General features: G+C 45.7%; 4 protein-coding genes across 29 annotated transcripts in view; 3 read left to right on the top strand and 1 right to left on the bottom strand.

Moving 5' to 3' along the window:
- Window positions 1-7,377: 7,377 nt before the first annotated feature.
- NATD1 (N-acetyltransferase domain containing 1) lies at window positions 7,378-22,104 on the top strand. 2 transcript variants are annotated; one of them, XM_081028561.1, is made up of 3 exons: window positions 7,378-7,665; window positions 15,991-16,109; window positions 17,905-22,104. In XM_081028561.1, the coding sequence occupies exons 1-3, from the start codon at window positions 7,560-7,562 to the stop codon at window positions 18,019-18,021; spliced, it is 342 nt and encodes a 113-aa protein (XP_080884687.1). In that variant the 5' UTR covers window positions 7,378-7,559; the 3' UTR covers window positions 18,022-22,104. The 2 variants fall into 2 exon arrangements, with proteins under 2 accessions (XP_080884687.1, XP_080884686.1); XM_081028560.1 differs by lacking the exon at window positions 7,378-7,665 and having other exon boundaries at window positions 15,743-16,109.
- A 21,728-nt stretch (window positions 22,105-43,832) lies between these two features.
- On the top strand, window positions 43,833-56,230 carry TMEM11 (transmembrane protein 11). 2 transcript variants are annotated; one of them, XM_081027566.1, is made up of 3 exons: window positions 43,845-43,915; window positions 46,758-47,046; window positions 55,352-56,230. In XM_081027566.1, coding segments are annotated over exons 2-3 (519 nt in total). In that variant the 5' UTR covers window positions 43,845-43,915; window positions 46,758-47,044; the 3' UTR covers window positions 55,869-56,230. The 2 variants fall into 2 exon arrangements, with proteins under 2 accessions (XP_080883691.1, XP_080883692.1); XM_081027565.1 differs by lacking the exon at window positions 46,758-47,046 and having other exon boundaries at window positions 43,833-43,915; window positions 55,352-55,973.
- A 907-nt stretch (window positions 56,231-57,137) lies between these two features.
- On the bottom strand, window positions 57,138-109,785 carry DHRS7B (dehydrogenase/reductase 7B). Of its 24 annotated transcripts, none has more exons than XM_081027559.1 (11): window positions 109,707-109,785; window positions 108,405-108,512; window positions 100,243-100,380; window positions 88,178-88,308; window positions 86,184-86,327; window positions 83,014-83,192; window positions 78,695-78,804; window positions 66,932-67,148; window positions 66,242-66,334; window positions 62,230-62,382; window positions 57,193-60,992 (listed from the first exon to the last, which is right to left on the bottom strand). In XM_081027559.1, the coding sequence occupies exons 5-11, from the start codon at window positions 86,303-86,305 to the stop codon at window positions 60,787-60,789; spliced, it is 1,080 nt and encodes a 359-aa protein (XP_080883685.1). In that variant the 5' UTR covers window positions 86,306-86,327; window positions 88,178-88,308; window positions 100,243-100,380; window positions 108,405-108,512; window positions 109,707-109,785; the 3' UTR covers window positions 57,193-60,786. The 24 variants fall into 24 exon arrangements, with proteins under 24 accessions (XP_080883674.1, XP_080883685.1, XP_080883686.1 ...); XM_081027541.1 differs by lacking the exon at window positions 88,178-88,308 and adding an exon at window positions 68,805-68,870 and having other exon boundaries at window positions 57,195-60,992; XM_081027560.1 differs by lacking the exon at window positions 88,178-88,308.
- A 29,469-nt stretch (window positions 109,786-139,254) lies between these two features.
- Window positions 139,255-143,789, top strand: part of USP22 (ubiquitin specific peptidase 22) — a 46,679-nt gene continuing 42,144 nt past the window's right edge. The window contains exon 1 of the mRNA XM_081027820.1: window positions 139,255-139,686. Within this exon, the coding sequence (XP_080883946.1) occupies window positions 139,516-139,686 (171 nt within the window). The 5' untranslated portion in view covers window positions 139,255-139,515. The remainder of the gene's footprint in view (window positions 139,687-143,789) is intronic.

A 143,789-nucleotide genomic window follows, 5' to 3' on the forward strand; every position in this document is an offset into this window, starting at 1 on the left:
TTATGAAAAACTTCAAGCACACGGGAAACTGAAGCTTGGGATGGCCATTGCTCACTCTTGGCCTTTCTTTCTCCCCATATAGATATATGTCATTTTCTGAATTGTTTAAGGGTAAGTTGCTGACACAACCTTTTGCTCTTCACCCTCAGCATGTATCTCCTGAGAACAAATACATTCTCCTTATAAGCATGGTATGATTATCCCACCTAAGAGAAAAGCTATATTTCCACAGATATCTAATATACGGTCCATATTCAATTACCACATTAACCCCAAAGTGTCTTATATAGCTGAATTTTTTTGAACCAGGATCTAACCAAGATTCACATATTTTATTTGGTTTTATCCCTTTTTACCCCCAACTTTGTATTTTGAAAAAAACTTACATCTCCAGAAAAATAACCAGAATCCTGCCATGAATATACACAAAGGATTTTTTCTGGATCCATCAATTATTAATATTAATAGTTTGCCAGATGCTCTCTCTCACCTAACCATTGAAGAGTTAGTGGCAGACACACGTAATTGTGTTTTTAATCAGTTGCCATCACTTTAACATCAGGAGACTTCACTTTATTCTTTAATTTCCAGCTCCTATTTGAAAAACTGGAGGACCCAGAACAGGTCTGCCATACGGCCCAGTCAGCCAGAGTGAGCAGTAGCTGCCCCTTTGGTCAGGCAGGGAGCTCCCACTTTGCCACACTCCACACTGTTCCCTTTTGTCTGACACCCTGCCTATATCCTCAGTCACGTAACCTGCCTGGGTCCTGCAGCCACTGTGTTTTCAACCCCAAAACCTCTCCAGATGATCTCCGAAGGCTTCCGGGTCTTCTCGAGAGGATGCCATCCCATCCCTTCAGGAGGGTCCTCTTAGTCAGGCCCATTCTGGGGGCTTGTCCTCCGCCCGATGTCAGACTCTGGACTTCGCCTGACCCAGATTTGAATCCTGGCTCCACTATCTACCACCAAGGAGGACACTGGACAGTTCTCAGCCTCTCCAGAGCCCCGTGACCTCATTTGTATGACCCCTGCTGCCAAAGACGGGTGTGAGGATGAATGAGGTCCTGCACACGAAGCGTTCTGCACGTTGCCTGCTATGTAAGGGGCGCACAGTAGAGGCTGCTGCTTTACAAGTTTCCTCGGCAGACAATCATGCAGGGGGGCGAAAACATCCGCATGAACGTATTCACCTCAGTGCCGTGACAAATTGGAAACTGGCCTAAATGCCCAACAACAGGGAATTAGTAGATAATTATTGAGTCCTTAAGGTGGAAGAATCAGCAGCTGAGACAAAGATGCTATGTTTACAAATGACCTAAATAGCCATCAAGAAAGGATTGTGTCAAAGAGAATGGTTCAGGTCTTGTCATCTGTTATGACATCATGATATTCATTCAGTGGAAGACGACGCAGCTGGAGAGAAGGCTGAGGACACTGGCAGTGTGCCCACATAGGGCTCCAGGACGTACTGATAAGTGATAAGATTACCTTTCATGGGAGATGCTAACTTTTGGATTGAAAAGGGGAACAACGATTATGTATTTGTATTTACGTGGGTTTACGTATAGAAAAATGGGAAAAAATTGTAAGATAAAAGTAAAAATGCTTCCCTCTTTGTGGTGGGGAGAAGGGACAAGATGGAAGATAGGAGTATGAGGCAGATTGTTCCCGGTTGCCTGTATATATTTTGCTTTAGTTTTTGAAACATGTAGCTCTATGACCTTATCAAGAACTAAATTAAAATTGTCCTTGAAGAATGATTCTGTGGTTTTTTATATATTAACAATAGAAATTGCTCACCGTATGTTGTTCAATGGAAAAAAGAAAGACTACAAAACAGTGAATGTGCTTACATTTTTGTTGGAAAGGAGACTCTGTGTACAGAGCTCCACGTGAAAGGTTTTGTCTGCCTTATTTGCTATTGTGCTCCCGGACTCTACAATACATAGTAGTTCCTCAAAAAGCATTGAACAAGCAAGCAAATGAATGAATGAGTGAGTGAATGAACACAAGACAAAGAGGACGTATTGACGGACACATAACCCAACTGTGAACAGCGGTGGGCTTCGGAGGTGGGTTTATGAGGGACTTTTATTTTCTTCATTTCCATGTATGCTGAAAATTTTAAATGAGCACCCCTCCGGCAGAAGGAAGGAAAAACAGTGGAGGCATTAAAAAGTAAAGCGAAGGCTCCGCCTGCGGGCATGGGGTGGCCGGGGTCCAGATGGGTGAAGAGATGGGGGCTCATTGGGAAGAATGTTGGGCTGGTGACCTGGGCAGGCCTCCCACTCCACCCCACCCACATTCATTCCACTCAGGCCTTACAGAGCTGAGGTCCTGGTGAGGCTAGGGCCATGGGAAGAAAGGTGAGGGTCAGAGAAGACTGCCACTGGCCTCGGGGCACAGAGCAGGGCCTGCTCAGATCTCAGCCTCCAACATCAGGACACTTGGACAGTTGATGAAGTTATTCAGACCCCGTAACTCTATTCCACAGATGAGAAAACCAAGGTCCAGTAGTTAGAGTAACAGGTGCTAAGAATAAGGCTCTGGAGATTGACTGGTTCAAATTCTAAATCTGTCACATAGCCCTCCTGAGAGCCTCCCCCTCACAGAGCTTCAGTTCCCCTCTCATACAATGGGTGGTAGTGTCAGTGGGTGCCACACCCATGAGCTACCTGCACATGGTGGGGTTCCCTGGTGGTGGTGGCAGTTGAGATTGGCTTTTAGGATCTGAGGTCAAGCTCAACTGCCTCCCTGGAGGTGGTGGCCCTTGGCCCTGCCACAGTGGGTCAGAATATCTGCAAATGTGCACAGAGCCCCTCAGGATGCCCTACAGAGACTGTCCCACTCTTGGGGACAGAGCAGGGAGGTGGTGGGTTTGAATCTAACTCTGCTACTTGCCAGCTGTGTGACCCGAGGAAGTCACTTAACCTCATCTGTAAAAGAAGGCTGACAACAGCACCATCCACATAGCATTTCTTTTTATTTATTTATTTATTTATTTATTTATTTATGTATTTATTTATTTATTTTTTTATTTATTAGTTTCAGGTGTACAAGACAAGGTAATACTTAGACGTTCATCATTTATATCCCTCACACTGTGAACCCCCCTCCCCCCATCCACTATCCCTCCGACCTCACACTGAACCATCACATTATATATATAAAATTATTGTTGGCATTCATTAATGTTTAGCTTCTGGTGTACAATGCCATGATCAGGTATCCACAGTATCCCTGAGGTGGTCTCCCAAATAGGACGCATGTCCATCGGATACCCAACAAAATCTTTACAACATTATTGAATACCTTCCCCAAATTAATTTTCAAAAAAACCCTGAGGCCATCTTGTGGTTACCAGCTGCTTCCAAATCCCTTCACCTTTCCCCTAATCCCCAACCCCCCCCACACACCCATCTAACAACTCTCGGTTTTTTCTTTGTGTCCCCAAAACTGTTTCTGATTAGTTCATTCACATAGTCTTTTCTTTAGATTCCATATATAAGTGAGATCATATGGTACTTGTCTTTCTCTTTCTGACTTATTTCACTTAACATAATGTTCTCTAGATCCATCCATGTTGCTGCAAATGATAAGATTTCTTTCTTCTTTATGGCTGCGTAATACTCCATTGTATAAATGTACCACAGCTTCTTAATCCAGTCATCTACCGATGGGCATTTCGGTTGTTTCCATATCTTGGCTATTGTGTAAAGTGCTGCAATAAACATAGGAGTGCATACAGATTTTTGAATTGGAGTTTTGGACACATAGCATTTCTATGCGAACCGAAGAGCTCAGGAAAACAGGCACTGGCCTTGTTGCCACTGCTTGTCTGGACTAGTGCAGGGTTCCCCAGCCTCTCAACCTCTTCCTCCTTGGTCCATCTCCATGGGGCAGGCAGAGGGATCCTCAAAACACAGGCTGATAGGCCATTCCGTAGAGCAGACTGCCGACATGCACAGCACCGTGGGTCAGTCGCAAAGGCGTCATGCTGACTAAAGGAAACGGACACTGAAGGCCCCGTGCTGCGCGATTCCATTTATACGACAAGCTGGAAAAGGCAAAACAATAGGAACAGAAAATAGATTGGGGATGGAGTGGGGAAGGGTTAAAGGGGCACGGGGGCGGTGGGGGTCATAAAACTGCTTTATAACTTGGTTGTGCTGGCAACTACATGAGGAAGTACATTTGTCAAAACCATACTCAAAGAAGTGTACTTCTTACTGCACGTAAATACTACCTTAAATTTTGTAAATAAAAAACCACAAACAAACAAAAACTTCAGCCATGATGTATATACTGGGCTTCATTTTATTCTCTCTATTTACATATATGTTTGAAATTTTCCAATGTTTTACAAAAGCAAAACAAAACCCTAAGATAGTGTTCCTGATCTGCTCAAAATTGTCCCATGGCTCCTTCCTGGCTCAGAGTAAAAGCCTTCACTATGGCCAGCAAGGGCCCTCCATCTGCCCTCAATTCCCTTGGCCTCACCCTCTATCCCCTGGCTCACTCTGCTCCAGCCACACTGGCCTCAGTGTGTTCTTTAAACATACCTCAGGGCCTTTGGCTATTGGCTATTCCCTCTAACCTGGACCATTGTTCCCCCAACAGGTCCTGACTCACTCCCTCACCTCCTTCAAATCTTTCATGAAAAGAGCCCAAGTCAGGTAAGGTCAGTTCTGGCCACCTGTCTCAAACCTCCAAAAGCACATCCCACACCCCTTCCAACTGAATCTCTCTCTGGGCACTTCAGATGAATCATGTATCTACTTCCTTCTTTGCTCATTGTCTCTCCCTCTCCTAGAATGTAGCACTTGAAGGACAAGGAGTTTGGTCTGTTTTGTTCACTGTTGTGTTCCCCTAGAATAGTGACTGGCACACAGTAAGTGCTCAATAAATATTTGCTAAGTGAATTAATAATTGAATAAATGATATCCTACATACATGTGACTTGGTCTCTTTGTGGCACTTCCAGGCCCCAGTCATGGGGCTTTTAGCACCGAGGATCCATCTACCCCAAGGCTGTTGGGACCCAGCTTTGCTTTCTAATTTCAGGGGTCACACATTTATTCAGCAACCCCCACCCCCCAACCCCCACCTGCGCGTCACCAAGCTCTCCTCTGTGACTAGCATGCTTTGGGGTCAAAAGATAGAGCAAATCAACTCAGCAAACACTAATTGCTTGCTTTATTCTTTTATTGATACACTGCCTTGTTCCACAAAAAACTTCTGCAAAGTTCAAAGACCCCAACTAGCTAATAGACATTTCAAAATAGGAAAGAAGAAACTGAAAAACGGAGAGGATCCTGGGTTCTTATGCTGGGCCTGGCTTGCACCGAGACATGCCAGGGAGTTGGAGAGGAGAAATCTCCTCTGGCCCCGGGCTGGCTGGGGAGCATCAATGAGGGTTCCCTAAAGGAAGTGATGTTTGGGCAACAGCACACGCAAAGGCCCAGAGTGGGAAACAGCATGGCCTGTTCATAGTATTTCCATAAACTTATTCTGGCCTCCCCTCCCCACTCAAGTTCTTTGGAGATAAAGAAGTCATCCGGGACAAACACAAGAGCTTATCTTGCTTGCTCAGGATTGAAGCCAGCCTGATGCTGATGCAGATGAGGTCAAAGCCCCCTCTGACCCCAGCATCCATTTCTGTCTTCTTATATATACAATAACTCACTCCTCAGCCTTGTTTTATTTCCAAACTCCGTAATACAATACACGCTTGTTCAAAAAAGAATATTCTCAATAATTGTATCTGACAAAGGACTTATAACCAAACTATAAAAATAAAAAGATGAGTAGGTAAAATCCTTAAACAGGTACTTCACAAAAGTACCTTTCCTAAGGGCCAAGGGGCATATGAAAAAGACTCCACACCGGCAAACAATGCAAATTAAAGCCAGTGAGAGACCACTTCACACTCATCAGAACGGCTAAAATTAAAAAGACTGAAAAGACTGACAACGCCAAACTCTCAAAATTGTCAGTAGGAGTGTAAAATGGTACAAGCGCTTTGAAGAAACGTCTGACAATTTCTCATGAAACTCAAGATGAACGTCCTATGGGACCCAGCAATCCATGCCTGGTAGTCACCGGAGAGGAGTGCTACAATATGGACAAGAATGTACATGGCAGGTCTATTCAGAACAGTCAAACCCCAAAACAACCTAAATGCCCATCAACAGGTGGGTGGATAAACTGTGGTAAATGCACACAATGTAATAGTATTCAGTGATGAAAAAGATACTCGCTCAAACATGGATGAATCTCACAGACAAAATGAACAGAAGAAACTGGACACTTAAAAGTACATACTATGCAATTCCGTTTATATGAAGTTCTGGGAAAGACAAATTAGTCAATGATGCTAGAAGTCAAGGTAGTATTTACCTCAAAGGGTGGGGCATTGATTGAAAGGGGCAAGGGAAACACTTGTGTTCTGTATCTTGATTTGGGTGGTGGTCACGTGGGAGTGAACATCAAGCATACACCTTAATAAACAAACTAGAAAAGAGTCATGTAATTCAGTGTTGCAGTTATGGGTAGGAGGGAAGGGCAACTTCAGATATAAGCAAATTCAGGGGCAGTGGGAGCAGGGTCAATTCCCTTTCAAAAAAGAAGTATGGGTCCTGAAGAGCACCGTGTGTCCTCAAGCAAGTCCCTGCCCCTCTTGGGACTCAATTTACCCATCTGAGGAATGGATCCAGGGATCTCCAAGGTCTCTTCCTGTACTTCTGCATCTTTTGAGGAGCAGTGGCATTTTGCCCCTATCCCAAACAAGATTTCTCAGGCTAATCCTTTCTCAGCAGCCACAGCCTCTCATGGAAGGCATCCGCAGCCCTCACACGTCCTCCCAGGGCCTCAGCTGTGTGGCCTCACTAAGGTCTTTCACTGCTTTCGTTGTCTATTTCCTCATCTGTAAAAATAGACTCCAGCATATCTATTCCTCGTGAATAGAATTTTCACTAAGCGCAGTGAATCCTCACAGAGCGCTTCTTGTCTCACTAGGGCTTTGCTATGCGCAGACCGCGCACACAGCAAGTGCTTAATAAATGGTGGCTGCGAGGGGGATGATTAGACTTTCCCTACAGATCGTTGTATCTTCTTGAGAAGGGGTCCGTGTGGAGGCCCCAAAGTTGACTGTGGGTCAAACGCCAGACGGAAAAGTAGCCCCGGGACAGATGCCCTAGCTTTGTTTTGTTTGGAACTGCGATTGGAACGCAGCCGGAGAGGCGTGCGGCCCCTTTAAGAGTGGGATGGAATGTATCAAAACAAAAAGGTCCCGCGCTCACTGGTTGCATGCCGCACGTGACCTCACAGCTGATTTCCTGCCCCCCCCCCTTTTTTATTTTTTTATTTTTTGCTGCGGCCGCCGCCGAGTGTCAGTTTCAGCGCCGCCGCCTGCGGTCTCTCGGGTGCGGACTCCCGGCCGACCGGCGCCCCCGGCGTCGTCCCAGCGCCTCCGCGCCCCCGCGGTAGCAGGCCCGCGCCCCCGGCCCCGCCGAGCCGACGCCCGGCCCGGGTCCGAGCGGCCTCTGCCCCGCGCGCAGATGGCGCACTCGGCGGCGGCCGTGCCGTTGGGCGCGCTGGAGCAGGGCTGCCCCATCCGCGTGGAGCACGACCGTCGGCGCCGCCAGTTCACCGTCCGGCTGAACGGTAACGCGGTGCCCGGCCCGCCCCCGCCTTTTGTCTCGGAGCGAGCGGGGCCCGCCAAGGCTGCCCCCTAGCTGGGGCGCGCGCTCCTGTCCCACAGCCCTGGAGGGACGTCTCGAACGAGCGCCGCGGGCTGGCCTCTGGTGGCGGCCGTTGGGCCCAGCGCTCCCGGCGCGGGCCCGGGGTGCACTCGCGGGCTAGTTGGGGGCGCGGCCGACTCGCGGGCTGGGGAGGGGCGGGCCCACGGGGAGGGAGGGGGCAGGAGCGGGGCAGCTCCGGCCTCCTGCCTCCGGCGCCCTCCCTCCGCCACTGGGAACCCGCACCTGCTCAGGCCCTGCTGTTTTCCGGTGTCCTGTTGGGCACCCGCTGGCGGCTGCTGTTTGAGATCCTGGAGAGTGGGTCAGCCATGACCTTCCCTTTCTCCGGTGTTCCATGGCTTCTTGCTGCCCCTGGGAACCTTAGCTTTTCTGCACCGAGGGGTTTGGAAGAATCCTCTGGGCAGACTTGGAGATGACCGAGAGAGGGGTGTGGGGAGGGGTATGGTGTCCTCGTCAGACTAGCGTCTCTGCGAGTTCGTCCAAGTTGCCTCATCTCTGCGTGTCCCAGTTTCTCCATCCTTACTAGGGGAGTAACACCAGTGCATACCTCTTGGCTGACTGTAAGAATGAAATGCTGAAATAAGAGTAAAGGCTTAGAACAGCGCCTGCGGCACACAGTAAGTGCTAATAAGCATGTACTGATCATTGTTTTTAAAACCAGAAAGCAAAGTCAAATCTTCGTTACCAGTAAGGAGAGATTCCTCTACTGACTAGCCTGCAGCGCCTCCTAAGAGGTCTAGGGGATCAGAAATAGAATTATAAAATCAAGGACCATGAATTCCCTTCATCCCACCACTTCTGCGTTAATAGCTTTTTCTTCCTTCCCAGCTGAGCCCCCCTGCGGCAGTGTCTGAGCTGGAAGGACCCTTAGACATCACTGTGCCCATTTCTGAGAAGGGAAGGCAGAGACCCAGAAAAGTGAGAGGCTTGCCTGAGGTCAGGTAGTAAGTTGGGGCAGAGCTGGGATAGGGTCCCACGTGGTCTGACTCCTGGAACTGGGCTCCTCCAATCTGCACTTGAGTGCAGTCGGGAGGGGCCAGGGCCTGGGGCATGGACGTTTCTCCAACCCCCTTGTAGGCCGTGCTGGGGATGGAGCCAGGCCCTAGCATATCCCTGTTACAACATCCTTGGCGTGTGGGCCTCACCCCCTCACGTTACAGATGAGTAAACAGGCTCAGACCACAGGGCAGGAGTGACTTGCCCAGCATCATTAAGTGTCAGAGCCGGAACTCAAACACGGTTCTTTCCACATGGAATAAGCCCTTCCACCGCAGTGGTGCCAGCTGTGGCCTACCTGGCCATGACTCTCAGAGCCCTGGCCACTCTTGTGGGGAGGGGCATTGTGGCTTTTCAAATCCTCTTTTCTGAGGTTCCAGAGAGGTCTCTGTTTCCCTTGGTGGCTCAGGCAGCTTTATCTGTTCACAGAGAAGAAGCAGATGTTTGGGGTTTCCCTTCTTTTTCTTCTAAATGAGTCCAGCCAAAGGACACCCTTCTAAGCTGGCTATGGTCAGGGCTAGACGTGCCTAGCCATATTTCTAAACTTGCCACTTCTGGGACCTACTACCAGAAGACGGCTAACTATGAAGGGGACCAGGGATCCCCCAGCCAAACCCAGGGAACAGTGCGAGGCTGCCAGCGCCTCTCCTGCCCGTACGCGGGGGCTGTGCAGCCCAGGCTGGCCCAGTCTGGGTGTGCATGGGGGCTGGGGGGTGAGACAGGGGTCATCGGTGTCTGGGCCCTACCCTGCCCCACCTGGGGAGGGGAACAGCCTATCGTAATGTCTCCTGAACTGCGAGGCCAGCCCTGGCGGCCGGCTCATCGTGTCCATTGAGTGATGTGAACACTGAGGCTGAGAGGCAAAGCCACCCTAGGGCTCCTGGCGCCCAGGCTGTCTCCATAGCTAAGGTGGGATGATGAGCTTCCAGCAAGCTCTGCTTCTGTGTGAGAGAAGAGATCTGAGCAACTGTATTAAGTCCTTGTTCCAGGCAGGCCCTGTGCACGTAGAGTCACTCACCTCATCTTCATAGCGCTGCTGGGTGGGTTGAGGGGGTTATAGATGAGGAGACTGAGGCATGGATGAGTGACTGACTTCCCAGGGTTTTGCACATTGGAAGTTGAAGGGCTAGGATTTGTTCCCTAAGTCCTTACTGAGCACCGGCTGTGTGCCAAGCACTGTTCTGGGTGCTGGGGACTCGTGGGACTGACAGTCTCAAAGGAGGAAGACAATAAATCAAGTGTAAGGCGTCCTAGAAAACAAGAGCCTGGTAAGAAAGCAGGGCAGAGGGAAGGTGTGTCAGGAAAGCGCTGCTGTTTAGAATTCAGTGTCCAGGAGAGGCTCCCTGGGAAGGTAGCATTTAAGTAAAGAAGGCAAGGAAGGCAGCTACAGTGGGAAGAGTGTTCCAAATGAAAGGAGCAGCACAGGCAAGGCCCTGCAATGCCTTGTGGGCATTGGGAGCAGCAGGGGGTGGAGGAACAGAGACAGGACTATCGCAGGTGACATCAGGAAGTCATGGGGGTAGATGGAGCAGTGGCCTTGGAAGGCATTGTGAGGAATTGGCTTTGACTCTGAGTGAAGTGGGGGAGGCTTCTGAGCAGAGAATGGTCCAGATGTTCCAAGCTCCCTCTGGTTGGTCTGAAGGAAACAGACTGTGTGAGGTAGGACAGTGCAGGGAGGTGGCTACTGCACTAGTCCAGGCAGTGTGAGCAGAGGTGGAGAGAAATGGCTAGCTCCTGGGCAGATGTTGAAGGAAGCCTGGATAGGTCTTTCTGACATGGTGAGAGAATGCTACAGGTCAGGCTTGTCAGACCTCCAAACCCAGCTTCTAAAATGCTAGCTTTATATCACCATTTTCATAGGTAGAGAAACCAGGGCGCACAACCAGTAGGCAGCGAAGCCAGAACTGAGCCCCCACCCCAGGCCTTCCCTCTCAGCCAGGCCTGAGTGTCTTACTTGCTTCAAGAGGAAGGGTCGTTTGGGAATCCTAGAATCCTGGGACGTCCTCCCCAACCCCATTTTGCTGACAGAAAGACTGAGTCCCCAGAGAGTCTGCCTCTGGCCTCCCTCAGCGCCCCAGAGGCTGCAGGGCCGGAAGTGCAGCAGCACGTCTTGTGGGCTTTGGATCCCTGCATATGAGGCTCCTGCGTCAGCCCGTTGCTCCCCCCGGGAAGCGCCCATGCCCCATAGTACCTTATGATGGCCACCTAGCGCCCTGTCCCTGAGCGGGGAGGGTCGGGGGGGCAGGGGATGATACCTAATATGGCAAGAGGACCGACTGGCTCTGTGGGTGGACTTCCCGGGTAACCCCAGGGTCTGCTCTCACGTGCTTCCTGGCTGTGTTGGCTGGGCCCCTTAAGCTTTCCCAGGACACAGCCCCTTCTCTGGACCCTCCCAGTGAGCCACCAACATGTGACCCTTCCCCAAACCAGGCTCTGCATGTGGAGACATCCAAAACACCATCTGGGTGCTTCTGGGGCCTGCCCTGTTCTCCGCACCCACTTGTCCCTGGTCGCCACCTCAGCCCCCACAGGCAGCAGAAGGCCTGCTTCCTGCCTGGCCCCGCCTCACCCTCCTCATCGGTACAGGGAGTGTTTTCATCCACTGATCCTCCTCGTAGCACCGCTGTGGGCAGGGTGGAGATGTTGGAGGTTAAGCTCTCCGCAAAGACCCCATGTCTCCCACCCAGAACCCCGGCTCCCTTCCCCACTTGCCAGGGAAGATGGTTTCTTGATGACTGCCTCTCCTGATAACTCCCTGGGGCCTTTGGTCCTGGGGTTGGGGCCAGTGCAGGGTACTGGGGTGGAGACCGGGGAAGGGTCTCTCATTACCTGAACAGCTGTAACTTTTCTTAAAACTAGTTCATTTCATGATCTCGATGTGATTCTCAGGCCCAGGAGGGAGGTAGCAGTTGTCCCAGGACAGGAGAGGTCTCGGGAACAAGATGTCGGGGCTGGTCTAAGGTCACCTGGCAGAGCTGGGACTGGAACCCAGGCCCCTTCCCTGCCTTGGGCTTGTGCCTCTGGCTCCCAACAGTGGCAAGTACTGACCCGCTTTGCTAGTCAGAGGCTTGTGGTTCTTGGTGCCTCACAGAACCCAGCCCAGAAAAGGGCTTGGGTCCAGCCAGGCCTGTTCGGGGGCTCAGCCCACAATGCTCTGAGCGGAGATAGCAGTATCCATGGGCCCAGCTGCCCTAACGATGGTGACGGATGGCCACGTGCCCAAGGGTAAGTGGCTAACTAAAAGCACTGCCTCTGGGGAGGTGATGTTTGGGCTCCCCTTGAATAATAAGAAGGAGCCAATCTTGGAGGCTCTAGAGGGAGAGGTACCAGGAGGTGGGAGCAGCCTGACAGAAGCTGGGGGGTGGAGAGCTGGGCATAGTGAGGAGTAGGGAGGAGGCTGCTGGGGCTGGATTAGGGCCCTGAGCTGAGGACGGATGGGATCTGACTCGGCTTCCATGGGTTGATATAGGGGGGCCCACGGAGATGTGAGCATGTTTTGAGTTCTGCCCATGGGCCTGCCACAGGATCCGCTCAGAGTGTGAGAGAAAGAAGGCAAGGAGGACCCCGGGATCTTGGCCTGAGCCACAGGGGCTGGCCATTTCTGGGGGCTCTCCAGGTGGGTTTGGAGGAGGGGGAGGGGAGTTTGGGCCTTGTCAGATGTGAGCAGTTGGGACTGGGTGGCCTTGACGGGTCCTTTAAGGCCGAGGTGCCAGGCCATAGGCCACAGGCCAGGCACTCTGGGATTGTCCGCTATGAAGGGTCGGGTTCCTCCAGCTAGTGTGGTATGATCTGGCCAGTGGGGGCGTGGGGGACGGTGTCATTAACACTCTTTCCCTCACGTGTAGCCCACGCTCACCCTGGTGGCCCCGAAGCCCTTCTGTTCCTCTTTCAGCCAGAAGAGCCTCCTAAGTGACCTCGGCCTCTCTCCAGCCTGCTCCACACACTGAAGCTGTCTCACTGCCTCTTGGGGCCTCTGTTTCCCTGTCTGTAAACAGGGCTCTAAGAATTCTACCCATTTTGTAAGATTCTCATGAGGATTAGTGTGTGGAGAGAGCTGAGCAGAGGCCTGCCGCTTGGCAGGGCTCCACAGCTGCTGCCATCTGCTGTCTCCCCAAAGACGCAAGGCCAGGCTCTGGAAGACTAGAGTGCTGAGCATACCACTAGCCCACAAGTCAACCTCAAACCCCTGTGGTGTGTCTGGCAGAGAGAGAACAGCAGTTGTTTGGAGGACAAATATTTCTTGGGTGTCTCCCTTGGTCTGGACACTGGGGATGCAGTGTGACGAAGCCCTTGTGACCACCAGGAGCTGATGGGTGGGGAGGTGGTGGGGCAGAGACTTCCTAAGGCCACTTGGCATCTGGTCCATCCACGGTCCAAGTGGCCACTGCAGGAATATTGATTGAGAGAGTGGGTAAGCAAATGAACAGAGGAATTCTAACAAGCTTGTAAGGGCTGGAGGCCCTACCACCTCCCTGTCTGCAGGGATGGCCCAGAAGCTGAGGTGTATTCCATGACCTGCAAGGACCTATGTGGTCTGGCCCCAGAACCCCCATCGTGGCTTCCTACTACTCTTCCCCCACTCATTCCAGCATAGCTCTGTCAGTCCCCTCACTGCTTCTTGAACATTCTACCTCAGGGCCTTTGCACACGCTGTTCTCTCCACCTGGACTGTTCATTCCCTATATCTTTTGGACCCCTCACCCCCTTCAGAGCTTTGCTCAAGAAAGGCCTCCCTCTTTAAAATGTCAGCCCTGCCCCCCCACCCCTTCTCTGCTGTATTGTGCTCCAGCTAGTGACCTCCGAATCTTACACTGTTTATAATGATATTGCTTATTGTCTGTCTCCCTCCATGAGGGAATGTTTGGTCAGTTTTCTTCACTGCTGCACACCTAGCATTGGAAGCCCTGCCTGACACGTAGTAGGCCCTCGATGAGTTTTGGGCGTAATTAAATGGCCAGGGCAGGCAGGTAGCTCCTTCAGTCGCTGGTGACCAGGTCAGGCGTAGAATATCCTCCTGATCTCTGCTCTCCTGTCCTGGGTGAGCTGAATCAACATCAGCAGGAGTAGGAGCTGAGCACTGAGTTTTGTGCTGCCCAGTCGGGGAAGGTGGTAATGGAGGTCAAAGCTGGGTCTCTGGCCCATCGGAGCAGCCGTCAGGCCCAGAGGAGGAGGTCCTGGAGCTTTGGAGGCATGGGGCGGAGGTGAGGCTGGGGGGCTCCCCTCAGCTGGATCTGAGAAGGGGAAAGGGTATTCCAGGCAGAGGGAACTAGTGGGCAAAGGCCTGGCGGCAGGAGATAGATAGAGGGTGTGTCGAGATGGAGCAGAAAGACTGGACTGAGCTCTGGGTCTGGAGGCCTAGGTTCCAGCTTCACCTCGGACTTGTTGTGGGATGTGGGTGTGGGGGTCTGTTTCCCCATCTGGAAATGGGGAGGTGAATTGTACCTTCATTCCTGGAGCTTTGGAGAACCAGAAAGCTTCCTAACTGGGGTTGGACCCTGTCCGGGTATCCGGATTCGTCATTCGTATCCCTCAGTCTGTCAGTCTTATACTTGGGAAACTCCCCGCAGGCCCGGGGCCTGCACAGCATTTAGGAACAAATTCTCTCTGGCACTTTAAAGCGAAAAACACATGAAATACAATTTGCTTTTAAAAATCAGAGAAACACAATTGGCATTGACATGTTTTCTGTTAGGGACAGTGAATTGTGTATTGTCACCTCAGTTTGCTGTGTGTTCCGTCCTGGACCTGTCCTCCCCCTGCCCTTCCCTCGGCCGTCTTTTCCCCGATTGCCCTCAGCTCAGAGGTTTTCTCCCTGGAGGGTCTTCCCTGGCTCCCTCTGGCTAAGTGGCCCAGGCTCTCCCCGAACCCAGCTTACTTGTTTCCTTCATACACCCACTCACAGCTCACTGAAATGACCAACCTTGGAGCTGTCCTTTCTGTCACTCACCACGTCCGCGTCCTCAGCACATCCTGCCAGCTACACCTTCCCAACAGTCAGAATCTGACTCCCCCCACGCCCCTCTTGCCGCCCTGTCTGTGCCCCCTCTTCTCTCACCCGGACTAGTGCAGCAGCCACCCCACTGGTCACCCTGCTCCTGCCCCAGGTCTGTTTGCAGAGCAGCCAGGGTGAGTCCTGTGACATCATGATGACATCCTGTCCCTCCTTTGCCGAGGACCCTCCGTGGCTCCCAGCTCAGGATGGTTTAAGAGGCCCCGCAGGACCTGCCCACCCCCCACCTCCCTGCCCTCATCTCCACCCTCTCCCGTGCCCACTCCTGCCTCAGAGCCTTTGTACTGCCTATGCCCTCTGCCTAGGACACTTCCCTGGACGTCACATAACCAAGTCCCTCTCCTTCCTGTCTTGTCTCCACCCAGCATAAGCCCCTGCTCCACTCCTGCCTGCTTCTTTGTTCTGTCTCCTCTTCTAGTGAGTTCCAGGAGGGCATGGCTCTTTGTCTGGCTTATTCATTGCTCTGTCCCCAGCAACTGAAACAGTGCCTGAGGCTCAGTAAACATTTGTTGAATTGGTGGATAGATGTATGGCCGGTTGGGATGGCTGGGTAGGTAGATGGGCAGGCAGATGGGGAACTAGAGACGACTGGTTAGAGGAACTCCAGGTAAATGTTTTCCAGCAGGACTTGGGTGGACTGGTGAGCTCCAGTCTTGGCAGGCCTGAGAGGGCACAAAAGCTAGTTTGTTCCTGCGTATGTGCCCAGTGTCACTTTCTTGTGGATGATGGTGCCACACTGTCTGACCTTCCCTGGGCCCAGCGGGTAGTCCTGACAAATCTATGGCCTGCTCTTCTGTCTCTGCAGGCTCTGGTTTAGTTGGGGACTTGCCAAGCCCTGCTCTGCATCCAGCGCTGGACGTGGGACACCAGACCCTCGGGAGGGTGTTCAGATGGGGGTACAGAATGGGGGGTGCTGGGGGCCTTGGCATGCTGAGACTGAGAATAACAGCATAGGTTCATAGCATAGGTTCATAGGTTCATGGGGGCCTTGAGTGTTCTGGGCGATGCTCTAAGCCTTTTACACAGATTACCTCACTTAGTCCTCCAAACACCCCAATGAGGAATGTTTTATTCCCACTTTATAGATGAGGAAACTGAGGCACAGAGAGATTATTTGGGAGCAAACTTCAGGCTCCAGATGCCTGTCGCTCCACCCCAGCCTCGGTGCCTGGGTCAGGCCCCTGGGCCTCCACAGCCTCACGTGTCCACCACCCGCCCCTGCAGGATGTCACGACCGGGCTGTCCTGCTCTATGAGTATGTGGGAAAGCGGATCGTGGACCTGCAGCACACCGAGGTCCCTGATGCCTACCGTGGGCGTGGCATCGCCAAGCACCTCGCCAAGGTAGGGAGTGGGGGTGGGGAGGTATGCCCACCCAGAGGAAACCATGGCCCTGGTGGCTGACCGCAGCCTGTTTCTTGGCCAAAGTACAAACGGGTGCCCACCTTGCCAACAGGTTGCAGCTGGGAGATTGTCAGGGAGCATGTGTCACCTACTCCTGGCTCCTCTCAGGCTGGTGGCAGTGATTCTGGGCCCAGGCCCCAGGTTCTGCACCACGAAGCCTTCAGGGCCACCGACACCCCCTGTGTCAGGAGCTCACGGTCTGGGATCCCAGCATCTGGCACATAATAGGTGCTCAGTAAATCCTTGTTGAACAAGTGAATGATGAATGTTCAAATAAATCGGCTCTTTCCCCATTCTTCTCTTCCACTCCCTTCATCCCCAAAGCACCTCAAACCCCAGCATGCTTGGAGAGCGGACTGGGATTTAATGAAAGGGACTGCAGCCTGGAGCAGAGAATGGCCTTAAGTTCCTTGGAGGGCTGCTACAGGGGCCCCGGTTCTTCCCTCTGCCTCCCCCCCAGTGCAGGCCTCTGCTCCTCCCCCACTCTCTGCCTGGTTTTTTAGTTGGTACTGTCTGGGCCAGGGCAGGGGACTTGTGCCCGCCATCTGTGGGAGTGACGTCTGTGAGAGCCATCTGTGTGACCAGTGAGGAAACGCCAGGATTTGCTGACCTGGGTAAAGGGGAGTTGGGCCCTGTCCTCACCCTGGGGAGCCCTGCCCATGACTTCCTGAGCCCTTCCTGCCCAGGGCACGAGGGCACTTACCATGTGGCCTTCGACTGGCGCCTCCGTGGGCTTTCAGTTTCTTTATCTACAAAATGGGAGAATAGACTGGACTCTTGTCACTAGGTCTCAGGTTTTAAACCCTAGGATCAGGTGCAGACTGGACAGTGAATGCACAGAGGCCAGCTCAGGGGTGCTGGGAAGTCAAATGGGCCAACAGTGTCAGTGCCAGGCCCTTGTAGGCACTCAGTACATGCTGCTTCCTTTTTCATCAGAAGAGTCAACCCCACCCAGGCCGTCCTCTACCTCGTGTCAGTAAACATTTATTAAACACCAACTGTGTGCAAGACCCTGGGGACAGGGAGGTACACCAGACATGCCCTTGCTCTCCCTTTCCTGAGCTCATTGGACACAGTGACACCAGCCGTAGACCAAGGCCACACACTGTCCCCGTCACTTCCCTCACCGTTGCCCTTGAGAGACCTGTAATAACTAAGTGTGACCTCTGCTGGGTGCAGGATTCCTGTGGGGCTGTGGGAGCTCTGAGGCTCCCTGACCCAGCCTCCAGGGGAAGGTTCCAGGAGGAGATGTTATGTGAGCTGTCACGTGAAGGATAAAAAGGGGAGGTTAGGCAGACACCCAGTGAACGCAGAGCCCCTGAGATTGGAAAGCAGTCTTGTTGCGGAGACAGGCCTGGGTAGGTGTGGGACAGATAAGACAGGCAACGGGGTGGCTTCTCCAGGTTTAGCTCCTGCCCATGTCGCCACTTGGCTCTTGGTTGCCCTGTATGGAGGCCGCCTCCCGGGCAGTTTTGAGTAGACGCTCAGGATCCAATCCTTGCTCATTCTCTTCCATGATACATGTCTTGGGCAATTTACCAGTGCTTTCTGCCTCAGTTTCCCCTACTGAAATAAGGAGGTGGTGACAGCACCCCCTACCTCCGTGTAGAACAGGTGGCCATGGGCAGCCAGGCCCCGCCCTCGGAGGGAATAGCCTGAGAGGTGTGGGGGCGGGGCCCCGTGAGCCCAGGGTGTGTTCCGTGGGCACTGACCGCTCTCTCTGCCCGTCTGTCAGGCCGCTCTGGACTTCGTGGTGGACGAGGACCTGAAGGCCCACCTCACGTGCTGGTACGTCCAGAAGTACATCAAGGAGAACCCGCTGCCACAGTACCTGGAGCGCCTGCAGCCGTGACCCTGGCTCGCGGGGTGGGAGAGCTCCTGCCACGTCCTTCCTCACGGCCTTCACCCCGGCCCTCTGAGTGCTCTCAGGAAAGCTGGACCCCCCGGGGACAGACTCAGAGTTATTTTTGTAAGGACGCCCATCTGTGGCCTGTGGAGGCAGCTGGCCGAGGATGGGCAGCGGTCCAGTGACTGTGACCAAGGAAAGGCCAGGCGGCCGCCGTCTGGCAGCTCCCCTCTGCAGATGCTGGCCAGCTACTCAAAAGGCTTCACGGCCTGTTGTGCGTAGGCTTGTAAGGGCCTTCCACCAGGACCAGAACAGGAACGGGGGCGTCCCTGTGGCCAGTCTGGGTCCCACCTACTGTTCCCTGCTCTGTGATTGACAGGGGGGCTGTCTTGGATTCCTCCACCCACCACCACTGCCTCTCCATCTGTGTCCTTTCTGCAGATGAGGAGGGTGTCCCACGCTGAAAGGAGCAATAAGAAACTGTGTGCCAACTTACGAGGGACACAGCGCAAGCCGTGGCTGCCACTAGTGCTGCCCCTTCTCTTCCTCTGACTTGTGTGCCCTGGCAGGGGCCAGCGAGGGGCAGCCCTCCCTGATGTGTGAGCCCGGGGGTGGGTAGACTGGGCGCTGCTCAGGCTCGACTGCACACACGCGCACAGGCACGCTCACGCGGGATGCTGATTGCCAAGCTGTGATTCAGCTGAGAGGCTGATGCGGGATCACTGGCTGTTCTCTCCTTGGTACCAGTTTCCTTCACTCCTTGCCCTGTTGCCTGCCAGCTCTGCAGGAAACCAAGGTCCCTATCCCCTGTGGCTGCCCTGCCCTCCCCGTTTGCCTGTCTGCCAGGGGCCAGCTCCAGGCGCAGCTAAGCATCTGGGGTGGGAGGCAAACTCCTCAAAAACCATCCTCACCACCCAAGAGATTTCCTTTGTGGCTGCCACACAGCAGAGCATCTTTCTCTGGATGAAGTCTGTCTGGGCTCGCAGGGCCCCTCCCAGACCAACCTTCCTGGTAATGGATTGGGAGGCATACCCCAGCACCCTTTGTTTAGCACCCAGCCTTTCTGGGGGCTTTGGGGACTCAGGGTCCTTATCTCCTATGCCCCACTCCTCACGGGTCAAAGAGGATCCCAGGAGTCAGGGTCCCTTGGGGGCAGAGACGTAAGTTAACAGTGAATCCCTGAGAGTGATGTGTCCTGTCCAGGCCTCTGGCTGGGGTTGGGGCTCAAGGAGATGTGGGTGCTGAGGACATTGGTTACCATGGTGACTCCTCCCTTTATCCGACCTGCTGCAGCAGATGTTGACTCGTGGTCACCTTTTCCACTCAGCTCTTCGCTCCCAGTCTCTACCGAGCCCCCACCCCCACCCCCCGCAGCAGCTCAGGGCCTTACCCCAGGCATTTGTGCACAAATACCTTCCTGTGCAGTGGCAGGAACATACCACTGTGCATATGCGCACTCGCCTCCAGGAATCCCCAAGAGGACCTGGGGCGTCCCCGAGCTCTGTTTGCAAAGGGCTACTGTGAGGGGCAGGGAAGCCTCTGGGCCCCCACCGTGCTGGCAGTTGTGAGCCAGGAAGAAATCTCTGGCAGGAGGTGGGCTCAGCTGCTCGGTTCCCTCCAAGGTTGGGGGTGTCTCATTCCTGGCAGTTTGAGGAAAGGGTGGGTTGTAGGTCCAAGAGTGGACAAACGAGCCAGCCCAGGGTCTGGGCCTTTTCCCTCCCTCCCCAGGCTCAACCCCTCCCCATTCACGCATTCCTCCCCAAGTTTAAGCACAGACTCCTTCATGAAACTCTTCAGCAGCTCCGAGCTGATGCCGTCTCCCTCTCCCTCTGCAGCCCGTGGGATAAGGTGACTCAGTGCTAGGAGGATGTCCTGCACACGGGCCCAGGGCAAGCAGGCAGCCAGAGCTCAGGGAGCAGAGGGCCAGGTGGCACCAGGAGGGACCGGTTCCCATCCCCATTGTCCCAGCCTGAACCTGTGTGCTAACAGCAGGCGACTCGCCATGCCCGGGCCAGCATGCACACAAAACACTTGTTACTTGAAACAGGAGCCGTGCAGGGTCTGGGGGGTGCTGGGGAGGGTTGCGCAGCCCTGGACCCAGGGACAGCTTGTCCCTAGTTTTTGCAGGTATGACCTGGCCTCCTTTCCTCGGCTGCCTTAAAGTGCCACTGCCCCGCTACAGGGGGTCTGCTGCTGGGGCCGGCCTGGCCCTCAGGCTCCAGCCTGGCCCTCAGGCTCCAGCAGAGCCTCGAGGCAGCAGTGATAGCCTACTCTGCTGGGCTGGGGGCACTGCAGACCCCGGCCTGGAGACCCCCGCCCCCTCAGCCGACACGGCCACTTTTGCCATGGCTGGCCTGCCCCTGGTGCTGTCCCCATATGTCTGGTATCCCAGCCTGTCCCCTACCTGTGCCCGCATGCCTCAGGAGGCGAGGGCGCCCGCGTCGGCCACCCTTCCAGGAGATTGTACAAAGGTGCCCTGCTCTCCTGTCACATCTCACTTTGTGGCTTTCTCTTTCTTGCCCGGTCAAAATAGGTGGTGACTCATGTGCCTTTCCTACTCAGGACCTGTCCCAGATGACGTCTGGGCCAAGGCTGCAGACCTCCCTTTGTTACTTCTCCGACTCCTGAGCAGATCGCATGACATACATTGCGATGAAAGCTGTGGCCTAGTGCCTGGCTCCAGGACTGCTGCTAGAAGAGGCACAGTGGGTGCTCTCTGGCCAGGTGCTGCTGTCCCCATGCCGCCTTGCTCCATCCCATGGTGGTCTATTGGCCATGCTTTTACTGATGATACTGAGGCATAGCAAGGTGTGGGAGCCCACAGGATGTGAGGAAGGAGAGGAGATGAATGGTGGGCACTCCATTCTTCCATCCCTGCTTCGGTTCTTATTTAGTTGCTGGCACAGCCCCCGTTTTGGTAGGGAAAGAGGTTCTAAAAGGCACTGGGGTTTGGCTGAGGTCTCATGGCGTGGCAGCGGTGGCATCAGGGTCTGGAGACTGCCATCCGTGCGTTCCACACCCCTTATTTCCCACTGGCCAGGGTCCCCACCATGACGCCTGCCTCTACCTGAAGTAAAAGCCAGTCTGAGGCCACAGGCTCCCCTTCACTGTGGAACAGTTGGAAGGGGTTTACCTGGAAGAGACTGTATTGTCATACCACCTCGTATCAGCTTCTGTTAGACGTGTCCCTTCCCCCCCTAAGAAGCCTTCGCTTGGGCCTTCTGGTCCAGGGGAGGGAGGCGGGACACCCGTGCAAGCTCATGGGGTAAAGTCACAAACAGCCTCGCAATACAGCATGGAGAGCAGCCTGCACTGGGCCCAGGGCCACGTCTCCTTTCCTGGCTGCCTTGGGACGGAGGGGCTCCTTCCTGGATGGGATGTTCTCCTAGTTTCCACCCTGGGGTTACAACACTACCCCAGACAAGGGACAAAGAGGAGGCCCTGCAACCCCAGGCCCTTCAGTTTGTCCAGCTTGGTTTTCAGCAGGTCCGTGAGATACCAGCCATCAGGCCGATCTTGCAGATGAGGAAACGGGCTCAGAGTAGGCATTCGGTTGCTGCCCATGTGGCTAGAAGGCGAAGGAACCAGGATCCATGACCAGTTCCTACCCTCTCTGTAAAATGATGTGTCGTGTTGTGAGGTCTCTGTCCACTTAGGTGACAGATGACTTTGGAAAGCAATACACAGACCACACTTGTGGCAATTTCTCTGCTCATTTGGAAGGCTGAGGTGGGTTCTGTCTTGAGCTGCCTGGTACATGGCTCGTCAGGGATGCCTGGCAGACGTGGAAAGACGACATTGCATGCCAAGCTGGGTTGTGACGGGAATATCAGTGGGGCGTCCCACCGTACCCCCATGTTCCTCAGTTCAGGGGTCTCAGAGCTGCTGACGTCCACCCAAATGTCCCTCTACTATTCTCAGGGTCCCACTCCTTCCAAATCAACACCCTAAATTTCATATCGAAGGTCCAGCAAGGCTGTGGCTTTGACTTGTAATTCCTCAACTTGCAGGATCAAATTTAGGGTTATGTTTTCAGTTGTACCATTCTCATGGCTAGAGGATATTAAAGAGTTTCTTTTCTGGCTGTCAGAGATGCTGTCTAGTTTTGTATCTGCGCCTTGAGCTGAGTCTAGTTTTCTGTCTACTGATTGCAGTGTGGTCCCAGCAGCCAGCCCACACCGGAGCCATAGTGACCCGGGCAGCAGCCAGTCGGTCTCCCAGTTTTGCCTTCACGAAGCACCTGTCCCCAGGCTCTTAAAATAAGTGAGGTATTAAAGTAGTCATTTTACCACTGGTCCTGTGAACTTCCAGGGTCCTATTTCCCCTGCGCGATGAAGTCATTACTGTAACCCCGTAGGGTCGGATAACCAATGCCAGGTGTCCATGTTTGAGAGGTGGTTCCTCGGATGCCATTCCTGCTACCAAGGACTGTCAGTGTAGAGTCGGGAGCGGAAACCGCCCCAGGTGCTTCAAATGGGGTGTAGTGCATGGGACTGGTTCCGAAGACTGTTGGAAAGGTGAAAGAAGCAGAAGTGAGGTGAGAGGACCCAAATATTAGTAAGTTCGGGAAGCTGCTATCACACTGAGCTGGAGGAGCAGAAGTGGTACCCAAAGCCATGATCACTGGGCTGCTGCTGGGACCTCGCTGCTTGAACAAAACTCAGGATGGCACGCACACTGGTCACTACTGCTGCCACCACTAAAACCCCCGAATTCAGAAACACTAGTGTCCTGCCATTGTCTCCCATCAGCAGAAATTAACGGACAGCACACTGGTAAAGGCTCTGGGGAATGTGGCTTGCAGGCATCTAGCCCCTCTGTGACCTGGGGGAGGAAGGGATCTGGACGCCAGCAGACAAATAGTTGGGATAAAATAAGGAATATTCTTGTCTGCTAGGAGCGGGGCACCTGACATTATTCCAATCCATCTACACTAAAGGTTGAAACAGCACGGTAGAGACAACAGAGCCCGCTGCCCAGGCACTGCACGACAGCTGTGGGGCAGCTCGTGTTCGGAGGTATGCCGTCCTACCAACACTAGTGCCACGTGGGCTGCGCGTCATGAGCATGCACTTGGGTCGGGGTGACGCTTCCAGGCCGTCTGTCGGGTTGTCAGTGGGCCATCTGGCTGGGTGAGACCTGGCAATCTTCTGAATTAGAGAGGGTGGAGCACAGGGGGTCAGAGGACGGTCCCCTCGACAGGCTTCTTTCCGAAGGCTGTTCTAATCCGTGAGGAGACTCGAGGATGAAGTCATATGTTGGCTGTGGGAAGATGCTGAGATGGGGTAGGACTAAGCCTCTCCACCGTCATTCTGGAATCTAGAGAAAGGAGAATTGGGGAATAATCTGCCATCGAAGACAAAAAGGCCAAGTAAGTGCACGAACTAGGTCATAAAACCGGGTCATCTTGTTTAGATTTCCCAACACACCTGCAAGGGGTGAAGCCTCCTCCTTTTCCTGGTGGAGACACTTGGGTTCAGAAAGCCAATCCCACCCCACATTGAGCACCCATATGTGCTCAGTGAGGATGTAAGGGTCACCGAGGAAGATGGGGCTCCCTCTTCAGGGGACACACAGTACAGGGTGGGGGTCTGAAAGCACACACAGTAAGAAAACTGTGACAAGCCTCTTATCATACACACGGGAGGACCCTGGGAGGCTGTCTGGAAGAAGGGATGTCTAGGTTCAAAACTAAAAGGTGGGTGTGCTTTGTGAAGGGTCCAGTCCGCCGGTCCCACACAGCCTGCGCCCCGTGACCTCTGACCTTATCTCCCAGCCACACACAGCCCTTCCCCCCACAGCCGTTCCTGACCTCTGTGAAGCCACTCCCACCCCAGGGCCTTTGCACTTGCTGTTCCCTCTGCACAGAACGCTCTAACCTAAGACATCCTCAGGCCGGCCTCCTCACCTCCTTCAGGTCCACGCCCAACTGTCACCTCAGTCAGGCCTCTTTCCTCAGATCACAACCCCCTCCTGATTCCTCTTACTCTACTCTACTTTTTCCGATTGTTTTCTTCTTACCTTACATATAACTGGTTAATTTTATCTTGTTTATTATTTGTTGCCTGAATCTCCCTGCTAGAATATAAGTCCCATGAAGACAGGAGTTTGCTTGTTTTTCATTTTGTCCATTTCAATAACAGTGCCTGGCAGATATTTAATGCTCAATAATATTTGTTGGCTGGATGGACAGATAGATAGATGGACGGATGGATGAATAGATGGAATGGCTTGGGGAAAAGAGGGCTCTAGGCAGGCTAACCTCATGAGCAAAGGCCTAGCAGTGTGATAGCCTTGGACGTCTCTGGACGTTGCATGCGGCTGGAAGTGGGTGAATCAGGAAATGAGCCTGGAGAGTTGGGTAGGGCAAGATGATGGAGAGCCTTGAGGTGTGGGAGAGGCTGCTACTACTCAGTCTGGTTCCGCTGGTGGACACATAGCGGCCCCTACCAGCCTCCCTTGTAGCCAGTGAGCTCCTGGGTTCGAGCTCTAGCCAGATACAACGTGTGTGGAAATGAGAGAGGCTCCTCCCAGACTCTGTTTTTCCCATTCCATTGCCGGGTGCAACAGTGACCAGGCTTTAAGGATGCGGAGTGTACCTGTTATAAAGAACACAGGTCTCCGAGTTGCTGCACGGAGAAAAACCACCTGCCAAGAACAAACTCTCATTTTGGTTTGTACCATGAGTGAGAACCTATATATGGCTATCATGTTTTAAGCAATCTACATTTTGGGGTCTGTTTGTCATACCGGATGCCTTGAAGTACAGTGCTCCCATAAATTAAAGCCTGACGTATGTAGCATTGGCTTAGTGGTCAGGCTGCAGGGAACATGGACATAGATATTGCGGAGGGGGAAGTGGAAGACACATTATACAGGAGCAAACCGTTTGTTGAAATCATAATTTGCAGCTTGGAGGGCAGACAACAGACCGATAAGCCTGTGGCTCCAGGGAAAAGTGGTTGGAATGAGCTGGGCATCAATGTGTGTTGGATGATCCTTCCGTTTATAGCAAGGTATAGGAAAGAGATATATGTAAGCAAGACACAGTTTGCAAACAAACGAGTGTTTGAGGCCTTGTCGTGTTAGGAAAGGTAACTGCTACTAGACCCCAAATAACAGGAAATAAAACTGAAAAAGGCTTTAAGCAACAAAGGCCCATTCAGTCGTCCTCAGTTCTACAGACAAAGACCTCAGCCCCATGGCGAAGGTCAGAAGAAGCCTGTTGACACGGTCCTCTAGCTCACTGAGACCTCTGATGGTAAGTACCAGTCAATTGAGACAGAGACAGATGAGGGGATGAGGAAGCAAAGAAATAAAGCTGCGTGAAAGCCATGTTAGAAAAATACCTCTGGTACAGTCACATGGAACTTACTGGAAGGAAAACTCCCTAAATTTGGGGGGAAATTGTAACATTGCCAAAGAAACCATAGCTTGTGTCTTGGTTTCTGAAGCCTCGCCTATGCAGGCAGGAAAGGAGCTGCAAAACCTGTGCAGATCCCTCTTCAGATGTGGCCATGGAGGAAAATGACTGAAGAGTGTCCTCCCAGAGAGCAGAGGTGGGCCAAGGCCGGGCAGGGGTCCTCACAACACCTGCCCGTGGGGACCCTGTTGTTGCTGACCTGGCACTATTGTGTGCTGTGTCCCACTCTCCCTTTTCTGTTGGGAGCTTTGCCTGAGTTCATCCTAACCCTCTTCCCCCATTTCATTCAAGTTTAGAGCGCGCAGTACTTGCATTTTACCGCTCGATCCAGGATGCTGCTGGTAGAGAACAAGGTGTGTCTCCAAGAGATAGGAGCCTGCGAGCAAAAGTGCGGTGGGGTGTGGCGGTGTCCCTCTGGGGGAGGGTGTGAGTGAAGAACGGGGAGCCACCATTTGGTTGCCAGAGGAAAGACTGTTGCATGGGCTCAGTAATTCACCAGAAATAATTTCCTGTCCTTCCTGGACAGATTGCTTTTCCCAGCCTCCCTGGTAGTTGTCAGCAGAAGTGGACTGAGCCTTTCAAAAGGTGCTGCCTCTCTCCATCCCTTCTTCCACCTTCCTCAGGCTGATTACGAAAGGGGAGTGACAGATACGTGAGACAGGTGACCTGAATCCACGGCAATAGCCGTGCTCTAGACTGCCCCGAAGGTGGTCTGACCTCTGAAACACTGTTTGGTCTATTTGTTAGACTAACAATCCCTTGACTAATACACAGGCCGTGATCAGGCATTTAAACTTTTTGCTGAGGGTCATGGGAGTCACTAAAGGGTTTTAAAGCAGGGAAGTGCCATGGTCATATTTATTTTAAAATAATTATTGTGGCTGGAGTGTGGCTGGAGAAAGGATTGGAGGGTAGGCTGGGAGGTCGTGGCGGATCCTAGGTGAGAGAGAATGGTGTCCTGGATTAAAGTGGGGACAGTAAGATAGACAGAAATAGGTGGGTTTGAGGCTTTGAAGTCACTTGGCAGGTCAGGATTCAAGCTGCAGACTATCTGGTGGAAGAGGGCCCTGTGTGTTGAGGTGTGCATGTGTATACACATGGCCCCCAGACTCCACCTCCACAATTGCCAACCCAGGCCGGGGCCCATCACCCCTCACCTGACCTGCTGGTCTCCCAGTTGCTCTTTGGCCCCCTGTGGGCTTCTCTCCGCACAGTAGCCAGTAAGATCTTCCTAAAACCTCGATCAAACCATGTCTCTCTTCTGCTCCAAACTCCCCAGGGCCCTCCATTGCACTAAGGGCAAAACCGGAGGAACCTGATGCAGCCCTTGCTCACCTGGGCCCCTCCGGTTCATCACGCTTCAGCTTCACTGACTTTTGCTTATTCAAATCCTCGAGCTTGTCCCTGCCTCAGGGCATTTGCATTTGCTGTTCCATCTGCCTGAAATAATCTTCCTCCCGATATTACCATAGTTTAAACTTCCTTGTCCTTTAGGTCTGTTTTAGTTAGACATGTACTCGTGTTCAGCTGCTAGAAAAACCCAGCTCACAGTGGCATTTCATTTATCTTATGTATCACGAAGGCTGGAGGATGAAGGTCCAGAGCTCGTGCTTTTGGTACGATGGTGTCACTGAAGGCGCTGCTCTCCTTGCGTCGTCTATCTGCCTCCTCTTTAGTACGTAGGCCTTTGCCCTCATGCTTGTTGCCACATGGTCACAAAATGGCTGGCGCACCTGCAGGTATTATATCCATATTCTAGGCAGGAGGAAAGGCAGATGTTGCCTTCCCTGACCTCCCCATCTAGTGTTTCCTTCCTGGCCTCTCTTTATCCCACTACTCCGTCTTATTCTGATCCTACAGCACTACTTGGAATTTACTTGTTTGTTGCTGCAACGAAAGCTCCTCTCAGGCAGGAACCTGCCTGGCTTGCTCATCGCTAAAACCCCAGCCCTGGCACCGTATCTGGCACACAGGAAATGCTCAATAAATATTTGCTGAATGAATGAATAGTCCCCTAACTGGCTTGGTGCCAGAGTCAGGACTCAAACCCAGACCTGTCCCCGCACAGCTTGGACATTTCCCAGTGTATCTGTGGGCCTCCTGGCCCCTCTCTGTGAGGAATCCAGGCTGCCATCAGCAGCAGCCAAATCCATCTGCACGTTCTGGGAGCCTGTGTTCTGAGGCCTGCATGGAAAAAGAGGAAAAAAAAAGTCTCCCCACACTGGAATCTGTGGAACGCTCCTTGGTCACAGTGTGAGGCCGTGTCTCCCCAAAGGTGGGCTGACCAGCAAAAGGGTCCTGGGGCTGCAATTGCCGACCCATACCTAGTGAGCAAGGACTCCCCTTTTCGAGAGAGGTGTAGGGGAGTGACACTATCTAACCAGAATTTAATGACCTTTTTTTGTTTTCATTGTATTTATTTTTGCAGCTACCCTCACGCGATACGCACGTCACATTTAGAGAGTCGTATAGTTTCTCTTTTACATAAACATACGTGAGGTTCAGTGTTCAAAGAACGAGCCCATTTAAAGAGCAATATTAAGACTAGACCAAGAATCTGACACAAATGTTCAGAAATGAACAGGGAGAAGAGGAGCAGGGGCAGGGGCAACCGTCCCTGGGCAACTGCCATCTTTTGAGGCCACAGGGGTCAGAGCCCAGCTCACGTACTCCTCATCCAGTGCTCATCCTAAGAGCCAAAGAGCAGCCCCAAGGTCTGAGATGCGTGGGCCCGAAGATTCGTGCAGCCGATCACACCGGCTAGACCTTCCATGATGACATGTTTTATGTGGACAGAAATGGCTCTGTCGATCTCCACGGCCTGGACGGGTGGGTGAAGGTGAGGGTGCTGCAACAGGCTCCCAAGTCTGCCCCTGCTGGTGCCCTCTCAGCACCCAAGCGACAAGTGGCAATACTAATAGCCGAAGCCTGGGAAACGACCCTCCGTGCTTCCCACAGGACTGACGGAGGATTTGAAGTGGCCAGGGGCGGCGAGGTGCTGCTCACAGGGTGCCATTCCCTCCGAAACACCTACGGTTCCATACAAGCTTTACTCATATAATTTATTGCACAAACAGGACTGGCACAAAGCAGGTGCTCAGAGTATTGGTTGAAAGAAAGACTGAATAAATCATGGAGAAAACTACACCTTTTTTCTTAATTAAATATAAAGGTTAAGTGCACCAGATCAGACCTTCTTAAACTCATTTTGATTGCTGCAGCCTAAAGGTTTCAGAGAGAAGCTTCAGTTCTAGGTTTTCCAAGTATGTACTCCCCCTGACGCGCGCGCAGACACACACACACACACACACACACACACACACACACACACCACCCAGAATGGGTGGAAACCCAGTTTTGGATTGACAACACTGAGAACACTCCAGATTAGGTGAGAAACAGTGTTTATCGGGAGGGAGATAAAGTTAATAGATGAGCAATGGCCTCATCTGTAGGCACTGGGGCTGATCAGGCCACCCCCAGTCTTTGCTAGGCCTGGGTGTCCTCTCAGCCGTCTCCCACTGTCCCTCCCCACAGCCCCTCACTCCTCAGAAGCCCTCTACCCTCCATCTTCCTCCTTAGATCCCACCCACCGACAATAGATACGCAGCTGCCACCTGCCCACCAGCTCGGGGCCCCCCTTGGGCTGCTGTTACGTGTGTTACGTGCTCCTGAAACGTGTGTTATCAGGACAGTTCGAGTCTTGGCTATCCCAAACTGGAGCGGTTTGGCCAGGGAGCCTTGGGCTGGGGTGAGGAGGGCAGCAACCCCCAGAAAGTTGCCGGAGAGGTGGTGAATTTACTTCCTTCTATCAAAAGTCGACTTAAACTTTCAGGCAACAGAAATAGACACAGATGTGAGTGAAGGGCAGGGCCAGAGGCCCCAGCCCCTCTCCTCTGTGTGGTGCTAGCCTGGGAGCTTTCCCTGCAGCCCCCACAATTCATGCACTTCCCAAGTCTAGCTGCCCAGACCCAAGATCTGAGGGATTTCCTGCTGGAATTCCCTCCTTCGTCACGTGCCTGAAAGCCTCTGTGGTGACTACCACGTTCCATGAGTCTCTTCCATTTGGGGACAGATCTGATAGCTACCGGGTCTTTCCTTCATGTGGAGCTTCGTATCTATCCCCCATCACTTTGTATTAAGTTGAATGGTGACACTCAAAATGATATGTCCATGTACCCCCCAGAACCCATGGGTGTCACGTCATTTGGAAAAGGGGTCTTTGTAGATGCAATTAAGTAAAGGATCTTAAGCTGAGTAATTTGTCCTGGCTTATTAAGGGGTTCTAAATCTAACAAGTGTCCTTATAAGAGACAGAGAGAAGGACAGTCAACACAGAAGAGGATGCCCTGTGACCAGAGTCAGAGATGGAGTGAAGCAGCCATGAGCCAAGGAAGGCCATGGCCACCAACAGCTGGAAGAGATGGGGACAGATTCTCCCCGAGAGCCCCGGGTGCTGACACCTTGTCTTCAGGCTTCTAAATGGGTTTCTGCTGTTTTCAGCCACCCTGCTAATGGCCACTTGTTCCGGTGCACAGGGAACAGATGGCACCTGAGAACATGGGTCCTAGTTCCAGCCTTACAGCCCCACAGAACGAATCTAATGACCCCCATGACACCCTTCGTGTTGTCGCTCCCTGGGGTCTCTCTTGCCAGTCCTCTCTTCCCCCAGCTCTTCTCCTCCTCCTTCCCCAGGCAAATTGAACACAGGAGCCCAGGGGCCTTGCTTCCCTCCTCCTCCTCCCCGCCAACTCCTATTTGTGTTCAGGCACTCTTTTCCATCTCCATCCTAAAACCAAATCAGATGAGATAGTCTCAAATGTCCTTTCTTTTCCCCTTCTTGTGCCCAGTGGGAGAGGTGTTCCGGAGGGAGGGGGCAGGGAGAGAGGGAACCTCCGCAGAGAGGCAGGACGACCTTGAGCCTCCCTGGCTTTCCTGCTTCCAAGCCCATTACTTTGGGCACGTAGGCCGAGCATGCCCCTCCATGCGCACCCTTGGCGTGGGTGAGGCTCTGTGGGCATGCAGCACACGCTCACCCTGGGAAGCACGACCTTTATTCTCATCTTACAAGCTCCTTCCCTTTAACGGTGGGCTGTGAGGGCCTGACCTGCCCTCCACCAAAGAACGTTTCCTCTGAGATGGGTGAGCTAAGAGGGCCTCTGGGAGAAGGTGCCAAGGTGAGGGAGAATCTCCTGCGTGCTCCCAGGCCTTGGCCCGCAGCCTCTCCTCTGCAGACGTCTGTCCCTGCCATCGCCTTACCTTTGGCGGCCCCTCACCTTCTGCCTAACACATGGGAGTCACCAAGCCAACTTGGCCATTGAGCTCAGAACGCAACCAGTGTGACCCAGTGTCTGAATTCGCGATTTTATTCCATTGTAACTTATTTAATTGCAAATGTTAAGACCAATATTCAATTTAGTTATTGGAAACCTTTTGAGTATGTTTGAAACAATTTGGGTATGTGAATCTACTTATCAACTGTAAACTATGAAATCTAAATACAGATCAAATATTCTTGATGAAAATTCAGTGTCCCGATTGACATGTGCTCTAAGTGTGAAGAAATGACACACCGAATAATGAAGACAGTATGGACAAAACATGTAAAATAAATTCTGAATTGATTACATATTAACACGTTGAATTTTTTTGTTGTTGATATTTTGGGTTAAGTTTTTTTGATATATTGGGTTAAATAAAATATATTATTAAAATTAACTTCACCTGTGTCTTTTTATTTTTCAAAATGTGGCTACAGGAAAATTTACAAGGAGATATATGGGTCATACAATATCGTTATCATCAATGCTAGGCTAGACTGAGGACTCTTGAAGATGTCTTCATCTTGGGACGTGTCCTATTAGGTGCCGGCAAATGGTTTACTGACATGAATGAGTGAGTGAGTGAGGCCAGCCTGTTTGTAATTCTCCACAAGCTGCTATTTTGGTGGACAGGGCTGAGGAAGGAGAGGAGCAAGGGGCCCAGAGCTCTACCTGACCACACAACACCCAGCTGAGTCCTGGGTAGTTTCCTTGGCGAGGCAGATGTTTAAAGCTGAATTTTACTCTCATGGTCACTTTTTTAAAAATTTACATACCATAAAATTAACCATTAAAAAAAGTATGATTCAGTGGCGTTTAGTATATTCACAATATTGTGCAATCATCACTTCTGTTTCCTAAACATTTTCTTCATCCCCAAAAGAAGCCTCGTTCCCATCAGCAATCACTCCCCGTCTCCCTCTCCATCCCTAGGCACCATTAAGCTATTACGCTTTCTATCTCTATGGACTTGGCTACTGCCGACATTTCATATACATGGAATCATACTCTAATCTTCTTTTTGTGACTGGCTTAATGTTGTCATTAAGCACTCAGCACTCAGCATAATGTTTTCAAGGTTCATCCATGTAATAGCGTGTGTCAGTGTCTCATTCCTTTTCTACGGCCTAATAATATTCCACCGTGTGGACTCCATTTTGTTTATTCATCGTCCATGGATGAACATATGGGCTGTCCACATTCTGGTGACCATGGCTAGTGCTGCCGAGAACAGAGGTGTCCAAGCATCTCTCTGTCTGATGTTTAATAGTCACCTTTGTGCTTTCAACAGGCACTTCAGATGCCACTTCCTGGCATGGCCAGCCTTTCAGTTCTTCTTTTCAACCCCCTTAGAATCTGTAGCCATCTTCCTGCTGGGGTCCCCTTGTCCCTCAAGGTGTCCGCTAGGACCGGACAGAATTCAAAATAGAGCCAGACCCTCACCCCCATCTCCTTCTGTCCAGTGGGGCATGAAAGGGGTTCTGGCACAGGCCTGTCCCTCTCTCAGTGTCTGGCCACCTCGGGCTCCAGGATATCATCTCTCCTTCAGAGCCCTTTGCACGTGGCTGTCCACCAGCCCACTGCCCCTACCCATGGGACCCAGAGGAAGTGTCCTCACTCCACGTGTCCTTGTCCCAAATCCATCTTCATTCTGATCTTCAAGTCCTTTTAAGCTGGAGGTGGGGATGGTCACTGCAGGGCATGGATGATGAGGAAATTGCTTCATTTCGTGGCCTCAGTCCAAACTGGGAGAGTATATTCTGGGCTGAACTGTGGTCTCCTGAGGTCCTAACCCCCAGTACCTCAAAATGTCACTAGACTTGGAGATAGTATCTTTAGAGAGGTGAGGTGAAGTGAGGTCATATTGGTGGACCTAATTCAATCTGACTGGTGTCCTCATACGAAGAGGAAATTTGGACACACAGAGACACTCCAGGGGTACGCGTACAGGGGGACAACTGTGTGAGGACATAGCAAGAAGGCAGCCATCTGCAAGCCAAGGAGAGAGGCTTCAGGAGAAACCAACCTTGCTGGCACCTTGATCTTGGACTACCAGCCTCCAGAATCCTAAGAAAAGAAATTTGTTCTTTACCCCCGAGTCTGTGGTACCATTTTATGGGATCCCTAGCAAACAAACACATATGAATATATTTTAATGTCCTGAGAATATCCTAGATCTCTCCCTTTCCCTGGCTACCTCCCAGCCCCAGTCTGTTTGTGAAATCAAAATGCTAATAGATGTCTCACCTCCCTCCCTTGGCTTGTCATGAGGGTGGCACGTGCTATAAAGTGGGCTATAAAAAGGCACCCTTTTATTGCCTTGCTCACCACACCCTCATGTGACTAACGTGGCCATTTGCTCAGGACCTTCCCGATACTAAAACTGAGATTCCTGTGTCACCCTTCTGCACCTGAATTCTGTGTTTGCCCCCAGCCCCAACTCGCCAAGTGGGATGATGGAAGGCGGGGGCTTGTCCATTTATTTCTCTATCACCTGGGCTCTTCCAGGACCTGGCATGGAGCAGGTGCTCAGCAAGGGTTTGGTGACATACACGTGAGTAACACATCTACGAATCTCCACAGCTGCCGAGTGGGCTCACTGCTCTTGCTGACGGCTCTTGGCTGCCAACGAGGAGGACATTGAGGCAATCTGTGCCTTTTGCAACTCATGCTGTAAAACTGTGCCAACAGTTTTATCTTCTGGGTAACATCAGGTGTGTGCTCAAGATTCCCCATGAGTATTGTCTGTGCATGGACCCAGGATCTTTCCCATGTCTGAGGTAGGATGCTGATGGCCGGGATGACTGAGGCTCCCCAGGGACATCCTGGAGGGCTACTTGCTGGATGCAGCTGGGCTAAGCGCTGGGATTTTGCACAACTGAGCACCATCAGACCAGCTCGTGGGGAAACCAAGTGGAGAACATCTACCGACAGGATTTTAGGACCTCCTATTTAACAAGCCACCTCAAAACACAGTAGCATAAAACAACAGCCATTTTATTCTGCTCATGGAGCCTGGGTGTCAGGAATCCAGACACGGTTCAACAGGGAGGGCTTGTCTCTGCCCCTCAATGTCTGGAGCACCAGCTGGGATGTCGTGAAGACTGCGCTGGTGAAGCTGTGGGGAAACAGGCACTGTCCTATGTTGCTGGTGGGAGTGGAGGCCGGTTCGGCAATATTTATCGAAATGACAAATGCCCATGCTCTTTGACCCAGCAAGTTCTCTTCTGGAAATTATCCCATAGTAATACGTGCACGAGCCCCAGGAAGCTGAGCAAGCATATTTATTGCAGCACTCTTTGAAACAGTAAAAGCTACTGGGAGACTGGCTAATAAAATTACGGCATATCTAATCACGGGATGCCATGTTCTGTTAAAACAAATCCGATGTGTGCTGATAGTCATCCCCAAGATACAGTAAAGTGGGAAACACAGGACACAGAGCAGTGTGTACAGTGTGTTCCTTTTGGGTAAAAGAAAAGTTGTTTTTTAATATATGTATACACTTGCCTATGCATGGATTGTTTGTAGAGGATACATAGAGAAGTATAGTGCTAGCTCTGGAAGGTACTGAGGGCTACGTAATGGGAAGACAGGGTAAGAGAACCATATGTTCACTGCATATTGTTTTGTAATTTGAGTTTCACAATGTGAATATATTACCCATTCAGAATTAAAATTCTTTTAAAAATGTTTTTTTATTAGTTTCAGCATAGGGATGCATATATTTTTTCAAATTAGTGTTTTGGATTTCTTTGGATACATACCCAAAAGTGGAATTAATGGGTCATAACGTAGTTCTATTTTTTAATTTGTTTAAAGGAAACTCCATACTATTTTCCACAGTGGCTGCACCAATTTGCAATCCCACCAACAATGCACAAGGGTTCCCCTTTCTTCACATCCTCACCAACACTTATTGTTTGTTGATTTATTAATGATAGCCATTCTGATGGGAGTGAGGGTATCTCATTGTGGTTTTTATTTGCATTTCTCTGATGATTAGTGACACTGACCATCTTTTCACATGTCTGTTGGCCATCTGTATGTCCTCTTTGGAGAAATGTCTATGCAGGTACTCTGCCCATTGTTTAATTGGATTGTTTTGTGTGGTGTGTGTGTGTGTTGAGTTGTATGTATATTTTCTTCTAGGAGTTTTATAGTATCGGGTCTTCCATTTAAGAGTTTATTCTTGTATATGGCATAAGTTTTTAGATTATTCTTGTAAATGGCATAAGAATGTGGTCCAGTTTTAAATATGGAATTTTAATTCTGAATGGGTAACGTATTCACATTGTGAAATTAAAATTACAAAACAATATGCAGTGAACATAAGTTTCTTATCCAGTCAGCTACCCCATGTCTTTTGATTGGAGTATTTAATCCATTTAAAGTAAGTATTGATAGGTACATAGTCATTACCATTTTATTATTCATATTTTTTATCTTTGTTTGGATGCCTTTTATATCTTTTTCTTGTCTGAATTCTATGGCTAGGACTTCTAGTACTGTGTTGAATAAAAGTGGGCATGCTTGTCTTGTTCCTGATCTTAATGGGAATGCTTTTAATTTTTCCTCATTGAGTATGATATTAGCTGTGGATTTGTCACATATGGCCTTTATTATGTTGAGATATGTTCCCTCTATTCCCACTTTGCTGAGAGTTTTTATCATAAATCAATGTTAGATTTTGTCAAATGTTTTTTCTGCATCTACTGATATGATCTTGTTTTTTCTATTTTTTCATTTTTTAATGTTGTGTATCACATTAATTATTTGCAGATATTGAACCAACCTTACATACCAGGAATGAATCCCACTTGATAGTATAGTGTATGATCTTTTTAATATATTGCTGAATTTGATTACTAATATTTTGTTGAAGATTTTTCCATCTATGTTTATTAAGGATATTGGCCTATAGTTATCTTTTTTGTAATGTGTTTGTCTTGTTTGGGATCAGGGTAAATGGTGGCCTTGCATAATGAATGTGGGAGTCTTCCCTCCTCCTGGATTTTTTGGAATACTTTGAGGAGAATAGGTGTTAATTCTTTTCCAAATGTTTGGTAAAAATCACCTATGAACCCAAAAGTCCAGGACTTTTGTTTGTTGAGAGCTTGTTGATTACTGATTCAATTTTGTTGTCAGTAATCAGTCTGTTAAGATTTTTCTGTTTCTTCTTGATTCAGCTTTGGAAGATGGTATGCTTCTAGAATTTTTTCCATTTCTTCCAGATTGTATAATTTGTTGGCGTATAGCTGCTCATAGTATTTTCTTAAAATTTTTTGTATTTCTGTGGTGTCTATTGTCACTTCTCCTCTTGCATTTCCTCTCTCTCTCTCTCTCTCTCTCTCTCTCTCTCTCTCTCTCTCTCTCTCTCTCTCTCTCTCACTCTCTCTCAGGAGGGCACAACTCGCAGATCTCCATGCAGGGATCGAACCGGCAACCTCGGTGTTATTAGCACCATGCTCTAACCACCTGAGCTAACCAGCCACCCCTCCTCTTGCATTTCTGATTTTATTTATTTGAGTCCTCTCTCTTTCTGGGTAGAGAGTCTGGGTAGGTATTTGTCAATTTTATTTATCTTTTCAAAAAAACAGCTCATGGTTTCATTGATCTTTTGTATTGTGGGGTTTTTGTTTTTGTCTCTACTTCATTGATTTCTGCTGTAATCTTTATTATTTCCTTCTTTGTACTCACTTTGGCTTATTTTGCTGTTCTTTTTTTCAGTTCCCTTAGGTGTAAAGATAGACTGTTGATTTGAGATTTTTCTTATTTCTTTAGGTAGACCTTCATTACTATGAATTTCCTTCTTTGGACTGCTTTCTCTTAGCAGCCCCATAGATTTTGGGTCATTGTATTTTCATTTTTGTTTGTCTCAAGGTATCTTTTGATTTGTTCCATGATCTCATTGTTGACCCATTCATTATTTAGTAGCATGTTATTTTGTCTCCATGTATTTGTGTGTTTTTCAGATTTTTTCTTGTTATTGATTTCTAGTTTCACCGCACTGTGGTCAGAGAAGACGCTTGATATGATTTCAATCTTCTTAAATTTATTGAGACTTGTTTTGGCCTAATAACGTGGTCTATCTTGGACAATGTCCCATGTGCACTTGAAAAGAATATATATTTTGCTGCTTTGGGGTGAAATGCTCTAAAAATATAAATTAAATCCATCTGGTATAGTGTGTCATTTAAGGTCGCGGTTTCTGTGTTGATTTTCTGTCTGGAGGATCCATCCATTGGTGTCAGTGGGGTGTTAAAGTCACCTACTAAGATTGTGTTACTGTTGATATTTGCCTCTATGTTGTTTTATATATTTAGGTGCTCCTATGTTGGGTGTATAAATGTTTACTAGGGTTATGTCCTCTTGTTGGATTGATCCCTTAATTATTATGTAATGTCTTTCTTGGTCTCCTATTATACTCTTCATTTTAAAGTCTATTTTGTCAGATATATGTCTTGCTACATCTAGTTTTTTTCTTGTTTTCATTTGCATGAAATATCTTTTTTTATCCCTTTACTTTCACTCTATGTCTGTATTTTGATCTGAGGTGAGTCTCTTGTAGACAGCATATGCATGGCTCTTGTTTTCTTATCCAGTCTATCCAAACCCTATGTCTTTTGATTGGAGTATTTAATCCATTTACATTTAAAGTAATTATTGATAGGTACATAGTCATTACCATTTTATTATTCATATTTTTGATCTTCGTTTGTTTGTTTTCTCCTTTCTTCTGCTTAAAGAAGCCCTTCTAACATTTCTTGTAATACTGGCTTGGTGGCCAGTATTGAATTCCTTTAGCTTTTTCTTATCTGGGAAGCTCTTTATCTCGCCTTCAATTTTAAATGATAGCCTTGCTGGCTATAGTGGTCTTGGTTGTAGGCCCTTGTTTTTCACCACTTTGAATATTTCCTGCCACTCTCTTCTGGCCTGCAAAGTTTCTGTTGAGAAATCAGCTGACAATCTTATGGGAGCTCCCTTGTAAGTAACTAGTTGTCTTTCTCTTGCTGATTTTAGGATTCTCTCTTTGTCTTTAACCTTTGCCATTTAAATTATCATGTGTCTTGGTGTGGGCCTGTTTGGAACACTGTGCACTTCCTGGGCTTGTATGTCTGTTTCCCTTGCCAGGTTAGGGAAGTTTTCAGTCATTATTTCTTCAAATAGGTTCTCGTTCCCTTTCTCCCTCTCTTTTCCTTCTGGTGCTCCTATGATGCGAATGTTGTTACTTTTTGATGTTGTCCTAAATGTCCCTTAAACTATCTTAATTTTTTTTCATTCTCTTTCCTTTTTGCTGTTCTGATTGGTTTTTCTCTGCTATTTTGTCTTTTAAATCGCTGACCCTACCCTCTGCTTCATCTAATCTGCTGTTGATTCTTTCTACTGTATTTTTCATTTCTGTTGTTGTATCTTTTATTTCAGACTGGTTCTTTTTATGGTTTCTATGTCCTTTTTATGTTTACTATCTCTTTGTTGAAATTATCACTAGGTTTCTTAAGCTTCCTTACAACCAGTGTTTTAAACTCTGTATCTGGTAAGTTGGTTGCCTCCATTTTGTTTAGTTCTATTTCTGGAGGTTTCTCTTTTTCTTTTATTTGAGACATGCTACTTTGTTTCTTCATTTTGGCTGCCTCTCTCTGTATTAGGCAGATCCCCTATGTCTCTTAGTCTTTGCTGAGTGGCCTTATGTAGTGTGTGTCCTTTGTGGTCCATCTTCCTGATCTCCTGTGTGTACTCCAGGAATGTCCCTTGTGTGTGGTGTTTGTTCTCCTATTATAGTTGAGTCTAGATTCCTTTTGGCACGTCAGTGGGTGGGACTGACTCCCAGGCTGACTGACTCTGAGGATTGGCTATGTGCACAGTGTATGACCTTTCAGAGTGTAGTTCACCCCTATGGGATCTTGTGCCTGCTGAGACCACCCTTTGGGTGTGCAGCCTGTGGGGCTAACCAGATAGTGCGCTGGCGTTGTCTGAAGCTGGCCTCTGGGTGTGTTGTTTGTGGTGTTTCTTAGGAAGGGCTCCTGTTCAGGCCTATTTTAGCCTTTCCTATAAATGGCCCGAGGCTACTTGGTAGGAGCTACAAAGCTATATGTGATTGGTTGCTGCCTGTGCTGGACCTGGAGGCATGTGGGGGTGGCCTTGCTGTGAACTGAGGCTGGTTGCCTGGGGCAGCTTAGCAAAAGGCCCAGGGGCACCTATGGCTGTTGCCATCTGCCGGATGCCTGTAAGTCTTAGCTGTTGAAAGAGCCTTTTTAGGTGCATGGACTGGGCTGGTTGGCCTGGTGTTGAGAGTGTCTCTGGCAATGCAGCCCTTAGGGGGCCGGGTGGGGTTCCAGGGAATTACGGAGTGGGCAGTGGTTTTTACAAAGTAAATGCAGTTTTGGTTCTTGCACCAATGCTGGGCCCATGATCACTTCCCAAAAACGCCCTGAGTACACCACAGCCAACCCTGCTCATCTCACCTGCAGGTCACCCAAGAGCTACCCAAGAAAGGCTGTGGTGCAGGTTGTGGTTTGCTGCTCACCACCGAAAGTTCCTCTGGCCGCCATAGGCCACTGCTGGTGTAAAAGGCTTCCACAGCCTGTGGGGCAGGGCTGGCTGCTCAGTAGGTGAGAGTGCCCCTAATGATGTTCCTTTGCAGGGTAGGAACCCAGGGCATCACCAAAGTGGTGCGCATGTGTGGATTTTACCAGACCAATGTGGTCTCAGATTTAGCCCTTTGGGGGAGGGTTCAACATAGAAAAGATGCACCTTCCTGCAGGCTACACGTGAGACAGGCTCCACACAGGGACAATGCTTGGTCCCTCCAGCCCTTGCTTTGAAGCCATACAACTCAATCTTCCCTGTATGTCTGTGGCACCTCTTGAGTTGTTGCCCCTCTATTGGAGACCACGTAAATGTCTGCAAGCGAGTGATTTTGTGTGCAGTCCCTTTAAGAGGGCATCTGGGTTTCCAGCCCTCTTCTGTATCACCAGGATGAACAGAGAGAGCCCTCGCTGATTTTCACAGCCAGATGTTGTGGGAACTCCTCTTCCCAGCACAGGACCCCTGGGCTGGGAAGCCCAGTGTAGGGTTGGGACCCCTCCCTCTTCCAGGGGTACCTTCACCAAGGAGGTGTCCCTCCCAGTGTTCAACCACTATCTGTGGGTTTGGGGTCAGCCTGTTTTGCGTCTTCGCCCCTCCTACAAGTCTCGATGTGGTCTCTTCCTTAGATCCTTAGTTATAGGGTTCTGTTCCATTCTTTTCAGATGACTTTTGAGGTAGATTATTCTATAATTTATTTGTAATTTTGGTGTGATCCTGGGAGGGAGTAGGCATAGCATTTATCTAATCCACCATCTTGGAACTTCTCTTTAAATGTCTATTTTTAAAATGCTCGTTTTGATGCTTTTAATCATAAGTTCAAAACTTTATGTAGAAATATTATACCAAAGATATGTTTTTGGAAGACTAGCCTTTTTCTGAGTCCTACTATATGCTATGAAGCACAATAATAGGCATAGTTTTTTGAGCACATACTCATTTGTGCTCTTCAAAAGAGCCCTGCAAGGTAGCTGATATGTGAATGGTATCTGCTGCTTTCATCCCACACTTACCTTTCTAGATTCTTTTCTATAGCAAGTGCTGGAAGCCTGCAAATTTCCCAGACCCACTTGCCAGCTGACTCTGCCAGTGGGAGGCATTGGCAGGGATTTGGAAGATGGGAAGGAGGGAAAAGCCATCCCAGTGCTGAGCTTCTGGTGGCATCTCAGGTTGCAGTGATGGCAGCAGCTGCCTATCAGTAGAGCCCCAGCAAGTGTGGCTCCTGGCTCCTGCTCATGCAGCAGGAATCACAGTTTCTGGGAAATACTATTTTTCCTTTTGTTCCTCCAGCTTTAGGGGCCAGAGCTGCTCTCTCCATTTACTAATCTGTGGGTGTCCTTACTGACTCCTTGCTTCTCCTGCCTTCCAACATCTCTACATTAAATTCCTTCTGTTTGAAATACCTAGGGTGGACTTTTTCCCCCTAAATTGAAACTGACTGATATAAGTAAAGTTACCCCCATTTTACAGTTGAGGAAATTGAACAGAGAGAGGAAATGACTTAACCAAAGGCAAACCCATACCTCTCTTCCCTCACTGTGCTCCAGCCACCCTGGTCCCATTCCTGGAACACATCAAACTCACGCACCCTCCAGAGCCTTCACACCAATTCTTTCTGTGCAGAACATTCTGTCTTCATGTCCACACTCGTTCTTTTCATTCAGGTTCCATGAAAATGTTACCTCTTGAAAGAGACCTTCTGTAGCCACCCGTAATCTCCAGGTCATTTTGTTACATAATCCTGCTTAATTTCTTCTTAATTGTCATTCTCTGAAAATATTTATATACTTAGTTGTTAATCCCACTGGGCTAGAAAGTCCATGAAACCAGGAACAGTGTTTGTCTTGCTAACTGCTGTGTCTCTTGTGCCTAAGAGGGCCTGGCACAGAGTGTGCACTCAGTAATTATTTGCTAGAAGAATGAATGAATGAAAAGGGTAATAAGAGAAGGGGCAGATTGTTTTTGAGGATCAGCCAGGACCTGTCTTCCCACAGGCTGCCTCTTTGCTAGCAGTTTAGGGGTCTTGTCAGGAGTGTCCACTGCATGGTAGCACATGGGAATTCCAATTTCCACCATTTAGGCTTTGCTCTCCATGGGTGCTCAGTTATTACATGCTGAGTGAATCACCCTGCCTATGAATCTTCCAGAAGATGTCTGTGCAGTAATAGTGATCAAGAGGCAATATTCTGGAAATCTCAGCTCAAGTCAGCAGACTGGAAGCAGATGATATGTTAGAAGTTAGCAGATGGAAAGATTATCCTAGGTCCACATTTGACTTGAGCACTTACATTTCCCCTGTGCGCTAGATGTTGGCATGAGATGGACTGTCCTCATTAATGGCGACGATGGCATTTCCAAACTCTTCCCGAGAGGCACCATAGCATATCATAGTCTCTACTACTAGACAGTTTGGGTTCAAATGCTGGTGCCATTCGTGACTGGCAGTGTGACCTTGGCAAGTCACTCAGGTCCTCTGGAACTTGGTTTCTTCATTTGCAAAATAAGAATGTTGATATTAACAATATCACTCACAGGGTTGTTTTGAAGATCAAAAGAGTTAAATTACTTAAAATATTTAGAAAAGGGCTTGGCACTATATACCCATCAGTTCTCACTGTTACTTTGTGTGCTGTTCTAAGTTCCATGTGTGTGTCATTTCAGGCAATACTCACTGCAGCCTTCCAAGGAGAGGTACTGATATCACCCCCATGTTACAAACAAGGAAGCTGAGAAACAGAGGTTACGTATAAGCAGCCCCAGATCAGAACATGGAGCCAGGCTTCAAACTCAGCTGTTCTAGAATCCCTAGGAAGTCTCTTAATCACGACACTGGTCCAGAGAAAACAGACCTATCTATACGCAGTGACAAGGCAACATGGTAGTTGTTCAGAAGTCTCTAGCACATGCTACACATTGGCACTTGTGTTACCCAACAGGAAGAGCAAGTATGTACTTCTGAGGGATCAGACAGGCCCAAGGTCTAAAAGCTTAGTTGACTGGGAGAAAAAGGCATTTTAGGCAAAGCGTGGAACATCTAGGCACTTACAAACCCCCCACATTGTCTAGCCCGGCAAGTCTCAGGCAGGAAAGAGAGGCAGTTGAAGCTGGAGAGGTAAGCAACCTCCAGACTACAGAGGGGCTTCCAGATTCTGCTAAGGAGCTTAAATTTCGTCTTGTGAGGGGCTGAGAATTTCAAACATTTAAAACTATTGAGAATGTGAGCTGAGGAATCCTCAGGGACAATCGCACCTGCACCTTGACAGCCCTCCTGCCCTAGCTTGCCAAACTCCCCCAGATTTGGGTGTTGAGAAGAGTTGCTGTGCTCCTTCTGAATGTGGAGGTTTTGGCATGAGTCGCTCACATAGCTATGGGACCGACTAACGTCTAGCAACATTGCCTGTAGAGAGCAGAGAAGAGGTACGCTACTAGAAGTTCACACAGTGCACATGATCCTCCCAAGTAAGCCTCAGGTCTGAGGCAGCGGCATCTAGGCATCACTGGGTTCATTCTCCACGCTGACTGAACCTACAGCGGCGTCCAGGGAGGACAACAGCAGATCCCGACAGGGCTCTCGTCGGGAGGGATGATTCGCCCAACATGTGCCTTCAAAGACACCGAAATATAAGATTATGCTCACGCCACTGCGGCCAGGACCTGAGTGTGGTGTGTGGCGGGGACCGAAGGGGTCTCAGTGGCCCAATCGAAAATGGGCTTTTCTCTAACGCAGAACCCTATTTCTTTCAGGGCAATGATCACGTTGTAGTTCTTTCTTCGCTTTCAGACTCCCTTCCAACAGCTTGCAAGCAAGGGCCTCTCTGTGCAGCAGGGACCCCATCTGTCTTGTCTCCAAAGTATCCCTGGAGTCCAGAGAATTTGGGGGAACGGACTGGGAGCAGCAACTGCCTCCTAGAGGACCCGGGGGCGACTCCCGCCCTTCGGTGACCTTAACGGTCAGAGGCAGCTGTCAAGGGCAGGTCCGGCCGCCTTCGCGGAGGGCGATGCCGAGGGGCAGGGCTGGACGCTCCGGCAACCCGCCGGGCTGGAAAGCGGTGCGATTGCCCCACAGAAAGAGCGGCGCCCCCTCGGCGATGGCAGCGGGCGACACCGGAACGCCTCCCGCGCGGCGCTCTGGGAGTTGTAGGCACCTTCCTTTCCACTCTTTTCAACTCCTTGCTCTCGAAACCCCAGGAAGTACAAACAAGTATGCGCCTGTGACTCTCAGGCTGTGAACTTTGGGGATTTTAACTTCTAAAAATGAGCCCTCAATAGGACTCTGCCCAGGACTGCCCCTTGCACTCCGCCCGGGGTGAAGACTACATTTTCCAGACAACCTCGGAGAGGCGGGGCTTTCCAGCGCGCGGTGCACTGTGGGCATTGAAGTCCGGGTGGGCTCACGTCCCACCTTCCCAGCTGGCCCTGGATGCGGACCGAACTACACTTCCCTTCCGCCCGCCTGCTATCCCGAGGCCGCCTTGGCGCGAGACATTTGCGAGCAGAGTGTCTCCAAGATGGCCGCGTGGGGAAGGAGGCGCCTTGGCCCGGGCAGCAGTGGCGGTAGCGCCCGAGAGAGGTGAGATACGGGACCTTGTTTCTTCCCCAGAGCATGTGGCCTAGGAGCCGGTGAGCCAGTGAGGCCTCCCAGGGCGACAGCGCTCTCCCTGCCGTAGTTCCCGGGCTACCCCTTCTCGCCCACCCGCCCGTCCCCGCGCTGGGCACGCGGGGTTCCAGTCCGGGCCCATCCGGGATCCGGGTGGGAACCGGCGCCCGCTCGAGCCGGGCCGAAGCGGCCTCCGCGGAGGGCTCGGAAGGAGGCGATGGCGGGGCCGGGCGAGGTGGGCCGCGTGGAGGGGACTCGGGCCCCGCGCAGGCCCGAGGGACCCGCCTCGCTGCCCGCGGGCCGAGCGGCGTCCAGGCTCCCGCGCGGCCTCGCCACACGCGGGCCGTTTCGGCCGCGGCCCCTGACGTGGCGAGGATGGGCCCCCGGGAGGGACAGGGAGGGGAAGCCATCGCGGAGCCGGCCTGCCGCGGGAGGGGCAGAGTGGTCCGCACGTTGGTCGGGGGAGGGGCTGGAACCCTCCCCGCTGCTGCCCGGGCCGAGAGCCGTCGCTGCCTCGGGGGGCGCTTCCTAGGACTTCTGGAGGGTTTTCTGCGAGCGCCCCTGCCCTGGAAGTCCTTTAAAGTGACCTTTCCTAATGAATGGTGTGTGAATAGGGAGAAAGAAGCTTGTTTCTCCCAAGTGGATCTCGATTTGGAGAACTAATTTCTAGAAAATGAGATGGGAGTCGTTTTTTCGTGTTGAATTTAGTTTTCGCTTCTGGAAAGCAGTTTCAGCTAGTAGAAGCCACTAGAAGTTTGGGGAGGGATGCATATTGGTGGAGTCCCCTGCATTGTTGTCCTGTCGATTCTGTTATGGTATGAGGGGTATAGCAGAGCTCAGCAAGAAAGGAAAGTTTTTTGTTTCCCTTTTTTGTCTTTTTGGTGAAGACTGTGAAGCAGAAAAGTTCTCTTTCCCTCTTCCTCCCCTTTCTCTCAACTGCTCTACTCTGCATTGTTCCTTTTCTTTAACAGATTCTGTCACATATTCATTGCTGTTGCCTGTAGATGGTTTTCCCAGCCCAGAAGATTCTTTGTGTTTGGTAGTCGTTACAGACAGATCCCTTTGACTTGCATTTAATTCTTGAGCTCCGAGTTATCCATCATTGAACTTTCTGCATTTCCTCTTCCTTGGAAAAGCAGTGAATAGCAAGCAGATGTTTTTGTTTTCCAACTACCACCTTGTATTTCTTAGATCGGACCATAAAAATAAATTAAAGAAGTGACCTCAGTGATTTCCAGATGGCATTAAAAACTAGCAAACATTTTCAAGATCTTTATTGCAAATAGTAATCCTTTAGAAATAGGTAATGACCTGTTTAGAAAACTTAGAGTATCAGAGAGAACAGCAGTCCTCCTTACTGGATAAAAACTACTCAAAGGGCCAAATGGGGATGCCCCAGACATCATAAAGGGGTCGTTAAGCTTTTACCCATCTAAGAAATTAGATACTGGGGATTTTTTTTCTCCTTGGTTTGGGACAATCGTTAATTCAAAACTGAGTTTGCAAACCAGCCCATAGCCTGAGTCCAGTCCTTGATTGTTGACCTAAGTTTTTAAGAGTTTATAAGCGTACCTGCAAATGCTTATAATTTGAAAGATTTCACAGAAAACTCCGAAAAGCTGAGTAGTGACCAACTTTTTTGGTCAGAGCAAGTGCTTTCTAGTTCATCATTCCTCACATGACAGCTTGACTCATTGCAGTTTCCTGCCTGGTCTCAGGTGTTCAGGTTGTAGCCTTTAGCCTATAACTGAAGGCTTTGCTCACACATGCAGATGTTGTGTGTTAGCCAGGAACGGGGCATCTGGTTTTGTGGTTTGGGCGACCCCATCTCTCCTCCCAGATAATGCACCGTGGAGAGGGGTACCTCTCTGTTTGCACCATCTGTCTCCCTTCGAGATAACGCTTGGGGATTCCGGATTCCTTTTGCCGTTGCTGTGAGGCCCTAGCTTGGCTCTGTTGGAGAAGCCTGGTTTCCCTCAGAGCTTCCCGTGCTGAGCAGGCGATGCAAAACATAACCCCGCCAGTCCCCGATCTCCCACAGCTAGCTAACTTCTTCAGTCCTGCTCAGTGGGTGGGAAGACTGGGTGGGGCAGGTTGGATTAATTGATTGGCAAGCACCATAGATTAAGAGCCCTGAGCGTATCATTGGCTCTTATGACTGAAATAGGTTGTTTATGGCTCTCTTAAATGACTTTGTTCCATGTCACATTTGTGCTGACTCAGATCTCAGCTCCACATTGTAAAACCACTTTCCTGAGTTGCTGTACACACCTGGTTGAAATCGGCTTTATGTTGAAACTGAAGGAAACATTTTCTGGTTTTGGGCAAGGGCTGGAGCAGAGCAGTGCTTTGGAGAGACTTTCCAGATTTGCCAGTGGCTGTGAACTCCAAAGCATGTCTTGTATTTAAAGGCCCTTCCTGGTGCCAGCCTGTCCACAAGAATTACTGTCGTCAGCTGTGTGGTAATGAGGGTCGAGTTTAGAATACAGTGTGTGGATTCTTTCTTTACTTGGTTCTTGAGTTTAGAGCTGAGTTAATTCAGTAGCCATTAGTCACGTGTGGCAATTAAATGTAAATTCATTAAAATGAAATAAAATGAACAACTAAGCTCCTCAGTTACACTAGCCGCATTTCAAGTGCTTGATAACCACACGTGGCTGTGAGCGTTGGGTAGCACAGATACAGAGCATATCCACTGTACAGTAAGTTCTATGGATAGGACTGCGCTGCTCTAGACCAGAATAGGAAAGGGATGGAAATAGCAAAATGAAAGCTGCTTGCATGTTGATTTTTCTCTCCACTCCATTAAATCCAGGGAATCAACAGTGTTTGTAATGAAGAACATCAGACTCTGAGCTGTAACCTGAATTCTTGTCCAAAATTCAGCACACTGGCATCGAGCACACGAAACAGATTACCACTTATCCTGTCGGCGTCTTTGAGACACACTTGCCCATCTAGGAAGGCCCAGTGCAGGTATCTGTGTGTTCTGCCACTTGGGTGGCAACCGGACCAGCTCACAGACAGTCCACCTGTCCCTTGGGGTGCTTGTCTTCACTTCCTCAGGGCCCCGAGCATCCCTGAGTTCTCCGTGTTGTTGGAATGTGAGTATAGCCATGTGCTCTCAGTCCGTTTTTATCATGTGAAGGTGTGTTTGATCTGATTTTGGAAAGGCCTGGGGTGGTCAGAGGGCTTGGCTGCTGAACTGAATGTTCAGGTTTTAGGGTGAAATCATTTTGTGGCCTGACCCTCCCCTGATGTGCGCAGCCATCTGCTCCAGCATTTTTAGGTGGCCAGTTCTGGGGGATTCTTCCACATCTTTCTGTAGCATGCTTTATTCCTCGGGACTTGATCCTCTGACAGCTTTGCTTCAATCTGTGACAGATGTGGTCCTCGATGGCTGGTGGAGGGTTTAGTTCTCGGTCCGGCTGAACAGATGGTCCGTGAGCCATGTGGGCAGGCGGCACACATTCCCCTTGTTCCGATCTGGTCCTTTTATTTGTGAGGACCCTTAGGAGTTCGGGGTATTTCATGTCTTTTGAAAGATTCCCATTCTGCTGTAGTGTGTGGTGGAAATGTTTTGTTTCCTCCTGGTCTGGATGAGCCACGAAGGCAGAGTCTCTGCACCAAGTCTGAAGGTGTGCGGCCCCGAGGGTGTGGGTCTGCTTAGCTGGCTACCAGAAGGGGGCGTTGTGTACGTTTTGATCCCAGACCTTGGATATTGTAGGTCAGGATGGGCTCGAGTTCATTCTTTCCGTGGGGAATGTGTTTTCCTGGATTTACTCAGGCAGTCCGGGTTTCCGCTTCTGCCTCTGTGGTTCAGTCCTTGACGCCTCATTCCAGCTCAACTTTGTGAGGAAGAGAGGGACGGTCTTATGTCCAGGGAGGTGAGGCGGTGGTAGAGACCAAGCCTGAGTTGGGCTTCCCTGCCTGGGCGTGTACACGCGTGCATGTGCAGACGTGCTCCTCAGTGAGGGCCGTGGGCGGAGCGGCAAGTACCACAGTGAGTGCACACAGGAACCCCCAGCTGCCACTGCGCCTGTCTCTGGCACCAGCAGCAAGTTTTTGGGCCAGCGAGGTCTTAAGAAAGCCAATAATCACTTACTAGTCATAACAGTTCTGTAACAAGGCTGTCCACTGGAGTAGCCGTTAGCCACGTGTGGTGAGCACGCATTTGAAATGTGGCTCCTGTGTCTGAAGAACTGCATGTTTAAGTTTTACTTAATTGTAATTAATTTAAACAGCTGCATGGGCCTTACACTGGGTGGTGCTTCGCAGCTGTCATCTTGCTTTGCACACCCAGCCCCCATCCTGTCTGCACTGCCGCCCTCCGGGACAGCTAGCGCCTTTGCGAAGCTGGCTGAGAGCAGCAAGACGTTTTGCCCTCGGATACAAAGCCAGTGAGTGACTGAGAGGGAACTTGAATCCAGGTCTCTTGGCTATGTATTCGAGTTTAGACACAGCAGGGGGAGGAAAGGGTTCTCCTGCACGTGGTTGTCTCTGAAAGAGATGAAAATGTCAGGCGCCCTGTGCAAGTTCCTTGGCCTGTTTGGAACTGTCCTCAGTATTTGGGGCTACGTGTTGTGCCTTTGTGTCCTAACTGGCCTTTAAATCTGCAGCATAGTATTTTACTGTTCTCTTTGGTTCCCGAGGAAGCAATTTTTGGTTAGCACAGACCGGGTTTTCCCAGACCTGGGGGTACAGGTAGACTCCAGCACCTCACAAATCATAGGTGCTCAAGGGACCAAATGCTCGTCACCGTGTTTCCCCAAAATCAGACGTAACCGGAAAATAAGCCCTAGCATGATATTTCAGGAGGACAGCCCCTGAACATAAGGCCTCATTCCAGGAAACGTGGTGGGTGGAATGCAACGTGTATATGGACCCAGTTTAATTTTTCAGCCACTGGTTCTTTTAATTACTGTAATTGTGTTTCTTCTCCTGTCACTTATTTCAAATGTGCTTCCACTGATGCCTGTTGGGAACCTGTCACATTCGGGCTGGGTGCCGGGGATACTGTGATGAAAACACATTCTCGCTTTCCAGGAGCTCGGAATCGACACCCTTTTGTAGTTCACACCTCTGTCCCTACTGGGAGCCCCCGGGCCACTCCAGCAAGTGGGCCTGAAGCAAGTGCTTCCACTGAGGGGAGATTTGGTTCTGGTTCCAGTGTGACCAGAAAAGGCTGGTGGCTTGCAGGGCAGCCTGGCCAGTGCTTGCTTGAGTGAAACGTGGAAACGGAATCGTCCTCCTCATCCTCACAGGGAGGACTGCAGGGGTGGGAGGCCAGATGACACTTCAGCCATGAGAAGCTGCCTGGCTGTGATTGGGGGCTTGCTCCCCGCAAGTGCAGGCATTTCTGCAGGTGCCCAGAAGCTGCTGCAGTGGAAGTGGGCGCCTCCTGCTCTCCTCGGCTGTGCAGGACCCATGGCTCTCTGGTCTCTTCATCCCCAGGGATACAGGGCTGTTGAACATGCTAAATGAAAGAAGCCAGTCACAAAAGCCACCGTACTATGTGGGTACATGTACATGAAATGTCCAGAATAGGCAAACCCACAGAGCAGGAAGTAGATTGGTGGTTGCCAGCGGCCAGAAGAGCTGGAGAAAATGGGAATTGATGGGGTTTCTTTTGGGGATAAAATGTTCCAAAATTGTGCTGTTTGTTGTATAACTTGGTGAAAGTGCTGAGCCATTGAATCATACACTTTAAATGTGTGAATTGTATGGCATGTGAATTCTGACTGAATAAAGGTGTTATTAGAAAAAGTACAAATCACAATGAGATACCACCTCACACCCATCAGGATGGCTACTATTGAAAACAACAGTGTTGGTGAGGGTGCGGAGAAATTAGACTGTGGGTAGGAACGTAAAATGGTGCAGCTGCTCAGGAAAACAGTACGGTGGTTCCTCAAATAAAGGAAAAATAGCACTACCATGTGATCCAACGTTTCCATTTCTAGGTATATATCCAAAGGAATTGAAGGCAGAGACTTGAACAGATACTTTTACACCTGTGTTGATAGTATTATTCACAAGAGCTAGAAGGTAGAAATAACTCAAAAGTGTCTATCAGTGGATGAAGGGGTAAAGAAAATGTGGCTTATACATACACTGGAATATTATTCGTCCTTAAAAAGGAGGGCAATTCTGACACATGCTGTGTTACATGGATGAACCTTGAAAACATTATGCCAAGTGAAATAAGCCAGTCACAAAAGGACAAGTACTGTATGATTCCACTTCTATGAGGTACCTAAAGTAGTCATATGCAGAGATAGAAAGTAGAATGATTAGGGTGGAAGTTGTTTGATGGGTAGAGTTTTAGTTTGGCAAGATGAAAACGTTCTGGAGACTGGCTGCACAACAGTGTGAACGTACTTAGCATTATTGACCTGTGCACTTCAAAACGGTTAAGACAGTAAACTTTGTTGTATTTTTCCATAATTTAAAAAATTAATAAACTTGTGTCATCGCCACTGAGCTTAAGAAGTAGAAGACTAGCATTATCTTGGCCCATACCTCCTCTCGCCCCCCGACCAGGCAGACGCCACCTTGCTCCTGAATTATCATTTCCTTGCTTTTCTTCATAGTTACCATTCATGAAAACATCCCTAAATACATACTTTAGTTCCGTGTGCTTTCGAATCATGTATGTGAAATACCTGTGTGTGTTCTGCACCTGCGTTTCCCTTCACCTTACATACAGGGATTCAGCTGTGAATTTTTCACTCTTGTGGAGGACATCACAATTTATCTCTGGTCACTCATCAGTTTTTGCTCTCAACGGACTGTGCTGTTCTGAACGTTTTCGTGCAGCTCTGACTTTTGGGGAGGTGTCTCCAGACTTTGCGATCCCACGCTTGAAACTACTTCTGTAATCACAGATTCCTTTGAGACCTGCTTTGCAATGGTTCAGGGGACCACGAGGTGCCCAGATCCCAGGGGAAATGGAGTTTGCCCTGTGATTCCTCATGATGGCTACCTTTCCACTGGAAAGCCAGTGTTTCTAAGGGGATTCCTTTAATGAGTATTCCCTGAGGCCCGCCAGAGCAGAGTCAAAGCAGAAGAGGGTCTCAGGCAGAAGACGAGGCAGGAGAGGAGGCAGGACCAAGAGCCCCGGCCGTGAGCGCAGCGGCGTGTGCAGCCGTCCCTGCCGTTCAGGTCGGTGGGCGCTCTGCCCCACGTGCTACTTACCGGCTCAGCGTGCAAAGTGATCTCGGCGTTGCCAGAGGCTGTTCAGGAGAGTACGTTCTGTCCCGGAAGTACTACAGGTTCCAGGCATTTGGTAAAAAGGGACCCCCTTTCCTTCCAGAGCCGCTTATTCACTTCCCAAGGGACATCATTCTTAGGTCTTTGTATAGATGTCCAGAAGTGTCGCGTACATATAAAAGCCCAGTATGTTCTGTGAACTCAAATTTGATTTACTGTCGGCAAGAACAAAAACGACACATACATACATGTACACACTAAAGGTAGCATACCTTACACACGGTTCTGAACTTGCCTTGACACTCAACTGTATTTCTTAGAGACTTCCATTACCAGTGCTCTCTTTCTTTAAAAAAACACTCTTTATTCTCTCTTACTGGTCATTTCACACCTGCTGTGAAAGCAAAAATATAGTCCCTTAGGAAGCCTGGGCTCGAGAGATTCCAATTAGCTTTTTAAAAAAATCTCTTGTACCAGGGTTCAAATTGGGGGTTGGCTGGGTTTCCTTAGTTGGGTTTCATTTGACCCAGAAACAAGCAAGCCATATGTGGGTGGGTGCTGGGTAGCGGGGCCGCTGTAGACATGGTGCTCTTCTGGGCAGCCTCGGCCCCCCGGTTCCCGAAGTAACAGTTTTCCTCACCCGCGCAGAACTGCACCTGCTGGTCTGGGCCTGGAAACCTCCATGTGCAGGGGCAGGTGGCGCCCCGGCTGCCACAACCCAGGTGGAAGGGGTGGGTGCTGACGGGCAGGTGGCGCCCCGGCTGCCACAGCCCGGGTGGAAGGGGTGGGTGCTGACGGGCAGGTGGCGCCCCGGCTGCCACAGCCCGGGTGGAAGGGGTGGGTGCTGACGGGCAGGTGGCGCCCCGGCTGCCACAGCCCGGGTGGAAGGGGTGGGTGCTGACGGGCAGGTGGCGCCCCGGCTGCCACAGCCCGGGTGGAAGGGGTGGGTGCTGACGGGCAGGTGGCGCCCCGGCTGCCACAGCCCGGGTGGAAGGGGTGGGTGCTGACGGGCAGGTAGCACCCCGGCTGCCACAGCCCGGGTGGAAGGGGTGGGTGCTGACGGGCAGGTGGCGCCCCGGCTGCCACAGCCCGGGTGGAAGGGGTGGGTGCTGACGGGCAGGTGGCACCCCGGCTGCCACAGCCCGGGTGGAAGGGGTGGGTGCTGACGGGCAGGTGGCGCCCCGGCTGCCACAGCCCAGGTGGAAGGGGTGGGTGCTGACGGGCAGGTGGCGCCCCGGCTGCCACAGCCCAGGTGGAAGGGGTGGGTGCTGACGGGCAGGTGGCGCCCCGGCTGCCACAGCCCGGGTGGAAGGGGTGGGTGCTGACAAAGGGGGCTCCCTACTTGTGTGTCAGTGTTCTCAATGTTGCTGTTCTCTTGGACATAAGGGAATCCTAGAAATCTCTAGACTTCAGTTTTCAGCCTTTCCCGGTGGAAAGGGAGACTCCCGTTCCTGCACTGGGTGTAGCGGGTTTGGCTTTACGTAAGGAGTTGCTGGCTGCCGGGCCTGCCTTGTCTGCAGGTGCCTGGGCAGTTATGTCCGGATGATGCTCTTATCTTCACACTATGGAGAGTTGCTTTCCAGTGATAGGAGAGGCGTGAGCTGCCCACGTAAGACTGGCGCTCCAGGAAGCATGATGTGCCTGGGGCAGGCAGCCTGTTACCAGTGACTTTCATGTCTCGTGACTTCCTCTTAGGTTTGCTTGTTTGCTAAAGTGGTTTCTAAAGTGCTGAATTCTGCCTGGGCCTAGTCGCTGAAATGATTGCCCTCTTACCTCTGAATTAAAACCAAATAGAAAAGCTCCACAAAGGTCTTCCAAGGGGAAACCCGGCGTTTCCCATTTCATAAACTTCAGATGGGTTCTTACAGAAATGGCTCATGAACTCACCCCGGAAAGGCAGCCAGCCTGATCACTGGCACCGGAGCAGGTGCGTGGGCAACGTCCCATGTTTAGGAGGCTTCTTGTCCGACCCCTGGGGAACGACTCCCGAGTGCAGTTTCATTAGGGCCTTGGATCTAATTAGGAGGCTTCCCTGAGCAGCTGAACTGCAGTTCTCTTTTCAGGGTAGAATTCCCTCTGCCTGAGTCCCAGCCAGTGCCTTTTGTTAAAGTGGCCCCACTTGTGAGTGGAGGCCCCTTCTGGAGGACACTCCTTCCTCTGCACTTGGTGGCACTACCAGTCCATCACCAACAACTTCTAATTTGTTTCTAACGTGACCACAGGAGAGCATTAGTCATTTATCCAACAAGAGTGAGAGTGAAATCTTGTGAAACCTTGCTTCCTAGATTGGCTTACTTATTTGCTAAAAGTAGCTTTTACTGTGCTGAATCCTGCCTGGGAAGGAACAGTAACTAGAAGGAGCTCTTGATGGTCTGTCTTTATGGTCTCGCTCTCCCGCTCTCCGATCCCGTCTTTTCCTTGAAGTTTGCCCCTGACGATCCAGTTTCCACCACCCTTAACATGGAATTGTTTTCATCTTTGAAGGAGAGCTGGCACTACCTTAATGCTGAACTCAGAGGTTCTAGGGGGCGGCCTTGTTTAAAAGCCTTCACTGGCCCCTAACGCATGCACTCACTGACTCTGAGCCCCGCTCCCCTGGTGACTCCGAACAGCAGCGCCCTGTGGTGTGCATGTGCTGGACCCGCTGAGCGGACCCGCTGAGCGTTGAGGGCTGTGCTTCTCGGACCATCGGAGCTCGGGTGGGTGGGCCACGTTCACCCTGGTGGGGCCCAGCACAGTGATCCAGGGCCCAAGCTGCAGGCGTATGGACTTGGGGGGGGCAGTGATCACGAGGAGCCAGATGGGGGTCCCTGGGCCTCATCTCCTTTCTGACGGGGGACCAGGGGTTGCAGAAGGGAAGGGGCTGCTTTTCACTGAGGCATGAGACAGAAGATGGCTCTGCGCAGTCTGGTAGGGGTTAAACCACTTGATCCAGCCTCAAGAGCTGTGTCTATCAGCGTCCCTCAGAGGGTGGGCTAAAGAAGGATTATCAGATGAACAGACAGCACAAAACTAGGAGAAACTATGTGCTGGACGGTAGTATGGAGATTTAGAAAGATCTGGACAGGCTGAAGCAAGCCAAATGCAAATGACGAGGTGTGCACAGCCCCATCGGGGGTGTTGGAAGATTCTGCCCTGGATGAGAAGTTTGCACTACAGACTCCTCAGACTGAGAATCCTGAAACTACCTAGAATGCCCCCCGGGGCTCCTTGGTCTTGGTCTTGATGCGGAGCCGAGCCTTCCGTAAGTTTCTGCTGTGAGTGAGGGTCCTATTAGCCATCCCTAGTCCCGGGGGGAAAGTCAGATCGGCTCAGCCATGTGAAGTGGGTGTTTGTGGATGGTGTTTCTTATGCGAGTGAGAAGCATTTACTGGCGATACATAGAGTCCTGGGCGTACAGGATCAGAATGGGTGGGCACATCTGGGGGCCCTCAAGGGACCCTTATGTCCACTAAATCTCAGAGTCTTTACTGTCGTTAGATGCTGTCTTTTCCTAATTAAATTAAAGGGCTTCTTTTTCTAAGCAGTGGGCTGGGCTTCCTGGCCTGGGGAGGGGCTTTATGCAGCTTGTTCTGCAAGGGTCAGAGGAGTTTGGTTCTCAGTCACTCAAGGCAAAGGTGACCCTATTTACCGTGTGTGCTGCAGGCCTAGAATGACTGCTTTCGCAGCATGCAAAGGGCAGGGTGTTTGGCATTACGTCTCGGGGTCTGCTGGTTTCCATCGAAGAATCCTGCTGCAATTGTTCCGATTACCCAAGAACAGATTTCATCTTGCTGACCTTGGGCTTCTGTTGTGTGCTCACGTGATTCCAGGCTGAAATCGCTTCCTTGGGGCTGCTCTGCTACCTTACAGGCCTGTCCGTGCACTCACTGCATTAGGCCCAGTACACGTAGGTTGTCATCTTAGAGATCAGGGTGGTCCTTTTCCTGCATCTTTTGTGTTTCATTATTTGATTCTTTCAGAGAAACAGTTCTTTACTGGTTATCTTGACTATTGGGTTCTAAGTGAGATAAAACATACATGGGGTGTATGTATACATGGGGTGAGCCCTTCAAGAGCTCAGGGTCTGCTGAGCCTGAGGCCCAGACTTCCCCTCCTTGGCCTCTCCGCCCCCCCCCCCCCCGCGTCTCACCAAAGAAGCGTACCAAGTGATTCCAGCCTAACTATCTCCTCTTTCTCCCGCCCCTTCATCATAAGGGTGAGCTTGTCGGCCACAGACTGTTACATCGTGCACGAAATCTACAATGGGGAGAACGCGCAAGACCAGTTTGAGTACGAGCTGGAGCAGGCGCTGGAAGCCCAGTACAAGTACATCGTGATCGAGCCCACCCGCATTGGCGACGAGACCGCCCGCTGGATCACCGTGGGCAACTGTCTGCACAAGACCACCGTGCTGGCGGGCACCGCCTGCCTCTTCACCCCGTTGGCGCTGCCCTTAGAGTACTCCCACTACATCTCCCTGCCTGCCGGCGTGCTGAGCCTGGCCTGCTGCAGCCTGTACGGAATCTCCTGGCAGTTTGACCCTTGCTGCAAGTACCAAGTGGAGTACGACGCCTATAAACTGTCCCGCCTGCCCCTGCACACACTCACTTCCTCCACCCCGGTGGTGCTGGTCCGGAAGGACGACTTGCACAGAAAGAGACTGCACAACACGATAGCACTTGCTGCCCTGGTGTACTGTGTAAAGAAGATTTACGAACTCTACGCTGTATGATTGCAATAGAACGGGGAGAAGCAAACAGCCCAGCCCACGAGACAACGGAGTATTCAGATTGCACAGTAACATGTTTGCTCTGTGAGGCAGCGGAGCCCGGGAAGGTGTTTGGTTTAATATTTGTTATTTTTAAAAAAAGTAACACAGATTACAAATGTACCAACTCACCACACTACGATGTGGATTTCCGTAACCCACAGGGGCCTGAGCTGTGGAAGTCTGACTGGGCAGTGGAATGTTGGAGGCATTGCTACTGAGGGGTGTGAACACGCTTGGGGGGGGGGGGGTCTTTAAGTATATTGTTTAACTGTACCATCCAGAGCCAACCAGAAGCTATTGACCATTAAAATTATGAGAATTTCAACTCCAGGTGTCTTCTCTTTCCGTGACTGTGTCTGCAGCTGCTCTGGGTGGCCGCGTCACGTGGAAGGAGTGGGCAACATGGAAGCCTGCCTGCTCCAGCCTGGTGCCACCGCTTGAAGCAAGAACAGGCCTTTGAACAAGGCAGGCTTAGACTCTGGTCCTGGGGCCAGACCCCTCCCAGAGCAGTCTCGTCTTCCATAGCCCTGTTTCCAAGGCCGGCTGCGAAATGCTGTTCAGGGACATGGTAGGATAGATTGACGGGCCTAGAGGTCACTGGGTCTCCACTTGGGTTCACATGGGGAACGGGGGCCAGGAACCTCTTGTCCAGATTCTGATTTAGGAGGACACAGAAACTAACATTTGCATTTTTTTAAAGCACTGAAGCTGTTCCACGCATGGCCCTAGGATGAGGGAAGAGCCCTGAAAGCAGCCTCTGCAGCACCCCCACCCGCCAGCCTGGTGCCCTCATTCCATAGGAGCCGGTCGTCCCATGCTCCTCCCTCACGACAAGGAGCATATTATGCACCGTCTTCCACATTCCCTCTCAGGCTTTGGAGAAATGGACAATTACCCCTCCACAAAGAAGTTGGGCCCCTGCCTTGGGTGCAGTGTCCCTAAGCCCTCTGCTCTCGGCTGACCTTGAAGAGTCACATAGCACTTCCTTCTGAAGGGCCCATCTTTAAGAGGCCAACAGGTTGATTTTTTCACCTTTGAAAGGATCCATCAGGAAGATCTGATACCAGACAGTAATGAAGGGGTGCACAGGAAGGCATTGGGGGTGACTGGGCCATTTTTTGTCGGGGGAGATTCAGAGCTTTAAAAAGACTTCAAAAGGATAGAATACTTTCCTTATTAAATTGTCCTGGTATCCTTGTTGAAAATTACTGGCCATATATATAAGGTCTTATTTACATATATGTAAATAAAATAGAAAAAAAAATCAAAAGGTACCCATGGCCCACAGAGTTTGAGAAACTGATTTAATTCCAAGCGCCCTAGAGACACTAGTGACTCAGCTGAGTGCCGGGTGGCCCCAATGGTGTTGGGTAAAAACTCCTGTTGACATGGCAGTCTAGCCATCTGGAACAACAGTAAATTGGTAGCGATCCCAAACAGACCTCATCTCGAACCTGCCCATGACCCCCTCGGATGTCTGACTGCTGGCTCCTGAGCCTGCTAGGCAGGAATGGTAGGTGCTTTTGTAATAGCCCAGATTTGGAAAGGGAGCCCATGCTCTGCCTGCAGATTTCGTGGGAGGCACCTAGAATTAGACACGCAGTGGCCATCTCAGGACAGCTGAGCAGAAGCCATCACCAGAAATAGAAGCCAGTTGCATGCAGTGAACAAAGTGGTTCTTGTTTGGTGGACTAGCCCAGACTCTAAAATGCCACGTTAGTACGTTACGTGTCCCATGGCAAGGCGGCGAGGACGTTGTGCTGCTGTGGGCCGCAGGGCAAGGGTGTTGTATTCCAGGGTGCTGCTCCACTTGAGCAGTTCCCCCGTCGGCTGGGAAGAATAGCAGCAGAACCAGCCCTGTGTCTGGACGGCCTGCCCTTCTGTTGGTGTTGACTTTCCTATTTCTCTCATCTCTACATAGACGTCGCTGACAAGTGGGCAGTATTTGTCTGGAACCTGCCACAATGCTCTTGAAACAGCATGAAGTAACTGCCAACCGAGAGAAAGCAGAGGCCAGGTTAGCTGGGCCCTCTGCAAAGCCCACACGCGTGAGTCCTGTGGAGAGCATGTCAGTGGCGGATCACGCAGTTAACCTGGTATCTCGGTCTCAACCGCCAGGCTCACTCCAGCTTCAGAGCAGAGCAGAGCCTTGGTAAGGGCCAAGGTCAGGAAACGTGCAGGAGCCGGTCCTGGCAGACGTGCTATGTGTCTCCTTGTCACAGTCCAGCAGTTCCCTCCAAAGTAGACTTCACATCTGCTGCTGCAGCTATCGGTCCCTGCTGGAAGGCAGGAGGCTCCTTCCTGGGCGCCTGCTGGGAACCAGGCCCCGTGCCCAGGGAGCTGTGCACTCGGTACATCTAACCATGCATGAGCTGCGGTCACTCAGTAGTGCACAGACGTGCAGGGTTTCTGGAAACCCATGTTTTTCAGACTGATTTTGGCATGAAGCTCAGGACAGCCTGCTTCTGCCCTCAGACCAGTGAAACACACAGTCTTGAAGAGGAAAGCGGTAAGTGCCTTTGAACTTTATCTGAAGGCAGAACTAATTCAGAATCATGCTTTTTCAAACCTACCCAGTAGAATTCAAGGATGAAAGAGACAGGAAAACCACCTAAAGGCAAAAGAGAGAAACTGGAACAAAAACTGTAGCAGCAACAACCACTACCCCTGGTGGCAGATGTTCACATTCAAAGAGGCTTCGAGGCCCCGAAAGTGAAAGGCCCAGGCCAGGCCTGGCCCAGCTCCGCTCTCCAGGGCACTCTTGTGCGGGGCACTGGCCCTCAGGAAAGAGCTGCTGTCCAAGTCACGACAACTCCAGCAGTCTCTACAAGCCCACTTTACCCAGACTTGTTCTCCAGGGAGGGGCGAGTAACTGTAGGGGCACCAAAACGGCTTGAGGTGCACTGTGGACATTGGAGAACCCTGAATCACGCGTGGGCCCTTTGTGGTTCTCTTCCTGGTCTGAGGCCGTGAGAGCACATGTGCAAGCCCATCTGTAATACCCCGGATGTGGCCATCTCAGGAGCAGCTGGGCCTCAGACGCAGCCTTTGGCAGAGTGGATCCAGCTCGATTTTAATGGTTCTGTTTGTATTATATTAGTTCCGATTTATACAGTAGAATATAGTTTCTAAGTAATTTAGAAAGTAGGCTGAGTTTTTTTAAATGTTGGGTAAATAAACATTCAGTGGCATTTGGCTATGGCCTAGTGTCACCCCTAGGTTACAATATCCTTTGTGTCTGCTCCAAGCGCCACATCCCAACCCTCAGCTGAGTCAGGGCCGGGAGGCTTCCAGCCACCATCACAATGGCTCCCAAACTAGCCACCTCAGCAACAGCGTCCGCGCTTGCTAAACTCGCATTCCTCATCAGTCTCGGTTGCTGACCATTTTATTTAATGGAGAGGAAAGGACAGCACTTGGACACGGGCCCTTTTTAAAGTGCCAGCCAACAAGTGTCCAAGGAGATGTTCTCCATTCCCGTTTACAGAGACAGCTTCCTCTATCGCTGCCTTTTACCGAGGACCGGCTACACACTTGGCAATTTTATTGGACCTCACTCGGGCCAGACTTTAGTGTGGCTGCCCCTGCTGTCTCAGATCCATCGCTCCCCTGATGTGAACACTGAGGAACTCTTTCTCTTCCATGCCAGAAGGGAGGTAGGTGGTTTCTGTGGAAAGTGAAAAGCCACCCATCACGGCTGTATCCACATTTCAACCATGGGCTCCTGCAATGTCTGGGCTGCGGTGGGGGCTGGGATAGGTCACCAGACCTAATCGTCCACTCCGTTGTCCTACTCCCAGGAAACTCGAGAGCTTTGAACACCCAAACCACAGGCTGGCTTGCGGGTAGCATTTTAAAATACGAGCTCCACAGGTCTAGAATTAGGACGTAGTGTAAGATACCAGTATATGCTAGGAGATTTTTATTCTAATTTGGGGAAGCCTATGCAGTGGACCCACAACTTCCACTGTCACCCTAAACTTCAGGTACGAAGTGGATTTACTCAACGAACCTCAACCATACACTTGTAATAAATCAGGAAAGTGGACACGGGCACCTTTTCTGGCTACACTCCAACCGTCACGTCTAACAAACGGGCTGCTTCTGCCAGGGGCCAGATGCTGCTTGACAAGCCCTGTCCACCTGACTGTTTCTGAGTCGTATTTACTGGAGGATACATGGGACCATGTAGGCTTTTCCTCTCCCAAAAGGGAGAGGAAAATGTCTCTTTAGTACATTCATCTGCTTGGAATGATGCCTGGTCCTACAGGGCTTTGAGTGGGAGTCAGCAGGGAAACTGGGCAATTCTTATAGGTACTAAAGCCAGTGTCACTTGGGATGTGTCAAATGATTGATCACGTATTAGCCCATCTGCTGTGCTGAACAAGATGGTGTAGGAACCAGGAAAGACAGCCTTCTCCCTTTAGTGCTGGAAGTGGACTCTGCCAAAACAATTAGGTAAGTGGTCTTGGATAAGTCAAATATGAAAACAACTGGGTCAAGGAGATGTCGGGATGTCTTCTGATTTCAAGACTGAAACACTTTCTAGGAGCTGGTGCAGGCTGGAACTCAAAGGAGGCATGGTTCTTCTAGTCCTTGAGGACTACGACTCTTATTATTCCATTCATTTATTTCATATTCTTAGCATTAAAATCCAGCTCCACATTTATTCTTAAGGGTTACCCCTTATCCCCGAGAAGCCTGCTGCCTTTTTTGTTTCCCATTCTCTAGCAGGGGCCTAGCCAGGGATCTGCAGGAGTGTATCTCTGTCTTTCCTTCCTTTGAGACAAACATCCAATAAAGTCTCCACAAATGCAGCTCTCCCTTGTAGGGCAGCCATTCCCAGGCGGGGGCTGCTTCTTGCCCAGCTGTTGTGGCACTAGGAGTTCTTGAATTTCTGCTCCTTTCTGGCTCGGGAGGCCATGAGGCTGAAGAAGAGCCCAGGAGCCAGAGTTCGCAGGTAAATGGCCAAGGAAGGGAGCAGGTCCGCCAGGATCACATCTTTCTTTTTCTTCCCCACAGCAGCTAGAACCTCTCGGGCCACATCCACAGGCTTTCGGCCCTGGGCCGTGGTCTTGTCCATAACTGAAACAAAGGAAACACATGAGCTTGGAAGCAGAAGCCCCTCTCTTGAGGAGCTGAGCTGATGAGGACTGTCGTCAGGTCAGCTGCTGGATTCCCCATCATAAAGCTCCTCCCACAGTCTGTCGGGAGGCAGGTGGGACCCCACCATCCCTGGCTCCCTTGTGCTTTCAGGAAATGAGGACCCATCAGTGTGTGTGAGTTGGGGTAAGAGAGACGTGGGTGGCACATGGGAATAAGGTGGATGGCGCCCCAGTCAGTGCTCAGAGCTGGTAGTCTGTGACCAAGGATAAGACCAGCCCAGAAGGGGTCTCAAGAGGTAGCTCCCCACACCACAGCTGAGCAGCTTCCTGACTTGGGGAATTTTTGTCTTTTCAAACAACTACTGACTAAGGATGTTGTATCACAGCATCCTTGAGTTCCCCACGTCACCTGTTAACTGGACAGGGAGCAGGAAGAAACCCTTGGTTTGTTTGAGGCGTGAGGGATAGCTGTGGGGAGTTTGGGAGGTGTTGGGCTGCTTAACAGCCACTGACGTTCCTTCTTCCCCAGTAATCTGACCCTTTTGCCAACAAAGTAGGACCCGTGCAGGCAGAGGACAGAGCATTGGAAGCCATTTGTAAGTTGTCCAAACTGCTAAAGCATCCTCACCGGTGTCTGTTCTCGCTGTGGTTTTGTTAACACAGAAGAATAGGGGGTTTCTTACTGTTGCTTATTTTTAAATGCCACAGAGGAAATTTTTAAAATAAGATTTTTCTAAGTGTAAAGAAGATAAATATGAATCTCTTTGACTCTATGCCTCTGTCCGGCTTCTGTTGGTTTTCTGAGCTGCCACCCCGGGCACAGGCAGTCTCGGTTCAGACCTGGCTGGGGTGGGGTGTAAGACCTCGTGAACACCATGGCACAGGCCCAAGAGATCACATCCAGGGAGGCGGTGCATGGAGGCCAGGACTTGGGGCGGGCAGGGCCCCCTCAAACTCAGGAAGGCAGAGCCGGCTCCCACAGCAACAGCACACGTCGGAGGCAAAAGCCAATTAATTGGTTTCCGCTTGGCCTGACCCTGCATGCTGGGGCCAGTCCACTGGGCTCACCAGAGGTGACTGCAGGTCAGCTCAGCACTGGCTTTGGCTAAAGCAAGATGGAGATTCTGAGACTGGTGCACCCAGCCTCACCCCAGAAGACTGGCTTCTTTGCTTTGAGTACCCTGAAATCAGTTATTTCTCAAGCATAGAGGCCTCACCTCCATATTTAGAGCCATCAGCAGTGAGGGCATTTAGAGAGAGGTTGGTGTGGATGTAGCCGGGGCTGATAACGGTCACCTCAATCTCATACTGCTCCATCTCGGCGCGCAGACAGTCAAAGAATGCCTGGGTTGCATGTTTGGATGCCGCATCTGCAAAGGCGGGTGAGCAAAGGCCGGTGAGTGACCTGGTGTGGGACATGCCTGGGACAAGCCCACATATTTGCTCCTATTCTTTCTCTTATTTAAAAAACTTGTTTTATAACTCAAGGTTACTACGGTATTACAGCAGTGTTCACCTCCTGATTTAGAGAAGTACATCATATCCTTGTTCTTGGCAAACACCTAAGAGGAAAGAAGCACCGTATCTCCAATGTTCTTCATTGGAAAGGAAAGGAAAATTATACATTTTATGTACACATGTATGTGCATATATACACTGTCATGCAGGGACTCATGCAAGGTCTCTGCTCGTGCTCCCCACATAAGAACGCAGGACATGGTGAGGCCAAAAAGAACACCCACGGAGCCCTGGATAGGGAAGTCACACCGCTATATACTCGCTGGCAGCCAGGCGAGACACACACAGTAGGATCCACATGATCCACAGTCCGCCATTCACTTCTCTGCCTGCCAATCAACCAACCAACCAATCAATGCAGTCCCGGCAGTTACATCAGTAGCCAATTGGATAACTGGTTACAGCCGAAGGCCAACCAATCACAGCCGATGGTCATTCACCACCCGAGCCTGCACCTCCCCACCCGAGCCTGCACCTCCCCACCCGAGGCCAAGAACCTGGAAACTGCTCTCTGGGACTCTTTCCCCCTCCCCCCCACACAATATGATAAAGCAAATACAGGAAAATGTTAACAACTGGGGAATCTGCATGAAGAAGTTCTTTGTACTATTCCTGTGACTTTTCTTTAAATCAGAAATCATGCTACTTTAAAAGTTAAGAAAACAAAAAACAATTTAATGCCTAATGGGTAAAACATTCAATTCAAATAGTACAGAAGGATATAAAGTAAAAAAGTGAAAGTCCTTCTGCCAATTTCCTTCTCCAGAGGTAACCAATGTTAATAGTCTCTCAGGATTTATTTTTTATATACTCTATGTATATGTATGTGATTTTACATGTTAAGTAATATATATATATATATATATATATATATATATATATATTATATCTTGGTTTTCGAACATCTCCGTTGATGAACATTTCGTTTTACGAACGCCGTAAACCCAGAAGTAAATGCTTCGGTTTTCGAACACGCCTCGGAAGTCGAACATGTCACGCGGCCTCCGCTGAGCGCAAGATCCCGAGGCCCAGCGGTCGGCTGCTTGCGAACGTTTCGGAGCTCGAGCGGTCTTCCGGAACGCACTACGTTCGGAAACCGAGGTACCACTGTATGTATTTACAGAAACGAGCTCATACTGTTCATATTATTCCTACCAGTAGTTTTCTTCACCTCGTGACAGACTGGACAGCATCTGCACCAGCCACGCAGACCCACCATGTTCCTCCATGGGTCACCAGACGACAGAACAGGCCCCATCAGTGAAACTTCAGGGTTGTTTCCAGGTTTTGTCACTGAAACTGTGCTACTAGTGAGCATCCTTGCATGGGATATAAAATCTGAGACTGGTTCTCCTACATGTTTCATTTGACAGACTTCCATGAAGCCGCTTTTCATCTGGAAGCTACTGGGCTGCGCCACCTCCAAGAAACAGAGCCACCTCTGTTCTTCAGCAACGGCGCCACAACGGTGAAAGGTACTCTAAGGGGGGACGCAGTGACCCTACCACGGCATTCTTAAGAAACACACAGCATCTCCACTGAAAAATCAGTTTCCTCCCATTCAGGGTTTTAAATGTTTTGGCCTTAGCAAAGGGGACTCCATCAGCCAATAAAACAGGAAGGGAAAAACCCAGAAAGTGGTGCAGCGAGTCACCTGAGCAATTCAAGTGTCTGAACTTGCTGCAGTGCCTTCTGGGGCCGGCTCCCTGGGTTTAGGCCAAGTTGCTAGGGGCTGGATGAGTAGTTTGTGGGTAACTGCTGCCAGCCATGATTCCAGGACTGCTGCCCAGGACCAAGGACTGAGATGAAGGAGTCATCCTGGGGGTCCCCAGAATAGAAGGCTCACCCTGACAATGAGTCTCCCAGAACTCTCAGGCTGGCAATTCTCAGCCAGGCTGTGTGGTACTCAGTGCCTCCTACCTGCAAGGCACAGCATTAAACACACTACCTGGTCCTCAGGACAGCGTGGGAGAAAGATGAAGCTGCGCTCTCATTTTACACACAAGGAGACCTCTGTCTGTCAGGGTTTACCAGTGTCCCCAGGAGGCACCGCCACGCTCAGTCTCGTCACCGTAAAGAGCCCAGACTAACCACGTGTGACCTACTTTAATCACAGGTCAAGTGGAGAATAAAACTTAGGTTAAATCACAGTAAAGCTTGGAAGTAATTTAGTACAAAGAACATGATATAGCCTTTGTCCTGACTTACCTATTATTAGCAGTTTACCTCATTTGTTTTATCACTTGTGACCACACACACACACACACACACACACACACACACACACTCACTCATTGATTTGAGCAGCCTTAAATGGCTGTCCTATGCTGTTGGAGTTGAAACAGAAATAATCATAGAAACAAACATAGATACCGTGCTTCTCATTTTACCAATGACTTTTCATCTCCATTTGTCTCATTTCAACTTAAAACAGCTTTGTGAAGCATGGACGATGATTTTAAGTCCCATTTTATAAGAAAGGAAAAGGAAGGTCAGACAAGTTAAACAACTTGCCTGAGGACACACAACTAAACCCAAAAGGTAGAGCTGGGTTCAGCGAGGAGTAAATTTCTGTTGTTTCCAGTTCAGACAGTTGGCTACCCGTATCATCCAGCTGGATGTCTGTTCCTGCCCTTTCAAAGTGCTGAAGCAGCTCTGCTCTCCCCTCCTGCCAAGTCAGCTGGGCGTGGCTGAGTCTAGCATTCGGAGGTGCTGGGAGCAGGTGCCACCGTGCTGCTTAAACGCACTATGTGCTTCCAGAGGGTGGAGCAAAGAAAGGAGTTACTAGGACAGTTTGTGAAATTACCTTTAAAATCTTTTAACTAAAGAAAACTAGATTCTGTTTGCTTGCTGGTGCAACATGACAGTAGACAGGTGAAATTATATCTCAAACTTCTGGCATAGTTGCATACATGGAGGTAAGACTGTGAACTGAAAGTCAATTTGGCGGGTTTAATTATGTGGTCCTACCTAACATTTTCACTTTGGGGAATTCACCTTATGAAACCCTCCCGTGAGTGCCTGGAAATGTACACATGTAAGGATGTTCTATGTAGCACATCATTGGTAACGGCCAGTGACTGAAGGGGGAAAAAAAGTCTTCAAATGTCCAGGAAAATATCTAAATAAATTATGTCATATATCCATTCAATGAACGACTACATAGCCACTTAAAAGCATTAGGTAAATCCATTGTAAACTGATGTAGAAAGAAATATTGTCAAGTGGAGTACACGAGCCACAACTACGCATCATGTGACCCTATTTTTGTATGTTTGATCCTATGGAGAAAATATTTTGAGGCCTATGTCCAAAGTGATGAAGTGATGGTGCCCGTGAGACAACGGTAATTGATAATCGTGACTAACACGTGCGTGGCACTCATGCTTGGCACTGCCAGGCACTTCCCTCACAGAGCTAAGAGATTTCTCACCTTTCTAGTGGCTTTCCAAGAGTAGGACTACACCTGTCTCCATTTTGCAGATGAGGATTGGGGTACAGAGTTGTGGGGACACCTGCACAGGATCACATATAGGGGCTAAAGAGTAGAGCTGGCATTCTGCTCAGAAAACACAATTCTGGTAGAGTTCCTTCACATTCTGCAGTGAGTATTTCTCTGATGTCTGAATTCTGGGTAGTAAATGTGGTATTTTTATAATCAGGAAAAAAGAAAAAGAAAAACGTTTGAGGGAGGGAGCGGGAGGTACTCACAGGCTGACCGGAAAGGGATGCTGATCTTGCCCTGGATACTGCTGATCGCAACGACGTGGCCCCGTTGCCGTCTGATCATGGAGGGCAGGAGTGCTAAGGACAGAAGTCGGAGACTTTAGGACTTTTCTTCTCGTTACTGAACCTAATGCTCACAGGAGGTGGCCTCACATATTGTTGGAACAAGGGAGGTGAACAGTGAAAGCCCCGAAATGGGGAAGATCACGTTTTGTTTGAACTCTTAGGCCTCCTGCGTCCCGCAGACTTCCAGCAGGCCAGCAGGGGGTGGGGAGTGGGCGGGTGGACAGAGAGGCAGACAGAAGCCTAATCACAGGTCGCAACCAGCTCAGCTCCCTTTCCTAGGGGAGCCCCTCCCCTGGAGTGAAATCCCAGCCTGGACATGAGAATATCTCCACTTTGCAGGGATTTGCAAAGACCACCAAGAGGAAATTGGGGCATGCTGTATAAATGAAGCTGTCAGTGAGGAGAACATCTTGATTTAAAGCTATAAAGCAGATTAAAAAAAATGCAAATAAGCCTGGGAAAAGCAAACACCCAAGCTGTGATGACAGCACCTTTCCAGGGCAAAATAGAGGGTGACGACAGGCAACATTTAGCCAACAAGGAACTAAGTGAAGTAAAAACCACGCCAACATATCAGTGCTCTTTTTTCTTTCAATCCAAGACTGCTACCTTTCGTTAGAGCAACTGGGCCAAAGTAGTTTATCTCCATGACTGTCTTGTCCACGTCCATGGTGGTGTCCATGATGGCACCGCGGTAGCTGACCCCAGCGTTGTTGATGAGCACATCCACACAGCCAAAGCACCGCAGGATCTCGGCGGTTGCTGCAACGATGGCCCCAGGGTCTGCAAGGTCGAAGGTCACCATGTAAGGCTTGTGCATCTGCACCTGGTCAGGTATGACAGAAATCAAATGCACCTTCAGAGTGACAGTCCATGTGAACCCATGGGGTGCTGTCATTCAGTCATGGGAGTGGCCACGGGGCATGAGATGACACAGGCTGCAGCACCTACCCTCTGAGAGGGGGCCTGAGGGATCCTCACAGTGCTCGCACCTGACCTGGGCAACTCTTCTCCCAAACTGAACGTTATCATTCGAGCTAGACAGTCAATTCCACAGGGTACGTAAGGTATAGGTTATAGATTACCACGGGCTAGTAATCACAGCTCCCTTTGCTGCCTGTGCCAGCACCGTGCTATACATGTAATTAACTAAACGGTGGCCTTGTTGAGAGGTGCTCTCCTCAGGTTAAGTCACGTGAATTTTATTTGATCATGAAACATTTTCTATGTACCAGACAGTGGGGACAGAGCAGAAAGCAAGACAAACATGGTTCCTGTCCTCCTGAGGTATACAGTCTAGCGGAAAAGACAGATGAACTATAAAGAATGCCATAAAGAAGTATAAGAAGCTAGAGAAATGAATAGCTGAGCCATCTAATTTAGAGTTTAACAAGAGATCCAAAAGATAAAGGGGTGGGGGTGGGGTTGAAATCAGAGAAGATGCCAGAGTAGGAAGTGCCAGGCATCCATCTCCACCTGGACAATTGTACTGGCAGCAACTCTTTGAAGTGACTATTTTGGAACTCTGGAATCTATTTGAATGCTTGACGCTTTCAGGATAGTGCTTAGCTGGTAAATTATAGATAATTTCAGCCATCAGCTCAATAGTAGCTAGCTATCCCCAATCCACCCAGCCCTGTGGCAGGCAGCCCACATTTCTGGTGCAGCTTGAGGGAGCTGAGGGAGGCAACAAGACCTTATCTTCCAAAAATCTGGGTTTTGTTCTGATGGTGGATTGCTGCTCTGATCACCGAGGTGTAGCACTGAGGCAGGTTGGATTTTTTTAACCACCACTGGCTGAGTGGCTTCCAGTTGATTCAAAGAAGTCACAGAAAACATACCTGAGGAAGCCCAGATGATGGGTTTCTTACTAGACAAAGACTTTAAGATAACTGTCTTAAAGATGCTGAAAGTGCTAAAAGAAAACATGTATTGATGTATAAACAAAATGAAAATATTAATAAATAGAAATTATATTTAAAATTCTGGAACTCAAAAGTATAATAACTGAAATGAAAAATACACTAGAGGGGTTCAAAATAAGATTTGAGCAAGTATTAGGTTGGTACAAAAGTAATTGCGGTTTTTGCAATTGTTAACCTTTTAAACTAGTTACATTTCCACCAGCCTAATAGAAGAATCAGTGAACTTGAAGGGAGAACAACTGAAATTATCAAGTCTGAGAACAGAAAGAAAATAAGAATGAAGAAAACTGAACAGAGCCTAAGGGATCTGTGCGACACCATCAAGTGGACCGACATAGGCACTGTGGGAATCTGAGGAGAAGACAGAGGGAAAGGGGTAGAAAGAGTATTTGAAGAAATAATTGCTGAAAAATTCAATGAAAAACATGAATCTGTACATCCAAGAAGCTCAATACCAAGCAGGATAAACTCCAGGACCCACACTAAGACACTTTATAATAAAACTGTTAAAAGACAAAGAGAATCCTGAAAACAGCAAGAGAAAAGCTACTACTCACATAAAAGAGATCTTCAATAAGATTTATCAGTTGACTTCTCATCAGAAACCTTGAAGGCCAGAAGTGCTGAAAGAAAAAAAGACTGAAAACCAAGAATTCTATACCTGCCACAATTCTATACCTTCCACAAAAATGAGACAGAAATTTAAGATTTGAAGATAAACAAAAGCTGAGGGGGTTTGTTACCACTAGGTCTGCCCTGCAAAAAATGCTAAAAGGAGTCTTTCAGGTTTGAAATGAAAGGAAGCTAGGCAGTATAATTTTTTTTCTTTTTTTTTCTTTTTTTTTGTTGAGAGCCCACTGGCCCATGTGGGAATCGAACCCGCAGCCCTCGGAGTTAGGAGCACGGAGCTCTAACCCCCTGCGCCACCGGGCCAGCCCCGGCAGTATAATTTAAAGATACATGAAGAACTAAGGATCTCCAGTAAAGTAAATGCATGGGCAATTTTATTTTATTTTTTAAAGATTTTTATTAAAAATATGGCTAACTTACAATATTATATTAGTTTCAGGGGTACACCCTAATTATTCAATATTTATATACCTAAAGAAGCGATCACCATGATAAGTCCAGCAACCATCTGACACCATACTATGCTGTCACAATAATATTGACTATATTCCTTATGCTGTATGAGGTGTGACACTTAAGTTCACGAACTCATCCTAGAAAAAGTGCTACATCCCTCATTGCTGAATATCACTACAGTCACCACCCTTGGGAAGCTATGCACTGATGCCAGCGCCTAGTCCACCCTTCAAAGCAATTTTGGAACTTTTTCTGGAATGGCCATCAGAGCTGTCATTGTATTACCCTAGATGTCCTGAATGTCATCAAAATGTCCTTTCAATATTTCCTTTATCTTCTGGTAAAGAAGTCATTGGGAGCCAGATCAGGTGAGTAGGGAGGGAGTTCCAATACAGTTATTTGTTTACTGGCTAAAAACTCACAGACAGTGCTGTCGTGATACAAGAGACATGAATTGGAGAAAAGTTCAGGTCATCTAACTTTTTCACGCAGCCTTTTCAGCACTTCCAAATAGTAAAGTTGGTTAACTGTTTGTTCAGTTGGTACAAATTCATAATGAATAATCCCTCTGAGATCAAAAAAGGTAGCAACATCATCATAACAAATTCACAAACTTAATTGTCCAACCTCATATATTACATCCCCATGACTTATTTATACCTGGAAATTTGGATCTCTTATTCCCCTTCACCTTGCCCTATTTTTAATTTTTCAATTACAATTAATATTCAATATTAGTTTATATTAATTTAAGGTGTACAGCATATGGTTAAATATTTATATGATTTAAGAAGTGATTCCCCCTGACTAGTCTAGTACCCACCTGGCACTAGACATAGTTAGGACCACATTATTGACTATATTCCCTGTGCTTTACTTTACATCCCCAGGACTATTTTATAACTACCAACTTGTACTTCTTAATCCTTTCACCTTTCTCATCCTGCCGTCCACCCTTCCCATCAAATCTAGTACCCATATGATACCATACATAGTTATTACAGTATTATTGACTATATTTTTTATGCTATATCCTACATCCCATAACTACTTTGTAAAAACCAATTTGTACCTCTTAATTCCTTCGCCTTCTTTCACCCATACCGCCAACCCCCCTCCCACCTGGAAACCATCAAAATGTTTTCTGTGTCTATCAGTTTGCTTTGTTTATTTTGTTCTTTAAAATCCATATATATGCAAAATCACATTGTGTTTGTCTTTGTCTGACACTCCACTCAGCACAATACCTTCCAGGTCCATCCGTGCTGCCACAGATGGCAAGAACCCATTCCCTTCCCTGGCTGAGCAATATCCATTGTATATACCGTGTTTCCCTGAAAATAAGACTGGGTCTTATATTAAGTTTTGCTCCAAAAGACACATTAGGGCGTATTTTCAGGGGATGCCTTATTCTTTCATGTACAACAATCTACACTTATTCAAATACAGTCATATCATCTTCTTCTGGAACATCGTCATAACGTACTAAATGCATCCGTCTGGATGACGATCTTAACGGGGGCTTGTTTTGGGGGTAGGTCTTATTTTCGGGGAAACACGGTATGTACCACTACCTCTTTATCCATTCATCCATCAAGACACCCAGACTGCCTTCACATCTTGGCCATTGTAAACAACGCTGTAATGAACACATAAATGCACACGCCCCCCTCAAAGTAGCATTTTGCGTTTCTTGAGATAATTACCCAGAAGTGGGATTACTGGGTCCTTCTTTGTCCCTTGTTTTTTGATTGGAGCATTTAGTCCATTTACATTGAAACTAATTGTTGATAGCTATGTAGCTATGGCCATTTTATTATTCATAATTTCGATTTTTTTTTTAATCATCTTAGAAGTCCAAGATTCCTTGTAATACTGGTTTGGTGGTGATGAATTCCTTTAGCTTTTTCTTGTCCGGTAAGCTCTTTATCTGTCTTTTGACTTTAAATGATGGCCTTGCTGGGTTGAGTAACCTTGGTTGTAAGTCTTTGCTTTTCACCATGTTGAATATTTCTCACCAATCCTTTATGGCCTGTAAAATTTCTGTTGAGAAATCAGCTGACAATATAAGACCAGGTCTTATATTAAATTTTGCTCTAAAAGACGCATTAGGGCTTATGTTCAAGGGATGTCATCCTGAAAAATCATGCTAGGGCTTATTTTCCGGTTAGGTCTTATTTTCGGGGCAACACGGTAGTTGCCTATTTCTCACTGCTTTCAGGATTCTCTCTTTATCTTGAACCATTGCCATTTTATTTACAATGTATCTTTGGTATGGGCCTATTTGGTTTCATCTTGTTTGGACTCTGTGTTTCCTGTACTTGTATGTCTATTTCCTTTGCCAGGTTAGGGAAGTTTTCTGTCATTATTTCTTCAAATAGGTTCTCAATCCTTTGCTTTCTCTCTTATCCTTCTGGTACCCCTATGATGTGAATGTTATGCATGATGTCCCAGAGGTCTCTTAAACTATCCTCATTTTTATTTCTATTCTTTCTGCTGTTGTGACTGGGTGTTTTCTGCTGCCTTGTCTTCCTAATCACTGATTTGATCCTGTTTCCTCTAGTTTGCTGGTGATTTCTTCTATGCAGTCTTCATTTCAGTTATTGTATTCTTCCCTTCTGACTGGTTCGTTTTTGTGGTTTCCATGTCATTTTTTATGCTTGCTATCTCTTTGTTGAGGTTCTCACCAAGTTCCTTGAGCATCCTTATAATCATTATTTTGAACTTTGTATCTAGTAGGTTGCTTGCCTCCATTTCGTTTAGTTCTTTTATAGGAGAACTAAAAAAGTTCTTTTCATTTGGTACATATATCGTTTTTTCTTCATTGTGGCTACCTCTCTGTTTGTTTTTATGTATTAGGTACATCTGCTATGTCTCCTAGTCTTGGCCAGGTGGCCTCATGTAGTAGGTGGCCTTAGGGCCTTGGCACAGTCTCCTTGGTCACCTTATGTGGATGATCCAGGAGTGTCCCTTGTGTGGGGTGTGTGTGCCCTTCTATTATAACTGAGTCTTGATTGCTATTGGCACATCAGTGGGTAAGACTGACCCTCAGGTTGATTGGCGGTGAGGTTTGGCCACATCCACAGCTTACAGGCTGTTGTGCAGCGGGCTTGCCCCACTCAGTGGGATTTGCCCCATTGGGCTCAAGTGCTAGTTGAGACTGCCCTTTGTGTGTACCACTTTTAGGGCTAACTGGGCGGTACTCTGCCGTAGTCTGAAGCCAACCTCCAAGTATGCTGATTCTGGGACCTCTAGGGAGAGGCTCCAGTGCAGGCCCAGGTTACCCACTGCCTGTGACCAGTGGGAGGTATCTGGTAGGAGCTACAAAGTGATCTGCAGTTGTTGGCTGCCTATGGTAAACCTGGAGGCACATGGGAGAAGCCACACTGTGAACCGAGGACATCTGCCACTAGTACCAGGCGTAGGGTAGCTCCACAAAAAGCCAGGACACCCTGAGGCCTGCTGCCATCCGCCAGCTCCATTAAGGTTCAGCACTGATAAAGCCTCATGTGGTATGCAAGTTAGGTGAGGCAGAGTCTCAGGGACTCCCTGGAGTGGGAAGAGTCGTGGTTACCAGGTTAATGTAGATTTTGGTTTGGTGTCAGTCTGAGCCTGGTGCTACTTAGCAAAAATCTCAGAGCATACGGAGGTCAGTTGCTGCCCACTTGGGGCCTATGGAGTCCGATAGTTTTCCAAGAAAAAGTGCAACACAGGCAGGACTTCTTGCTCCCAAGAAAGTACTTCCAGTGTTGGGGAAATTGGGTGGGGTGGGGTCCCAGTGGATCTCACCGGGCCAATTCAGATTCAGATTTGGCCTTGTGGGGGAGGGCTCAACACAGGAAAGATGGTGCCACCTGCCAGCTGCATGGGAGAAGGACCCATATAGGGAAAATGGTGACTGTCTTCCAGCCCTCACCTTGCATCCACACACCTCAGTCAGACCGTATGCCTCCAACATCCCCTGAGTCATCATCCCCCTGCCAGAACCCAGGGTGAGTACCTGCGAGTGAGCGAGTCTGTGAGTGGGCCCTTTAGGAAGACGTCTGGGTTTCCCACAGCCTTCCATCCCACCTGGATGGTTGGAATCCCCACTGTTTGTCACAGCCAGATGTGGGGGCTCCTCTTCCCAGCACCAGTACTCTGGGCTGGGGAGCCTAGTGTGGGGTTGGGGGTCCCTCAATCTTCTGGGGGGAACCTCTGCAGCCAAGGTATGCCTCCTGATTCTCAACCGGCTGATTCTCAGCTGTTCCACGTCTCTGCCACCTCTATCAGTCTCTACGTGGCTTCTTTATATCCTTAGTTATAAAACTTCTGTTCGTCTAGATTTCAGCTGGTTCTCCAGGTTGACTGTTCTGTAATTTAGTTTTAATTTTAATGTGTTCATGGAAGGGAGCAGACACGGTGTTTATCTACTCTGCCATCTTGGATCTCAATACATGGGCAATTTTAAAAGCTAATATTATTGTAATTTTGGTTTGTAACTACCTTTTATTTTCTACACAATTTAAAAAACAATTTAAAAAATGTTATTAATCTATGTTATTGGATAAGCAATGTATAATGATGAAATCTATAACATGACTAGCTGATAGGGGGGAAGACAGGGCTCTGCAGGAGTAGAGTTTTTGTATGTTATTGAAGTTAAGTTGGAATAAATTCAAATTAGATTGTTATGGCTTTAGGATAGTCAATGTAATCCCCATAGCAACCACAAAGAACATAGCTGTAGAACATACACATGAGAAAACGAGAAGGGAATCAAAGCATTTCACTACAGAAAAATCAACTAAACACAAAAGACAGTAATGCAGGAAATGAAGGGCAAAAAAAGCTGTAAAGCAAATAGAAAACAAATAACAAAATGGCAGAAATAAGTCCCCCTTTAACAATAATTACTTTAAATACAAATATTTCAAAACCTCTAATCAATAGATAGATTGCAGAATGGACAAAAAAAAAAAAATCCAGCTACAGAGAGTCTCTTTATGAGACTCATTTTAGATCCAAAGACACAAATATGTTGAAAGTGAAAGGACGATAAAACATTAATAATAACCAAGAGAGAGCTACAGTGGCAACATTAATATCAGACAAAATAGACTTTAAATCAAAAAAGGTTTCAAGAGACAAAGCAGGACATTATATAAGGCACATTACAGAAAGAAGATATAACAATTATAAACATTTATATACCTAATAACAGACTCAAAATATATAAAGTAAAAATCAACAGAATTGAAGGGAGAAATAGAAAGTGCTACAGTAATATTTTTATTTCAATACTCTCTCAATAACAGATAGAACCAGACAAAAGAGTAACTGATCAACACTATAAATCAATTACACCTAAGAGACATATATAGAATATTCCACCCAACAACAGCACAATACATACTATTCTCAAGCATGCATGAAACATTCCCCACATAGGCCACAAAACAAGTCTTAATAGATTTTAAAAAACTGATATTATATAAAGTATCATCTCCAACCACAATGTGATGAAGCTAGAAATCAGTAACAAAGCAAGTAGGAAAATTAGTGGAAATTAAACAACACACTTTTAAACAACATTGACTCAAAAAAGAAAAAAAAAGAAATCACAAGGAAAATTAGAAATCTCTGGACACAAATAAAAATGAAAACATACCAAAATTTATGAGCATCAGTGAAAGCAATGCTAAGAGGGAAATTTGTAACTGTAAATGCCTACATTAAAAAAGAAAGATTTCAAATCAATAATGTAACTTTATACCATAGGAAACTAGAAAGGAGCAAACTAAACCCAAAGCTAGCAGAGGAAGGAAATAACAGAGATTAGAGAGGAGACAATCAAAACAGAGAATAGAAAAGCAATAAAGAAAACCAATTAACCAATTAAACCAAAAGTTGTTTTTTGAAAGGATCAACAAAATTGAGACCCCACTAGCTAGATTGACAAAGGGGAGAGGGAGCGACGGAGGGAGGGAGAGGAGAGAGGGACGGGGAGAGAGAGGGGGGGAGGGAGGGAGAGAGAGAGAGAGAGAGAGAGAGAGATTGCAAACAACTAAATATTAGAAATGGAAGTGGGTCCTCACATAGGTAAAAGATTCTAAGAGAATGCCACCAAATTAGATAACCTAGAAGAAATCAACAAATTCCTAAAAACACACAAATTACCTAAACTGATTCAAGAAGAAATAGAAAATCTCAGCAAGCATATAACAGGTCAAGAGATTGAATCAGTAACCTAAAACCTCCTGGCAAAGAAATATCCAGGTGGCTCTGGTCCTGAACCAGCACTACTCTGATACCAAGGCCAGATAAAGACATCACAAAAAAATTACAGACCACTATTCTTTATGAATATAGATGCTAATTAAAATCCTCAACAAAATACTAGGAAATTAAATTCAATGGTATATTAAAAAGTTTAGGGGCGGCCTGTTAGCTCAGTTGGCAAGGTTGTGGTTTGATCCCCACACGGGCCACTGTGAGCTGCACCCTCCACAACTAGACTGAAACAACTACTTGACTTGGAGCTGATGGGTCCTGGAAAAACAAACTTAAAATAAATAAAAGTTAAAAAATAAAAGTAAATAAATAATAAGGTTTTTTCATTATAACCAAGTGGGATTCATCCTAGGAATGCAGGTGTGGTTCAACATAAGAAAGTCATTCAATATACTTGTAATACATCGTATTAGAAAAAAGGATAAAAACCCCATGATCATCTCAATTGATACAGAACAGAGATTTCATAAAATCTAATACCCTTTCATGATAAAAATCTCTCAGAAAACTAGGAATGGAGGGAGAATTCCTCAATGTGATAAAGGGTGTTTACAAAACACCTACAGCTATCATCACGTTCAAAGCTGCAAGACTCGAAGTGTTCCCCCTATAATCAAGAAAAACACAAGGAAGCCTGCTTTCACTGCAGCTATTCAACACAGTACCAGAAATTCTAATTAGAGCAGTTAGACAAGAAAAATATATAAAAGGCACCCAAATTGGAAAGGAAGAAGTAAGACTACCTCTATTCACAGATGACATGATTCCATTTATAGAAATTTCAACCCAAGGAATCCACAAAAAGCGATCATAGCTAATAAAGCAGAGTTGCAGAGTTGCAGGATACAAGAGTAACATACAAAATCTGCTGTGTTTCTATACACCAGCAATGAATAATCTGAAAAGAAATTAGGAAAGCAAATCATTTACAACAGCAGCTAAAAGAATTAAATATTTAGGAATAAATCTAACCAAGGAAGTGAAAGATATGTATGCTGAAGACTACAAAACATTGCTGATAGAAATTAAAAGCCTAAATCCATAGAAAGACACCCCATGCTCATGGACTGAAAGACTTAAGGTTGTTAAGATGTCAATACTCCCCAAAGTGACCTACAGATGCTATGCAATCCCTATCAAAATCCAACGGCATTTTCTGCAGAAACAGAAAGAAAAGTCCTAGAATTCATATGGAATTGCAATGGTTATTGAGGAATAACCAAAACAACCTTGAAAACTACAAACAAAGGAGAGGACCCACACTTCCTGACTTGGACACTTACTCCAAAGATAGAGTAATTAAAACCGTATGTTAGGACATAAGCACACACATATAAACCAGTGGAACAGAACAGAGAGCCCAGAAATATACCCACGAAATAATATGACAAATTGACTTTTGACAAGTGTGCCAAGAACATTAAAGGGGGGAAAGGACAATCTTTTCAACAACCGGTCCTGGGAAAACTGGATATTCATATGCAAAAGAATGAAGTTGGACCCTTGCCTAACACCATATATGAAAAATTAAATGTATCAAAAGCTTAAAAGTAAGAGCTAAAACTATAGAACTCTTAGAATAAAACGTTGGAGAAAATCTTCATAACATTGGATTTGGTAACAACCTCATACATGTGACACCAAAAGGCCGGGCAACAAAAGAAACAAAAGAAAAACCAGATAAACTGGGCTTTATCAAAATTGAAAACTTATGCATATGTGCATCAAAGGACACTCTCAAGAAAGTGAAAAGACAACCTACTGAATAGGAGAAAATATTTCCCAATCATATATCTGATAAGGCATTAATATCCAGAATATATTGAGAACTCCTAAACAACAACAAAAACAAACAACCTGATTAACAAATGGGCAAAGGACTTGAACAGACATTCTCCAAAGAAGGTATATGAACAGTTAATAAGCACATGAAAATATGATCAACATCTCTTGTAATTAGGGAAATGCAAATTAAAACCACAGTGAGATACTATGTCATATCTCTTAGGACGAGTGTAATTAAAAAAACAAACAAACAAAAACAGAAAATAACAAGTGTGGACAAGAATGGGAGAAACTGGAACACTTGTGCACTGATGAAGGGAATATAAAATGGTACAGTTGCTGTGGAAGACAGTTTGGTAGCTCCTCAAAAGATTAAACATAAAATGACCATATGACTCAGCAATTCCACTCCTAGGTGTGTATAATCACAAAAATTAGAAGCAGAAACTCAGATACACGTACATCAATCTTCAGAGCAGCATTATTTACAATAGCCAAAAGGTGGAAACAACCATGGTATCCACCAACAAATGGAGAAACAAAATGGGGCACATACATACAATGGGATATTCTGTCACAAAAAGGAATGAAATTTTGATACAGGCTACAGTACAGATGATCCCTGAAGATATGTTTAGTGAAGTAGCCAGATACAGAAGGACAGAGATTGTATTTTTTCACTAATATGAGGTATCTAAAATAGGCAGATTCATAGACACAGAAAGTAGAATAGAGGTTTCAGGGGCTGGGGAGTGGTGGGGGTAAGAAATAAATTATTATTTAACGGGTACAAAATTTTTGTTGGGGATGATGACAAAGTTAGATGACAGAGCTAGTGGTGATAATTACACACATTTAATGCCACTGAGTTGTATTTAATGTATTTAATGTATTTAATGCCACTGAGTTGTACACTTACAAATGGTTGAAATGATAAATATTGTGTTATGTCTATCTTTCCACAATTAAAATTTTAAAAGGCATTGCCCACCCGCCCTTTCCCGCTTTCCCCCGACAAAAAAGAGACGAGTAGGTATTAGCCAGTTAAAAAGGGAGAGGGGAGCAGTCACAGAGGGAGCTTACTAAACCTGCAGCGCTCTAATAAGTGGTGGAGTTGGAATTTGAACCATATGATGGTGCTTCTTCTGCAGGCCAGCGGCCAGTTGGCTGTGGAGACCTGCTGCCCTCCCGACGGTGTGCCCGTGCAGAGGCCCTGCACGGCCAGCAGCCCAGGAGTGGGCCATTAGCTGAGCAGAGGATGGACTGTACCCCTTCCCCACGGAAAACATGCCCCTGGGCTCACCTTGGTAACCTGAGAAGCAGTGAGTTCTTTGATGAGCTCCTCTAGGGCCTCCCTGTTGCGGCCACACAGCACCAGCTTAGCCCCCGCAGCATAGAAGACTTTGGCGCATTCTAAAGGAAGAAGAGAGAACCGTGCCGGCTGAGGAAATTCACAGCTGTTCTTCCCCAACACAGGTCAAACGTAGCCAGTGTTTCAGACTACGTACTGGTTTCTCCATGCCCTCAGCAGACACGCATTAGCCGTGGCTGTGCACCAGGCCCGCGGTCAATGGGCTCTGTTGTTGCCGTACGAGAGCCCACGTGCAGTGGTGCGACTGACATCCACAGGGCAAGAAGGGGGGACTGGTGGGCAGATCGGTTAGGCACTATGCTCAGAACTTTCCAGTCATCTCTAGCTCTGAACAATCTTGGGAGCATGATCCTCATTTTCACAATGATTTTATATTTCTAAGTTGTCTTTTTAAAATGTTCTAAAACCTGACTGTTGGTGAAGATTGACATGCAAGGGTTTAGAGAAGCATTGCCTCTGCTCACCCGACGTCTGGTCCCTCACATGCCCACGAGCCAGTCTGCACAGACCCTCAGCCCTAGCTGAGCACTGACTGGGTCCCAGACTGATTCTCAGAGGCTGACTCCGTCACGTGGTGTCTTAGTCCCTCCTGGCGCGTAGAAAGGACAGACGATCCCGGCAGCAGCTCAGGGAGAGATGAGGGATCACGGCTGTCACTTCCTCTCGGGAAGGGAAGAAGTAGTAGGGTCCCAGCAGGGTGTACTGGTCTGACAGCCTTCCTCCCACAGAAGTGTCAAAATTCCTTAAAGCGAGGAAGGGTTCAAAACACGAGAAGAAATTCCACCATCCTCCAGGAAAGCTGTTTTGACATCTTACGCAGCAAAGCCCTCCCTTTTCACTCTACAATGCCTACCTGAGCTTCTCTTACAGCTTTTACTTTGCCATCCCCAGGCCAGCACATCCACTGATGGAATTTTCTAGAAGGAGGTGCTAAGTGTACTAAATCAATACACTTTCAGGTATTGATTTAGTATAGTTAGCACCTCCTTCTAGAAAATCATCTCCTTTGAAGGTCTGGTTGGTTTGTTCACTGACTCATCGGACAAAGGGCACAAACCCAGACAGAGCTGCAGCCCCTCATCCGCCTGTCCCTCTGTGGGGGCTGGAGGAGAGTAGGCAGGACGGTGTCACAGCTATGTCCTGCCCACGTCCTGCTGTCCTGAAATGCGCAGCAAAGGCCTCCTGCGGGTGGCGTAGGTGGGGTGGTTGCTCTCAAACCAAGAAGCCAGCATTCCTGAGGCCAGAACTGTTCATCGGGTTTACTGAATCATTCCCAAAGATTAGGAATTTCTGGTCCTGTCGGCTTCTCATCCCATCCGTCCTGTCCTGACCAGCACGATGGACATTCTGTGAGGTGCCACCAAAAGGTGCAGACACGCAGAACCAAAGGTGAGGGGGCGGCAGGTTGGTGTATAAACAGCTTCTGGAAAATGCTCACCTACATTCTGCTTAAGCTCTGCTTCGTAGCAGAGCCAAAAAGGGAGGAAGTGAAAGTTTGTGTAGGAGTGACACAAAAGAAAATAGCAGATTAGAAGGACTGCATTTTCATTTCTTGAAAAAGCTGATACAGGGAGGCAGGAAAATCCAAGGAAGAAGGAAGAGTCGTCAGGTACCACTCAGCGAGGGGTGCCAGGTGACTCCTGTGCCGCTCCACCCCTGGCTTCTAAACCAAGATCGCTGTTCATGGGCTTAGGCTGGCTATAGTAAGCATCCAGAACATTCTATTCCTTTGGTCAATGGTTCGACTGTTTTACAAGGACAAGTTCATGTAACTTAAATACACAAAGCAGGAGACAAGATAGGAGAAATACAGAAAGCTGTCTGAAAACTCGTCACACAACTCAAACTTCCTGAGTGGCTAACACAATGGGCAGAGCCACCAAAGGCGACACAAGGTCTTCCTCCTCTCAGAAGCTAAGGAGCAGCGACTCCCTAGCAGCCACCAACAGCGGGTGTTGGTACCTGAGACAGCGTGGTAACGATCTGTTCCTATTTTATCTGGCTGGAAGGGAAAGAGAAATATGGAGTCCTGTCCCTAAGATGTTAAAGGGGGCACAACATGAGCAGAGTGGTATGGAAATCAGGAAATGGCTGACATAATATAATATATATAAGCAGGTTTTATCTTTTTCCAATTACATTTTCTATTCTTTTCATAGTCTTGGTGTCCGGAAGAGGAAATGTAGAATGATGAAGAGAACAGTGTCCTTCTCAAATGTCCCCATACCGGAGCACCTGCAACTCCACACCTTTCCATTTCAGCCAACTCTCAAAGACTTAAAAAAGTGTTTCTCTCTGAGATTAAGAGAAGCAGCTGCTGACTACCCTATATATAGTATCTGAGTAAGGTCAGAGGACCAACTGTGGCAAAGGGCCTGGAGGCAGCTGTCCTCATGCAGGTCTGGCTATCTACTAACAGACCCAGGGTTCACCCCCGGAGACCTCGCCTAAGCAGCATGGTGGCAAACAGATGAATCCACCCTTCCCAAAGCCTTCCCAGGCCGACTGCAAGCCATGTAGCCTGCAGACAGGGCCCCATCTGCTCCTTTGTGTTCCTGCAACACCCAAGCGCGTACAGGCCCCTGCACAGCCGTGCTGCTCCCAGCTGTGGGCCTGTCTACAATGCCCAGCCGTCCTTTCCCCTGGCCCTGTCCTCCTCAGGTGAAACAGGACTGACTTCTGATGTCAGAAAGATGTAGGGTTGAAACTTGGCTTTGTACTTTCTGGCTAGAAGTCCTAGGCCAAGTCATACCTTCTCTGAATCTTAGCTGTAAGAATTGAATGATATAAAGCGCAAGGCAGCACATACGAATGTGCCTTCCCTCTATGAGGCCCGGCTGGGAACAACCACGACGGAAATGGCGATGTACTGAGGTAAGTCCTTGCCCCTCTCCATCAGACCGGGAACTCCCGGAGGGATAGGACCCTGTCTTCCATCTGTTTGTCCCAGCACATGCGAAATGCTGCATCAGCGCTGGCTGTACTATCACCAACCAAAAGATGCAGCAATGGTGGGTTTGCCACAATTCAGGGCCCCTCTCGGCCTCCTTCCATGGAACTGAGCCCGAGTGTGGATCCTCCTGGTGAGGTGCGGTGTGTGTGCAGAAGCTGAGAGAGAAGGCAGGAGGGTCCATGCCACATCCCTCTGTCCACTCTGCTGGAGGACAGGAAAACGTCCCTTCTTCCCTTCGAGGCTCTATGGTTGGTCTAATAATTAAATTAACATAAGACATATTAACAGGTGAACAAAAATTAATTTTGTGTGCATGGGAGTCCCCCAAAATAGGAGGCTCTAACTGACCAAAGTAGGCAGCTTTTACACCTTTTAGAAGAAACAATAAATTGGTGAAGAAGTGACAAGGCTTGTTTCCACAGCCTGCTTGCCACCAACTCCCCGTCTCTGATAAGGATGTTTTCTACCTCCTGCTACAAGGAGGGCACCTTTCACAGGGGACATTTACTTCCTGTTTTCAGGGAGACAAAGGAGGGTCAGAATGTCTTCTTACACTTGTTGTTTCTTAAGTAACTTTAATTCAAAATAATTAATATGCCAATGGGGCATATTTTGGGGTGACATGTATTGTTCCCGCTCACTATCAAGGTGAATGTACTTGTTTGGAAGGGAAATGATGGCAGTGCTACAAACCCATTTGTATCAGGCAGCGGGGGAGGGGAGGAAGGGACTGACTGCAGAGCTGTGTCCAGCACACAATTCCTGAGACCTAGGAGCTCAGCGTGTTCACCGAATTAGAGTGGAACAAACTGGACAAGCTGGTTAGCTGAGGCGTCACTTACTCTGTTTCCAGCCCTGCCACAGCTGCGCCCCGGGACAGAGGGAGGCATGGCCCAGGGAGGGGAAGGTGTGGAGAAGGGGACCCAAGGCCATAAACCAAAGATGCTGGCTGAATCCAGGAAAAGGCATGCTTTGCTCGGCCCTCACAGAGGTACTCGTTGTCCATATTTGAAAACTGGGAGCCTGCACGTAAAAACCCCCGTCTGAACCACCAGCTGGGGCTGAGTAAAGCTGCCCCCTCAGATGGAACACGCGGCATCCAGTTCGCCGTGGTCTTCCTCCCTGGCTTTTGCTTCCCAACACTGCATTAGGCTCTTGCTTTTCCCAACTGGGCCAAGGACAGCGACGCATCTTGTTCCTAAGTCAGCCAGCCTGGTGGGCCCTGTGCGGCTGGCTGAACAGCTCCTCCAACCTGGCCCACATCCCCAGCGCCAGCAGCACTGCCGCAAAGCCCCACCTCGCCCCAGGCCTGAGGTGGCGCCCGTGACGACCACCACGGCGTTCCGTAGGTAGGCCCTCATGCGCATGCGTTGCAGCAGCTTGAGGAGGCTGAAGATTCCCACGCAGCCGAACAGCAGGGGCAGGATGGCCGTGGAGGTGAGGAAGTCCATGATCCTCAACTTCAGCAGACTCTTCCTGGAAGAACCCAAACCAAGTTAGTGACACAACAGGAACACTCCAGAAGCTTGCAACCCTCTGGCGCCCAGATGTCTCTCGTGCAGCCTCCAGCTCTGAGCCCATCAAGTCTCTACAGGCTCTGTACATCATGCGGCATATTTAGCACTGCGGAACTTACTTCCTCTCACTCTGCACTGACATGCACGGGCAGCAAAGCCACAGGCCTCACGGTGCCTCTCCGAGGTGTGCAGTGACCCAGGGCAAGCTGACATAGTAGTGTAGCTTAGAACCCAGCTAGCTGGTCAGTGTTACCTGTTACCAGTTAGTTACCTGGTGAGGCCCTGGCGTATCAGTACTCACCTGATTCTCCTTCAGGGCCCTGTTTTGAGGAACTTAAGTAATAACCCATTATCATGTTCAATTCCTGGGTATTTGTAAAACTAGAAATTTTTTTTAAAAAGGAAAAAGGAAAACCGTATCAATTCTTATGCTCCTCCCTGAGCAGATGGATGTTTCTGAGTGGGGCAGCCCCTGGATGGTATCCCCCACGGCCCACAAAGGTACTCCCGGCCATAGGCCTCGCGGACACCCAAAGGGAATTCAGCACAATGCAGTGCCCTTTGCCAAGCCCGAGGACCAACGCCGGCTGTTATGCGGGTTGCCCTGCAGTGCACTGAAGCATGTTGTCACTCAACATTCACCGGTGAGCTGCCGTCAGCAGGTGAAACCAGGAGGCCCCGTGTTTATGCAACATGGTGCAGGGAATTCTTAGGAAACATACCCATTTCTGCCACAACTGCCTCTCACTTCCTTACTCCTCCAAGATTCCCCGTTCCTCATCACTCACCCATGCTCCTATGCCCAGAGCCAACAGCTAAGAGGGGAGGGAGACACAGGGTTAAATAAAGGTCAAGGGTGAACCAGTGAGGAACAATGCCATGTCTGTCACTTTGAAAGAAACACCCTATAAGGCCACTTGACAGTGGGCCGGAGTCTATTACACAAAGGCCCACATACTGTCCACCTCCAGGACTCAACTATTTGGCATTTAGTTTAATGTTTTATGTGCTTTTCCAAATACACCTAAATTCACATTCACTATAAAAAAAATCAACAACATTCTTGGAACAAACATCTGTAAAATTGACTGTTTCCCAGTAAGCTCCAACCTCCGGATGCTCACAGCAGCCCAGCTCCAGGGAGAGCTGTTGTTCACAACCTTAGCTGTAGAGGGTGCAGCTCACTGGCTCATGTGGGAATTGAACCAGCGACTGCGGTGTTAGGAGTGCGGAGCTCCAACCACCTGGGCCACTGGGTTGGCCTTAACTGACTTCTGAAAACACCCCAGCTACTGTCTGCTAAGTGGTTACATTTTCCTCTCTCCCTACATTGTACAAAGGCTACATGTGGTTGAACTGTAATTAAAGTGGTTTCTAAAGTGTCAGGCTCTTCATGCGGGTCCTAATCCTTTGCCGCAACAGGAAGCTGAGGCCAGCTGTTGGCCTACCAGCCAGGCTGAGTCCTAGGGGACACAGCACGACCCAAGGATCCTTTGTCTGGCACCTGGGAAGTCCTCACAAATTTGGTTTACAGCAGGTACCAGCACCTCTACCATTCCATGGGTCTGTGGGTGCTGCCTAGGGGTCTTCACAGGGCCCCCAGCCCTGAAGAACAGCAGGGTATGCAGGTGTTTCCTGGGACAGGAGGAGTAACTACTAGTGGAGCAGGAATGATTACCAGTTTGTTGGTGTAACTACACCAGAAAATTATAACGATTACAGAAAACACAGGCAGGTCCCAAGGTAATTCTGGCTCAGAACTGTTATGTAACAACTGGGGTTGGGACTTGGGGGGAGGGGTAAACTCAGCAGGATGGCTGTTCACGAAGAGCTTTCCCCCACTGCAATCCAAGATCCTTATACCAGGCAGGTCCCAAAGTGGACCTCCCTGCCCAGGCCAGAATCACCTGGGGACCGGCCACTGCGTAGGATGACCGTGGTGGCAGGGACACGCCTCACAAAAAGGATAGCAGGGCTCAGCCTTCAGGTGGGGGCCCAGAACTCCATCAGCTCAGCTGGGTGGAAACTCTGCACATTCCTCCAGACCACAGGCCCGTGGAGTCTGCCCGTTTCAGACCTATCATCTGGGGCTGAGCCAGAACCCCACGGAAGGCAGGGAGGCAGGGGAGTCTGGCACCAATACCCAGCCTATTGCCTCCTGAAATTCAGAGCTTTCAGCGATGACCTGGAAAATACAAACTAACTGCAGCAAGGTGACAACATGCAGGGGTTACGAGGATGGACCCTCAGGCCAGTCTGTCTGGGTTCACATCCAGGTTCAGCCACGTAGCAGCCTGGGTTAAGGGAGCTCACCACTTTGGTCTTCAGTATCCTCATCTGTAAAAAGGGCATGTGAATGCCCACCTCGCAGGTTTGTTATGAGGTCGGATGAATTAGTACAAGGAATGAGTGCACGGCCCCTGGAGCAGGGTAAGTGCTCAGTAAATGCAGCTGCCATCAGCATCCTCACGACCCAATGAACGGAGGCCCAGGATTGGTTTCATAGAGATTAGATTTCCAAGGCTGTCTGAAAGAGGCCACGTGTACGAAAACTTGTTTCTTCCAAATAGAGGAAACTCATTCAACATATAGTTCACTGTAGTTTTAAATTTGTATACATCCATACTTTTAGTTTAATTAATTAACAAATGGGGGGAAAACCCCCAACTTTTTCCAGAAGAAGTCAGGATCCTATAGCCCAAAGTTGGTATCAGAAAACGTGGCTACTGTAACAGTCACTGAGGCCAACACAGCAAGAAGAGAGCAGACAAATGCCGAAATGTCTCTTCTACCATGTTTCCACACTCAGCGAGGAGTAAGATGAAAAGAAACCCACGCAGCAAGGCTCCCCACTGGAAGACAATTAAAGCTCCTAACAAACTGCATTGTCATGCACCTATTTAAAACCCAAGCCACCAATTTATGACATGAAGGAAAGAGAGAAAACTACCGTCTTGTACACTTCTGGGATTCCTTGTGCACCTGACACAATACTGCATGCCAGTCTTGGTCTCCTGGCCTTGGGGACCACTTTGCCCGAGGCAAATGTGGCACCAAGTTAATGAGATCCATCCTCAGCCCAAGGGCCAGCTGTCTGTGGGGAGAGTGCACATCTGTACTCAGTCCGGAAGTCGTTACAGAATCAGAATGCAAAGGAAATTAGAAATCAGCACCGACTTTCCCTAACTCAGGTTGACGATGGTGGGAAAAGACACTCCAGAGCAAACCATGTATTTGAGAATCAGGTTCAATTTCAGGGTAACTTTCTTGACCAAGAGAAGTTGGTCATGTTGGCAATCCCACCTCTTTCTGGGAGTTTTTTAAATTCTTAAAGACTTCCCAACTTTTATTCCACTCTGAAGTGCTTGTGGCCGCACCGATGGCTGCTGGGCCTCCCTGGGCTCTGAGAGACAGCAGTGTCAACTCCTTCCTGTGTCACCCTCGGCAGCCAGGATGGCCAGGAGAGCTAGACACAGAGATAACTCAGCCCCATTGCCTTGCTGTGGTGACCGGGGGCCTTCAAGCAAAATGGACAGCTCCAAAATAGAAGAAAGGAACTGTGCCCTGGCTGGCCAGTCCAGATTAGGAAACAAATCTCCTACATAAAGCAAATCCAAAGGAGGCCTGTTTTCTCTGAAAATGGCATATAAGAAGAACTTTAATATGTTTATAAATTTTGTATTTTGCACCAAACCACTAGTTTCCAATATGACTGGGAAGCTAAGACAGATGGTGTACAAGTGGAGTAGGGGAATCTTTCTTGTGATTTCCAGCATTTGGAGATCAGCTCGTAGAAAGAAGGGACAGAGTCGGCCCAGCACCACTTGGAAGCCACAGTGGGAAGCAGGACAGGTACATGAGGGAGGGAGAGAGGTCGGGAAGGCAGAAGGTGAGATGGCCCCCTAGCATAGGAACCACAGGTTACATATGGCCTAACAGACACACTCACATTCACAGCCCCTCTCTCAACTGACAGGGATGTGACCTGACGCGTGACACTCTGAGCCACGCCAACTGTGAGGAACTTAGAGAGCTCAGGCATTCACAGACTACGCCCATCTGCTATGGCGTCATATAGTCAGACTGCGGGGCTATAGATCTAAGGTAAAAGAGTGTAAAGGAAAAAAGTCCCTTCACAGGTAAATGTTACTGGAGCCTGGGTCAGCCAGAAACTTCATGTTCTTACTGTGACTTGAGAATTCAGCTGCTCCCTTGGTTTTCATGGAGAAGTTCTTTTAAAAGGGCTTTCAGAACCTCAAACTAAAAACAAGATTATCACCAAGAAATCAACTGAGCAGAAATACCACCTTTTATGTCATTTATTCCATTCCTTAGCCTTTAGCTAAATTCTACATTACATTTCACAGATAGAATCTGTTCCTAATATTCCTTTCTTCTCTCAAGCAATTATAAAAAAACTAAAAATGAACCATCAATAAAAACAGATTGTTGGAATCTACTTAGAAACCACACAGACATCAAACCACTGACAGCCACATCGGAAAATAAAAGGAGGGGATCTGAAAACCCTCCAAAGTTAAAAACTAATGAGGATTTCAGCTCTGTAAGAAGAATTAGTCATGAAATAATTTGCCATGTTACACACAAGAAAATCAGGCTAAAGTGCAGAGAGGGTGTCCAATTGGAAGGCAGGGCGCTGAAATCGGACGGCTGGGAGTGGCTCAGTATCACCAAGAACAGTTAGGATTCCACCCCCACACCAATACCTACTCTTAGATTTCATAACTGGCAGCCACTTTGAAACAGCTGATCTATTAATGGAGAAATAAGCTATGGGTCAAACTTACGACCCATTTCTGAAAATAAGTATCTATTTTCAGAAAGTAAAAGCAGAGTAAAACTGGTGGGGTTTTTTTTGGTATGAAGCACAGGAGAAGCAGTTGCTAAGGCTGTCTCTGATGGAAAAAAAGAGCAATCTCCTACCTCAGGTGGCAGCTACTGTGCCAGTGGCGGGTCCTGGTGCCAATGTCTTTCTTCTCTGGTCTTTTCGCCTGGGGTGAGTGACTTAGACGAGAGACCAGAGGACTTCCTGTCAGCAGGCCCTCCCTGGAACGCTGGAACAAGCCACAGATGAGTGGCCTGTAGGTTGTATTCTGGGATGCCAACCTTAGGGCCCCCCGTTTAAAGGAATACAGGTTGGCATTAGCAAAAATAAAACCAAAAGGAAGGCTGGAGAATATTTCAGGGCAGGCTCCTGAACGTCCAGTCCTGGGAAGAGCAACTGCACTGCAGCAAGTACTGCTCTCTAGTAAGACACTGAGCACACGCTGCGCAGCAGCCCCAGCCAAGGAGGGTGGGAAGGGAGCAGCCAAGCGCCGCGCTGGGTGCTGCCGTGTGGCTTCCCACACAGGACCGCGTACTGGAGGCTAACCTTCATCACGAGTCAAAGTCTTGGCTCAGTTTTTAAAAACAACACTTATGATTGGAAACCAGAAGTCTCCTCAAAACCAAACCAAATTAAAACCCAGCACTTAGGGTAGCTACCTAGATGCCTTGATTTAAATTGTGAGTTTCTAACGTGTTTTATAAAATGAGTTTGGTATTACTGGTATTACTAGCAGATGCCAGTGTTATCGCCCTCTTCTCAGCACAGGAGGCCCAGGCCCCTGCACAGAAACCAGACAAGGCGCCCACTGTGGGGGCGAAGCAGGAAAGGCACCCAGCTGGCACTGGGAGCTGTGTTCAAGGCCACCTGCCGTGCACTTGCTGGGTGACGTGGGCGAATGGACTCTCTCTCTGTAACTAAGTGTTCTATGACTATTCCAACGAGAAACCATACAGGAAAGCCCTTTGTAAACACCAGCATCCTAACAAATGTGCGGCTGACTCAGAAACTGACTGAAAAAAGGCAATTTCCAGAAAGGATTTCAGAAATGAACTGAGCAATGGATGCCAAGCGGGCAGCCTGAAGGGCTATTCCTGTTACGTATGTTTGGTAAGAAGACCAAACTTATGCCTTTACACGCACACCTCATATACGGTGGGTCATTTCAGGTCCTGGTCGCCTGCTCATCCACTCGACTATGTATCGCGAGCCATCGAGCAGCAGACACTGCATTGGGATTGGGGCGTGTGGTCATGCTGCCTGACCTCACATAGCTCACAGCCTAGATGGGGAAACTGATAATAAACAAAGAAACACAAAAGTTAAATGATTACAATTGTGATAATGAAAGAAACAATTATAAAGCCACAGCGTGGTGGCCTGTCTAAAGGACAGGCCTCACTCACCTGAGGCTTTAATTCAAAGTCCAAACAACTCCAACCACTGTGCTGGCCACACAACACACAACCTGGCCCAGGGGCAGCTGCCAGTTTGTGATTCCTGAGTCTAAGATTATTACCTTAAAAAATTACGTACAATAACATCAAGACAGACAAGGTGCCAATGTAAATATGAAACCAGGAATCCAGTGTGTTTAAAAGAAACTGCTAGAGCTCAAACCAGAGTACCTAACAAGAGCTGTGCACAGATGTCAGTTCCATAAACTTAAGAATGAAACAAAGTAAGTCACGATATTCATATTCCAGATTGGGCACAATTACCCACTACATCTGCTATACGCAGTACAGATTCATTCGACAAATAGTTACTAGGGACCCATGTGTCAACTGTTCCAGGCTCTGAGGTGTAGTAAACAAAACAGGAAATAAATCACTGTCCTCATGGAGACGGCATTCCAATGAGAGACCAACAATAGAAAAGATAAACAAAGAAACTGTCCATTTGAAGGATTCCAGGGAGACCGTGAAGCAGGAAGTGCTAGGAATCTGTCTCCCCACTTAGACAGCAATTACACTGGCACAATCTATCTGCACAGCTATTTTGGAACTCCGAGTCTAACCAAGGCTTGCAAATTCCAGGAGGCTTGGATGGTAAATGGTGGTTAATTTCAATCAATCTCAACCGTAAGCACAGCAGCAGCTGTGATGGCTCAGCCGGTGCCAAGGAGCTGGATACCAGAACGTGGAGCAACCTGCACACGCCTACAGGAAGGAGCAAAGAGGCAAAGAGGGGCAAAGAGGACCCTGTCCTCCAAATATTGGGGATCTGCTCTAATTTCTGATTGCTGCTTCTTTTCACAGAGATGCAGATGAAGAAGCTGTCAGCCATTGTTGTGGTATACCTTCCCCCATTGTTGCAAGCCACCACTCCTGAAGTGACTGCCAGGGTATTTAAAGGGCCAGCATCATTTTAGCTTCCCTTCATTTTTCTCTTTTTCCCTATTGGGAGCCAGTAATTAAAGAGTAAGACGTTCAAAAGCAACTAAATGTTTGAAGAAAATTGAAAGTGACCACGCATACCCATGGAAAGGCACTTTTCTCAGGCTGAAAAAAGACCTGAGAAGAACTTAAGTTTATACACCAAGCTGATCCTTGGCACAGAGACAGCCTACAAAAATCAAAAACAATAAATAAGGAAAATAACAGGGGAAAAAAAGTTAATGCTAGGGGATGGAAAGAATCTGATTTCCAGGTTCACCACATTATTAGATTTAAATGTCCAGTTTTCAACAAAATGATGAAAAAGTATATAAAGAGACAAGAAAGTATGGCCCATTCAAAGGAAAAATAAACCAACAGAAATTATCCTTGAAAAAGACCTGAAGGTGGATCTTCTAGACAAAAGTATAAAACAGCTGTCTAAAGATGCTCAAAAAATAGAAACTCAAGAAATTAATGTACAAAAAAAATAAAAAAGGAAATACTGATAATGAGACAGAAGACCTAAAATGAAATCAAAAGAAAATACTGGAGCTGCAAAGTACAATAACTGAAATGAAAGAGATACTAAAGGAATTCAAAGGCAGAATTGAGCAGGCAGAAGAAAGAACAGTGAACTTAAAGATAAGACAATGGAAATCATTGAATCTAAGGAAAAAAGACTGAAGAAAAATAAACAGAACGCAAGGGACCTGTGGGACACATAAGGCAAACCAACATTAAGTATTGTATGAGTCTCAAAAAGAGAAAAGGGAAAGATGCAGAGAGAATCTTTGAAGTAACAGCAGCTGAAAACTTCCCAGCTTTGGTGAGACATGAAATAAACACCTAAGAAACTCAATGAACTCCAGGTAACGAATTCAGAGACACCCATACAGAGACATTTTATAATCAAACTTTCTAAAGGCAAAGACAGAATCTTGAAAGGTGCAAGAGAAGTGAGTCATCACATACAAGAAAGAGATCCTCAATGAGCCTGCTGTTGGCCGAGAATGAATGTATCTGTTAAGAAGGGCTCCTGGTGGCTAACTGGGCTCGAATTTAAAAACAGCCTAGCAGCCATTGCTAAACAGGACAGGCTTCTCACGCAGCCATTCTTCAGGGAGAAACCTGCACTGAGCTGCCGGTCTGCCCTGTGTTCCTGCCATCTGGCCCAACCCTTTTAAAGGAGTTCCTGGAATCATACTTCAACCAATGGGACTGAGACTTTCCCTGTCCAATTGGAGATGCACTATTATATCCTTATTAGCATCTTCACCGACCAATCAGAGCAGCTCCATTCTGACCAATCAGGACAGTGCTTTTTGGTCCAATCCAAGATTTAGACTCTTCATTTGCATGAGAAAAGACCAATCAGGGACCAGGAGTGGGGACTTCTCTCTGTATAAGTTAGCTCCCCTCTGGCTTGGGAAATGCGCTTTCATATTCCACTGAAGACAGCGTTTCCTGTGGCCGGAGGTGTAATACTGGACCAGAGCGGAGCTGTCTTGCCCAACCGGAACAGAGCTGTAATGCTGGAGCTATAACACCAGGGCCGCTTCAGCTGGGCTATTCCACAGCCAAGCCATGTCACAATTGAGTTGTTTGCACTGAATGAAGTCTTTCCCCCATCACTGCATTCCAAATTGGGGACTCTGTTGGCGTTGAATTGGTGACAATGACCTTTGGTTTACACTATAAACAGACTTATCACAAATTCTGGAAGTTAGAAGGCAATGGGCTGATATATTCAAAATTCTAAAATTAACAACAACAACAAAATCCCATTAAGCAAGAAACCTATATCTGGCAAAAAACGACCTTCAAAAGTGAAGGAGAGATGATGGTTACATTGGAAGATCCTGAATTCACCTCCTCCCATGAACCCACAAGTCTACAGCTACATATGAAACAATTTCCTCTAATAAAAACCTAAAGGCCGGCTGAGTGACAACTACATATTGGACACCAAGAAGAAAACCACACTGAAGTAGACGGGAAAGGCTGGGACACAATCTCACCAAAAACTGCATCCCCTGTCCCCCTAGAACAGCAACCCATACTCAGGAGGGAACTCAAAGCCAAGAGCTTCTCCCTGAGGAGTAAAGGTTCTGAAGCACACATTGGGCACCCCAACTGTTAAGATCTGTACCTGAGAGAAAAGTTCCCCAAACATTTACCTTTATAAACCGAAGGTTTCTTGGGGCCTGTGTACACAAGACCCACAAGACTGTAGGTAGCAACCTGAGAAATGGCTCTTCAAGGGCCCGCACGCTTGGACTTATCCCCCTGAGACCCAGCTCAGGGTAGCCAATATAGCAGACTGGAAGTGAAAGAGGCTCATTTGCTTATTTCAAAGTGCCATCCTGAGGGGCAGGACATCTAACTTAACACACACCTCTAGGAGCCTGCTGGAATACTCTCTGTAGATGGAGACAGGTAGGCAGCATTTTTGCATTTTCCCTCTGCCTTGCTCTAGCTGGTGAGGGGCCAAATTTCCCTCTTTATTCAGCAGGCACCATTATTACTCTTCCCCTCTTGCCTTGTTACCGCCAGCTGGTGTCACCTTCACACTCAACCCTCTGATGGCTTTACAGCACCAGTATGTACTAGAAAGTAGCCTTTTTACATGTCTGGTGCCCCACTTTTTAGCCACTGCTACCTAGGGGACAATGCTTGATTGCCTGGCTCTGGAGACCAGTGGAGTTTGTGTTCCTGGGCCCTGTGCAACAGCCGCAATAGGAGAGACACCCCCCGAGCACTGTACAGAGAGGAGACTGAAACACACCTCCAGTCTTTCTGTGAAAGAGGCCTGTTTGTTGGTCCGGGAGCGTTGCAGTGAACGGCAGGCTTCTGGTTTGATACAATCTAGTGGCCTATGGAAGTATTCCCAGACAACAGAGGCTGGCGGATGCAGTCTGTGCACTCTCCCTCTGCCTCACTCCAGCTTGCCAATATCTCCCACAAAAAAGCTTATATACTGTCTAGCACCTCAATTTGTGTGGCTGCCATGAGGGGACACCTTTACAAGGCCTGGCTGTGGTGGCCAGTAGGTATAAGTTGTTACATGCAAACTTAATGGAACAACAAAGCAAAATCCTGTAGTAGATACACAGAAGATACGGAGAAAGGAATCTAAGCAAACCAAACCACTAATGAAAGTCATCCAACTGGAAGAGAAGAAAAAACAAAGAATTACAAAAACAGCCAAAAATCAATTAAAACATGGCAATAACTACACACTTATCAATAATTACTTTAAATGTAATTGGACTCAATTCACCAATCAAAAGACAGAATGGCTAAATGGATAAAAAATGAGACCCATCTATACACTAATCTACAAGACATCCACCTCAGATGTAAGGGCACACATAGACTGAAAGTGAAAGGACAGGAAAAGATATTCCATGTAAACAGAAACAAAACAAAACAAAACAAAACTGGGGTAGCTATACTTATATCACACAAACACACTTTAAAATAAAGACTATAATAAGAGACAGAGGAAGGCATTACATAACGATAAAGGATCCAACTAAATAAATAAAGCAAATATTAACAAACTAAAGGGAGATATCGACGGCAATACAATAATAATAGGGGACATTAACACCATGTGTACAACAATAGATAGGTCATCTAGACAGAAAATCAGTAAGGAAACACTGGCCTTAAATGATACATTTGACTAAATAGACTTAGCAGATGTGTGCAGAACATTCCATCCAAAAGTAAGAGAATACATATTCTTCTCGTATGCACATGGAACATTCTCCAAGATATATTTGTTAGGCTAAGAAACAAGTGTCAGTAATATTTAAGAAGATTGAAATCATATCAAGGAAATTTTCCTACCATAATGGTAAAAAACTAGAAATCAATTGTAAGAAGAAAAGTGGAAAATACACAAATATGTGGAAATTAAACAACATGCCACTGAACAATCAATGGCTCAAAGAAGAAATCAAAAGAGAAATAAAAAAATACCTTGAAATAAACAAGAATGGAAAAACAACATACCAAAATGTACGGAATACACAGCAAAATCAGTTCTAAGAAGGAAGTTCATAGCGGTAAATGCCTACCTTAAGGAACAAGAAAAGTCTCAACTAAATAAACTAACTTTACTCTGCAAGGATCTAAAAAAAGAAAGACAGATAAAGCCTAAAGTTAGTAGAAAGAAGAAAATAAAAATCAGAGTAGGCATAAATCTAATATAGACAAAAAGACAACAGAAAAGATCAATGCAACTAAAAGCTGGTTCTTTGATAAGATAAACAAAATTGTTTAGATAGACTTGCCAAAGAATAAGAGAGAGAACTCAGACAAATAATATCAGAAATGAAAGGGAGACATTACAACTGATATCACAGAAACACAAAGGACGACTATTCATAATTCTATACCAACAAATTTGATAATTTAGAACAAATGGATAAATTCCCAGAAATACACAATCTACCAGGACTGAAACTTGAAGAAATAGAAAATCTGAACAGACCGAATACTACTAAAAAGCTTGAGTCTAATCAAAACTCTCCCAACTAACGAAAATCCAAGACTGGACAGCTTCACTTGGTGAATTCTACCAAGATAGTCAAAGAAGATTTAAGACCAAACTTTCTCAAACTCTTCCAAAAAACAGAAAAGGAGGGAATGCTTCCAAACTCATTTTACAAGGGCAGCATTACCCTAACACCAAATCCAGGCAAGATTGCCACAAGAAAAGAAAATTACAGGCCAATATCCCTGATGAACACAGATGCAAAAATCCTGAACAAATATTAGCAAACCAAATTCATCAACATGTTATAGGAATCATACTCCATGATCAGGTGACATTTATCCTAGGGATGCAAGGATGATTCAACATCTGCAAATCAATTTGATATACCATGCTAAGAAAATGAAGGATAAAAATCACATCATCATCTTAATAGATGCAGAGACAGCATTTGACAAAATTTAACATCCATTTATGATAAAACTCTCAACATATTGGATATGGAGGGAACATACATCAACATAATAAAGATCACACATAACAAGCCCACAGCTAACATCATACTTAATGGTGAACAGCTGAAACCTTTTCTTCTAAGATCAGGAACAAGACAAGGACGCCCACTCTCACCACTTTCATTCAATACAGTGTGGGAAATCTTAGCCAGAGCAATTAGGCAAGAAAAAGAAATAAAAGGCCCCAAATTGGAAAGGAAGAAGTAAAACTGTCACTATTTGCAGATAACATATTACATATAGAAAACCCTAAAGATTCCACCAAAAAACTGTTAAAATAAGTGAATTCAGTAAAGTTGCAGGACAGAAAAACAGTAAATCTGTTGCCTTTCTATATACTAATAACAAATTATCAGAAAGAGAAATAATAAAACAATCCCCTTTACAATTGCATCAAAAAAGAATAAAATACTTAAGAATAAATTTAACCAAGGTGAAAGACCTGAACACAAATAGGAAGAATAAATATTGATAAAATGTTCATACTACCCAAAGCAATCTACAGATTCAATGCCAAACCTATCAAAATGTCAATGGCATTTTTTCACTGAACTACAACAAACAATCCTAAAATATGTATGGAACCAAAAAAGACCCTGAGCAGCCAAAGCAATCTTGGGAGAGAAGAACAAAGCTGGAGGCATCACACTCCCTGATTTCAAACTATATTACAAAGCTATAGTTATCAAAACAGTATGGCATTGGCATAAAACAAACATAGACCAATGGAACAGAATAGAGAGCCCAGAAATAAGTCCATGGTCAATTAATGTACAACAAAGGAGGTAAGAATATTTTATCAGGAAACGACAGTCTCTTCAGTGGTTTTGGGAAAACTGCAAGAAAATGAAATTGGATCACTACCTTATACCATATACAAAAAGGCAGTAAGCTACTTGACATAGGTCAAGGTGATGATTTTTTTGGATTTGACACCAAAAGCGAAAGCAATAAAAACAAAAACAAGTAAGTAGGTGTACATCAAACTAAAAGCTTCTGCACAGCAAAGGAAATCACCAACAAAATGAAAGGTAACCTACTGAATGGGAGAAAATATTTGCAAATCATGTATCTGATAAAGGATTAGTATCCAAAATATATAAGGAACTTACACAATTCATTAACAAAATACCTCAAACAACCAGATTTAAAAATGGGGAGGGGAACGAAATAGACTTTTTTCCAAAGAAGACACAGAGATGGCCAACAGGTACATGAAAAGATTCTCAACATCACTCATTATCAGGGATATGCAAATTAAAACAACGAGATATCACACCTGTTAAATGGCTGTTAGAATAGCTGTTACCTGTTAGAATTGCCATTATCAAAAAGACAAAAAATAACAAGTGTTGGACAGGATGTGGAGAAAAGAGAACATTTGTGCACTCTTGGTGGGAATATAAATTGGTGCAGCCAATATGGAAATCAGTATGAAGGTTCCTCAAAAAATTGAAAATAATTTTAATTTAAGCCCATTTAAGCCCATGATCCAGCAATTCCACTTCTGGGTAGTTATCCAAAGAAAACAAAAACACTAACTCAAAAAGCTATTTGCACCCCCATGTTCACTGCTGCATTATTTACAACAGCCAAGACATGGCAGCAACCTAGGCTTAATTGATCGGTGAAGAAAGAAAACGTGGCGTGTATATATACAATGGAGTATTACTCAGCAATAAAAAAGAATAAAATTTCCCATTTGTGACAACATGGATGGACCTCAAGAGCATTATGTAAGTGAAATAAGTTAGAGAAAGACAAATAGTGTATGACCTCTTTAAACAGAAGATGCCAAAAAAATGTATACACATTTTAAGAAAGGAAAACTGTATTAAAATTGTGAAACTCAATATGTACCGATAACGAAAGGTAAATACAAGTCACGTTTGACTTCTGCAATTATAAGAGGTGCTCAAAGTGGTTACCATCAGTGTCCAGACACTTCTGATCATGGCGAACTACTGCTTGAGCAAAGTGTCCACTTGTATACATTTTTTTGGTACCCCCGATATGTGAAATCTAAAAACAAACAAAACAAAAGCAAAGTTGCCAGAGGTAGACAGTGAGTGGTGGGCAAAATGGGTGAAGGCAGTCAAAAGGTACCAACTTCCAGTTATAAAATGAATAAGTTCTGAGGATGTAATGTACAGCATGGTGACTACAGTTAATACTGTATTGCATAATTAAAATTTGCTAGGAGTGTAAGTCTTAAAAGTTCTCTTTTCAAGAAAAAAATATTTCATAACTACATATGATGACAGATGTTAATTAGACTTATTGTGGTATCATTTTGCAGTGTATACAAATATCAAATCATTATGCTGTACACCCGAAATTAATATATTATGTCAGCTATACCTCAGAAAAAGGGGTGGGAGAGAAATTAAGACATTCCCAGATTAAACAAGAGCTGTGAGACTTTGTTATCACTAGACCTACCCTGCAAAAAATGCTCATGGGAGTCCTTAAGGGTGAAATGAAATGACATTAAACAGTTTCCTCTTATAAAGGAATGAAATTCTGCAACATGCTACAATATGGATGAAACTTGAAGACATGCTATGGAAATAAGTCACAAAAGTACAAATACTGTAGGAAGCCACTTATATGAGGTATGCAGAGTAGTCAAATCCAAACAGAGATAGAAAGCAGAATGGGGTTGCCAGGCATTGGGGTGGGGGTCGAGGGGAACGGGGACTTATTTCTTAATGGGTATGGAGTTCACATTCTGAAAGATGAAGAGTTCTGGAGCCAGACAGTGATGGTGGCACAACATTCTGAATGTATTTAACACCACTAAACTGTACACTTAAAAATGGTTAAGATGATAAAAAGTTTGTTGTGTATATTGTATCACAATGAAAAAAATGTATGTCATTCACACAAATAAATATTAAATACTGTCTAATTTTAAGCAGAGTCATGGTTGAAATCAGATAACTTTGAATTCTAACAAATTGCTATTTGGTTTCCTCATGAATTTGGATAAATCACCTGCCTCTATCCACTGTCTCTCTCTTACAGTAAATATTGTCTAAATTACAGCCTTACTATAATATATTTGGGATGATGGGTCACCCTGAATTCCAAGTTATTTTTAGACCTGAAAAACATTATTGTGAAATTTAACTAGGAAATGGCACGTACTCTGAAACAGTTTTTTAAACGCTCCTACTTAAAACTTGTAGCGCACTGACTTTAATGCCAGAAAACACGCAGGAAGGAATTTCAGACTGGAAGGACTAAAGGAGAAAGACAGCGTAATAAGCTGAGAGGGTTTTTCCATTGCCAACTTCTAAGCTTTCATTTAAAAATAGCACAGTAAGTGCCCAATCAGTTTATTTTCCCAGCGTCCTAGCAAATACCTCCCTGAGGACACAGCGATGTCCTCAGGACAGGCCCACAGCAGCAGCCGATCAATCTACTTCACCCAGCGTTAGCAGATTTCCCACTTTTCTCCGTAAGTCATTTCCCCCCTATTTCTCTCTGAGCCTTTTCAGTATTATTTTTGAAAAAGATTCACCAAATTCCAGAGTCTATATAAAAAAAAATACAATAAACTGAAAATGTCTTTTATACATTCACTATATTCATTGTCAGAGTGTAATAGCCTAAGAGCTATCTTTTAAAACTGCATTTAAACTAGAAAGTCAACACACACTGTTACATAACAAAGCTTTTCTGCAGGTCATATAAGCAATAATAAGCTTAGCCACAGGAGGTGAAAGGATACCAATTTTAAAATCAAATTTATAAGTCATAAATTTATAAATGAAAGATATGTTTCTTTTCTTCCAGTATGGCAAAATGCTAATGGCTGTTGACATTGGGTAATGGGCATATGGGGGTTTGCTGTACTATTCTACTTTGTGCATCTTTAAGAATTTCTATAATTTCATCTTCATGCTCAACTTTGCTAAAATTAGGTTGGGAAAGTAAATAATTTGCTATACTAGAAGTATCAACATTGTAAAATAAAATTAGCTAATAAATGCCCTAATTAGAACACCAAGAGAAACAAACTGACCAATGCCAAGTTATAGTGGCATCTACATGGGGCAGCACGGTGGGTCCCTTCATGGGGCCTGAGGCCAGGTGACTGCAGAGTAAGTCACCAGACTTTCCAGGCCTGGCTTCCCGATATATTTTATACACAGGCTGACTCAGAGCCAAGTTACTCTTGGTAGTCTAGTCACTACCTGCATTAGAAGAAGCACCTGTTAAACCTTAGCTCAAGGGCCTCAAGTGCAGGCCTTTGAAACCGACAATACCACAAAGGGTGAGACCTCAGAATATGGACTCTTAATACCCTTCTCTGCTGAGTTTAATGGGTGCTAACGTTTGAAGACCCTGAAGATCGCTACAGTCTACCCCGAGAGAATGAGCCACGCTGCGGGTGACAAGGCCTCCTGCCCACCTGCATCCACAGTCAGAAGTAACCACCTTCCCTCCAGCCTGTCAGCAGGAGCGCAGCAGAGGCTCCCAGCAAGGCCCTCCATCCCCACCCGTACCCCAGTGCCCAGCCGACCACCCCATCGGCCTGGTCCCAAGCTCATCCCGCACTTGATCCTGTCAGTCACCACAGGAAGTCCGGGTCTCCTGAGACCCCCCCTGGCTCCCAAACTCCAAACCACCCCCCACACTGCCTTTTCAGACCCCATCTCCCACCCCTCCCTCTATTCTGAACCCCTGTGATCCTCTTGGTCTGTCATCAGCAAAACCCCCTTCCTCTTCACTCTCTGCTCTGAGTGGCTCCTCACCTTCCTGCTCCAACAATGTCCGGCTCCTCCTGAACACACGGCTTTGACTCTCCTGTCAGACGACGTCACCCGTGGCTGCTCCTCATAATCATCTGCTTTCCTCTTTGTCCTCTTTGATTTTCTTTCTGCCTGCTAGACCTGTCCATTTATGACAGAGAAGCGCTGAAGTCTCCAATGATGTAGATTCATTTATTCCTCTCTGTAGTTCTGTTAGTCCTTGCCTCATGTATCCTGGCACTGTTGTTATGTCTTCTTGGAGTACTGACCCCTTCATCATTATGGAACAATGCCCCTCTTTATTCCTGATCACTCTCCTTACTGTGAAGTCAGCTGTCTGAAATTAATATAGCTGCTACTGCCTTCCTTTGATCGGTGTTAACACGGTGTATCTTTCTCCATCCCTTTACGCTACATGTCTTTACATTTAAAGGGGATTTGTTATAGACAAACAGCTAGTTGGGTCTTTTTGTGTGTCAAAATATTTCCTTTAGTTGTTTAAAAACGACAAGAGTCTTGTTGGGTCTCTGCAACCACAGCCAGACGTGGGCTGAGTCCACCCAACCAACCGTTATAGTTCATATGTATCTGCGCTGACTTAAAAGTGTTGAGAGGAAGAAAGCAATTATCCTTAATTTCAAGTTGGGAGAGTGTAATCATTGCAAAGCTCTCTTCTTCTCCTAACAATTCACACATTCTAACCTTATCCAGCGCGCCTGGCCCGGCAGCAGTCGCACCGCCCTCTGACACAATACACAACCACCAAATTTTGTTTCTTACAATTCCGTGTTGTTTCCACGAAGTAACATCTCTTTAAGTTTAAGTGTCTTGGTTTTTGACTAAGATCGGGTTGCCAGCTACCATTTTTTCTATTGAGATATAAATGACAGGTGTGAATGATAATTTCAACTGTTTATTGATATAGCAAACTGCAGACCCAGGCAGACCTTGGTTCAAATACTAACAACCACACTGTCGACTGGCGAAAATAGCTCTCCTGAAAACCCACCAAAAGAACGGTTTATTCGGGAAAAGAAAAAGAACGCCCAGCTCCAACCCGGGATGCAGCCGGCTGCCCACGTGAAGAACAATAACCTTGATTCCAAGATGGCGACTCTATTTATTAGCACCCCGCCCCCGGAAGTTACCACAAAGCTTAACAAGAGGTCAGGGCTAGAGAGTCAACAAGGGGACCCAGCTCCACCCATAGTCCTCCCAACTCCATGGTCAAGCGTCCTAAGATGCCAGTTTACTTTTATCAACACTAGGTGAGTGTTTTTGGACAAGTTACTTAATATTTCAACCGGTTTCCTCATCTGTAAAATATCTAATATCTGCCTTACACAGTTGCAGGAAGAATCACATGACTTATGTATGCTGAGAAGGCTTGTATATGGCCCAGATAAATGACAGCAATCATCACTACAATTGTTTTCTATCTAAAAACATGGTAGGTAATGTCAGAAAGAGTAAAGAGAAGAAACAAAGAAAACGACTACATCCATCTTCTTCCTCAATGTGCCCAGCACTGATGGATGGACAAATTAACCAGTGTAACTTTCTCTCTCTCCTTATCCACCAATGAACAATAAAGTGACCTTCTCTCTTTTTTCCCCTTTTCATTAATTGAGGTGCTTCAGCACAGTACAATATTCTACCACAAGACCAAGGAGAAAGCCCAGCATTGTCTAGTGCCTCCTGCCCGCGCTCTTAGAATACTTTGTTGCCCTTGATCTGTGACACATCGTCGTCTCTCTCTGGTGGCCTAAGAAAAGCCGCTTGATTCATCTCTGTGTTTCCTGTGCAGAGCACAAAGTGCATGTTCAATACATGTTGAATGAATGATGAACAAAGAGCATGAGAAATGAACGAATCGAACACCTTTAACACCTTTGGGTCCCTCATAGTCCATTTATCTCCTAGTTTCCAGGAACTGGGACTTCAGGTCCTCAACTGCTATGCCAAAGTGTCAGCAGCCAGCAAAAACTGCAAATCTTTTGTGGAAGTGTGGATCGGGCCCTTGGGAGGTGCACACACAGGTATGTAAGAACGACTATTTGTCATCATTTGTAAATCTCCAGGTTAAGATGGAACAAAAAACTCATTCTCTGTAAAGACCTGACAATTGATAGGAAAAGAGGGAATGTGCTGCTTTCAGGTGCTTTTTATATATTACAGAATGCTATGAGATCTAATGTCACAATCCTTTATTCCTTTGAATGTAGTAGAAAGTACTATCTATATGCCAACTCCTCAAACCAGAAGTACATTTTTATGTCTAATATTAATATTAATAATAACTAACCTTTTCCCTGTGTTGTAACTTTTTCTAACATATGTGACAATTAATTGAGTGAAACATTATTACACAGATTTGAAAGCATACTAAAAAAAGTAATATTTAGCCTGTTACCATATATGGCTATTGTGGAAAGAAAAATATTAGTAACAATTACTACCTTTTTTAGTGTTTGCGACGTGCCAAGACACTGGGCTACGTACTGCATACCCATGATCTCATTTAACCCTCATAGCAATCCTGTGAGGTAGCTATGATAGTTATTTCCATTTGCTAACTGAGAAAAGCGCCTGGTCACAGCTAACAAATGGCAAAACAGAGATGTGAACCAGGTATTCATCAGACTCTAAAGCCCACATTCTTAACTCTTTAGTACATCAAATAGGGGGTAATGTAAAAAAGAAATTAGTTGGAGCCCTAAACAGGAATGATTCTAATTCCAATCACCCCAACAAAAATAACCGAATGTAAACAAGCTAACTGCTTAACAGGAACTCAGTACAATTTCCTTGACTTAGTTCGGCTAATATCTTAAGCCAATCTGGAGAATAATACCATACGCAAAGAGAATCTTAAAATAACAGTTTACTAATATATTTTCCAATTTAATGACTGCTAAGTACTATTCACATAAACCTGCAAAAATTTACATTTCCCTTCAAAACTTAGTGTCCCTAGTACAAACATGTCCTTACTTAATAAACTAAGAGCTAACTGCAGCAAGTAAGCTCAAACTACTGGTAAGCAGTGCTCAGTTAATCAGCTGCCATCAGCAGACCGCTCCCTCCACGGAGCAGTTTAGTGCCCACATCTCAGGTTCCTATGAACTTAAGCATTAAGCAGGTGGGTGGGAAGGAGAGCTCAGGTAGAATCCAAAGGAATTTGTTGAACTTCTTACCTTGGAGGGTTGGCAAGAAGCTTCCAACCTAAATTTACATGCCATTCAACCTCAGTTTTCACCCCCATGCACACGGCCTTCCAGAAGAGATTAATGGAGAGTTCATTTCTCCATTAAAATCAGAAAATCAGGGACCAAAGAAAGGTCTCATATGCGTGTAACTGGGTGAGTGTGGGAAATGACATCACGGACTTTCAGGAGGACAAGTCCCGAAAGGGTTAACTATCCCAGACAAGAGTTTTGGGTGGAAACCAACAGGATGTACAACTACTGGTAACATTTTTCTTTAAATCAATGTACAAGAAATTATGGGCTAGATCTGACCACTTGAGAGCATCTGAAACATGCACAACTATGGGGAACTGACTTAAAAATCACCTCCAGAATAATCCCCATGTTTTGCACGCTCCAGTCCAACACTTTATTGCACTATAAATAAATTTTAAAAATTGAATTTTCCCTGTTGCCAGTGGAAAAAAGATCTTTTTTTCCTCCCTCCTCTTTCTTAGAGCATTTCTTTGAAAAACCTAGTATTTGTCATTCCTTCCTCTGTCCCTTTGGTACGTATGCAAATCTTCTTAAAGGCTAAATAAACTAGCTCTAGCCATTGATAAAACCCAGGAATTTTTTTTCGGAAGGGCCTCGGAGCCATCTCTTTTAAACCATCTCTTTTAAACGTAAACAGCAAGGAAGACAGCACCCTAAGTCCCTCTCACCCTGGGAGGTTAGCCTAACACCACAACTACCAACTACCTGCTTGTAGAGATGAGAGATATTCTATTTTTCTTTCAGATAAAGGCAATTAACTAGCACAGATGGCCACCCCAATTACCAGGTCAATTTAGGGTGAACTATGAAAGCACATAGAGCAGATGGTGAGGTCAAGTCTTCTTACAAAGAGGACAAATCACCATTAATCTGAAGACTACGTATGTAATGGATTGCAAATGGTGGGATTTCTTTTCTGGTTTTGTAACCTCATTAGCAGGTTGCCTGCAATGCATCCCACATTGGGTTCATGTTTGTTCAATAATAGGACTATTTTCTGTCTTTCCACATTTGTAGAAACCATTTTCTAGGTTGGCAGATTTTTAAAGCATTTCCCCCACATAAATGTGGAGAACATTCTACACTTTCTACTGGGCCATCATCTCCTGCCACTTTTTTGCCATGATGGCTCCTTCAATAACAGGAAAAATATTCCTCCTGACAAGAGATGTTTCGCGACTTAGCCCGTTCCTGCCTGAGTGTCAGATCCTTCCACACGAGGTGTCATCAGAAACAAACAAAAACACAGTGAACGTTTACATTTTAAAAATTTATTACAGTGAAAGACACATTGCCATTACTCCCCTTCAAAACACTCCCCCTTTGCTTAGAGCAGCCTTATCCCATCGTTCTGGCCACTTTCTGAAGCAGTTCTGGAAGTCCTCTTTCCTGAGCGTCTTTAGTTGCGCTGTGGTGGCTGCCTCCGTGTGCTGAATGCATTCAAAACGTTTACCTTCCATGGTCATTTTGACTTTGGGGAAGAGCCAGAAGTCACACGGTGCCAGATCCGGGGAAGAAGGCAGATGAGGACACATGGTAATGTTTTTATATAACAGAAATTGGTGTACCAGAAGCGATGTGTGACATAGAGCCTTTCCGTGGTGATCACAAAATACGGTGACTGCTGCTGCTGCCGAGCGCCGTCTGATGGAAAGGCAGGGACCTTCAATACGGGAAGCGGCACGTCGAACCTTAGTAACAGTGTGTGACAAGTTTCAGCTTGCTTGGTCCAGTCAGGTGTGAGCTATGGTTGACAGAAGGTGTGCTATAAATCCTCCTCCATCATGACAACGCTCAGTGTCACACATCGCTTCCGGTATGGCAATTTCTGTCAGATAAACACATTATGGTGTGTCCTCATCCACCTTATTCACCGTATCTGGCACTGTGCGACTTTTGGCTCTTCCCCAAAGTCAAAATGATTCAGGACATCGAGGCAGCCACGACAGCGCAGCTAAAGACACTCACGAAAGAGGACTTCCAGAACCGCTTCGGAAAGTGGCAAGAACGATGGGATAAGTGTGTTCGAAGAGAAGGGGAGTATTTTGAGGGGGATTAATGGCAATGTGTCTTTTACTGTAATAATTTTTTTTAAACATTCACTGTATATTTTGATCACACCTCGTATCACTGTCTTTGTGACATCTCTACTTGGATTATTTCAAGGACATTCTATTCAAAACTGAACTCATGCTCTTCCTCCAGGGTTTCCAGAAAAGAAAGAAATAGCCCTGACACCTCCCTCTCCCTTTTCACTCCCGAGTGAACCTGTTGCCAACCCGCATGGCCCCCCGATCCTAACTCCTAAATAGCCCTCAAATGTATCAACTTCTGGTTCCACTGAGGAATCAGCGTGAATTGTTATAAACTCAAACCTGTTGGTACTATTCCCCTGACTGAAAATCAATGATTTTCCAGCATTCTTAGGATTAAACCCCAAATCCTTGGCAAGACCTACGAGGCCTGCATGATCTGCTTCCTGCCTACCTCTCCAACTTCACCTGCCTGACTTTCTGCCTCCCTCTCTGTCCTCCAGCCCCAAATGGAGCTTAGGTTCCATAAGGACAGAGACCTTGTCTATCTGCTGATACTATATTCCCGGAACAGTGTGTAGCACCTAGTAGGTGCTGAATAAATGTATGTTGAAGAATAATATTGATTTAAAAACTTGTAGCATCTTAAGTGGAAGGTTAACTAAAACATTAACCATAATAAATTACGCGTGGTGCAAGGGAAGTGTCTGTATACAAGTTTTTATCCTAGGTGGCTAACAGGGACTTGGACCATAGAGGGGCTAAAAAATGTTTGTTAAATCATTTTGCAAACCAGAGACAAATATGAAATGCAATATGGGCACTCCATGTCTATTAGCTTTGCAACGCAAATTACCAATGCTGATAAAGTCTCAGTCAGGTACTTCTCCCTCCTCTAATACCCAATCGCCGTCCTGTGAGCAACCAGTTTAACCACATGTTTGAAGGAAGAGGCTGGACTCCAACACAGAGCTGGAAAACAGATATGGTTTGTGGAGTTGATTATATGCTTTGAGAAGCAAATAAACCAAGACTGGGGAGCATTATTGCTCTCAGGACAAGATCCCTCCCTATACTTTGTGTGTGACTTTGTGACATTTTCCATCCTTTAGACAGACCTATGTAACAAAGATAGAAGCTCTTCCTATTCTCCACGTTTCACATTCGTCCTTCCCTCTCCCTTGTAGCTCTTCACCCTTTGCCCAATTTAACTCCAACTTAGTCCTTATGGCCTCAGTTAAATATGTTTTCCTCGGGAAAGCCTTTCCTGTCTCTCCCCACTTCCTCCCCCTGCCAACGACCCCATTATATATTCTCATAGCATCCTCTACCATCCTCTATAGCATGTACCACAATAGTAACTAATACTTAGTTTGAGATTCTCTATTTACTGTCTATCTACCTTGCTATACTTATATGCAATTTGAAGTCAGGAGCTGTGTCTGTTTTGGCCATCACTGTATCCCCAACACCTAGCACATTGCTAGTACAGAGCAGATGTTCAATAAATATCTTAAGTGAAGGAATTAATGAAATAAACAGATAAGCACTAGTTTTTGGAGTGATATGAAACTGGCTCTGCCCTTACTAGCTCTGTGCCTTTGGAAAAATTTCTTACCATCTCTGAGCCCATTTCTTCCTCAGGGTTATTGTGAGGATTGAATAATCCAATAAAATGCTTAGAGAAGTGAGTAGCACATAACAAATCCAGAGTGAATATTAGCTATTATTATTGTTCTTAAAGAATGGACAAAAAGAGGAGTGTATAAGGTAGGGAAGGTACATTTCATGCTCTTGACAAAGGCCCAAACAGAGCTCTTTTATGCAAACCAATAGTTACAAATCTGAATAAAACAAACATTTTAAGTGTACTATAGGAGTGCATTATGTAAAAGAATCCTGAATCACATCTGTTTATAAAGCGAAGAATCTTTTTGGATGTGAAGTGACCATGCATGTATATGGCTTGCAAGCTCTTGTGTACAGTGGCAGGTTCTTTTAAAGCAAAGCACATCAGGAATCCATTATTTCAGGGCAGCAGGGTTCCAAACCTGGCTTCAAAACCTACAGGACCTCAGTTCAGCTGTGCTGACTTTAGCCCAGGACATGTAGATAAAACATGCTTTTGCCTTTAAGACAACTGCCCTTCGCTCCCAGTAGGAAAATCCATGCCTTAATGAGAAAATAACCCTTCACTCAGCATCCCAGGGTCACCTCCCTGTCCCTTCCTGGTGCGTTCCACATACCCCAATACACCCCTTTAACTTTGTTTTTGATCCTCTTCGATTTTCCAACTTTGGACACATCATTTAACTTCTCCAAGCCTCAATTTTTTCACCTGTAAAAATGGAACTAAAACAGTGCTTCCTTCTTGGCCACGTGATACCGTATATGCTATATATTAGCACATGGTTCTTGTTGTTCTAGTGTTTCTACCAGATCCCTAATCAATCTATAATACAACCCAGAAAAAGATGACAACAAAGACCCTACCAAAAACACAAATGTTTTTTCTCAGAGTCCGTGTTTTCTACAATAAAAGGTCCCCCCACTTACTCCATTAGCGAAGGTACTGGGATAAAATATATGATCCCAAAGAAGTCCCAAATGTTGCAAAGGAAAATAATTGAATGAATTAGTTGCTCCTCTGTTTCCTAAACAAGATTAATTGAACAAAACACATTTTATAATGCCTCCTTTAAAGCAAGCCCCGTTAGGACTACAGAAATGTCAGTCAACTGGAAACCCCACCACAGTGCTTTGGGAATCCCAGCAGGAAGGAGCGCTCAGTCTCGGCAGTCACCCCTGACCAAGGCCCAGTCATGACCCCACCCTTCAATCTCCACTCCCTCCCATCATAAGCTTCAGGTGAAATAAAAAGCATTACCTTGGGAAAAAGTTGGAGGACTTCTATATGTTGATAAGCTATGTTATGGCAAGGCTCCAGATTACCTTTTAAATATAACTTCAACAAGAACCTCTTCACAGGCAACCCCTGTAACAGAGTAAGTCAGTTTTACACAGTGGCCCAGCTCCAAAAGCCTGCCTCCCCCACATATTTGCTGTGGGTAATCTCAGCTTCCATAACTCTGCTGAAAACATGGTGCTATCACCCCCTTCACTCTGCCGTGTTGAGGACAGAGATATCCAAAACAGCCATGCTGGTGGGTACTCAAAAAAGTCAGTTCCTCTCCCCGCCCTTCTGAAAAATCCAGTCAGTTTTGCTAATTCTATCTCTGTATCACCAAGTTAAGAACCCCTTTTCCCATCTGCCAGTTTTCTAGAAACTGATTTCCTCTTTTTTTCGCCCCAGGCAGGTTTGGAAAATGTAAAAAGCACTTCCTGGCAATTCCACTAAGAGAAGCAAGTATTATGCTAACTGTGTACGTGTATGACGCCCAGAAGTACTTCAAAAACGACTTCTCAACAAAGAGAATTCTAGGGGTAGCATTTGTTGAGTAACTACCACTGTGTACCAGGCGCTGAGTACCTTCCACGTGCAAGCTCATGTACGCTTCACGACCACCTTATGAGCAGGCGTCAAAGTTACAGCCGAGGGCACAGGCGACAAGAGTTTGCGACCTTTGCCCACAGTGGCAGAGCCAGAAAGCGGCAGAGCAAGGAGGAGGAGTAAGGCATCTGAAACAGCCCTTCTCGTGGGTGCTCAGGAGTCGGCACGCCCCGCCTTCCGACACACGGGATCACCCTCGCTCACCCTGACTAACACCAAGCGAAAGCGCGAACCAGCCTCCAGTGCCTGCCCTTCGGTCACCCCCCTGCAGACGCTTTGGGGCCGCCGCCGTGGGCACAGAATGGGCGGGCACGGGCCGGGAGCACACACCTCGCCCTCTTGGATGCGTGGGCGGGCCCGCTGCCTCACTACACCCATTACCCGCCGCGCAAATCGAGGCTGAGAGCTGAACGACGGCGCAGGCTCCCCAAAGACAAAACGCCAGAGCCAGACTCCAGCGGAAGCGCCCGAGCCGAGTCTTCCTGCAGAGTCGGGGGGCCGGCCCCGCGACGCCGCGCGCCACCCAGGGCCCGCAGCCTCCGCTCCGCCTCTACACCCGCTGCTGGGCCTTCACGCCGGCCCGGAACGCACCGGAGTCGGAATACGCCCACGCGCCTCAAGCTCTGGGCGGGACCCCACGCCCCTAGCCACCCAGGTTCCTTCCTCCCCTGCCCCTACCTGCTTGCCGCGGACATCGTGGTCAATCAACTTCATCCTCCCGCCTCGGAAGTGACGTAAACTCCCTTCGCCCGGCTCCGTCCAATCCCAGCCTTGAGGTCGCGCGTGCGCATTGGATGTGCTGCCGTCAAGGTGTAGGTAGGATAAGCAGGGCTGTGAGGTCTGAAGGGCGTCCTTCTGCCCGAGTGTCTTCCCTCTATCTTCCGGAGGGAACTGGGAAGATCATGCTTTGGGTTCCGCGCACTTGGCTCCAGGCAGGGGTAGGGGGAACAGAGATGGAGAATGTGTGCTAAACACTTACTACTACAAAGCCATAGTTATTAAAACAGTATGATATTGGCGCAAAGATAAATGAAAAGAACAATGGTGTCAGAATACAAAATTAAATGAGTAAATTTGAAGATCTGATTAGATTTATTGATTATTGATTCATAAATGGGGGCAGAAGCCCACCTAGCAAGTAGAGAGGAGCTCCAAAAGGCTACAGAAACGGAAAGGTTTTTAAAGGCAAGACAAGGAAGTCATAAAAAAGATTCTTTCAGCCTTAGGTAACCTATCAGTTGGGGAACGAAATAGGGAGATTACCTCATCTTTCTTTGGGGGATGGAAAGGATCACCTAATTGGTGATGACCAGAATGGTTAAGATTACATTCCTGGGGAAAGTTGTAACTGCAGTTAGGTTAAGTGTTAAGTCTTGGTTTGCATAGTACAAGTGACTCCTTTGGGGGCTTGTTTTTCAAACAATGGAAGAAAGAGGCCAAAAACAGATCAGCAGGTATATGATCACATTTTCCCCCCACAAAGGAGCCACCGTAATTTAATAGGAAAGTTCTTTTCAATAAATAATGCTAGATCAATAGGATGTCAATTGGGATGGGTGGGGTGATGAAACTTGACTCCTACCTCAGACCAGAAAAAAACAAAAAATCAATTCAAGATGTATTGTAGACCTAAATATGAAAGGTATAACTCTAGAAAATAACAGCAGGGTATTGTGACCATGGGATAGGAAAATATTCTTATCAGGACACAAAAAGTACCAAAGGGAAAGGCTGATAGATTGGGTGTCGTTAAATTTAAGACGTGGAAAGACATCATTAAGAGGATAAAAGGCAAGCAACAGAGTGGAAAAAGATTATATATATATATATATACATATATATATATACATATATACATATATGTGTATATATATATACACATATATGTATATATATGTATATATATATATGTGGCTTTTATTTTAAAATGAAATAACTTTTATTCAGAATATATAAGTAATTCTTGGAAACAATTTTTTAAAAACCTGCAGTGGTAGAAGAGGAAGCATGGGACAGGATGTTGAGGGAGAAACTGAGGGGGATTCTCATAGTTTGAAATTCAAGAGATGGCAAAAGTGTGTAAGTTGAAAAATCTCCCTTCCTGTTCTCCAGACACCCAATTCTCCTCCCCCAAGTAACAACACTATTAGCTATGTGTGTCTTTTCGAAGCTATCTTATGCATAAACAAGCAGTTACTCAGCATTATCCCCATCATCCATTGTTATACAAACAGCATACTGCAACACTGCTCTATATTTTGCTTTTATTCACTTTAGTCATCTTAATATATCATGGAAATCCTCACAGTTATCCACAAAATCTAGTAACACGGGAAATTTTACTTTTAATTGCTGGCCACTTTTTAAAATAATGTATTCAACATGTTTTTTTCTGAAATTTTCAGAGGAGGTTGTATGCCCTCCTGGCTTCTTTCCATTACTCTGGAAACTCCAAGCAGGAGTTTACTGGACTTGCCATTTCACAAAGTGTGAATCTCAGTAACAAACCCAATGTGATCCTAAGCCAATTTCCTAGGGTTTATTTTCCAGGCATACCATCCCTCCCATTAGCCATTCCACACTTCAGTCTTTCTTGGAGTCATTCTAGAAGCAATACAATAAATTCCAATGTGTTTGTAGCCAATTTGAGTTGGATCTTCTGTCAAATCCAAGTGTAAGAACTCTAACTTCCCAGCCAGGATATTATACTAATAGACCTCACTGGTTAGCGGTACCATGGACTTCAATAAAAATGGAACAGGGAACTTCTGTTCCCAGGAAGATGGAATAGACATACTTTCCCCTATTCCTCTTGATAAGTACAAAGAAAACCCTTGCACATGATATTTAAAACATATAAAAGCATAAGAAGACTCTGAAACATGGAGAGAAGGAAGATTAGCTAAGAATCTCGGGACCCAAGGACAAATATGGTGGGAGTTCCCTGGGTTTTCTTTTTACCTCATTATCCCAGACAATACTGGAGGAGCAGGCAATCTGGGAATGCCAACAGGAACAAAAACCCAAGAAAATCCTGCTCTCTAGCCAGAGGACAAGGAAAAGGGCAACCTTGGAAAACAGAAAACTTAGACAATAACAGCTCTACTCTATTCAAAACCACAGAAAAACTTCAGCCCCACACCCACCCCTGCCAGCTAAGGCAGAGTGGAAAACCTAGATTTCCTCCAAGTTAGGCTATAAAGAGGCACCAGTAACCCTTTCCCTTCTACACTGGTATGGTGTCAGTGAAGGCCAAGTGAGGAACTGGGGCTTTCATTCCCATTGGGCGGTAAGGAGGCTCTTGCCCAACATGGTGTTAGTAGAAACTATGAGGGGTATCTAGACTTCCAACCCCACTTGAATGTAAGGAAGCATCCCATTCTTCTCCTCTCTGGGGTGGTGTCAGAAGAGGCCAAGTGGAGAGTCAGGACCTTCACCACCTCTAAGGCGCAACAAGGCCACCTCCAATCCTACATGTCAATGGAAACCATGTAGGAAGCAATAACTAGGCACTCCACCCCCTCCCAGCCAGGGTGGTCTTAGTGGAAGCCTACTGGTGAGCCTGAACTCCCACTTGCACCCAACAGTAAAAAAGACTCCCTCCAAGTGTCAATGAAGGCCAAGTGGAAAACCTGGACTTCCACTCCCACTTGGCAACAATGAAGAGACACCTCCTTTCACATAACAAAGTGGCGTGAGAGGAAAGCTGCTAAACCACAAGATTTAAGTAAGATCCAAAGTTTATGATACCCCAAAATCCAGGTTACCATCAAAAACATTTATTATACACAGAACAAATTGATAGTCGCCAGATTGGAGGAAACTAAGGGGTGGGTAGAAAAGGTGAAGGGATTAAGATGCACAAATTGTCAGTTATAAAAATAGTCATGAGATGTAAAGTACAGCATAGAGAATATACTCAATAATATCATAATAACTATGTATGGTGTCAGATGGATACTAGACTTATTGGGGTGATCACTTCGCAAGTTACGTAAATGTCTAATCACTATGTTATACACCTGTAACTAATATAATATTGTAAGTTGACTGTAATTGAAAAATTAAAAAAAAAATTTTAAGCCAAAATGTTCATGCCAACATTATTCACAATAGCCAAAAGGTGGAAACAACCCAAGTGTCCACCATAACAGATGAATGGATAAACAAAATGTGGTATATCCATATAATGAAACATTATTGAGCCATTAAAAGGATTGAAGTTCTGATACATGCTATAACATGGATGAACTTCAAAAACATTATGCTAAATGAAAAAAGCCAGACACAAAAGGCCATATATGTGATTTTATTGATGTGAAATGTCCAGAATGGATAAACTTATAGAGGCAGAAAGTGCATTATTGGTTGTTTAGAGGTAGGATGGGGAGGGGTAATGAGAATATGGGGTGGCAATAGCTAAAGGGTATGGGTTTCTTTATGAGTTGATTAAAATGTTCTAAAATTGACTAATTCTAATATGTGATGATTGCACATATCTGTGAATATGCTAAACGCCATTGAATTGTAAACTTTAAATGGGGTGAACAGTATGACATCAATTATAGCTCAATAAAGCTGTTCAAAAAAGCATTCACTATACCAAGAAATGGGAAGATCTAAGCTTGAATGAGAAAACACAATCAACAAATGGCAACACAAAGATAACACAGATGTTAGAATTAACTGATAAGGATTTTAAAGCAGTCATCATAAAAAATGTTTCAATAAGAAATTACAAACATGTTTGAAACAGATGGAAACAATAGAAAGTCTTATCAAAGACATTGAAGGACAAGGAAGAACCAAATGAAAATTTTAGAACTAAAAAATACAATAGCCGGGCCGGCCCGGTGGCTCAGGCGGATGGAGCTCCATGCTCCTAACTCTGAAGGCTGCCGGTTCGATTCCCACATGGGCCAGTGGGCTCTCAACCACAAGCTTGCCGGTTCGAGTCCCGCAAGGGATGGTGGGCTGTGCCCCCTGCAACGAGCAGCGGTGGCTGGACCTGGAGCTGAGCTGCGCCCTCCACAACTAAGACTGAAAGGACAACAACTTGAAGCTGAGCTGCGCCCTCCACAACTAAGATTGAAGGACAACAACTTGACTTGGGGAAAACAAGTCCTGGAAGTGCACGCTGTTCCCCAATAAAGTCCTGTTCCCCTTCCCCAATAAAATCTTTAAAAAAAATACAATAGCCAAAATAAAAACCTTAAGGAAAGATTCAACAGTAGAATGAAGAAGACAGAGGAAAGAGTCAGAACTTGAAGATAGAATAATAGAAACTAAACAATCTGAACAACAGAGATAAAATAGATTAAATAAAATGACTAGACAGTCAGGCACATCTAGGACTATAACAAAATATCTAACATTTGTGTCTTTAGAGTCCCAGAAGGATAGGAGAAAGAGAGTGGGGCTGAACATGTATGGAAAGAAATAATGTCTAAAAATTCCCCAAATTTGGCAATAGACATAATCCTAGAGATTTAAGAAGCTGAGCAAATCCAAAAGAGATAAATCAAAGAAAGCCGTGCCAAGACACATCATAGTCAACTTATGAAAACTAAAGACAAAGAGAAAAATCTTGAAAGCATCCAAAGAGAAACTATTTCTTATGGGAGAAAAACATTTCCAATGACAGCAGATTTCTCATCAGAAGGCCAGAAGAAAGTTTCACAACATTGCACAAGTGCTGAAAAATACTGTTCACCCAGAGTCCTATATCTAGCAAAAATGTCCTTCAGGAATGAAAGGGAAATAAAGACATTCTCATATGAATGAAAACTAAGATAATTTGTTGTCAATAGACCTACTCTGCAAAAACGGCTAAAGGAAGTGCTCTAAACAGAAAGGAAATGATAAAAGAAGGACTCTTAGAACATCACATTTTAAGATGCAGAAAGAACACTGTAAGAGTAAAATTATGGGTAAATTAAATAGACTTTAATTTTCTTAAATTTTCTAAATTATGTTGACTTGTTGAGGTAAAAAGTATAACACTTTCTAATATGGTTCTCAATGAACACAAAGGAAATATTTATGACACTTATAAATGGGAGAGGATAGAGAGACATAAAGGGAGCTTTCTACACTTCACCCAAACTGGTAGACACCAGTAGGCTGTGATAAGTTATGTATGTATAGTGAAGTCCCTAGAGCAACCACGCTAAAAATTACACAAAGATGTATACTCAAAAATACTATTGATAAGTGAAATGAAATTTTAAAAATGTTCAAATAACCCACAGGAAGACAGGAATAAGAAAATGTATACAAAATACAGAATAAACAGAAAACAAAATTAAAATGATACACTTAAATCTTAATATATCAATAATTAAATTAAATGAAAGAGGTCTAAATAAAAAAAGACAGATTGGTAGAGTGGATAAATAACATAATAGAACACTGCTAGCTGCAAGAAACTCACTTGTAAAGGTGGGTTGAAAGTAAAAGGATGGAAAGAGATAAACCATGCAAACAATAATCAAAAGAAAGCAGGAGGTACTATATTAATATCTGGTAAAATAGACTTCAGAGCAAAGAAAATTATCTGGGACAGAGGGGTATATGACATAATGTTAGAAGAATCAACCCACCAAGAAAACATAGCAATCCTAAATCTGTATGAACCAAACAACAGAAGTGCAAAATATGCAAAGCAAAAACTGATAGAACTGAAAGAGAAATATTCCTTCCTCAACACTTGATAGAACAAATAAAAAGTCAGCAAAGATATGGAAGAGCTCAACAATAACCATCAACCAACAGGATCTAACTGACATTTGTAGAACAGCCTGGAAAATCTCCAAATACTTGTAAGCTAGATAACACTTTTAAATAATCAAAAAGTTAGTCTAAAGGTAAATTTAAAAAAATTACACTGAACTGGATGAAAACAAAAGTACAATATATCAAAATTTCTGGGACACAACTATAGTGTTTACCGAGAGGGAACTTTATAGTGTTATGCTTACATTATAAAAGAGAACAGTCTCAGATCAAATGAGTTAAAAATAAATTATTTTAAAAAGAGCAAAATAAACCCAAAGCATGTAGAAGGAAGGAAAACATAAAGATAACAGAAATCAGTGAAATTTAAAACAAAATAGAGACAATTAATAAAACAAAAAGATAAATAAAATTGATAAACCTCTAGCAAGACTGACAAAAAAGAAGACACAAATTGTTAGTATCAGTAATGAAAGAGGGGCTATCACTACAGACCCACAGACATCAGAAGGATAATAATGAAACACTACAAACAACTTATACATAAGATTTGATGACTTAGATGAAATGGACCAATTGCTCAAAAAGTACAAACTACCACAACTCATTGAATATGAGAGAAACTGAATAGGCCTATGCCTATTAAAGAAATAATTAAAAGTCTCCCCACAATAAAGATAGTTTCATTGAGAGTTCTACCAAACTTTAGAAAAGAATTAACACCAATTTTTCAAATTTCTTCCAGAAAAATAGAAGAGGGAACACTTCCCAACTTATTCTATGAAGTCAGTAGTACCCTGACAACAAGACTAGACAAAGACACTTCCCCCCAAAAGAAATTAAAAAAATAAAAATTATAGACCAGCATCCTTACAAATATAGAGGCAAACATTCTTAAAACATTAGCAATTAGAATTCAGTAATATATAAAAAGAATTATACGCCATGACTAAGTAAAGTGTATCCTAGGGAGGAAGCAAGGCTGATTCAATATTTGAAAATTAATCAGTGTAATCTATGATATTAAGAGGCTAATGAAGGAAAATCACATGATCGTATCAATTGGTGCAGAAATACGTCTTGACAAAATTCAACACTGATTCATAATAAAAGTACTCAACAACCTAGCAATACAAAGGAACTTCCTCAACCTGATAAACAGTATCTACATAAACCCAACAGCTATCCTTGTACCTAATGGTGAAAAATCAAAAGCTGTCCCTTTTAGACTAGACAAGGCAAGGATATCCACTTTCACTGATGCTATTCAGTATAGTCCTAGATGTTCTAGTCAGTGCAATGAGGCAAGGCAAGGAAATAGAGGGCATACAGATTGGAAAGAAAGAAATCAAACTCTCCCTATTTCAGGTGACATGACTGTCTAAAATTCCTAGACAGTCCTAGAGGAAACTCTAGAGTCAGTTCCTAGAGTTCGTTAGAGGAAACTCTAAGGAATCAACAACAACCAAAAACATCCTCCTAGATTTTTTCTTTAATGTCCCAGATATGATCAACATACAAAAATCAATTATTTTCCACATGCAGTCAACAAACATGTGAAAACCAAAATTAAAAATACAATACCATTTACAATTACTTAAAAAAAGGAAATACTTAGGTGTAAATATAACAAAACATGTATAGGACTTGTGTGTTGAATACTACAAAACATTGATGAAAGAAATCAAAGCTCTAACTAAATGGAGAGGCATACCAAGTTCATAGATTGGAAAAATCAACATAGCAAACACAATTGCTTATAGAACCTGTATTTGTAATAGACAAAAACTGGAACCAATGAAAATGTCCCTCATGGTTAAACGAACTGTGGTTCATCCATACCATAGACTACTACTCAGCAAGGAAAGAGAATGTATTATACTATTGATACATGCAATAATTTGCATGAATCCCAGGGGCATTATGCTGAATGAAAAAAAAGCCAATCTCTAAAGGTCACATGCTTATGATTCCATTTATATAACATTCTTGAAGTGACAGATTAGTGGTTGTCAGTGGTTAAGAATAGGGGGAGGGGAGTGAGCGCAATTATAAAGGGGTGGCAGGAAGGAGATCTCTGTGGTAATAGAATAGTTCTGTACCTTGATTGCGCTGGTGGTTACAGGAATCTACATGGACCTACATGTGTACGCTGATGCATGTGCGTGCACACCCCACCCCCGCGCGGACGCGCGCGCACGTGCACACACGCACACACACAGACACAGGCAAATTCCTGGTTTTGATACTGTCTATAATTATGCTCTACACTGCTCTATACTACCTTCGCAACTTCCTAAGAATCTATAATTCATATAAAATGGAGTTTAAATTTTTAAAAAGACACAGGTGTTTTGAATTTCATAACACCTCCAAACCTCAGCCTTCTCATCCTTAAAATGAAGATAATAAAATGTGAGCTTAAAGGCAATGACGCTTGTAAAGTAGCACATAAATTAGTGCTCAATAAATTATAGCTGTTTTTTTTTCCTGCAGTTGGTGGTGGAATTGTCGCAAGAATACTAGAATACATAAGCATAATTTCCTCTGATGAGGGCAGAAAAGGAAATAAATGTTTCATGGTAACTATAATACGAAGTTTTTTTATAACTCTAAAAAGAAGTTTTCTATTAGTGACAGAAGCTCTAACATGCTCCCATCCCCACCCCAGGGATCTTTAAACAAAATCTGCTTCCTTCTAATGTGTGCTTTGTATGATGCTGCTTGGAGGCTGGGGGATGATACAAAGGACCCCTCAACACCCCCTCCACTGAATGGGTTTTACTGAGATGCCTGATATCACTGAGCTGGCAAGGAAAGACTGCCACCTTCCTCAAGCACTGCAGTGCCTGTATTTTTGCATATCATCGCTTCCTCTCAGAGATGTATTGGTGAGTATAAGTGCTATGCAGAAGCTACTAAATGATCAAAAGTACAACTGGGAAGTGACAACAGAAGAAAATTAATGCCATTTTTAGTACATTACAAGTGTAAAACCAGAGAACACAAAGCTGACACACAGACACACATGTTCTGTTATATGTGGTTCCTGGGAAAGGTTCAGCTTTCTGGTAGGAAGAGAAGTTTTATTGATACTCACTGAAACTTAAAAGCAAGTGCTGATGGTTGCTGGATAGAATTTGTGACTCTCAGAAATAAGAAAGGCTATACGTCTTCCCTTGGAATAAGGATTGATAAAAAATTTTATAAAAATTTTGTTTAGGGTCCTATTGCCAATTCTAACAAGCAACATCTAAACTATAGTTGTTTAAATCCTTAATCAGATATCATTTTCAAGAGGAATATCCATAAAGGTTAACAGTGACAGCCCTGCTTACACTCTATTTTCACCAACATTACTACCTCTGTTGGAGACATCAGTTTGTCAGACACAGCTGAAGTCAAATAGGAAAATGTCAGCTCTCAAACACTGAGATTCGAGCCTGGGGAATCTGGCTCCGGAGCGCACCCTTGGAAACAGTTCCACACCCCTTTCCAGCGAGCAGGATGACTGAGCGGCGCTCGGCGGCAGGAAGTGCTTGTCTCCACTCCCACTCCAGCGAGGAAGTTCTATGACTCGGTTGCCAGTGGACACAAAAGCGCCCCCGAACACACACACACACACACACACACACACACACACACACACCCTGCCTCAAATATGTGCAAAAAGTGTAGGAGACCTCCCAAGAAACCAATTCCATTTTATGTCCACCAGGAACTGTTGAGTTTTGTTTGAATCAGAATATGTCGATTTAATGGTTGCTGCATCTTAATCCTATATTCAGTATCAGTGCTTCCACTTTCTGAGGAGCCTGGTGTATTTAATAAACTTTAAAAATTTCCCAAATGGGATTACAAGAACTATGGAATATTTTAAAGCTTCCATGTAACAAGTCAATAATTTTAACCCGCAACTACAATGTGATGTATTTGTGTCGTTTACAAGGCCATCCAGGATTCATGGGAAAATCTACTGACAGCTGCCCCGGAGGTGGTGCCAGGACAGGAGTGTAGCTATTAATAGTATAAGGAGCAACATTGTTTTCTTTCCCGTCAGTGTCTCTGTGTGACTCTGTGGCCTCACAAGGCAATGAAGTCAGAAGTCTAAACGCGAGGACCTTTTTGAATAGGAAGCCGGGACCAACGCCTGGCCTCCTGGCGGCGGGTTCCCGCCTTCCACGTGGGGAGAGCATCTCTTGCACCAGGGTATGTGCCAAGCTCTCCCAGCAGGTGGCGCCAGGACGGCGCGCTGGCTCTGAGGAGACATCTTGCGGTGTCCGCCCAGCTTCCATTTTCTCCGGTTTACCAGGAGGCGCCTGTATTGGTACTAGGAGAAGTGGCTTAACCTCTGTCCCTTTCTTCCCTTCTTCCCAGCTACCCTACCTGTTAAGTTACTTTTTTTTAAAGAAATGTGTATAAATAATTGTGACTAAGTGGAATAAATTTCTCCCATTCTTTATATTCCTTTAAAGAAACAGCTTCGTAAAGCAATTTCATTTCCCTTTCACTGTTAATAGAGGACATTCAAGGGAGGCTAAAGAAAAAGAGAACTGGTCAGTTCAATATTTATTTATTTATTTATTTTTATTATTATTCTTAATATTATTATTATCATTTTTAGCACAGATGTATCTGAAAAAGAGTGTGGATTTCTGAGTATGTTTGTATTTCGGAGGTGGTCACATCCCTCCCCTTTGAGGCAGGGAGGTTCTACCTCTGAAACAAGCTTTGATCACAAGGTTTCTCCCAGGAAATGATTGAATTGTCAGGGGTCAAAAGCTACAGCATCTGCCATTTAGCTGCTTAGGGACTTTCTGTAATCAAGAACACATTTTGAATTTTGAAAATATATGCTGTGGGGACAGAGCCAGGAGTGCCGTGTCCAGGCTCTCGGCCTCATGTGGAAAGGTGCTGGCTCAGGTAGTAAATGGCCATCAGCTGTGATCGAATAGCGATCAGCTGTGGCTAGTTGGCCGTCAGCTGTAACCAGTGAGCCACTGGCCACTAATATAACTGCTGTGGCTACACTAGCAGCAAATGGGGGCTAGCAAGAAGATGGTGGCTGAGCTGGCAAGAGCGGCTTGCAGTTAGCACGACGGATTGCAGCTAGCAAGTGAGGTTGGTTGATTGGCAGACAGAGACACGGACAGCAGGTTGTGGATAGTGTGGCTCCTGCTTCCTGTGTCTCCAACCCAGACACCAGCGAGAATATAGCGGTATGACTCCCCTATCTGTGGCTCCGTGGGTGTTCCTTTTGGGCCTCACCATATCCTGCGTTCTTATGTGGGGAGCGGGACCAAAGACCCCTGCATGACACCCTGCATGACAATGTGATTCTCAAACATTCTGTTTAAGGATCTATAAAAATCTATTTGTACCTCTACTGCCCACATACAGCCATGACTCCGCAGGGTCTGTGATATTTCTGTGTTAACTTAACCTTTCTGATCTATAAGATGACATGAGAAGTGAGGGATCCCACGATTGCCATGATTGCCAGGAGGGTGCTTGAAAATCATACAATGAGAGCCCAGGAGCCTGCGGGTTAAGTACTTGGGGTCCAGAACTTCAGTCTTGGGCTTAGTACTATATTGTAAGTCCTCAGGAGAGTACTGATAAGGCGTTCTCCTGGATCCCAGGGTCATTTGTGGAAAAATGCACATCATTTTTTTCACCTCCCATTTCCTTTGTATTCATTCAACAGATGCTTATGGAGTATTCCTTAGTGCAGGGTACTGTGGGAGTACAAGGATAAAGCAGTAGCAGCTCCAGCCCACAGAAACTCATCATATGGGAGAGAGAGAAGACATGTATACACTTAGCTGTAACAGGAGACATGGCATGCAGTATAGAAAAATTTCAGTCACACTGCTGTGGAAATTGAGGAGGAGATGGAATAAGGATGGGCATCCAGCAAAGCTTCCTGAAAGAGTAGATATTTGCATGGGACTTTGAAGGATGGGGACTATTTGGGCCTGTCCATTTCACCCTTAGTGACATTAGCAAAGGCACAGAGGAGCACACAGGGAATGGTTAGTCATTTGATTTGGCCGCTGTGCACGATAGGTGAGGATGAGACTTGGGCAAACAGATAGGGTTAAATTGGACTCTGTTTGGTGGGCAGTGGGGAGCCATGATTGGCTTTGTAGCAAGGACCTGGCCAAAGGACCAATGTAATTATTCTTGGTATAACTCCTAAGTTGGGCAATTGAGCAATGTATATTACAAGTTTCATATTCCCTCCATCCCAACAAGTCGATGATTCTATAGATATATTTACACATATGTACAAGGCTATTCATTGCGTCTTTATTTGTGATAGCAAAATTTGGACTAACACAAGCATTCATTAATGGAAGGTTGGTTGAACACATTGGCACACAGCCATACACTGGAATATCATAAAACTCAAAGAAATTCTATGTATCAATATGGGAAGTCATTATATATCTCAGTGACAAAAAAAGTAAAGTGAGACTAGATTTTTGTGACCATAATACTCCCTAACAAATATCCCCACCGTCTCCCAAAATCTAACAACACTGCATTTTTATTTTTTTTATTATTTTTATTTTTGCTGCTCATGGATCTGTAGGTCAGACTACTTCAGGCTGCCAGTCAGGTTCAAGGGCATTTCTTGTGTTTTTTATTCTGTGATCCAATCTGAAGGTATAAACGTTCCCTGGAGCAAGCAGATGGCAGGAATGCAAGAGTTCTGGGGTAACTTGCCACACATTCCTAAAGCCTCCACTTATGATAGTGCACTTTCACTTCTGCCCAACTCCCATTAGCCAAAGGAAGTATGACCAAGTCCAAAGTCAGGGGGAAGGAAGTAAACCCTACCATAATGGGGAGAGATGAGGATAGTGAACATTTGCTGGGAACCAACAGCGCAATCAAAGCACATGCACATGAAGCTAAGCTCAGAGGGGACCAAAAGGAGAGGAGTGCAGAAACTGGAGCAGGTGGGGACAAGGATGAGAGAAAACACTCTCACTGAGTGACGTTCTGTACTTTGTTTGTTGAGCCCTTTTAAGTATTAAGTTAATGTTTTGAATACAATTTAAATAACTCAAAAAAATCCACGTTGTGCCAAAAAAATGTATACACATTTCAAGAAAGGAAAAACCTGTGTTAAAGTTATAATACTCAATATACGAGTATACCGATAACAAAATATGAATACAAGTCATATATATACATTTATATATATACAAATATATATATACAAATTTATATATATACAAATTTATATATACAAAGTACCGGGCACCCCCGGTACTTTGATTGTCAACTTCTAGAAGGCGAGAGCTGTGTTGTTCCACAAAGCTATGTGCTATTCATACTGGAATTTAACATATGCAATATATGAATGCCGACTATATCATGATGTTTCCTCATATACCACTTCTCCCATGAAGCCTTCCCCAACCCTGCTGCCTTCTCCAAGTTGAAACAATTTTTCCCATTCTGAGAACTTTTTGCTGTTCTCATAGCTCTAATCACATGAAGCCTTGGGGGAAAGAATGAGCCATATATTTGTCTTAATTACCCAAATCACCCTTGGTCTTCCCCCTACTTCAACTGGTAGGCTCTTGAGGACAGGAATTTTATTTTTCTATCTCACCCTTTTGGCACAGATTAAGTGTTAATAGCCTTTTTAAAGACTATTTTTAAAAGAGTTTAGGTTTACAACAAAATTGAGAGGAAGATAAAGAGATTTCCCACGTGCCTCCTGCCTTCACGCATGCGTAGCCTCCCCCATTGCCCACAGCACTCACCAGAATGGTACCTTTTTTTTTTTTTAACTAAGAATGAACCTACAATGACACATCACAATCATTCAAATTCTGCAGTTTACCCTACAGTTCACTTTTGGTGTTGTACATTTTATTGGTTTAGACAAAAGTATACTGACACATATCCATCATTATACAAAGTATTTGCACTGCTCTAAAACTCCTCTGTGCTCTGCTTGTCTATCCCTTTTGCTCTCCACCCTTATTAATAACCTTTTGTAGAGGAAAAGTTACCATGAAACTGTAAAGCATCTTACTTCCATTTTGTGTTTATACGTAGTGAATTTACCCCTTGTGTTTGAGATGTGATGTATGAAGTTTTAGGTTATGCTAGAAAGAAACAACACGCCCAAAGTTAGACTCACTCGTGCTAAACACCACCAAGGCTTAATACCTGGCAGGACTGCAGTTTCAGCTCTACCAGGAGTGGAATTTTAAACCAATCACTCTGGAATGTCCTGGTCAGCACTAGTGAGGTAATGGCCTTGATGAGACCCCATGACTTCCCCAAGTGAAAATAGCTTTGTCTGAAATAATCCTTGGGGACAGAGCAAGGAATGCAGTTTCCAGGCTCTCGGCCTCACATGGAAAGGTGCTGGCTCAGGTGGTAAATGGCCATCAACTGTGATTGCATGGCCATCACCTCTGGCTAGTTGGCCGTCAGCTGTAACCAGTGAGCCATTTGCCAAAGATATAACTGCCATGGCTACACTAGCAGAGAATGGGGGGTAGTAAGAAGTTGAGTATTGGCAAGCGCAGATTGCAGTTAGCGCGGATTGCAGCTAGCGAGTGAGGTTGGTTGGCAGAGAGAAGTGGACGGCAGATTGCGGATCGTGTGGCTCCTGCTTCCTGTGTCTCCAACCCAGACGCTCGCGAGAATATATGACTCCCCTACCTATGGCTCCGTGGGTGTTCCTTTTTGGCCTCACCGTGTCCTGTGTTCTTGTGTGGGGAGCGGGAGCTGAGACCCCACATGCCGCCCCGCATGACAAATCCACTCTTTTAACTTATCCTGTCCCACTCTCTTTCTGCCTACAAAAACCTTCCATTTGTACAGCTCCTTGTAGCACCTTTATATTTACTAGATGGGATGCTGCCTGATACATGACTTGTTCCATAAAGTCAGTTAGGTCTTTAAATTTACTTAGTTGAATTTTTGTTCTTTAACAGTTTTGGTGGCAGCAGTGGGATCTGAAGTGGACTTCTGACAGCATTTGTGGACAAGAAGAAACACAGGCATGGTACCCACAACGCCCTTTTTGCGTTCATTGTCTTTCTCACCATCACCAAGGGTCATTGATAAGTTCCTCTCAGTTTTGAGCTTCACTTCTCATTGAGCTCCTAAGCTGATTGACTTCCAGACTGCAATTCCCCATATGTTTAGAATCAGTCAGAGTTCCCATTCTTTGGGGTCTGCAAGTGTCCCAAATTCCACATTGGGAATTGTTGATGTTACCATCCAGGATAGGAGTGATTCCAACTTAAATACTGGACAGGGTCCAGGATTGGACTGAGTCTGATTTGATTGGACTGGGTCCTATGGGAACCCTCACATAAATGAAATTTTGTTTTAAATAAAGGCTAGTTGCTAATGGGAATCTTGGAAGTTAAAAAAGCCACAAATATTGGTAGACATGGGTTGAGCATTTAAAGACTGCTCAAGCGCTTGTCAACGCAAGGAGACTCCCATGATAGGATAAGTTGGTACCTCAAGAAAACCTTTTAGGTATTAGTTTAGTTCTGAGAAACCTGAAGTCCTAGCTAGTAGAAAGAGGATCTTTAAAATCTAAAGAGTTACCATAAGTGTGCTGCCTTTTGGCACACCTGCTTATTTCATGTCTAAGTGTCGTACTCCTGGAAGCTACAAACATCTAGCAAAATGGCAAAATTTTACTAAAAACAACTTAGAATTACAATGACCATTATGGAGAATCTACCGAATAGACAAGATTATTTGTTTAGGAAGTGTCCTTGAAAGCAAGTGATCCTAAGTTGAACAAACAGAACGGGATGACTGTTTTAATTAGTAAGCAGAAGCTTTCAAAACATTTCAAGATCCCAAAATACGTAGCTTCACTAAAAAACCTGTTACGAAAGGCTAATAAAAATTAAAGACACAAGAAAAACCTAAAACAAAAGACTACAAGACTAATGTAACTCCTACTGCTCCCCTTCATCCTTTATTTAAGTACTCATTCTAGTAATCATCTGTCTGAAGTGCCTTTCCAATCTGAAGAGAGTATTGAACAGTTATCTTTGAAAACCTAACGCTACAGGTGATCCTTCAGGTATCTTTCACTTCCTTGTCAAAGGCCAAACTAAGGCCATATTTGGAGATTTTTTAAACCCAGGGAAGATTCTCAAAAGTTTTTATAAATGGATTGCTTCCTGAGCCCAGTTGAGAGAGGGAAACACAATTTCACATTCTCCCTTTCTTTTAAATCCAGGCCAATTAATTATTAATCTTTTCTCTCCTAGGGATAGCTATTGCCTTCTTGCTTGTCTCCTTTTAAGTTGGCTTTGCTTTCTGCCTGTTTGGGATATGCACGTTGTCGGGTTCTTTCTTTTGACTGTTTTTGGAAGTGACTCTAGAACTTGTGAAGATAATATCTTTTGTACCCTCTTTGAGGAAGGTCCATGGGGTTGTTTAATATTGCCAGAAATTTTGAGTCCATGGGGTTGTTTAATATTGCCAGAAATATTTACTGTTTGTCCCAGCTGAAAACTGACAAGGATTTAGTATTCAAAAGGATTTAATAAATTTATGATTAAAAATGGCCAACTTGCAATCTGATATGCAGGAATTCTTTTTAAGCCCTCTCTTCTAAGTCAAAAGTACCTACAGGGAAAGAAAAACATTCCAACTGAAGTAGATGGGTGTGTCAATTATTTGATATCATTTAGATGCCAATCTACTTTTTCAAGGAATTAAAAACAGCTGTCCTTGTTTTACAAAAGTAGTCTTTACAGGACCAGAGGTCTAGATCAGAAACAATTAAAAAGCTACCAACCCTTTACCAATCACCACTATCCATCTCAAAAGGCTTATAAATATTGGCCTTAAGAAACCAAAGTCCTTCTTGGAGGAACTTACATTCTTTCTCTGTGACTTTGAGATGTAAATTTCTACTCTTATCTAGATCATCTCTTTGAAATACAAACTTCCTGGAGGTAATTCTCATCAGAAGGAGAATAAAAGGGGGAAAGGTCATTTGAATAGATCCCACTTCTTTCATAAATTAGTGAGTTTTGAATGATTGTACCATCTCATGGTTACATCTTTAAAATGGAAGCAATGAGGTCTCTGCATTTGTCTGCATTTCTGCATACATGTATATGTATATTCTGACAATTAAGTTCATGAACTTGTTGCTATCATGTTGCTAACCTTTTTATTTTATATCGGAGGGATTATTCAGTATGAATTTGTATCAACTGGACAATCAGCTAACAAAGTTTACTATTTGGAACTACTTAAAAGGCTGTATGACAAAGTTAGACAAAAACGATCTGAACTTTTTGGCCACAATTCATGGCTCTTGCATCAGGATAATGCACCAGCTCACGTAGCACTGTCTGTGAGGGACTTTTTAGCCAGTAAACAAATAATTGTATTGGAACACCCTCCCTACTCACCTGATCTGGCCCCCAGTGACTTCTTTCTTTACCTGAAGATAAATTGAATGTTGAAAGGAAGACATTTTGATGACATTCAGGACATCAAGGGTAATATGACGACAGCTCTGATTGCCATTCCAGAAAAACAATTCCAAAATTTCTTTGAAGGGTGGACTAGGCACTGGTGTCAGTGCATAGATTCCCAAGGGGAAGACTTCAAAGGTGACCATAGTGATATTCAGCAATGAGGTATGTAGCACTTTTTCTAGGATGAGTTCATGAATCTAATTGGCTGACCTTGTATATACTATAATATATAGTAGATATGTGGTATCTTCTTCTACCTCCAGATAGTACTGTTGCAGAATCCAAGACCAGAAAGAATCCAAGCGGCACTCAGAGAGTTAGGAGAGTCAGCTTTATTACGCCGGCGGGCTCAGCGGGATCCTTCCCAAAAGACTGAGCCCCTAGCAAGGTTTTGAGCAGGTTTTTATGGGTTGGGGAATTTCTTGAGTTGGGGAAGGGGTAGGTGTCATCTGGTGATTGGTTCAAGGTGTGGCTTGGAGGGGGTTATGCGGAAGTGGCCTGGGGCTTAGGCTGGGGACCTCTCTCTCCACTCGAGACACCATTTTAGGTCGGTCCCACGTGGCAGGGAACCATTTTAAGGTCAGTTTCCCCATCAGTATTGCCAAAATAAATTTGTGAAAGAGCTCTATTTAATGTCACAGAAATGGCGGCGTGAGAGGTGCTTTTTGAAATCTCCCCCTGGAAGATACAACAAATTGAACAGCTATAATTCAACAAAGGATTCTCTGCGCGACACACAGGAACAGCTAAGAGACCCACAAATCGAGTCACCTGAAGGTGGACAAATTGGGCGAGTGGGGGAGCAGGGAGGAGGGAAGGGCAGAGACACAGGCTGCAGGCCGTAGGACACAGACCAGAGCTCTCTGCAGTCTGGACTAGTTGCAGGAGAGGGAAGAATCCAGGCTGTGAGTGCACCCCCTATGCCCACAGTATTGCCTGAGGAATCAGCATACAATACTGCTGAACCCAGCGCTCATGGCAGAGACTTCAGAGCAAAGACTGAATACAGGAGGGTGAGAACAGTGGTTTAAGCCCTCACTACCAGGCAGAAATCAGACACGGAGCCTAGCTGCATCCCCCACACCCTTTCAGAGCTTGCCCCACTGCGACTCTTCCAGGGTTAGAAGCTGGCTATAGAAGAAAGAGTAGAAGTGTCAGATTAAAGAACAGAATATCTACAATGCTGGGAACTGCAGCCCTACAGCCACAGACTCACAGCGCAACTAATTCCAGCGAAAAAGAAGGAACTGTGGGGCCAGACAGCTATGAACTGGTAGTCACCATTGCTCAGAGACATTGCTCACAGGCCACCCTGCCCCGACCTTTCTGGGTTGATCCCTGCAAGAGCAACCAGAGCGCTGAGACACACAGGCTCTGCATTGGGCTGCAGGGGGAGAATTGGAACTTCAGAAGAGCTGATGTCTATCACCTTCTGCACCCCCCCCCCACGAAGATGGTGCCTTGAGATCCAGGTGACCTGCTCACAGATGAGAAGCCCACCTTCTAGGGAATCATGTGAGAAGCTGGAACAGTGAAAGAGAAAATGCAACGCTACAGTGTGAGAGAGAATAAAAGGCTGCAGCAAGAGAGAAACTAAAACATTTCATCAACACCTACTGGAAAGCAAAAGAAAGACCTCTTTATATCAACCTGCTGAAGAACCCACTCCTGTAGATTCCCAGGAAGAGTAATAATAATTTATTAATTTCCATGAATAACCAAGGTAACAAGGTAGCTCAGAAAGAAAATGAAAAGTCTCCAGAAAATTAACTTAAGGACATTGAAATATGTGACCTGAATGACAGAGAATTCAAGATTGCAGTTCTTGAAAAACTCAATGAGATGAAAAAAAGAACAGTTAGGCAGTTTAATGAACTCAGAAACACAATTAAAGAATAAAATGAACATTTTACCAAAGAGATTGAAATTTAGAAAAAGAACCAAATAGAATTTCTGAACACAAAGAACTAAATAAAAGAAATGAAGAATGAAATAGCTAGCTTAGGTAATAGAGCTGACCAGATGGAGGAAGAAATCAGTGACATTGAAGATATAAATCTGGAAATGACACAGATGGAAGAAGAGAGAGACTTGAGAGTTAAAAGAAATGAAAGAACTCTGTAAAGACTTTCTGACTCAATCAGAAAGAGCAACATAAGAACAATGGGTATACCAGAAGGAGAAGAAAGGGAGAAGAGAAAAGAGAGTTTCTTCAAACAAATAGTCAATGAGAACTTCCCAAATTTGTGGAAAGAACTGGATACTTGAATCCAAGAAGCAAATAGAACACCTAATTACCTCAGTCCCAACAGGCCTTCTCCAGGGCACATTTTATGAATGCTGTCAAAAGTTAATGACAAAGAAAGAATCCTTAAGAAAGCCAGGGAAAAGAAGATGGTAACCTACAAGAAGAGCCCATTAGATTATCATCAGATTTTTCAGCAGAAACTCTACAATCCAGGAGGGAGTAGAATCAAGTATTCAAACTTTTGAAAAAGAGAAATTATAGGCCAAGAATAATATATCCAGCAAAGATATCCTTCAGATAGGAAGGAGGAATAAAGACATTTCCAGACATACAGAAGCTGAAGGAATTTTCTAACACATGACCTGCATTACAAGAAATACTGAAGGAAGCTATTCAACCTGAAACAAACAAACAAAAAGAATACAACACCATGAGTAGTATTATGAACAGACATACAGAAGAAGAAAATGGAAACCCCTGTAAAAAATAGGGCACTGTGCACTTAAGCATAACATACAGGGTAAAGAAGAAAAAACACATTTTTCTAAAAAAGGAAAAAGAAGAAAAATACAACTTGCTACTGCAACTCAGAAATCAACTCAACATAAATAGGGATAACTTGTGACAATGAAAAAATAAAAGGGGAGAGACTAAAGGTCTGAACCTGCAAAGGGTAATGGAGATAAGAAGCATGATCAAGAAAAACTACCATTGTAAATATGATTTACATACACTTAATGATAGCCATTCAAAACAAATCCAGAACTGAAATATATAACATAAAAAAAGAAGAAACAGAGGGAAAAATCATAGAATACCACTACACTGAAATAACAGACAGCAACAAAAATGCTAAGAATGGAGACGCTGAGCCACCAGAAAACAAAATGGAATGATAGGAAATCCTCATTTATCAATAACCACCCTAAATGTAAAAGGACTAAACTCACCGACAGAAAGGCACAGAGTAGCAGACTGGATCAAAAAACAAAACCCGGGAAACGCTGCCGGCACCCGCAGCTCCAGAGACGCACGGGATCCCAGGGCGGAACAGAGAACACAAAAGCCAGGAGGGCCCAGCTTAAGAGGCACAAGATTCAACATATCCAGAGGCCAACTCCAGACCAAACCAGAGTTCTACAATGTTTGACCTACAAGTCACATAACCAGAGGGAATTCTCTGCAGGCACAAGAGCCCATAGAGGCCAAACCACATTTTAGTGGTCAATCCTCACGCAGCAGAACACCCTGTGGTGGGCAGAGCCAAGTCTCACAACTAGTCAGCCTAGGAGTTAACCCCACCTACTCACAAGCAAAAAGCAATTGAAGATCTTCTTTAACAGGACAATATACACAACACAAGAGTCACCTTTGGAGCACACACAGAGGAGAAGAACGAAGTAGTGCAAGTCAAATATAAAGGACACATACTATATAAGATAACCCAGGAAGAACTAAGAACTCTAGGGGATCTACCTAATACATCAAAGCAAACACAGAGAGTCAGCCAGAATGGGGAAACAAAGAAACATGTCCCAAATAAAAGAACAGAAAAAACCTCCACAACTGGAGCCAAATGAGGCAGAGGTAGCCAACCTATCAGAGACAGAGTTCAGAACACTGGTGATAAGAATGTTTAAGGAGATTAGAGAAGACATAAAGAAGGATGTAGAAATCATAACGGACAACCAGTTAGAACTAAAGAACACAATTACCGAAATTAAGAACTCACTTGAAGGAATTACCAGCAGGTTAGATGAAGCAGAGGATCGAATCAGCGACTTACAAGACAAGTTAGCAGAGATCACCCAAACAGAACAACAGAAAGAAAAAAGAATAAAAAACAATGAAGATGGTTTAAGAGACCTCTGGGATAACATCAAGTGCAACAACATGCGCATCATAGGAATACCAGAAGGTGAAGAGAGGAAGCAAGGGATCGAGAACATATTTGAAGTAATAATGTCCGAAAACTTTCCTAACCTGGTGAAGGAAACCAACATACAAGCCCAGGAAGTGCAGAGAGTTTCAACTAGGATAAACCCAAACAAGACTAAACGAAGACACATTGTAGTTAAAATGGCAAAGCTTAAAGAAAAAGAGAGAATCCTAAAAGCAGCAAGAGAAAGACAGAGGGTTACATACAAGGGAACTCCCATAAGACTATCAAATGACTTTTCTACAGAAACATTGAAGGCCAGGAGGGAGTGGCAGGAGATACTCAAAGTGATGGAAAACAAAGGTCTACAACCTAGATTGATTTATCCAGCAAGGCTATCATTTAGAGTTGATGGAGAGATAAAGAGCTTCCCAGAAAAGAATAAGCTAAAGGAATTTATTACCACCAAGCCAGCATTGCAAGAAATACTAAAAGAACTTCTGTAAATAGAAGAAAGATGAAAATAATCTAACTACAAATTTTAAAATGGCAATAACTGTGCACCTATCAATAATCACTTTAAATGTAAACGGATTAAATGCTCCAATCAAGAGACATAGGGTGGCTGAGTGGATAAGAAAGCAAGACCCTTGTATATGCTGTATACAAGAGACTTACCTCAGATCAAAAGACACACACAGGCTGAAAGTGAAGGGTTGGAGTAACATATTTCATGCAAATGGAAATGAGAAAAAAGCTGGAGTTGCAATACTTATATCTGACAAAATAGACTTTAAAATGAAGAACATATTAAAAGATAAAGATGGGCATTATATAATAATAAAGGGATCAATCCAACAAGAGGACATAACCCTAGTAAACATCTATGCACCCAACACAGGATCACCTAAATATATAAAACAGGTACTAACTGACATAAAGACAAAGATCAACAGTAACACTATCATAGTAGGGGACTTCAACACACCTCTGACAACAAGGGACAGGTCTTCCAGACAGAAAATCAATATGGAAACAACAGCCTTAAATGATATATTGGACCACTTGGATTTAATCAATATTTTCAGAGCATTTCACCCCAATGCTGCAAAATACACGTTTTTCTCAAGCGCACATGTTACATTTTCCAAGATAGACCATATGTTAGGCCGCAAAACAAGTCTTGATAAATTTAAGAAAATTGAAATCATACCAATTGTCTTCTCTGATCAAGTGCTATGAAATTAGAAATGAACTACAGGAAAAAACACTGGAACACACACCAATTCATGGAGGCTGAATAACTTATTACTAAATAATGAATGGGTCAAGCAGGAGATCAAGGAAGAAATCAAAAGATATCTCGAGACAAACGAAAATGAAAACACGACGACCCAAAATCTATGGGATGCCGCGAAAGCAGTCCTAAGAGGGAAGTTCATAGCACTGCAGGCCTACCTAAAGAAACAGAAACATCACTAAACAACAGTTTATCTTCACACTTAAGGGATCTGGAAAAAGAACAGCAAAATAAGCCCAAAGGGAGCAAAAGGAAGGAGATAATAAAGATCAGAGCAGAAATAAATGAAATAGAAACCAGAAAAACAATACAAAAGATCAATGAATCCAAGAGTTGGTTCTTAGAGAAGATAAACAAAATTGACAAACCTTTAGCCAGACTCATTAAAAAAAAGAGAGAGAGGACCCAAATTAATAAAATCAGAAATGAAAGAGGAGAAGTGACAACAGACACCACAGAAATACAAAAAAATTTTAAGAAATTACTATGAGCAACTATATGCCAACAAATTTGACAATCTGGAAGAAATGGACAATTTCCTAGAGGCGCACAACCTTCCAAGGCTAAGGTTGTGGTGGGGCAAAGGTGTAATGGCTGCCATAACGAGAAGATATCTTCAGACTGAAAGACATAGCAGGCAACTCAATAAAATAAAACAGAATTTATTATTGGGTAAATTACTTAGTTGAAGATTGGGTCAGAGTGAACAGACAGCCCAGCAGTTTTGCGCAAATTATTCTCTGCTACCAGACCTCTGTTACAGTACTGTTTTAGTAGTATAACTTGGGACTAATAATTTCAAAACAATAGGAAAAAGAATTCAGTAGTGCCAGGGGCCTTCTGGTGGTCTTCTGATAACTGATTGCTTATAATCAATATTATCACCAGTTTGATATTTATCTTGGTTGTTATGCCAATCTGGCTGTTGTTGACAAAAAATGTTTATAGCTACATTTTAAGGAACACGGGTAATCATAAACTAGAAAGCTTTGATATGCTTGCTAAGGACAGTCAAGTTGGTCAAAACTCACAGTATGAAACTTACAAATGAAACGAACTCTGGGACACAGAGATGGAGTTGGTCTTGTTCACACCTACATCTCTATATGCTCTTTATTATTCGTTTTTAGTAGTTAAATTATGCTGTGTTTAGGCATGTTTTCTTCATAGTTATCCTACTTGAGATTTACCATTATTTCTTCAGATATGTTTTTCTCTCTCATATTCTGTCACCTCTTCTTCTGGGACTTCGATTACACATATATTAGGACTTTTGATGTTGTCCCACAGATCTCTGAACCTCTGTTCACTTTTTTCCAAAATATTTTCTCTATTCTGCTGATTCGATAATTTCAACTGATCTACAAATTTACTGACTCTTTCCTGTGTCATTTCTATTCCACACTTAAGCTCACTTGGTGACCTTTTTATAGCAGATATTGCATAATTCAATTGCAGGACTTCTATTTGTTTTTTTTTATATGTTTCTATTTCACTTCTATTTCCTATCTTTTCATTCATTTCTAGTATATTTTCCTTTACATTACTGAGCACAGTGGTCATAATTGCTTTGAAGTCTTCATATGCTACTTCCAAATATTTTAGGGTTTTATCTAAAACTTTTATGTCTTGAAATGGACTATGTTTTCCTGTTTATTCTTCATATATCACAATGTTGGATTTGATAACCTAAAAATAAAAGGCTTTTCAAAGTAAGAGGCAACAAGCACTTATTTGAGATTAGAAAAAAGACAGTTATTCATGAAGCACTGATCAGGCAGAAACCCAAGCAGTGTTTTAATTAGGAGATAGAGGCAAGGGGTATTTATGAGAAAGGGAAGGGGAAGAATTATATTAATAGAAAAAAGGCACTTCTATTGGCATAGATAAGCTAACATAGGGATGCTAATACTCAACAGTGTTTTTAATTTTTTAGTCCAGTAGTCAGCAGTGTGGTAGTCATAACATCTGCTTTCTTGTTATTTTTGCAAACAGTTCTTTAGGACATAATGATGCTTTAGACTCAGTCCAAAGGTTATTTTGTTGTGTGTTAACATTCCAAATGTTGAGGCATAAGAGGTGCAAGACAGTTCTGGCGTGGCAGCTGCAACTCCGTTTTAGTGTGACTCCATTTACATTATTTTATTTTACTTTTTGCAGATTGCACCTTGAATGTTATATTGTTGAAAATAGGGGTTTTGTTATGTACCTCCAAAGAGAGTTGATATTTTTCTTTTAGCAGGCAGTTGACTTCAAATGTAACTATTTCTTGGGTAGAAGCTTAAGTCTCTGCTCACTTCTTTCTTCTAATTGGACTACTTGAAATTTCCCCTACAATGGTTCAGTGGTCAAGTCAACTAGATACTTGGACACAGTTTATACACTGCCCCTGGGACTCCCCTTCTCTGACTCTCCTCACTCCTCAGTGGCTTTAATTGTTCTGTTCTCTGTTCTCTGCTTTTTCAGTTCAGAAAGACAGTTGATTTTTTTGTTTGTTTTATTTATTTTTTTTATCAGCATTTCAGTCTACCACCTGAGCTCCTCCAAGTATAGCCTATCTTACAAGCCATAAAAAACCCCAGAAAGATTACTTGTTCTGGGCAGATCCCATCTTCTAAGTGTCTACTCCCTCCCAGGTCTGCCTGCTTTGTTTCAATCTCCAATGCATTCTGGGATTTGTTTTTCGTACTCTGTTCAAAGTTGTTATCTGAAGGAGGATTGATCTAGAATATTACGGAAGGATCTTGGAAGCATAATTTTATCAGTGTTTAAAAATTTTTTATTTGGAAACAAAAAAATTAAATAACAGATAAATACAGAGAATACATTTTAGGCCATGTTGGTGCCATGGATGGTTTCAAATGCCTTTTGAGGCAAATCCCTCCTCATGTCACTTATTTTTAAAAATTGGCAAACTCCTGCCCATCCTTCTATACTTAGGTAAGACATAGAAACATTTCTGGATTTCCTCCACTGTTACTACCTGGTGAGGTTGGGGTTAGAAGTGTCATGGAGTGTTTTGAAATTACCTGGACTTTCCTTCATCACTGCAATTTCATATAACTATAACTGACTGTTAACACTGCTGTTTATTCCACTACAGGGACATAGGATTCTTAAAGTGGGATGTTGTCTTAATCATCTCAATACTCTGCAAGTTACCAGATCAATAATTGCTGATGTTTCATGAGTATTTAATCAATGACAGGCATATGCTACAGGCTTTACTCTTACCTCGTTTATTTCTTTCTACAACCCTTTAATATGAGCACTGAGCTGATATTGCCCCAATTTTAACAGATAAGTAAACAGGTTGAGAAAATTAAGGAATCTGCCCTAGGTTGCACAGACAGTAAGTGGTGTAGCCAGGACTCTAATTTAGCAGTCTAACTTGTTTCCTGGATAGATGTATAAATAACATTTTTGGACCCCTGACTGTTTTCTAGATGTTGTAGAACAGTATGAATGTATGCATTTGAGCAAGTTCCCTTTTATCTGGGCCTTAGCTTCTTTCTGCTCCCTTGTATCTTGAGATTTTGTCATTTCTTTTTAAGTTTTCAAGTAAGAAAATATGATTTTTCTAGTAAAAGATAATATGATTCTTTTTTTTTTGATAATATGATTCTTAATGTAAAAAATTCAAACGTTATAGACTAAGTTATCCCTTACCAGAAGTTAACTATGATTGATGGATTTGTTTGTTTCTTCCAGCCCTTTAATATACACCTACATATAGTATTATTTTCCTGTAAATGTTAGCATATTGTCTGTATATTTATGCAGTCTGTTTTATTCACTTATGTCTTACAGACTTTCCATATTAGTATTTATAGACCTGTTTCAATTTTTAAAACAACTGCATAGTATTCCCTAGAATGGCTATCCCATAGTTTATTCAACCATTCTCCTTATTCATGGCCATTTAAGGTGTTTTCAGCGCAGTCCCCCCCTACCCCTAGTGCTATACTAAATAGCTTTGTCCATGCCTCTTTTGGAAATTGCTTCTGAAGGAGATACTCTGTGGGGTATTTTTTAATAAAGACTTTATTGGGGAGGGGGAACAGGACTTTATTGGGGAACAATGTGTACTTCCAGGACTTTTTTCCAAGTCAAGTTGTTGTCCTTTCAATCTTAGTTGTGGAGGGCGCAGCTCAGCTCCAGGTCCAGTTGCCGTTGCTAGTTGCAGGGGGCGCAGCCCACCATCCCTTGTGGGACTCGAGGAATCGAACTGGCAACCTTGTGGTTGAGAGCCCACTGGCCCGTGTGGGAATCGAACTGGCAGCCTTTGGAGTTAGGAGCACAGAGCTCCAATCACCTGAGCCACCGGGCCAGCCCCCAATATATTCTGTTTTAATTTATTTATGTGTAAGGCTATCTGACTGCAGAGCATTTCAAATAATTATTTATAACTCAAGTAGAGAGCATAGGAACTCTTCCATGGTTATATGACATACTGATAAAAACGTTATTATAGATATTACGGGCCTGAACGGAGCACAAATTCTTTTTTTTTTTTCAATTACAGTTGACATTCAATATTATTTTATATTAGTTTCAAGAGTGCAGCATAATGCTTAGACATTTATATAATTTATGAAGTGATTCCCCCGATAAGTCTAGTACCCATCTGGCATTACATATAGTTATTCCAATATTATTGACTATATTCCCTATGCTGTACTTTACATCCCTATGACTATTTTGTAACTACCCATTTCTAAGTAAATTCTTGAAATCAAATCATATGTGTAAGCCCAGTAATATTGGAATACTCCTTACATATAATATTTATAGAGGTGAATCACATAATTTGTAATTCCTAACTTATTGACTATTTATGATTTTACTTTTTAATAAAGTGACATTCCTTTCTGTAATATATCCATAGGGTGCCTTACTTAACCAGTGCTTTATTCTGAGAATGATCTTGTAAGATTCTCCTATAAAAGTTTGTTAATTAATTAAATTCAACAGGTAATTTTGAGAACCTGCATGCAACCAATACTGTTCTGGGCACTGGCGGATATATAAGTAAATAAAACACACAAAATCATAATCCTTATGAGTGTTTATGCTACTGAAGGAATAAATCATAGACAAGTAAAAAAGTTTTTTGGAGAAAAACAAAGCAGGGTAAGGGGATGGAGAATTTTGGGGGGTTTATAATTTTAGTAGGGTGGTAGTGGAAGGCCTCACTGAGAAGGCAGTGCCTGATGAAGCCCAGCAGGAGGTTAGGGAGTATAAGCCATGGAATATGGGGGTGGGACACATTGTAGGTAGAGGGGACCAAGGACCAAGGTAAAAGTGTGCTTGGCAATTTGTTCTAACCACAAATGCTTTATTCCTGTCCCCAGTCCATTTAACCCTGCAGTCTTAATTGCTATGCCATTGTTATCTTTACTCACTTATTTATTTTTTGAAATCTTGTGATTGCTTTGGACTGACCTGGACAGCCATTGCTGTTTTCTTAACCTGTCCAGGAATGTAGCAAAGCAGTTAGCAGTGCGGTTAGTATAAGTGAGTAGCACCACACGGCCTCCAAGTTCTCCCAGATCCTTTGGATCTTTACTCCCCCAAGACACTGTTTGCATTTGTCTTTAAAGATCTTTTCACAGTCTGCCCTGGTTCAGTCGTTTGTGCGCTGATCAGACCTGTGCTGTTCAATACGGTAACCGTGAGCACTTGAAATATGACTAGTATAAATTGGATATACTGTAAGTGTAAAATACCAGATCTTGAAGAATTCGTCCCCAAACTGTAAAATATTTAATAATTTTGCAATATTGCTTACATGTTGAGATGACATATTGGCTATATTGGATTCAAGTTTATTACTTAATTTCACTTATCATTTTTTAAAATGTGGCTGTTAGAAAATTTAAAATTAGGTATGCAGCGCGCATCCTATTTCTTTGGATAGTGCTGGATTCCTGGTGGAGAGGGACCCGGGTCTGCTTCAAGGAAGCAGAACCAAGCAGGTAGTGGCAGTTCCAATCCACTGTAATGTCTGGGATAGCTTCGAAGATGGAGAGCCCTGCAGAAAGTCCAGATGAAGGATTTCTGTTGTCAACGGAACAGACAGTGAAACACGGAAGTACTGCCTCGGCTGGCAAAGTGCGGTTGGAGATCAAGGCCCAGCGACACTGCAAGGCTTTGGACAGCTCAGCTCGTCGCTCCGCCTCTCTGCAGCAGAGCTCAGGCCGGTGCAAACCGGTCCAGGGCCCTGACGGACATCCCCCGTCACCCAATCATCTGCATGGCCCCACCTCCCCATTTCTCGAATGGAGACCGGGAATGTCAATTAGCCCCAGTCCCGGGAGGTGGTTCTGAACCAGATGGACTACACTGACAGCTAACGAAAAGGCTGCTGGTGCCACTGGAAGTCGGCGACCAATCGCATACGTGCGGGGGCGGACCCTCGTTAACTCCAACCTCCTGCGGCCCTCTGCGGTGCGCTTCGTCCCGCAGCCTGCGGGCACCGGAGGAGGAGGGGGAGGGGTGGTGGGGCGGGGCCTGAGGGGCTGGAGCATGCGCACTGCGGCGCCCGCCACCGGCCCGGGATGACGTAGTCTCAGCCCGCGGCGCCCGCGCCCCGCCCCGCCCTCCGCGAACCCGGGGAGCGCTGCGCGGGCGGCGTCTGGCTAGCCGTCACCTCCCCCTCCGCGGCCGTGCAGCACCATCTTTGTCCGCCGCCCGTGCTTTGTGCAAGCGTCAGACCCTTGGCCTGCCGGGGTCCGCCGCCGAGCAGCCCCCGCGCCGCGCTGGCGTCGTCCTCGACCCCCTCGCCGCCCCCCGCGCGCGGCCGGGCCTTGCCCCCCATGGTTTCCCGGCCCGAGCCGGAGAGCGAGGCCATGGACGCGGAGCTGGTGGTGACGCCGCCGGGCTGTTCGCACCTGAGCAGCTTCAAGGTGGACAACTGGAAGCAGAACCTGCGGGCCATCTACCAGTGCTTCGTGTGGAGCGGCACGGCGGAGGCCCGCAAGCGCAAGGTGAGAGCCGCCCGCCTCCCGCGCCCGAGGCTGCGGGCTGCGCCGGGGGCCGGACGAGACCCGCGTCTGCAGCGCTGCGTGGCACGCGCGGGAGGGGTGCTCTGGGCCCCGCGCGGGGCGAGGGCGAGGGGCGAGGGCGGGCGCGGTAGCCCGCCGCGTCCTCCGGGCGGCGCTCGCCGGGTGGGTGGGCACGAGGCTGCTTCTCTGTCTTCATTCCCCTCCCCCACCCCTCTCCCCTTCTTCCCCCGCCTCCTCTCCTTCCCCGGGTTCCTGCGCTTCTGGCCGCGGGGCTGGGAACGGAGCAGGGGCGGGGGCTCGGGAGCGAGTCCAGTTTCGGGGGTGGGCGCGTGCGGGTCTGGAAGGGGGCGGCTTTCCCTTCCCAGGGTCGCCTTGGAATCCTGGTACCGAGGAGTCAGGTGCCCGACGTTCCAGCGCCAGGCCACTCGGAGGAATCCTCCAGGCGTGGGAGGGGTCGGGGTCGGGGATGGGTGCCCTGAGAAAAAATGAGACAAAAAACTCCTAGGGGACGGAGGTTATCTGGGGCCTGTGTGGTGGTCTGTGACGGGTCGGTTCCCTGCCCCCATCTTCAGTATGCCTTGCATACCAGAGTAGCCCCTTAGATTGCCTGGGACTGGGGTTACTAGGGTGTGGTTACCGCTCTGCTTGACTAAAACGCCCCACCGGGTCCAGGGTCTGCAAGAATATAGGGAGATGGCTTTTGTGTGGGTGCCATTTCAGGTTTGGGCGTGGCTGCAGTCGCAGAGCTGGGTGGGCAGTTAGAAACGTAGCGCGTCGTGGCCCTTGAGAGCCGCATCTAGGAAAGCGGCGTCCTTCTGAGCACGATGTAGTTGGTAGAAGCGCTTGTACCCGGCGATAAAGGAGTGGTTTTAAAAGAAAAGGTTGGTCTGATGCGAAGGTGGGCCGTGGCGTGCTTTCTGCGGTAAGTCTTAGCAAGAACCTGATCACTTCCGTGAGACACCGAAGAAATAACGTTTAGTGAAATTATTTTTCAGGTATACATCCTATCCAAGCGATTAGACTTACCAATCATTTGGAAATAAGGAAATAATGGGATTCTTTCCTCTTAATATGAATAAACCGTGGTTTTATAATCAAATGCGGTTTTGCAATTTACCATCTGAGTTTGGGAGTCATTAAGCAATTTCCACTTGAGTAGCATGTTTTTTAATAGGAAAAGTAACATCTGCTGATTTGGAGGTAATGTTAAACTTAACTTTTGTTTTATCAGTCGTGGTGTTGGGAAGCAGTCATTACCTCTTAGAATGAACTAAAATCAGAGATGAAACATTTACATAAGGATCGAAATGGAATTTTTGCGAATGAAATTGTGTGTCCTTAAAAAGAAAATCTATCCACCTGAAACCGGTGCTCTCCAGGTGATGGTCTTGTTATTGTGCTGTAGTCTTGGTCACCATTTATGTGATACAAGATTCAGCTCTACTTGTTTTAAGTAGGGAATCCCCTGCTCTCTTCCTTCTTCACTCCCCTGCCCCCTCCCCTGTAATTTTTAACAAAGTAGGGAGTCAGGTTTAACCCATCCTTTGTCTAATTTTCTAAAGGAACCACACTTTTTTTTTGATGTCTATGTCTTGGATTAGTCTTTTAATGTCAGTTGCTTAGTTTGAAAGCTGTTGAAGAAATAACTTGAGCTATAGACAGACAAGAGGTGGTGATAAATATTTCTTTGAAAATTCAGGTCAGTACTGCAGTACCTTTTTGGTAGTATACCAACCATGAATCGAAACATCTTTCATCTGTTCTTGGAATTTTAGGGGGATCTTTTTCTTGTATCAGTGTGGGTCCAGTGTAACTGCATTTCTAGCACTCTAGTGGCCCAGTCAAGGAAGAGTTGATTTGAAAAATAGTTTAACCCTGATGATTAACAGTGAATAATCCATTTTATTTAAAGTTTGCACAGGATTCTCAGCAGATCTATAAGCTTAATACATTTTTGTTTTTAACCATAAGTTTCCTACAAAGATATGTCAACTTAAGTTACACTCTTTGTAAACAAAAGTGCTGTGTCAGATTGACACTCTGCTACAGTGTAACTACAGAAATGAATCCCTGGGTGAACAGGAGTTAAATTTTCTTATCTAAATACAGGTGGGTTATGGTTTTTGTATCCAAACTTTGATTCTTCTTTTCCCAGGCAGAGAGTGAGAAGAACAGGGTCAGATTGGATAACTTTCTGTCTGTTTTAGGTTTGAATTGCACGACTGACTGTAAAAATGTTTCCGTGATTCAGGACTGAGTGCTATCACGGTGGCCTGTCCTGCATTTCTGGCATGTGGTAAATATAACAAGTGTCTTGCCACGTAAGGGTTTGTATGTGAAGATAGAAATTAGCAATAAAAACATCAATGATTTTCAGTTCTGTTGGCTGTTATGACTTAACATACTTAACATACTCCATGTTAACATGTTAACATAACTCCATGCTATATGTTGAACATACAGACACTTCGGAGTACAGGTAATGTGTTTTACATAATTTCTTTGAACCATTTCTGTGATTAAAATTTTACAGCAACTTAATTCTCAAAACACAGAGCCTTATTTGTAGCTATGGTAAATACTTTTGCCAAGTACCTGTATGTTTTACCACAAGTGAAGAATTGTCAAACATACTGCTAGTAATTTTGGACCATTGAGTCTGGTTTAATTTGGGTAGTAATCTGGAGGACAGGAAACTGCTTTTGAGTCTTTTAAAGTACAGTTTGGGGCTTAAAGCAACTCTTTGGGTAGAAATTGTTAGGAAAATTTTTTTGTTTGGGAAAGGGGCTAGAAAGAAGGATATCTATCAGGGAAGTGATAGGTGAGAGGCCAGAGGGCTCTAAGATCCAGAAGTAACACCTTACTCTAGCATGCTTTTTCTTTCCTTTTTTTTTAATTTTAAGGCATAACACCCCCAAAAATGATTGAATTATTTTGCCCTTTTTTTGACATTCAATATTTTATATTAATTACAGATGTACAGCATAGTGCTTAGACATTTATACAATTTAAGAAGTGATCCCCCTGACTAGTCTAGTATCCACCTGGCACTATACATAGTTATTACCATATTATTGACTAGATTCCCTATGCTCTACTTTACCCCCCCATGGCTGTGTTGTAACTACCAGTTTATACTTCTTAATCCTTTTATGTTTTTCATGCTGCTTCCCAAACCCTCTCCCGTCTATCACCCCGATAAATATAGTACCCATCTGACACTGTATATAGTTATTACAATATTGAGCATTTTCCTTATGCTGTACCCTACATCCCCGTGACTACTGTGTAACAACCAATTTGTACTTCTTAATCCCTTCCCTATTTTCACTTACCCCTCAACCCCCCTCCCATCTGGCAACCATCAAAATGTTCTCTGTATCTATGAGTTTCTGTTTCGTTTGTTTATTTTGTTACCTAGATTCCACATATAAGCCAAATCACATTGCATCTGTCTTTCTCTGTCTGACATACTCCACTGAACACGGTACTTTTCAGGTCCATTCATGCTGCTGCAGATGGCAAGGACCCATTCCCTTTCCTGGCAGACCAATATTCCACTGTATACAGAGGGTGCCAAAAAATGTATACACATTTTAAGAAAGGGAAAAACTATTAAAATTGTAGTACTCGATATATGCCGATAACAAAAGATGAATACGAGTCATGAGTATACAATTTTTTGGCACCCCTAGTATACGTACCATCTCCTCTTCTTCCATTTTTCTATTAACAGACACCCAGGCTGCCCCTACATCTTGGCCATTGTAAACAGTGCTGTAGTGAACATATGGGTGCACATGTCCCCTCGAAGTAGTGTGTTGGGATTCTTCGGATAAATACCCAGAAGTGAGATTACTGGGTCCTTCTTGGTTTCTTGTTATAGGCCTTGTTTTAATGTCTATTTTGCTACCCGAGTTTTTTGGTGTGTTTCCGTTTTCATGAAATATCTCTTTTCCATCTCTTTCAGTCTGTGTGTGTCTTTTGATCTGAAATGAGTCTCTTGTAGGAAGCATATGTGAGAGTCTTGTTTTCTTATCCATTTAGCCACCTTATTTTGATTGGAGCATTTAATCCATTTACAT

This window comes from Rhinolophus hipposideros (genome assembly GCF_964194185.1).
Source record: "Rhinolophus hipposideros genome assembly, chromosome: 20".
In the NCBI taxonomy this organism is placed as follows: domain Eukaryota; kingdom Metazoa; phylum Chordata; class Mammalia; order Chiroptera; family Rhinolophidae; genus Rhinolophus; species Rhinolophus hipposideros.

Bases quoted from the DNA above. Each gene is read 5' to 3' on its own strand.
- NATD1 (XM_081028560.1), top strand. From the start codon at position 15,852: ATGAGGAAACTGAGGCACAGAGAGATTATTTGGGAGCAAACTTCAGGC. The intron at 16,110-17,904 runs GTAGGGAGTGGG...CCCGTCTGTCAG, and splicing joins TCGCCAAGCACCTCGCCAAG to GCCGCTCTGGACTTCGTGGT.
- TMEM11 (XM_081027565.1), top strand. From the start codon at position 43,854: ATGGCCGCGTGGGGAAGGAGGCGCCTTGGCCCGGGCAGCAGTGGCGGT. The intron at 43,916-55,351 runs GTGAGATACGGG...CTTCATCATAAG, and splicing joins GGCGGTAGCGCCCGAGAGAG to GGTGAGCTTGTCGGCCACAG.
- DHRS7B (XM_081027552.1), bottom strand. From the start codon at position 86,305: ATGGATCTCATTAACTTGGTGCCACATTTGCCTCGGGCAAAGTGGTCC. The intron at 78,805-83,013 runs GTGGGGCTTTGC...TTCTTCCTTTAG, and splicing joins CACCTCAGGCCTGGGGCGAG to AATGCGCCAAAGTCTTCTAT. The intron at 60,993-62,229 runs GTGAGGCCTCTA...CCTTTGTTTCAG, and splicing joins TGATGGCTCTAAATATGGAG to TTATGGACAAGACCACGGCC.